At 39.7% G+C, this 144,179-nt stretch overlaps 3 protein-coding genes across 7 annotated transcripts; 2 read left to right on the top strand and 1 right to left on the bottom strand.

Annotated features, from left to right (window-relative positions):
* The first annotated feature begins 17,994 nt into the window (after nucleotides 1-17,994).
* On the top strand, nucleotides 17,995-22,701 carry MFSD3 (major facilitator superfamily domain containing 3). Of its 2 annotated transcripts, none has more exons than XM_056822898.1 (5): nucleotides 17,995-18,676; nucleotides 19,403-19,550; nucleotides 19,637-19,749; nucleotides 19,899-20,008; nucleotides 20,714-22,701. In XM_056822898.1, the coding sequence occupies exons 1-5, from the start codon at nucleotides 17,995-17,997 to the stop codon at nucleotides 20,777-20,779; spliced, it is 1,119 nt and encodes a 372-aa protein (XP_056678876.1). In that variant the 3' UTR covers nucleotides 20,780-22,701. The 2 variants fall into 2 exon arrangements, with proteins under 2 accessions (XP_056678876.1, XP_001372341.2); XM_001372304.5 differs by lacking the exon at nucleotides 20,714-22,701 and adding an exon at nucleotides 20,332-20,618.
* On the bottom strand, nucleotides 19,094-64,235 carry RECQL4 (RecQ like helicase 4). 4 transcript variants are annotated; one of them, XM_007488807.2, is made up of 25 exons: nucleotides 64,116-64,235; nucleotides 62,378-62,467; nucleotides 58,923-58,956; nucleotides 56,899-56,996; nucleotides 49,961-50,101; nucleotides 48,564-49,327; nucleotides 48,301-48,400; nucleotides 47,970-48,096; nucleotides 46,507-46,638; nucleotides 45,972-46,103; nucleotides 38,691-38,783; nucleotides 38,088-38,224; nucleotides 36,826-36,909; nucleotides 36,356-36,538; nucleotides 35,995-36,177; nucleotides 27,795-27,957; nucleotides 26,309-26,571; nucleotides 25,933-26,064; nucleotides 25,493-25,712; nucleotides 23,856-23,985; nucleotides 23,433-23,599; nucleotides 22,978-23,155; nucleotides 21,796-21,961; nucleotides 21,155-21,263; nucleotides 19,094-20,931 (listed from the first exon to the last, which is right to left on the bottom strand). In XM_007488807.2, the coding sequence occupies exons 2-25, from the start codon at nucleotides 62,459-62,461 to the stop codon at nucleotides 20,810-20,812; spliced, it is 3,942 nt and encodes a 1,313-aa protein (XP_007488869.1). In that variant the 5' UTR covers nucleotides 62,462-62,467; nucleotides 64,116-64,235; the 3' UTR covers nucleotides 19,094-20,809. The 4 variants fall into 4 exon arrangements, with proteins under 4 accessions (XP_007488869.1, XP_007488867.1, XP_007488868.1 ...); XM_007488805.2 differs by having other exon boundaries at nucleotides 49,961-50,104; XM_007488806.3 differs by having other exon boundaries at nucleotides 49,961-50,104; nucleotides 62,378-62,463; nucleotides 64,116-64,205.
* A 103-nt stretch (nucleotides 64,236-64,338) lies between these two features.
* Nucleotides 64,339-100,352, top strand: LOC100019583 (leucine-rich repeat-containing protein 14-like). Its single transcript, XM_007488808.3, has 4 exons — nucleotides 64,339-64,527; nucleotides 74,986-75,344; nucleotides 86,993-87,616; nucleotides 88,230-100,352. Exons 2-4 carry the CDS (start codon nucleotides 75,037-75,039, stop codon nucleotides 88,783-88,785), a joined length of 1,488 nt encoding a protein of 495 aa, XP_007488870.1. The 5' UTR covers nucleotides 64,339-64,527; nucleotides 74,986-75,036; the 3' UTR covers nucleotides 88,786-100,352.
* Nucleotides 100,353-144,179: the final 43,827 nt, after the last annotated feature.

The following is a 144,179-nucleotide window of genomic DNA, read 5'->3' on the forward strand; positions in this document are numbered from 1 at the left end:
CTCTTTTACTTGTCTCTGCCTTTCTCTTGATTTATTGAAATAGCTATTACAGATTCACCTTCTTGTATTGAATTTTCACTATTTCTTCTATGTTTCCTATTAATTCTATTGGTCTCTTTTTCACCATTTCTTCTATCTCCATGTACTAAACTATATACATTACAGGCCTGGCTTCATAATTCTCTCCTAACCATGTCTGAATAATTAGGTTTGGCTCCTGATTTAATAGCCTGTTGCATTTCTTCTAAATCATTTGCCTGTTGTGTGGATTTTAGCTTACAATGAGAACAGCAAGTGGAATTTTGTTTTTTGTATCTAGCTTGTATGGTTTTGTTGTTATTTACTTCATATTTCTTTTTCATAAAACAGTCTTTAATCAGGTGTCCTTTCTTATGGTAGAAAAAGCACTGTCTAGCTACTCTCTGTACTGTTTTTGATTTATAAGTAGGTTTTGTGTAAGTTCTAACAGTATTCAGTTTCTTGATTTCCTCAATCTCCTTGTCTCAAAGTTTTCTCTGTTACCTCTAATTTTTCTTTTTAAATCTTGCATTTGTTTTTGCTGTTCTGAATGATTTTCATGAAGGTAACTTGCAGTTTCATGTAATTTGATCAGACTCACAGTATCATACTTTGGGAAGTAATGTTTAAAAAAATTCTTTAAGTGAGGTGTGCACCCTTTCAAAAACTGTTTTCTCACGTGATTTGTAGGCTCCTCAGTATTTTCCTCTAAGCCCATAATTAATTCAGCCATTTCAGAGAGACAAGCTATGAATGAAGCTGGATGTTCCCCTTTATTTTGCATGAATTTATCAAATCTTGCCCATGCATTAGGCTTTGAGCAGCAGAGCTTAATAGCTTGGAGCAAGTCTTCCCTACATTTCCTTAAGTAGGTCATGCTTGTTGGATTTGCAAAATCAAGGTCTTCTCTTTGCTTCTCTGTGGGCCAACTAGTCAGGTTGTTTTCTGACCTGGTCTTCTCAATGAATTGGTGATGCTCATGGGGACTGAAAAGTTCAGACAAGAGAAATTCTACATCTTGGAAATCTGGATCAAAGATCCTGAAAGCATGTTTCAGTTCTTTCTGCATCTTAAAAGGCTGATCAATAAATTTTGGAACCCGTTTCTTCAGGGAATCAAGCTCCTGAGTTGTAAATTGTCTATTCACTTTTGATTGTAGCACACCAGCTATACTTGATAATTTAGTGACCTCCTTCAGTGTAAAATTTTTTTTCAGGTTCACTATCAGACTTAGTGTCCTTGTCACTGTCATTTCCCTTTACATTGACATTTGATTTCTTTGTCTTTCTTTCTTTTTCTTTGGGTCCTCTATCTGTCTTACCATTGTTCTTGTCCTTAATCTGGCCTAGCCCCTTTTCCTTGATAAATTCCTCAAACATGTTCTTAATAACATTTTCCAAGTTAGTATCTACCACCATTATCTGTGCTGCCTTTTTGGGGATTACAAATCTATAGATGTTCTTCTAATAGGTCAGAGTCTGTAAAGCTGCCATAGAAATGATGTAAACTTGAGTCAAAATCTGCCAGAGTATAGTTTCAGTTTGAAATGGCAACTGGAATATGAACATGGTGGTGTTGCCAAGGTAATCCAGAGAATCAAAAATCATGTTGGTCATTTTGCTATAGAGGATGTTATATACCCAAAATCTAGTAGTGGCTGCCATCACAACAGCTCCACAGAGTATTTGCTTAAACATTTTTTTTTCTGCTGTTTCTTAGGGATTGTAAAGTTCAGTCTTTTAGGGTACCAATCTATAATAGATATTTGGAGAGTACATTTGATGGATACTAGATAACTAATGGATCAGATAGTTATCTTCCTTTTGCCTAACCTCCTCCCTTTTGTACCTCCCTCTTCAGAAGCCTTTCAGCCTCCCCTCCCCCCTTTCTCAGTCTCCCTCAAGTCACTCAGTGTGAGCTGTGAGGTTTCAATGAAATAGTTCTTAATCTTCTTTATCTCAAGTAAGGGTTTATTCTGGAAAACGGGAAAAATGGAGGGTAAGGTAAGAGGGATAGGGTTTTCCCTATTATCTACAGTGAATCTTAGGTTGGAGGATATTGAGAGAAATGGCAATTCAGTCACTAGCATGAAACAGAGCCAGTCAGAGAGAGATATATGGACTATTGTCCTTCTTCTTCCTTCAAATCAGCCAGGCCACCTCCAACTTGATTGTCCCAAGTCCCAGAGATAAAACCAGCTTCTTCCTTCAGGGTCAACACCATCAGCCAAGAAGCCCAGGAAAAGTCAAGCAGTTGGCTCTTGCCTCCAACTGTTTCCCAGTCACATTCCAAATGGAATCTTCATTTGACTGACAGATGATCCATCTCCAGCTTCTGTCCTTTGTGTGCATGCCTCTTCCACACAATCAAATAGTACTTCTCTTTTCCTATAGCTGAGCTGGCAAGTTCCCTGCTCTCTTCTCTTCATCCAGCTTAATTCTCCCCCACCCCAGTCTCTTTTCCTCCTCTACTTTTTCCTTTTATTGTACCCTCAAAGACCTCCCTTCATCTCAGACCTTTCCCTCTCACTCTCTTTCTTTATGGCATTCATGAAAACCTGACTCCATTCTGCAAGACACTGCATTCCTGGCTGCCCCCTTCTACACCAAATACTTCTCTCTTGCCTCCTGACCTATTGGATTGGAAGGAAGAATAGGCATATTCCTGGTTCCCCACTACTTCTAGACTTTTCCTTGGTCACAAATACTCAGTGAACTTTTCTCCTTTGAGGTTCCCTTCATCCATAAATATTATTTAGTCCAAGACCTTATTATTGCAATATATTAATCTCCAGTCCATCATTCTCCCTCATTTTTCTGGATCACCTCAAAAGGGCTTGGGTTCACCCTTTTTGGAGGCCTTCATGCAGAGGCTAGGTGAGCTTTGGTATAGTGTTTGAGGGAGAAGATTCCTTTCAGATATGAAAAGAATTTTCTTTTTTTTAAACCCTTACCTTTCATCTTAGAATCAATACTATGTATTGGTTCTAAGGCAGAAGAGCAGCAAGAGCTAGGTAATGAGGGTTAAGTGACTTGCCCAGGGTCACACAGCTAAGAAGTATCTGAGGTCAAATTTGAATACAGGACCTCCAATCTCTAGACCTAGTGAAAGGAATTTTTCACCTATGAAATTATCTGAGTCTAGGATTTTAGTCCCTGACATATGGTCTTCCTTTTCACCCCAACCTCTACCCTCCTACTTAAAGAATTCAGAACAAATGATCAGGACTACTCAAACATCCTGACCTCCTAGTTCATCAGTCCCTCAGTTTTTATCATTTATAACTTCATTCCACCTCTTATACCCAGAGAGACTGTCATACCTAGTCAGGATCCTAGATCTAGAGCTGGAAGGAATCTCAGACTTTTCATTTTATAGATGAAGCCCAAGGATTTACCCCAGGTCACACAGTGAGGATTAGAGGGAAGATTTGAGCCCAGGTCCCCTAACTCTACAGCAAATCTTTCCATTATCCTCCTGTATCCCTAATCCTAGACTCTGAAACTCCCATCTTCTGACCATTAAACTATAGTCCTTCCATCTCTCCCTTGCTTTTTCCCTTCTAAGCCTATTTCCTGTCCTCATCAAGAACTCCAGTGGCATCTCTACCCCTCCTCATTCTCCTATTCCATTACACTGTTCTCTGTCTTCACTTTCTTCTCTTCACTGTCTTGGCTCTGTAGTTGATCTGCTCAACTCTACACTATTTTCTATGCTTAGGGATATATTAGGAAATGTTTAATAATCAGCTCTTTAGGATCTGATTCTTTATGATCCCATTTAGGGTTTTCTTAGCAAAGTGGTTTGTCATTTCCTTCTCCAACTCATTATATAGATGAAGAAATTGAGGCAAACAGAGTTAAGTGACTTGCCCAGGGTCATACAGTAGTGTCGGAGGCTGGATATGAACTCAGATCTTTCCCAACTCCAGGCTTAGGATTGTTCACTATACCACCTAGCTGCCCATTCAATAATTAGTGTGACATTAATTATTGAACCTTCCTCTTTTGGGGGGAAAAGTTCAAAACCAGCCATGTCTGATTTTCTAGACAACACCTCAGCTGCTTCCTGATTCAGCTCTTTTCCCCATTGGTGAATTCTTCCAGAAACTTCCATTTTGAGGAAGGGCCCAGCCCACTTATCCCTCATTCTCTGGACTTAGCTACCATGCTCTTATGAAGAGACAGATTGTAAGCTCCTTGAGGGCAGGGATTGCCTTTCTTTTTGCTTATATTTGAGTCCTCTGTGCTTATAGCACAATTTCTGGCATATCATAGACACAAAAGAAATGTTTGTTGACTTGTTGAATGATATTCTGTTTCTTCTCAGCTGTAGACAGGATCTGCCTGGTGTGGGCTTCTGTAGGTTCTGTAGCATCTCAAGTGGCACTTGGGTCATAACAATGAAACATTCACCTGTCTGTGTGCCACAGTAACCCTGAGTAACTCTTGTCACTTTTCTTCTCCAACCTTCTGCACTTCTGGGTCCTGCTGGGGAAGGCCACCCTGCTTTAGGGACCTTTACAGATTTATATTCTCCTAGCTCTACTGAATCCTCACAAGCCTGGTCATCCTTCCAATGCTTCTTCCCTCCCCAAAAAGCTTAAAAGTCTTTTACTAGCTCACAACCTAAGCTTGTTAACAACGTATAACGAAAACGTACGAAGAGTAATGTTGTCATTTTGTTTTTTAAATTAGATTTATATCAAAGATATTCCATCAATAACATCTGTAAGTATGAATTATTCTAAAAGGTTTCTCTATGCCCTACTGGTTAAGAACAATTGCCTCTAACTGGAATTTCCACAGGAAAGTATAGCCTTATGTTTGAACTCAATCCCAACTTTCTTTCCTGATTAACCCTCACTAGGGCTCTTCCAAAGCTCTTCTTCATGCTTCTTCCCATCCCTCTAAGCAGAAGGCCTCACCTCCAACTATTAAGAAAGGTGCCTGTGAGGCCTCCCCAGTTCCATGCCTCAACCCCTCTTGAGATTCTCCCCAATTCTCTTCCCCTTTGCTCTGGTCTCTATCTCCTTTCCCAGGCCAGACCTTGACCCCATGGCCTATTGTTCCTGTTGGGAACTTGCCCTTTTAATCATTCCCTTTCTTTCCCTCACCTTTCATCTCTCCTTGTCCACTAATTCCTTCAATCTCTAGTACAAAGGATTTTTTGAGTATAAGCTCTTTGAAGGCAAGTCTATTTTCTTTTGACTTTTATTTGCACTTAACGTAATTTATTTCCCACCATGCTTAGCACACAGTATTGCTTAATAAATGTTTTATCTCTCTATAGTGGAAATCATCATAACAACAGCTGACCTTTATAGAATACTTTACGGTTTGTAAAGCACTTTACATCATGCAATATGGAGCCTCCTAGCAGTCCTAGGAGGATGCCAATATAGAGGAAGCCCTGATGCAATGGATGGAACATTAGACCTGGAGTCAGGATCCACCCATGGACACTTATAGCTAGCTATGTGACTTTGCACATCACATCTTCTCTAACCTCAGTTTCCTTATTTATAAAATGGGAATACTAATAGCACTTGCCTCAGAGTATTCTTGTGAGGATCCGTTATGATCCTGTATATAAAACATTTTGCAAACCTTAATGTGTACTTTCTGTCTTTTCTGTTTCTCTGGGTCTCTCCCTTTTTCTCTCTTCCTTTTCTCTTCACATGAATTATATATGTGTGTACCAGTATGTATGTACATATATATATATTTATATATATATATATATACACACATACATAAATAAAATTCTTTTACTGGGTGTGTGGAATGTTGAGGAAGGACAAGCACCTCTGGTGTGAGGGCTTGCCAAGCCCTTTGCAGGGTATGGTGTTCACCTTTCATTTGACTCTCACTTGGGGTTCCAAGAGTCTAGAGCATGACTGATGGGTTTGAGGGTGACCAAGAGGTCTCAGATCCCTCAGTGCATTAGGGAAGTTGTCTACCCCAAGCATGTGAAGACTTCCCCAAACAGAATGGGCAGCTGAGAACAATTTATTACAATAGCCATGAGAGGAACTGAAAGCAGGCATTGTGGTGTGCTTAGAGCTTGGTCTCTAAGACATGGAAGATGTTGAGATCATCCACTGCATCTGGGGTCATTGCTAGTTATCCTGACTTTTGTCTTGCCACAGGACCTCAATGACTCTAGATGCAAAAATGAAGATAATGAATTTGTGCAACTCTGCCTCACTTAGATCCAATCCACAAGTAAGTCAAGACATCACTCACGATGCCATTGGTCCTCTTCCAAATGAAGAACGAACAACAACACATATATACACATGCACAATTTACATGTATATACAATATTTTATACGTGTACACATTTATAGCTATATATGCATTATCTATCTATCTATCTATCTATCTATCTATCCATCTATCTATCTGTCTGTCTGTCTTTTTCCCCCACGGTTACATGATTAATTTTCTCTCCTTCCTTGCTCCCAGAGCTGACAGGCAATTCCCCTGGGTTATACATGTATTAATAGTCAATACCTATTTCTATATTATTCATTTTTTAGTGATCTTTTAAAACCAAACCTCCAAATCATATACTCAAATAAACAAGTGATAAATCACTATATATGCTTTATTAATCCTGTTTTAGACATGAGAAGACTGTGACTTACAAAGGATCATTAACCGCTAGTTAATTTGATTTGAATCCATGCCTACCTGACTCCAGCCCAGAACTCTATTTATTATGTGACACAGGTTTCTAACTTATCAGCCTTTCCTAATAACAGCAGAAGTTGACAGCAGAGAAAGAAACTGAAACAAGCTGCAGCCATCCCTCCCAATTGTGTACTTTTGCTACAGGTGGATTCAGATGTATTTAGAAATATATTCAGGACTTTGGAAACTCCCAAATTTCAACCAATAGGTTTTCCCATCCCATATTCAGTTCCAAGCAATAGAAGCCATGGTCCCTAACGTGCCTTGTTCCCCACCTTCCCCACAAACACACAGAAAACATAGCTTCTCTACAATGGTCCTCAGAATTCTGGTAGCCATTGGATTTGCTTTACAGAGCCCACACAGCCTACCCAAAAATGTCTTTTGGGAACTTAGCTGTGTTCAATAGAAGTGCCTGGGATTAAGAGGGCAGACAGAACCTTACACCAAACAACCAAATAAGAAAAGTAAACTTTTTGTCCTCTGCTCTAGCCATCAAAATTCAAGTCTGAACCTCAGTTCTGCCTCAGTATGTTAAAAAACAGCAATGGCAATAACAACAACAATAACAACAAAAACCTTTAAAAAAGGCATCATTTTTACCCGGATTTTTTTCTTTTAAGTACATATGGTTGAAAAGCTGAGGCTCCAAAATATCTCCATGTCTTTCTCTGCCAACATCCCAGGGCAACGATGCAGACTCTTTAAACAAAGGACTTTCTTGAATGGGGCTGGAATGATGTCATTTAAAGTACTTTCTCTCCTTCCCCCATCTATAAACAAAACCCTTGGGTGCCCCTGTCACAGGATCCAATAAGTCACAGTGTTCCTTCCTCACTAACTCTACTGTTACTGGATGCCCACTAAATTGCAGAGATTTCTTTGAGAAAATTCAGGAAGAGTGAGCCCTTCCTTTAGGGGGAGGCCAGTGTTTATGAGAAAAAAAAAAGCTGGTGAGCCGAGTTTATAGGAGATTGAGGGCTGGGGACTGCTAATGTGGCGAGGTCCAAGTCACTGAGAACTCATTTCAAATAAAGTTCATTTGTTTTCCCCTGGTTGGGGGAGGCAGGGGAAGAGGCAAGAAGGAGAAGGTTAGGAATCAGCTCCAGCCCCCCTTCTCCTCCCACCATTTCACCTGAAGCCATGGGCCCAAAGCCCCCAAATCTGAACTTTCAGGTTATTTCAGTGCTTTTCAGACTAAGGAGGGACTGAAGTTCAGGCTTTATTAGACTAACCGCCTCATTCTGGACTCGCCAATAATGGGGAGTTTGATATATCCTTCCAGTTGCCATTTACTACTTTCTAACTTCATCTTTTGGTCTGGACTTGTCTTCATTGGGGTGAGAAATTCCTAGTGAGGCAACTCCCTCTTCCCAACACAGGATCATCTGACAACTGCTCTGCAATACATAGCTTTAGTCTTACAAACTAAGAGGTTAAGTAATTTGCTCAGGGTTCTCACAGCCAATGTGTCAAGGGTGGGATTTGAACCCAGAACTTCTGGCCTCTGAATCTGGCTCTCAATTCATTATGCCACATTGCCTGTCTTCATACTATGTAAGTGAAAAAGTAATAAATGCCTGTGCAAGGAATGATTTTGCATGAAAACTGGTCAGAATATCCACCCTTCAATTATTAAAGATTCTGTGATTTCATGTATATATACACACTTGTTCCACAGACACAGATCAAAGCCCTGAAAACATTTAGGAGATGACACAGCTAAAAAACTCAGCCTTACTCTGGTGATGAGCCCCTTCCACCTTACTAGGCTGATCCTTGGACAGCATCAGGGCCACCTTCATGCCAAAAGGCATCAGAGTAAAACTTTAGTGATGGCAGTCTATCTACATGTGTTCTAAAAATTTAAGGAGAAACTAACCTTATATACTACTCACCATTATGCCCAGTCCTATATCAAAATATGAGTTTAAATTGAGTTTTTAAAAAAGGGCACCCTGTCCATTTCTCCCTTAAAATTCATTTCTCTTCCTTCCTTCTTTCCTTCTTTCCTTCTTTCTTTCTTTCCTTCTTTCCTTCTTTCTTTCTTTCTTTCTTTCTTTCTTTCTTTCTTTCTTTCTTTCTTTCTTTCTTTCTTTCTTTCTTTCTTTCTTTCTTTCTTTCTTTCTTTCTTTCTTTCTTTCTTTCTTTCTTTCTTTCTTTCTCTCTCTCTCTCTCTCTCTCTCTCTCTCTCTCCTTCCTTCCTTCCTTCCTTCCTTCCTTCCTTCCTTCCTTCCTTCCTTCCTTCCTTCCTTCCTTCCTTCATCTCTTTCTCTCCTTTCTCAAGAATGACAAACAAAACCCCTAATACCAAAGTAACACAAGACAATCTGAAGTACAATTTATAGGAATTCTGAACAAGGAAAAGGTCACAATGCCATAAAATAAAGTTTGAGGCTAACAGAATTACTTAATATTTTCCTAAAACTACTCAATTCCATCTTTGTCTATTCTCTTCAAGAGTACTCTGTTAATCAAAGAGACATTTCCTTGGATCAATGTCCTAAGGCCTTCAGGAAGGGAATAAAGGGTACTGCCCCCTCTTCCCTTGGCTTCTATGACTTTCCTCTCTCTTAGTTTTCCCTTTAACTGTCTGATTGCTCCTTCTTTGTTTCCTTTGCTGCATATTCATCTATTTCCCCAACCCACTAATTTTGGAAGGTCCATAAGGTTGTAGCTTGACTTCTCTGTCTCTGTCATTTTCCCTCGGTCTCCCCTCCCTCCTTCTCTCTGTCTCTGTCTCTCCTCCCTCTCCCTCTTCCCTCCCTCCCTCTCCCCCTCTCTCCCTCCCTCCCCCCTCTCCTTCCTTCCCTCTCTCTCTTTCTCTCCCTCCCTCTCTCTCTCTCTCTCTTTCTCTGTCTTTCTCTGTCTCTGTCTCTCTCTCTCCCAGAAATACAATTCTGTTATTTGACAATATAACTATCATCTCCTGTCAATAGAATACTTTCTTAAAAGAATATAATTAAACAGAAACAAATCAACATGTTGACCATATCGGACTGTGCACATCTCATTCTGTTTCTGTAGGGCACAGCTTCTCTATTGTGGTCCTTTGCCTTCAGTGCCAGTGCTGTCACCTACAAGGAAATCTGTTCTGATCCTACTAATTATGAGTTCTCTTCCTACCCCTAGAACTTTGTATCTAATTATCTGAATGTGGAAGCATATTTAAGAACTTTTGTCTCTCTATAAATATTAAGCAATACTATTTTCTAAAGGCAGCCAAGTGGGGCAGTTGATATACTGCTCAGCTAGAAGTCAGGAAGATCTAAGTTAAAATTTGGCCTCAGATACTTAAAGCTCTGTGACTCTAGACAAACAATCTCTGACTGACTCAGTTTCCTCAACTATAAAATAGAGGTAGTAAGAGCACCTATTTCCCAAAGTTGTTATAAAGATCTAATGAGATAATATTTGTGAAAAGCTTAACTTGGCACAATACCTGCTACATAGTAGGTGTTTAATAAATCCTTCTTCCCTTCTCTCCATTTTAAGTCCCTTAGAAAGATAAGTGATAGGAAAAGGACGAAAAGGTCTTTCTTAGAATTAAGGATGGTCTCCAAAAAATTTTTAACATGGAATAACTCTTGACTTATTTATATTATTGCCTTCCCTACCCCTGATGCCACTGGGTTACTGATTCATCCTAGCAATCTCTGCTTGATCAATAGACCCCCTCTTCTCCATTGAGATAGTCTTAAGACAACTCCAGGAGAGCAGTAAATGGATGGAGACTTGGTTACTCAACAATTCCAGAATGTTAATCCAAACTTTAACACATTTTAAACATATTTGTTCAAGATTCCTTTAACTGTTGCTTGAAATTTTCTTGGGGCAGCCTTATGTTAGAAAGCAATTGAGTTCATGGCAGTTTGGATATATCTCTCTTTTCAAGGGAGAAGTAGTTCAGATACAGAAGAATGTAAAATTAAATAAAATTGTTTCTGACAGAGGAGGCTGAAAATATCCAGCATGGTTTTAGTATGAATGATTTTTCTTTAATGTAAGCATATGTAGTATCTTCTTAGGATTCTCTGAAACTGTCCTTTCAGTCATTTCTTACAGTGAAATAATATTCTATTACATCCACATACTGTAATTTGTTCAGCCATTCCTCAACTGATGGGCATCACCTTTGTTTTTGGTTACTGCAAAAAGAGGTGTTATAAATATTTATATCCTTATGGGCCCGTTTCCTCTTTCTTTGCAGTCTTTGGGGGTATTGTCCTAATAGTGGCATTTGTAATGAAAAATTGATGATCTGCGTGACAGTATTTCTGGTTGTGGTAACTGGGATGTACTCTGGCTTGTGACTAGAGAGAGCTGCTAGTATGGGGACACCCCTGAGGGATTCCTAGTTACAATGGGGATAGATGAGAGACACTGCTTGAGAGACAGAGAGGGGCTGCCACAGGGGAATGCTCTGGGGTTTGCCTACTGATCTCTACTGATGACTGGTAGATCAATATATTTCCTAACCTCCTCCACCCTTTCACTCCCAGATCCCACACACTCCCTCACCCCCCTCCCTTCTTCCAGCTTCTCCCTCCCAATTTCTTCTTGAAGCTTGTGGCTTCGCTCCTCCCTCCCTGAGTGGACTATGAAGATTCTCTTGTTTTCTTTCTCAGGTAAAGGGTTTATTGGGAAACAACAGGATAGAAAACTGAGGAAAGAGGGATGAGGGCTTCCCTAAACTATAAGGAGAATTTGAGGGTTTGGGAAATCTGTCCAATCACAACTGTGACAGAGGGACAGTCAGAGAGATGGAGGACAACTGTTACTCTTCTTTTCTTTTCCACAAAGCCACCAAGGTCTCTCAGCCTAATTTCAGAAGCCCCCCTCAAGGGTCCTTCAGCCTGGGACAAAAGTTAATAATATTAGTTCTCAGCTTTTTCCTTCAGCCAGCCACCCTTGGTCAGAAAAATCCAGAGAGCCAAAGTCTCCTGGTCAGTCAACCCCAGAGAGAGAGACAGAATCAAAGTCCCCTCCAGCTTCAACTGCCTCCTCCTCCTCCTGGGAACATTCTTTTTGGAACCTTCTCCTTGATTGGCAGACAGGTCCCCAGCCTTGTTTCTTGCATGACCTGGCTTGCAAGTCCTCTCTCTCTCTCTCTCTCTCTCTCTCTCTCTCTCTCTCTCTCTCTCTCTCTCTCTCTCTCTCTCTCTCTCTCTCTCTCTCTCTCTCCATGCCTTTTCCACACATTACTAGGTCAAAGGGTATGCAGTTTAGATTTTGGGGATATAGTTCCAAATTGCTTTCCAGAAGGGCTGGACCATTTCACAATTCTGCTATTCTCCTGATGTACCTCCTTTCCCATAGATTCTCTAACAATGGCCATTTTTACATTTTTATCATCTTTACCAATCTGGTATGTGTGAGGTGGAATCTCAGAGTTCTCCAATGATTAGTGATTTGGAGCACTTTTCATAGGTCTGTTGATAGCTTATATTTTAGTCTTTTATCTTTTGACCATATATCTACTGAGGAATGGCTCTTGTTTTTTTTTCAAACTCTTACCTTCCTTCTTAGAATTACTACTGTGTATTGGTTCCAAGGCAGAAGAGTGGTAAAGGCTAGGCAATGGGAGTCAAGTGACTTGCTTAGGGTCACATAGCTAGGAAGCGTCTGAGGTCAAATTTGAACCCAGGACCTCCCTTTTCTAGGCCTGGCTCTCAATCCACTGAGCCACCCAGCTGCCCCCTGTGATCTTCTTAATGACTGTTCTCCAAGTCTGCAATGCTCTCTTTCCTCTTCCTCTCTGCTTCCTTTAATACCTTTCCTCTATTGATGATCTCCACCTTATCCTGAATATATCTTGTTTGCACAGTTACTTTTATGTAGTCTCCTTTTGATTGTGAGCACCTTGAGGGCAAGGACTGTCTTTTGCCTTTGTAACCTCAGTGCTTGGCACAATGCCTGGCACATAGTAAGGCATTTAATATAGGTTTATTGACAGACTCCCCCTATCATTTTATCATTAGGTAAGTGTCTAAGGTCTCTTCTAGCTCTAATTCTCTCGCTTTGTATGTCACAGCTTAGTGAGACTGGTTCTCATCTGAAATCCATCAAACAACCAACACATTTTTTTTTAAACCCTTACCTTCTGTCTTGGAGTCAATACTGTGTATTGGCTCCAAGGCAGAAGAGTGGTAAGGGCTAGGCAATGGGGGTCAAGTGACTTGCCCAGGGTCACACAGCTAGGAAGTGGCTGAGGCCAGTCTGAGGCCTAGGACCTCCCGTCTCTAGGCCTGGCTCTCAATCCACTGAGCTACCCAGCTGCCCCCAACAACCAACACATTTTTTAAAAAAGCATCCATGATGTGGTAGGCACTTAGCTAGGTCTTGGGAATACAAAGATAAAAAGCAAACAGTTCCTGCCCACAAGAAATGTACATTCTATTAGGAGAGACAGCACTAAAACAATAGAACAATTCTATATAAATTCTATACAATAATTCCATACAACATATACAGAATAGGACCATCAATCTAGAGGAAAAATAACCTCAGAGGCTGTATAGTCCTTTGCTCTAATTTTACAGATGAGAAAACTGAGGCTCAGAAAAGTTAAGTGACTCACTAGCCCAAGGTCACACAGGTAAGTGACAGAGGTGAGATTTGAACTTAGATCCTCTGAATATAAAGCTAGTGCTTTCCCTACCATGTTACTTAGCAACATATATTTATATAAGATAAATATAAAATAAATAGAAGGTCATTTGGGGGTGGGGTGGGGCTGAGAAATACTTCACTAAGTGTCAACTGTGCAGTTTTGAAAGAAACAAAGGATTCCAGGAGGTGGAAGTGAGATGAAGTGAGTAGAGAGTATATGCTAGGGATGGGGGACCCCCAAGGCAAAGGTAGAGAGGAAAATTGAGTGTCACATATAAGGCTAGTTTGGCTGGGCTTGAATAGCTTATATTTGATCCAAGAGGCAATAGGAAAACCAGCGAATTTATTGAGTAGGGGAGTGACCTCATCAGACTAGCACTTTTGGAAAATCACTTTGCCAGCTTCATGGAGGACAGCTTGGCTAGGGGAGAGACTTGCATCAGGGACAATAACCAACCAACCAACCAAAATTTATTTAAAAATTTTAAAATAGTGTTTTATTTTTTCCCTAATTGCACATTAAAAACAATTTTTAACATTAAAAAATTTTTTTTTAATTTTAAAAGTTTTTAAATTAAAAAAAAATTGAGTTCTAAATTCTCTCCCTCTCTCTCTCCACCCTCCCGGAGATGGCAAGCAATTTGATATAGTTTATACATATGCAATCATGCAAAATATCTTTCCACATTAGTGATGTTGGGGAAGAAAACACAGATAAAAAAAAGGCAAAATAAAGAGAATGAAAACTCGTATGCTTTGATCTGCATCTACACTCTAACTCTTTCTCTGGAGGTAAGTAAAACCTTTTTCATCATGGCTCCTTTGGAATTATCTTGGATTATTGTATTGCTGAAAAGTCATTCACAGTTGGTCATGAGGCAATATTGCTGTTTCTGTGTACCATCAACAAGTATTAAGTGCTTACTAGGTTCCAGACACTGTGCTAAATCTAGGGCCACAGATATGAAAGTGAAGCAGTCCTGGACCTCAAGAAACTTAAATTCTAAATAATACATGGCAGTTTGGGGAGGCATGTTATTAGGAAAATCTTCACAAAGAAGATCGCACTTGAGCTGAATCTTGTAGGAAATCAAGAATTCCAAGAGACTAAGATAAAGACAGAACAATTTCAGGCAAGGGGGAAGAGTGGGTGCAAAGGCAGGGAGATGGGAAATGAAGTGTTATATAAGAAGGAAGGAGATAAGTATTTATTAAACACCTACTATGTGCCAGGTACTTGCTAAGTGCACTTGACAAATATTAACTTATTTGATCCTCAAAAAAAACAACAACCCAATAACTTGGGAAGTAGGTACTGCTATTGAGGAAACTGAGGCAGATAGAAATTAAATGACTTGTCCAGGGTTACACAGCTAGTAAGCATTTGAAACTGTATTTGAACTCAGGTATTCTTGATACAAATCCATGGTGATTTCTTTGCTCCTCAGTGCTCTATCCACTTTGTTACCTTGCTGCTTATAATAGGAGTGAGAATAGTGAGTAGGTCAGTTAGGAGGCTATTGCAATAGTTCAGTCATATGTAGGAAAGAGAATGAAAGATATTGTAGGAAAAGAAATAAATTTAAATTTATATTTGGGAACTGATTGGATATGTGGGATTAGGGAAAGTAAGGAATCAGGGATAATGCCAAGTTCAAGAATGTGGCTAACTATGAAGGAGAATGGAGTCCTAGACAGAAACAGATGCCAACGCACAGTTAGGTAGTATAGTAGATAGAGTACCAGGCTTGAAGCTGGCCTGGGTTCAAGTCTGACCTCAGATATTTCCTAGTTGTATGATTCTGGGCAAGTCACTTAACTTCAATTGCCTAAGCTTGCTGCTCTTCTTTCTTGCAATTGATTCTAAGATATAAGGTGAGGGTTTAACAGAAATAAAGAAATAAATAGATGCTGGTGGGACATTCAGTTTGAAATGTTTAACAGGCAGGCAGTAGGTGATGTGGGAATGGAGCTCAAGGGAGAGCCTAGGGCTGGATATATAGACTTAGGAGTCATCTTTAAGGAGATGATAATGGAGTGTGGAGTTAATAAGGTCACCAAGGGAGAAAGAAAATAGAAATAGGTTCAGGACAGATTTTGGAGCACCCAGAATTTAGGGGGTATGAAAAAGAAAATGAACATGCAAGGGAAAATGAGAAAAAGCAGAAAAAGAAGGAGGAGGAGGAGAAGGATAGGAAGAAGAAGGAAGAAGGAAGGAGGGGGGAAGGAAAAGGAGGAGGAGGAACTGAAGATGATATCCAGGAATTCAACAGGATGAAATGGAGCAGAGGCCAAGAAAGATCAAGATTAAGAAAAGGCCATCAGATCAGGCAATCAAACAATCGGTAACTTTGGAGAAAGCTCTATATTGGATAAGGAGGCAAATATTTGAAAGAAGAAGGCAATATAGTGTTAAAATGTTTAACTATGGAGTCAAGACTGGGAAGGAAGGAAACACAGGTTAGGGCATGGGAAAGTACTGAGGTATGGGAAGGATTAGAGTTTGAAGACTAGGTTTAGGAGGGGATAGGCCTAGGGAGAGACAAAATGGTAGCTGGTTATATGCTGAGAGGATTTAAGAGATGAAAAGTATGGCCATCCTTTCATATAGCTGAGTTTGAGTGCAGAAATAGTTTACCAGAGTTTTAAAGACTGGAGAAATGGACAATTAAGATGTTTGAGATGATGTTAGTATGAATATTGAGTCTCCTAGTCTAAGGGCAGCCATTGGGGTACAGAAGAAGATTAAGCCAGTCACTGAATTTCTTAAGAAGGAAAAAAACCCACTGAGGACCAATAGATAACAACTTCTAGAATCTTGATTGTTGTACTTCAGTTGTTTCAGATTCTTTGTGATCCCATTTTGGGCTTTTCTTGGCAAAGATTCTGGAGAGCTTTGCCATTTCCTTCTCCAGCTCATTTTACAGATGAGGACATGGAGGCAAACAGGGTTAAGTGATTTGCCCAGGGTAAGTGTCAGATTAGATTTGAACACATGTCTTCCTGACTGAAGGCCTGGGGTTCTCTCTATTGTACCATCTAGCTGCCAGAAAAGAAGAAGACCTGGGTTCAGTTTTCTTGAACTGACCCTGCTTGTGTGACCTTGGGTAAATCACTTAATCTTTTCATACACTAGATTTTAAATTATTATAAGTTACTCAGAAGGTGCCAGTCTTCATCGGCATAGGCAATGTCCTCAAACCAGAAATCCCCTCTATTGATCGGTGAAATCACAGGTCCTTCAGGGTTATTCCTCCATATTCCCTCTAAAGTTAGGTCCTCTCTGGAACTATCCCAGGTTTAAGTTACTCTGTGAGAACACATTCCTAAAACTATAGCTCCCAAGCCCTTACTGGTACACTTGCTTTTAGTAAACAGTAGATACAATTCAAAGCAAAGGCATTTACTAAGGAAATATTGTAAAAACAATAGTAACAAGAAATTTCCCTTCTCATAAAACTGGCTGTGATCTTCCACAAATCCCCATGGTAACAGTAAGAAGAGTGCATTCAGTGTGATAGTGTAAAGAACATGGACTCTGGACCTGGGCTTGGAGTCAGGAAGATGAGTTCAAATCTTCTCTCAGACATTTATTTGCTGTGTGACTCTCAGCTAATCATTTAATTTCTTTATGCTTAGCTTCCTCAACTGTAAAATGGGAATAATAACACTTGCCTCATAGGGTTGTTTTGAGGATAAAATGGGAAAATATTTTAAAAGTGTTTAACACAGTGCTTGGGCATAGTAAGCAAATTGCTTTCCAGCATGATTGGACTAGTTTCCAGTTACACGAACAATGAATGCATCAGTAGACCTATTTTCCCACATGCCCTCCATCTTTGCCATATTAGTCAATCTGATGGATTTGAGGTGGTTATCTCAGAGTCGTTTTAATTTGCATTTCTCTAATTTAGTGATTTGGAGCATTTTTTCCAAAGGCTATGATAGCTTTGTTTTCTTCCTCTGAAGCCCAGAGAGGAGTAGTGACATGTCCACACGAGGTCCTCTGTCTCCAAGCCCTTGGCCTTGCACCGTTCGTTCTCTTTTAAGCTTCAAAGACTGCAGGACGCAACAGTTTGGACAGCGAACACGAAAGCGTGCACGTGACTTGGCAGGCACAGCGTACTATTAGAGCGACGAGCCCGAAAACTGGGCTACTGTGTCTGTCTAGCTACCAGCCTCGTTTCTCTATGATCTCCATTCCAAAAAGTACTCCAGAGCTACCGAGAATGCGGTGGGTGGTGCCTAGAAAGGCGATTGAAAATCCATTCAGTGGCTCTTGCTAGCCGTGGGGGTGGGACTGACAACCGGAAGTCCAGATGACCCTTCTAGCCCACTGACGTACTCTATGGCCTTGGAGGACCTCGCTGGCTGAAAGTCCATGGGGTTGCTGCTGACTTGGTGAAGAGCTGGGGTTGGGGAATTCTGGTGAAGGGCAGGGTGGGCGGGGTCGGGGTTCCTCCCATCCCACTGGTCCCAGTTTTTGCTCCCATCTCGGCCGAGGCCGCTTCTGTAGCCCCCCAGGGGGGCATCGGCATGGCGGGAGCCCTAACACCTGCCTTCCATCCTAGAAGCCCCGCCCGCCACCCAGGAGCCTTACCTGGGTTGGGGGGTAGACACCGAACTTGACCGTGACTTGGCTCCCGGTGACCTGCGGTGACCTCCGATGGGTGGCAAGCTTGCGTTGCTGGGCGTGCTGTACCTGGTGCAGGGCTTGCCCCACGGGCTCCAAGCCGGGCTCCTGCCGCTGCTGCTCCGCTCCCACGGTATCTCGCTGACCCGCGTGGGTCTGACACGCGCCCTGCACGCACCCTGGTTGCTCAAGGTGGTCTGGGCCCCGCTAGTGGACCGGCGCGGCTCCCAGCGGGCCTGGCTGGCTCTGAGCACCGGGGTGCTGGGGCTCCTGTGCTCGCTCCTGGCGGCTCTGCCCCCGGTTTCGGGGCCCGCCTCCAATGGGATGCCTGCAGGGGCAGCCGTGCTGCTGCTACTGCTGAATGCTGGGGCAGCAATGCAGGACGTGGCCTTGGACGGACTGGCCGTGCGATTACTGGCCCCCGCCGAACTGGGCCCGGGCAACACTGTCCAAGTGGTGGCCTACAAGCTAGGAGCGGCCCTCGCTGGTGGGGGGCTCCTGGCGATTGCTCCCGACCTCACGTGGGGACCCCTCTTTCTTGGGCTTACTGCAGCCTACGTGCTGGCTGCTGCTGTAGCCTGGTGGGCCCCTGCTCTGCAGCTCCCACCCCTCCAGGCCCAAGAGAGCCATTGCCTCCCTTCCCGAGGGTTCCGAGCCCTCCTGGCTGTGCCCGGGACCCCTTGGACTGCTGGCTTTGTCCTTCTTTATAAGTTGGGTGAGTGTCAAGGTCTCAGCCCTGGGCCACACAACTTCTTTGGGCTTTAGTTTCCCCATTTGTAAAATGAGCAGTTTGGTTGGGGAAAAGCCTTCCACTGGTAGTCAATTTGACTAGACTCCTAATTTGCTGTGTGACTAAGCAAATCCCATCAAGCCACCAGAAGTTTTCCTCTCTGAAATGAGGGGTTTGATGTACTGGTCTTTCAAAGCTCCCGCCCCCCCCCCCCAAAAAAAAACCTTACCTTCTGTCTTAAAGAGGTAAGGGCTATACAATAGAGGTCAAGTGACTTTCTCAGGGTCACAAAGCTAGGAAGTTTCTAAGGAGAGATTCAAACTTAGGACATCCTGTCTCTAGGGCTGGTTCTCAATCTACTGAGATACCTAGGTGCACCGACCCACACACACACACACACACTTTTCCAGGCCTGATTAGATGACCAGTTTTGAGATTCCTTTTATATAGACAAACATGGTAGAATGAAGAGCACTAGATTGGTATCAGAGAACCCGAGTTTGGATCCTGCTGCTGCCACTAAGCAGCTGTGTGCCATTGGGCTTATTCTGTAAAACAAGGGGATTGGCTTCTGATCTAAATTCTGAGATTCTCTAGCAGTGAGGGAAAGGTTTCTGGAGGAGGCTAGACAAGTGCCAAGGCCCATCTTTGGAGAGGAGGCTTGAGATTCCTTGCTTAGCTAACCTTGTTCCATGCCTGTCCCATGCCCAGGTGAGCAGGGTGCCATCAGCATGTTCCCTCTCTTTCTGCTGGACCAGGGGGTGTCAGCTGCAGAAGTGGGACTGTGGAACGGCATGGTGGCCGTGGGCTTCTCTATTGCTGGCTCTTCCCTGGGTGGTGTCCTTCTTGCCAGGCACAGGTGAGAGAAGCATCATGGAGGGGAGGGACAGAGGGGAAGTTGGGCCAAGGCTGACCTTGAGCCTTCCCCCCTTCCCCTCTGCCTAGGCAGCCTCTGCCTCTCCTGAAACCTCTTCTCCGCCTGCGTATCGGGGCCCTAGCCTTCCAGATGGCTCTGCTCTTCTGCTTCCCTAGCTCCAGCCTGGGGAGCCTTTTAAAAGGTGAGGGGGAATGCAGGGGCTTGGCACAGGTAGAGGTGCTACAGAAAGGAACTGATATGTAGATGGCGGGGTCCCTTGAGGTAGACTTTGGGGAGGCACTGAAGGACGGAAGGGGACTGTTGACTGGCACTGAACTTTCACCCCATCAGGAGCTGCTCTGGTGAGCCTCGGACCCCAGCACTTTCTGAGTGGCACTGTGACTACTCTCACCTTTGCTCTCATGATGCACTGCAGCCAGCAAGCACACAGCACAATCCAGGTAGTTGGCAGGGTGGTGGTGTGTGTTGAGGGTAATGTTGGGTCCCCTAGCCTTATCAGGCTCCATTAGAGCCTGGATGGAGATGAGACTGCTCCTTCCCAAAGATGGCAAAGGCTTAGCATAAATGGCAGCTGAGGCTCCTCCCAAATGGCAAAGGACTCACTCTGGGAAGCATCTATATTCTGGGACCCTTGCAGCACTCAGGGGAGCACTGTCAATGCGGGAAAGGGAGATGCATGCTATGAATGGTCATTTTTAGGGGAAATTGTGGTGCATTGTAGAGTGTTGGGGTCCCTTTAGGCTCTGCCCTCTCTTCTTCCTAGTCTACTCACTACAGCTTCCTGGCCACACTGGAACTACTGGGGAAGTTGCTGCTGACGACAGGGGCTGGAGCCCTGGCAGATGGGCTGGGCCTAGGGCTATGTTTCACACTCTTCCTTGTCCTCTCCTTGGTAGCCCTGCTGTACTTGGACTTAGCTCCCAGTAACCTGGGTTGAACAGGGGAAGGAAATGAAGAGAACACTGTCTCATGTCCTGCTTCCCACACCCCAAACCAAGGCTAGACCCTGGAATCTATTTTTAGTATCAATAAAAATATTGAGTTTTTAAATTTTCTGCTTTGAAGATTGTCCTTTCTCCTCTTAGAAAGTAAATGGTAGTTGGGGTGTGTTTCCAGTCTGGTACCATGTGCCTTTTTCCTGGCAGAAAGCAGGAGGTGGGCATCTGATCAGCCAGCACTCTTCCTCACTGAGGATGGCAGCAACTATCTGATGGGAATGATGGGATGAGACCCTTTCAGATTCACTTCCAGGCAAGAATCTCTCTTGTGGCTAGGCGGAGGAGGCTGGGGAAGCTCACGTGCAGGTATTTCCGCCAGAATCGACGGTCCTTTCCATAAACCTCTGCTGGGTAACAGGGGCTTCCTGTGGGCATGAGATAGGGATACAGTGGCATGAGACCCAGGACTGAAGAGCTTAGCACCCTACTACACTGGGACTGGAAATGCTGATGCCAGCAGTGGGCCCAGAGAAAGTGGGAATTCCTCTCAGGGGAGTTGGGTGCTGAGAATAATCCCAGGGATGTTCAGTTGAGTCCTAGTGATGGGGAATAATAAGGCAGCAAAAAAGCAGGAGGCCCATCTCTCACCAATGCCATGAAAGATCCTGGCAAGAGCTCTGCCTGAGAACTTCTCCTCCTGCCGGATGGATAGCAAATGGCGGATGTCAGAACAGATTGAACTCTCCCAGTCTTGGAGCTGTGTGAACATAAGGGTAAATAGTGGAGGAGTTGGACCAGGCCAACCAGACTGTACTAGCCAGCCAGAAGATTCAGGACTCTAGGCAAATGGGTCAGGCCAAGTCAAGTTCTCTATTAAAGATGATGCTTAATCCATAATCCTCCCCAACACCCCTCAGTTTGCAGCAGGGCTGAAGATCAAGCAGATAATGGAGAGAATCTTAAAGAGCAATCTCTAGCTTAATAATAATGAATGTCCCCCCCCACCCCCCCAGTTTACCCAAATTCATTCTCAGTAGGCCTCTGGTCAGACAGGTCTCATGGTCACCTCCCACTGACAAACCAGTCTTTTTCTTGTCTCTGCACCTGTGAAGTCTACCTTCTGAGATTCTCTAACCATGGCACACATTTCAAATGTATGAAATGGGTAAGTAATGTCTCTCACTGAGGGGACGGTCTATGGTTCTCCCTTGTCTGTCTCCCACAGTGCATCCAAGCCTAGGTTCTTTTCTAAGGGAGGGACTGTGACTTTGGAGACTAGTGATACTTACTCTGGCCTGACCAAAGTCATGGTTCTGCTCACTCTCTTCTCTGAATTGGTCTTCAAAAAGTGCTGCTGTCCCCTCCTCAAAGTAACGGGTAAGCAGGGCCTTCAGTTGGTCACTCCTTTCTTCATCTACATGTTCCATGCAGGGCCCACAGTTGGGGAAAGCCACCCTAAGAAGCAGGGCAGGGCACATGATAAAATAACTCAGCCAAAGGGACTTCAAATGATGTCTGCCAGTATGTGCTGGGTGGTTCTGCCTTCCAACCTCTAGGGCCTATGAATTTTAAAACTATTCCACCCTAATCAGACCATTCTTTAGAAGATCTGATTTAGCTATTTCCTGATCAATAACAATGGAGATACTTGGAATAACAGAATCAGGTCTTGGAAACTCTACATTCTCCACCCTTCTTAGTTTAATAAGATTAGCAAGGTCTGCATCAAACTCAAGATTTAATTATCTGAGGAAATGACCTTCAACAGACATGTGCAAAAAAAAGGGACAAACCTCTGGGCTGTCCTAAGTCAAGCTAAGTCATCATTCGTACAGAAGAGATGCAGGAAAGTGATGTAAAACTGTCTATATAAGGCATGTCACTTCCTGTCTCTTCCTCTTTTCCTGGAGAGACGACTCTGGCTGACAGCATGCTAGGCGGTCCAACATCTTGGCGTGGTGGTCACTATTGTCTGAGTTTGGTGGTGAGTTTTGCCCTGGAGCTGATTTCAGGTTTGGGCATCTTAGCTGAGCCCCTTTGGAGGTCAGGTTGATTCTTTCCTCCTTCATACTCCAAAACCTTATCTCCTAATCTCCCCGCTTGGTACCAGCCAGGCAGGGGGGAGAAAACCTACTCCTTTCCTTCTTCCTTCTCCTTAATCTCCTCCACTATCAATTAAAACAACATACAATTTCCCACTGACTTGGTTTTTTCATTAGGATTTTATAAATTAAATCCTTGGCGACAAAAACAATTATTGCATTCCGTCTCAGCCATAATTTTATCCTTTACAGGCCCCAGCCTTATGAATTGTGTGGAAGGAGGCAGGCTTCTGACACTCCTTGTAGTAACCAGTACCAAGCCTTCCAAGCGGGTAGCAGAGCACTTCAGCCTCCAAGGAGGGAAGAAGGCTTTCATAAGAGGTGGGGGCCAACACTGTCTTCAGTTCCTGGCTCCTAATTTCCCCATACCTTTGGAAGGCCTGGAAGGTGGCCCGTAGCTGTGCCAGAGCTTCTTTTTCTCGAGCTTGGATTCGCTGGTGCAGAAAGTCACAAATTTCATCCTGTTCAAAAGCTGTCAGACCTGGGGATCGCATGTGGAATGACAGGTCCCTAAACTCCACCAGGACCCCTGTACGACGAGGAGCTCCTGCATCAAGGAGGGCACAGAGGTCATTCAGGTCATCTAAGAATGGTTATTTTTTTTTGCTCTTAACTTTGCTCTTAACTAGTCAAAGGTCCTGTCCCAGACACAGCCCCTTTCTTCTATTCTCCTTGCCCCCAAGATGGCCCTACTCATTGTGAGGTATACATATCTAGGGAAAGAGGAAGCCTCATTGTAAGACATCTTTAATAGGGTAGCGACCAAGCTAGAGGAGAGGAGGCAGGGTATGTATAGGGGAAAGAGCCCACATATACCCCCTTACCCTTTCCAGGAGTCACTTCCCATTGCAGTTGGTTCAGTGTCCGCCGTACAAGGGCTGCTTCCCAGCCCATGGAGTCAGCCAGCTCCACCACGTTGAAGTCTAGGGAACTCCTGCCTTTGTCTTTGGCTGACTGCTGTTGAGCCAGGCCCACAGCCACAGCGGGGCACCTGACATGGGGCAGGAAGGAGAAAGAGGCCTGCTTTGGCCCCTAAAAGACACATTCTTAAACTCCCACCATCATCTATAAAAAGGTACCTGCCCTGGAACTCTAGGCTATGCCAATCATATTGAGTAGGTCTCAGTTCTACCTTTTTTCAGTGGCATCCTTCCATGATCCAGCCTGAGGCTGGATTTCAAGCCAGAGGTAGATGTGATTCAGAATCACCCAACTCTTGTGGGATATTGGTCACAAGATCTCCTTACCTCTTGGCCAAGGCCTGGAGCTGTGGGGGCCCACCATAGCATTTCAAATGGCAAATGGCGAAGATTGGGGCCAGCAGCTTCAGCCAACTTCTAGGGTGGAGCTCCAGGTAGCAGAGCAGTGTTTCAATGGCTGGCAAAGTGCAAAAAGGGAATAGTTGTGGGAGGCCTGAGACATCCTGATCCCAGGTCCTTCTCTTTCCTATAGGCTAGGGTCAGAGATTATGTGTACCATAGCTTCTAATGTCTGACTGGTGGACAATTTCATGGGGAAGATGGAGGCTAAAGCAGGGTAAGAGATGGGATGACCAACTTCCTCATCTCATTTAATGAAAATGAAGAGTTAGAATTCCAGTCTCCTTCATTGGTTATGCCAACTAACTGGAGGTGCCTTCATCAGTTCCTGTAGATTAAATTCTCTCTGTGCTAATTATTCAGATGTACATATCTAGCCCTAACCTTCAGTCTTCCATCTTCAAACTGAATGTCCTTTGCATATCTTAAACTCAGCATGTCCAAAACAAAACTCATTTATCTTTCTTCCCAAACTCTTCCCTTCTTCCTAATGTTCCTATGTTGGGGCATACCTTTGACAGTACCATCTTGTCACCCCAACCTTGCATCCTGGGTTTCATGCTCAGCTCCTCACCCTTAATTCCTATATCACATCTTTCACCATATCTTGTCAATTCTACCTTCATGATATCTCTCATTTTTCCTGTGACACTGCCACCTGCTAGGTGTGGGCCCTCATCACCTCACAGCTGGATGCTAGCTGGTTGGTCTCCCTACCTCAAATATATGCCTTCTAGTCCATCCTCAGTCACTCTGCTGTCAGGCTGGCACAGATCTGACCATGCCACCTCCCCAATTCATTAAAATCCAGTGGTTCCTTTTTTGGTTCTAGGATAAAATGTAAAATATCTGTCTTCATAACCCCTCCTACCATTCCAGTCTTCTTATACTTTACTACACATACTCTGTTATCCAGTGACATTGGCCTCCTTGCAGGTTCTTGCATATCACTCGCCATGTTCTCCAGGTCCATTTTCACTGACTGTCTTCCATGCTTGGATTCTTCCATCACTTTCCCTCCCTGGCTTCCTTCAGGTCCCAGATGAAATCCCACTTTCTATGAGAAGTCCTTCCTGATTCCCCTCAATACTAGTATCTTTCTTTTTATTGATTATTCCTCATTTATCATAAATATTTCTTGTTCGAATGTAGTCTCCCCCATTAGCCTGTTGAGCTTTCTTTTTTTGTTTGCCTTTTTGTTGTATCTCCGGTGCTTACTTAGCACAGTGCCTGGCACACAGTAGATGCTTAATAAGTTCTTGTTGACTGTCCAGATGGGCCTTTTCCTGCTCCAAAATCTATGATCCTTTTAAATAATGAGTAAAGATACAACCTGGGGATGAGGACATTTCCTCAGAAGACAGAGCAATGGGGAGTTTTGAGTCCTGTTTCTGACAGTAACCATGGGCAAGTCATTTGACTTTCCAAACTAGCTTCCATTTTCTCATCTATAATACTGATATTAATTTGTACAGGATTATAAGCACTATAGAAATAGAAGAGAGAGCTAAGAGAAACCAGGATCAGGGCTTGCTTGTCCAGCAGACAGAATTTCCAAGTCTTACCCTCTTCCCGCATGTCCAAGGTCTCCACCATCTGCTGAACAGAGAAGGCACGTTCATGGCCTGGGCAGATTCTCAGTACATTGGCAGGAACCTCACTTTCTTCCTGGGGACCAGCCTCCTGCACACCCTCTCCTCCTGAGCTGGGTACTTCCTGCATCTCTTGACTGCAGTGGGTAGAGCTCTCTTTCTCCAGGGCCTCCCCATCATTCACCTCAGCATCCTGCAGGAAGACATCTCCCCACCCCAAAAAAGTCACCAGGGTTCCCCAAGTGAAGATCCTTCCCCAGTGGGTACAACATATAGGACCAGGGATTGAAGAAGCTCCTGTGTTGACCCCCTAGTCCCCCCACTCCACACTGATCCCTCGTTTCCAAAGGCTCAGCTTGGAAAGAGATGGGTCATGGGTTCCTCTAATGAAAGTCTTCTGTCCTCAAACCCACCATCACTTGGGGCTGTTGGAGCTGCTTTGAACAGGTGCATGGGGGAAACAGCCTCTGCACCAGTTTCTTAAGAGTCAGGTAATCTACAGTGTCAGCGTAGATGTGTCTGCGCAGCTCTCGAAGGTCTTCTCCCTATAATGAGGAGAAGAGTAGGGTCAGGCATTTGTCTTTCCATGGGCTTGTATTGAAGAGGAGCCAAAGAATATCCAAGATTATGAATCATAAACAGTGTTGTGAGTTGTGCGACAAGGCTCAGGTAAAGGGACGTAAAAGGGGAACCTGCCATCTCCATGCCCCACCAGGGTCTATATGGAACTGAGGGGCAATACCAAAGGGTGCAGACTCATCCTGGAGAGTCTGGGCACTGGGGACTGACCTGAGGCTGTAGGAAGAGGTGGCAGTGGGCAGGCAGCCCATCCCGCCCAGCCCTCCCAATCTCCTGCACGTAGCTCTCAATGCTTCCAGGGAGCCCATGGTGCAGCACAGCTCGTACATCTGGCCGATCCAGTCCCATTCCAAATGCTACTGTGGCTACCACCACCCGAAGCCGGCCTTGCATGAAGGCCCTCTGTACTCGCCGACGCTCTGAGGCTGATAGGCCTGCATGATATGCTTCTGCCACAGCCTCTGGCAGGCGCCCTGCAAAAGGAACAGGGAAGCTGGGAGGCAGGTTTATTAATAATAACTCACATGCATACAGGCAATAATAACATTTACTTAACTCTTTTAGGAAAAAAATTTTTTTCTACTTTAAAAATTTTTTAACATTCTTTTAAAAAATGATGAGTTCCTAATTTCCTCCCTCGTTCCCTCCCCTTTCCAAACCCTCTTTGAAAAAGCTTGCAATTTGATACACAGCACTTTAGTGCAAATAGATAATACCATTTCCACTTGACATGGTATGACACAGATTTGGAGGGAGGCCTAGAATTTCAGAATTCAGAGACCCTGGATTTCATTAAGTAGAGGCTCCTCATTTTACAAAGGGAGAAGGTGATGCCAGATATGTTTAGGGACTTGTCTATGGTCACATAGCTGGTAGGTAGTGAGGCTGGAATTCAAACTCCTGTCTTCTGATTGTAAGGCTCCTTAGAAGGTCACACAATTGGTGTGGTAAAACTCAGGCTTGGGTACTTTGATTTGAGTCCTGGCACCTCTTTCCACTACATAAAATGGTGACTAGAGAGCAGACCCAGGAATAGGAAGGATTCCTTGGGGATCTGAGGAAGGATCAGAGTGCATGCTTTGTGGGAAATGCCACTGAGGAAAGTGAGGGAGCTCCCTTTCCCCAAAAGGAATGTGCTTGGGCTTTGGCCTAAAGCCCTGGTGGTCTTAACCTAAGGAGAAATGCTTTGGGGGTCCAGTAGTCAGACTGGGACATGGGGAACTTGGGTTTTTAGGATTCTATTCTCATTTTGTTGGGCCTATATACCTGGCTTCTCTTGAAGCAAGGACTGGAAGGACCAACCAAGGCTGGTAAGAATAGATTAATTTTCCCCATTCTTGACCTGAAGTTATCTCCCCTTTCTAGGTTTTGATTAATTGATCTGTCAAATTACTAGGTAGTTGGTGGTGAGAGTGCAGGATCTTAAACTGGTTAGGATCTGAGTTCAAATCTGGTCTTACACATTAGCTATGTGATACTGGGTAAGTCGCTGAACAACTTTCTAATTCTGTTTCCCCTACTATAAAATGGGGATAACAACAGCATCTACCTCCCAGGATTGTTGTAGGAACCAAGTGAGATATTTGTTAAATGCTTTGTAGACTGAGGCACCATTATCATTATTGGTCCAATTTAGTTCTAAATCCTGTGATCTCCTAGTGCTGAGGTAATCCCCATGCTTCTCTCAAGGCTTTACCTCTGGGTCCTGGGGAGTCCTTAGAAGGTTCTAGGCGCCAAGACTCCTGAAGACAAGTCCTGATTAGGGCAGCCACACGTACAGTTTCATCCCTCCGGTTACAGTATACAATGATGGAGCTTAAATCTCTAAACCGCTCTCCCTGTAGCAGGCTTACAAGGGCCTGTGAAAACAAAGGACCTTTTTCTCAGGGCTGCTGGGAATTAGACCTTGGGAAAACATATTAAAAACCCCTTTTTAGTTTCTCTAAAAATATGAAATACTACTCTCTAGCCTAAAATCCTTTTTAGACAATTGGTAGAACAAAAGCTAAAGGTGTTTGTTTTTAAGAGAGAAATGACTTAAGGATGATGGCCAAATTTGACATTAGATAAGATCGCTGTCTTCCCCACCCATGAAGGGATAGGAAGCTTGGATCCACTTAGGAAATTTCCCTCAGCCACTGAAAGGGAGGCAGTTTTTATTCTCACTTTGGTTGAACTTGTACACTTGGCTTCTCTAGGGGAGGAGCTGGGACTAGAAGGACCAACCAACACTAGCGAGAATAGAGTATTTCCTCTATTCTTGACCTTTTTTTGTGGGCTGAAATGTCCCACAAACCCTGCCAAGGAGCTGTAAACAATCAAAGGAACATGGAAACAATAGCTGATTAGTATGGGACCCCCTTTCAGATAAGACATATGAATTGCTTAGATTCACAATTATGAGAAAACACAATTATATCCTAAATCAATCTTGAGGCTATAACCTAGGTCCTTGGCTGGGGACCTCTGAATAGAAGGGGTTCAGTTTTCCATTCACACAGAACTGGATTCAAACAATGCTCATTTTCTACATTTGCTGCCTTCCTTAGAGTCTGCAGAATCAGGCAAAGGTAACCTGAAGTTACCCCAGGGTGTTTAGCATATCATTAGCATTCTATTTACATTTCACTTTGTTCCCAGCAGTGGACAAACAGTGAATTATGGGTAAAACCACAAAGACTAAAGTGGATTGTGGGTAAAGCCATATCAGTTCCTTGGAAAGAACAAGTCAATAACCCAAATGACCCCTTTCTTAGTAACTAATCAAGATAAAAAAGCATTCCTGTCAACTCTGCAGTGCCACTCAATCACCACAACTATACCACTGCCGCCCCTCCCTAAAACAATAAAGCTTACTGGCCATGGAGATTGTCTGAGTCATTACTTCTTTGGACAAGACCTTGATCTTGCACCCCCCACCCCCACCCCCCATCAACCTTAGGCCAATAATCTCCTTCCTCAAGGCTTTGGTTAACTGACCTGTCAAGTGAGGAAGGTTGGACAGCTAGATGGACCCCAAGGTGAGCAGAATCCTAACCAACAGATATTAAGGAACTATACTGCCTGTAGAAGAGGTGATAGTAACTCCTGAAGGGTAAGAAGCAATGGCTGGGGCAGCTAGATGGCTCAGTGGATAGAATGCCAGGCTTAGAGAGAAAAGATTCTGGGTTCAAATTTGACCTCAGACACTCCCTAGCTGTATGACCCTGGGCAAGTCACTTAACCCCCATTGTCTAGCTCTTATTGCTCAGTGTCAATTCTAAGACAGAAGGGAAGGTTTAAAAAAAAAGAAAAAGAAGAAGCAATGGCTGCTGGGTGCAGTAGCAGGTATCCTGTGTTTCCTTCTTAATTAGAATAGCTTATATGCCTTAGAATCTGCAAAGTACTTGGTTCACCACCTCCTGGTCAGGTGCTGCTAGTGTAAGTACCTCAACTTTACAGACAAGAAAGTTAGAGGTCAGAAGAGATAACTTGTCACTGAACAGAGACCCAAACCTAGGCTTCCTAACTCCAATAAAAAATGTTATATAAATTTATGTAAAAAAGGTTATATTAAAAAAAAAACATTGAACAGAGAATGATATTCAAAAGCATTCTCCCTTAATGCCTTCTTAGAAAGTGGTGAATCTCACTGTCTGAGACAAATTGCAAGTAAATCTGGGATGGGAAACTCAACTATAAATTGAAGGAGATTCCATCCCATGAGCCAAAGAGGATGCCAAATGAGATCATGCGGCTTGCTACTATTCTGGGAGGCACAGACTGGAATAGGTGACCCACATGGATAGTGAGCCACACTGAGGGGTGAGAGAATCTGGGAGCATTTCAAAGGTTAGAAAGTGTTCCTGGCTGATGGGGGCCAGAGTGAAGAACAGATATACCCAAGGTCCTAGAAGAAAAAAGGGAGGGAGGGGGACAGCGCACATCCCTTTCCCAAAGCTGTGGTTAACATGAAATCCCAAGGAGTACACTTTAGTCAAAAGAAGAAACCTAGTACAGGGTCCTTCTTAGAAGAGCTTTTCTACCCTAAGTTTTTCCTTTTTATCCTTCAGTAGAGTTCTAAGTTCATACTGTGTGTAGGACACTTTGCTAAGTAAACTCTGGGAATACAAAGGCAGATACAATACAGATCTTGTTTAAGGAGATCACAACTAATAGAAGGAAGGACCAGTATACAAATCATGATGCAAGGGACAAAGTGCTATGAAGAATTTGACCAGTGCCCCGATATTCACATTACCAAGGAGAACAGAAACAAAAAGATCTCCCTTATATAAAAATATCAATGGCACTTTCTATGGTATCAAAGGACTGAAAACAAAAGGAATGCTTAACGATAAGGAACAGCTGAACAATCTGGATAGAGGAATGCAACAAAGGAGGGGCCTTGAAAAATTATAACTTCCCAATGTATGAAGAAACCACTGGAAGCCCAGATGAAGTGTATGTTTATCATACCATTATTCCAGCTGAGAACTTAACTTTCCTACCTTACCAATCTCAACCGTATAATTAAGAAATACTCTTCTCCTCTTGAAATCTTTGTTCTCTTGTCCTATCATTACTTATCCTTTTTTAAGGTTGGATTACTCCTATCATCTGCATCTTCAGCTCTTACTCATGTGCTGCTGAATGGAGTTGAAGGATTGAGTTGCCTGGGGACCCCATTAGTTTATGGTTTCCAGCTTTAAGTGGGCCTCTGTCCCTGCCAGGCAATATTTTTATTCTTCTCTAAGTGATTCCCTATCTCATACTCCATAGAAGTTATTCCAAATCTCCTCTTTTCTCAAGTCTCCCACACCTTTCCTTCCCCCCACCCCTACTTTTAGTTGAATTGGCTTCTTACTTTACTAAGAAAGTTGAGGCCATTTAACAAGAGTTCTTTCTTGTTCTCAAAAGCCCTCAACATCCATCATCCCTCACTCTACTCTCCTTTTTTCCAGCCTCTGATGAAGAGGTGATCTTTCTCTTTGCCAAAGTCAATCCCTCTCTTACATGTACACTTGACCCCATCTCTTTTCTTCTCCAATAAGCTGTCCCCTCAATCACTCATTTTTCTTTAATACTGAATTTCTATCTACTAGTTCCTTCCCTACTTCATTCAAACATACCTAAGAATCCTCACCCCTCCCAAATTTTTTTTATTAGCTCCTACCATCCTGTTAAGCTAGTTTCCTGTGTTTGGTTTCCCTTTCTCAGCCAAGCTCCCTCTGATCCTTATTATCTGTACAACTTTGGGCAAATGTGAACTTTAGATTACTCCACCCTACTTAGTCTAACAAAAATAGGAATGTCTATACCCCTACTTAAGGATTAAGTATTTAGGAGAATGGTCTATGACAGACATATGCTAGCAAATGACAAATCAGAAACAACTGACAGACCCCTGGGCTGTCCTAAGTCAAACTTAAGTTACCACTGGTACATGTGAGATGCAGGAAAGTGATGTAAAAACTGTATATATATTTCACATCACTTCCTCTCTCTGGCCTCTTTTGGCGGAGAGGTGGCTCTGGAGGCAGCATGCTGAGTGTTTCGGCATCTTGGTGTGGTGGCAGCTATTGTCCAGTTTTGGCGGTGAGTTTTCCTTAATACTATACTGGGAGAAACTGAATAGCTTAGTTCATGTGAGGCATCTTCACTGAGCTCTCTCGGAGTTTAGGCTGATTCTTTTCTCCTTTACCTTCCAAACACTATCCTCTTAGAAAAGCCTCTAATCTTCTCCAAAAACCTCTTGGCAGAGGTCTTTGAACTAACTCCCTCTGGCACAGGCCAGGTGGGAGCAATCCTATACCTTCTTCTCTCTTCTTAATTCCTTTCCTCTATATTAATTAAAATCATCATAAATTTCCAAACTGACTTGGGTATTTTATTTGGGATTTTCTCTGGTGACCAAATTAATTTAGATTAGGTCACAACTCTAAAATTATCCTTACACAAGTCTCCTAATCTCAGGTCTCATTCTTCTTGTCTTTAAAACAAAAGGCCCCTGAGGTCCCTTCCAGCTCTAAATTAATGATTCTGTGGACTTCTCTTAACCTAGGCAATGGTAGGCTAGAAATATTTCTGTAGAAATGGAATGAGAGGGCGTCAACTAGGTAGCACACTGGATAAAGTGCCAGATCAGGGGCTAGGTGGAATTCGGTTCAAATCTGGCCTCAGTCACTTCCTAGGTATGTGACCCTTGGCATATCACTTAACCCCAATTGCCTAGCCTTTAACAACACCCTTCTGCCTTAGAACTGATACATGTATTGATTCTTAAGATGGAAGGTAAGGGTTTAAAAAGGAAGAAAGGAAGAAAGCAAGCAAGCAAGCTATATATACTCACTGCCTCCACTTCCTTTCACTCACTCACTTCTGATTTCCAGATTATTGCTTAAATGAAATTTCTCCCTCCAAAGTTACCAGAGATCTCTTAATTGACACATCAGAGGATCTGTTCTCAGGCCTTGTATATCTAGATCTCTCTGTTCATTTGATATTGTTAATATACCCTTTCCTCCTGGATATTCTCCTTAAGGAACATTTTCTCATCTAATCTGTCTCACTACTCTATCTCTATCTCCTTTGCTGTCTCATCAATCATATCACACATCCTAACTGTTCTACAAGACTCTGTGTAGTAGCCTCTAAACCAGGGGTCCTTAAACTTTTTACACAGGGGATCAGTTCACTGTCCCTCAGACCATTGGAGGGCTGGACTATAAAATAAACTATGAACAAATCCCTATGCACACTGCACATCATCACAGCCACCACTATACCAGGCAGTAGTATACACTGTGTGGAATCCCCTCCCCCAGATCACCACTCAACATGCTGATGTCTTCCATTGTGCAGCCACATAATCCTTTGTGCCGAACCTCATTCTAGAACAAGGTGGCACGCAAAGGATTGTCACCGGAAGTAGTACTGTATGTGAGCGATGCTGCACTTTAACAGTAGTAATAGTAGTAAGTACTGCTTATCATCATTCTGGCATACAGTAGATACTTAATAATTGCTTGATTAATAAATAATTCTCAAGCAGGAAGAGCACACTGATGAAGAATGTTATATAGCATCTGCCTGGAGGGGATGAGGGCTGCCTGGGTAGTCCCCTGCTCAGTCCTCCCTCAGGTAGAGCACCCTGTAGCTCTCTAATGCACTCAGTACTAAAGGACGCATTGTTACACTTCAAGGAAGTTGGGAGGCTAACCCAAGGCTTTGAAGCATTTGCCAGAAACAGAGAAACCGGATGGGGGCTGTGAAAAGCTGAAAACGGAAGAGTGGCTGAAAAAGGATGACCTGCCAAGTTGCTTCTCCTGTCCAGAAACAAGCAAGGGAAGCCAGGAATGTGCTGGGAACAGTGCTTCCTTGTGAACTGCAGAAATGCCTGTAGATGAGTGGATTATATAGCTCAGGGACAATCTTTCTTTGGACAGATAGAAGAATGCAGCAGCTGGGAAGTGCTTGGATTTCCAATTCCTATGATCACTATTTTGGGGCCTGAATTTGAAATAATTCCTGACTGTGGGAAAGGCTGAGAAATGCTGTTTGCTGGAGAAATGTCCTGTCTTAAAAGGTTCACTTGCCAGCACAAGAAGCAATGAGAATAAGACTTCAGAGGCAGCTTGATCAGAAACCTAACCAAGCCTGATCATCAGCCAAAGTAAAGTTCCTTCTCACCACGGGGAGGTAGGAAACTGAGCTCTGCAGATTAGATTTATGAAAGATGAAGGATCATTATGGAGAGCTAGGGGGCTATAATGTTAAAAAAAAAAGTCCTAGAGACAGAAGTTTTGGGCTTGAGTTTGGGTTTTGACACATACTAGTTGTTTGACATTGGGGAAGTCCCTTCTTCTCTGAGTTTGTTTCCTTTTTATTATTTTTTTAAGTCTTACCTTCAGTCTTAAAGTCAATACTGTGTATTGATTCTAAGGCAAAAGAGTGGTAAGGGCTAGGCAATGGGGGTTAAGTGACTTGCTTAGGGTATACCACAAGTGTCTGAGGCCAGATTTGAACTGAGGACCTCCCATCTCTAGGTCTGGCTCTCAAATCCACTGAGTCACCCAGCTGCTTCCCTCTTTCATTTTTAAAATGTCTCCACTGCTAAGCACACATCCTAAGGAGGTCCCATATACACCAAAAAATTCACACCACTATTTTATGTGGTAGCAAAGGTAGTAGGTGGCCATTGGGGAACCAATCTAAAGAAACAAAATACATGCATATTACTATGCCCTAACAAATAAATATGAAGTATTTGAAGGAGGCCTTAAGTGAACTTGTGCCAAGTGAAATAAGAACAAGATGACAATATATACAGTAACTATAACAATGCAAAAAATGGGGAAACCCGCCCCCCCCAATACTATGTAATTATAATGAACAGGATTGGTCCTGCAAGAGAGTTGAGAAAAATGCATCTACCTTCTGTCACTACATAGTTTCAGGAGGGGACTATGGGTCTGAGATATTGCATACAAAGGCAGTATATTGGCTACTTCTGCTGACTCTTTCCTTTATTATCCATCTATATTTATCCCTTCCACACCATAGGGTTTAGGTGCACTTTGCCCCTGGGGTTTGAAAAACCCACATAAAATGTTTTGACTTTCTCTTTGTATCAGAGAAGAAGTTTGAATTTTTTTTTTTATCTTTTATAAGATGTTTATGGTACCTTATTGTAAAATTTGGGTTAAATATGTACTTCTGAATTTTTAAACTTTTTCTGTGTTGTCTGCTGGCCTTTGTGTGTCATCTGTAGCTTCTACAAAACTCCCCCAAACTTCTTATGTAATTTCTTATGCCAACCTGTGATATATTGAAATTGTTATGGTGAAAGTAGAGATATGGAAGGAATAACCACACCCACCCACCCACACCTACCTTCTCTCTCTCTCACCTTACTGTCTTAGAATCAATAGCAAGTATCAGTTCAAAGGCAGAAGAGTGGTAAGGGCTAGGCAATGGGGGTTAAGTGACTTGCCCAGGGTCACATAGCTGGGAAGTGTCTGAGGCCCCATTTGAAGCCAGGACCTCCCATCTTCAGGCCTGGATCTCTATCTGTTGAGTTACCTAGCTGCAACTTTGATTTGTCTTAAAATCTTTGATACAAGGGATGATTTTCTAGGTAGGGGAGGGGGGGAAATATATTTCGAAACAAATGTGATATAAAAACAAAAGACATCAATAAAAATAAGACAAAATTAAAAGAACAATTTTTTTTGAAGATAGAATGAGTAGGAATGGCTCCTAAAGTTTATTGTATGGTTATAGGTATAGATATACATATACATATATTTATGTATTTATATATGTGTGTATGTATAATTCAAATGGAAAGATCCTTCCAATTCTCTTTGTAAATGGTTTTTTATATGAATGACCTTTTATCAAAGGTTTTCTAAAAATATAGGAAGATTTTTTTAAACAATAAGAATAAAAGTATATTCACAGATGTTAAAAAAGAAGCTAGAACAAGATGTCAATAAATATACTATCTACCTGGCAGGGTTGTTGTGAGGAAAGAGCTCTTCAAATCTTAAAGCATTAGAGAAATGACAATTGTTCAGGAAGGATGAGTAACTCCCTTGTCTTTGAGAGGAGGAATAAATGCTGAGACGGCTCTTCCTTCATCCTTGTTAGGAATGTTATGTGTGGAGAGGCTCAGAGAATGTTAGAACTGGAAGGAACCTCACAAAACCAGCTCTGGGGATGTTGTCAGGGAGATAAGTTACAGAATTCAAAGCAAACTCTAGTCAGGTCGTGGGATATCCACTGCAATAGCAGGTTCCCTCACCATCTGGATTCTGGCTGGTGATGACTCCGCATGGGTAATTTAAACAGAGAACTAACTCTAGCCAGATTCAGCCTGTCTTGCCTCTAGGAGGAACAGGGAAGGATCCTACCTGGTCCTTGTCTCTATCCAGGGAGACTGAGAGATGTAGATTGGGGGGGATGGCAGCCAAATGTGTCCCAAAGATAGCTTCCTCTGGAATTCCCAGGTGCTCCCCCACATCCCTGGCAGTAGCACAGGTGGCAGTGGCTGTAAGGCCCAGGAAGCAGCGCACACCCAGACGCTCTCGCAACACCTGGCCAAGGAGAATGAGCAATAACTCAGAGGTGATCCCTCTCTCTGAAGAGCCCAGCCCTGGACTCTAGGTCCAGTTCTCTGAATTGGCTTCTCAGGGGGACCCCTAATCTCTGTAATTCTATCCCCCCTCCCTTGTAGTCGCCTCTTTGACCCTCCCCCATTTCCTTGGGCCCTACCTTACAAAGCCGTAGATAGCAGGGCCGGAAGTTGTGGGACCACTGGGAGAGGCAGTGAGCCTCATCGATGCAGGCAAATGCCACAGGGGGCAGCCGGGCTGCAGGTGGGAGGCAGCTGAAGCCCCCAGCCCCAACCACTGCCTCTGGGGACAACAGCAGCACCTGCACCTTGCCAGTCATCACCTGCAAGGACCCCCATCCTAGTCAGACAGACAGACAGACAGACAAGTACTTCTCCCATAGCCCTATCCCAATAGGATTTTAGGAGCCTAAGCAAGTCAAAGGACACAGGGTTTGCAGGGTTTAGGGACCACAATAACAGCACTGGGGCCAGTGACCCTCAGGGCTTCATCTTCTGGCCAGGCTGGCAGCCTGGGAAAGGAGGCACCAGCCAGCAAAGAAGCTCAGGCCAGGTCCATTTGGGGCAGAAGGCTAAAGTGCCTTTCCTTTCTAACTCACAGATTACTGACCTTCTCCATGGCTGTCTCTCTTTGCTTCCTGGTCATGTTGGAGTGAACACAGACAGCTTTTAGCCCTGGGGGCAATCCCGACACCTGTTGGCAACATAGGCTTTCAGTGGCAGAGCCTAGGGAGGGTCCTGCTTTATTCCCACCCTAGGGAAACTCAGAGGAACAGGGGCAGAGCCAAAAGTTCCTGGCCTTATACAGCTCAGTGCTTTGCTCTGTTCAGATTGACTGGTCAAATCTCAGGTTCAAAGATCCTGGGATGTGAAACAAATCAGTGGCTTGAGGCTTCCCAGCCCTCTCCTTAGGCCATGATAGGGAAGCAAAAGAAAGAGAAGCATAGACTATCCCAAGGAGCCTGCTATCCAGGTGAGATAGGTAAGATGAGGAGGTGTGAAGAGACATGCATACATTCTGAGAAATGTGGAGATGTGAGTAATGAAGAAATGACAACCAGAGGTTCTTAGCACTAGGAGGCCACTGCTAGAGAAGCAGGAGTAAGGACCAGCTGCTTATAAAAGAAGGGTCTTGAGCTGGGTTTTAAAGGAGATGAAGGTGAAGGGCATGTATTGGCCAGATTTGGGGAACCATGGCATAGCACCAATTCCTTAAGAAGTGCTCCCCCCAAGGAGGGTCTAGTTAGAGCTGTATACGAAGTTGTCAAGAGAGGAGAACCCTGGCATGGTGTCCTGGGGAAAAAGGAAGAAGCTTTCAAGAAGTGAGTGGTTTTGGGGGCAGCCAAGTGGCTCAGTGGATTGAGAATCAGGCCTAGAGATGGGAGGCCCTAGGTTCAAATCTGGCCTCAGACACTTTCTAGCTATGGGACCCTGGGCAAGTCATTTAACCTCCATCGCCTAGCCACTCTTCTGCCTTGGAACCAATACACAGTTTTGATTCTAAGATGGAAGGTAAGGGTTTAAAAAGAAAAGAGTGAGTGGTTTGGCAAGCAAGTGGAGAGACTGTCTGAAACTGGATCTGTCCTTCTCTTTGGAGATTATGTTTGTTGAGAGGTGGCTCTGCAGAGTCCCTCAAGTCAGGGCTTCCTGGAGTAAGAGCTTCGGAGGCCATGGGTATCAGGACAGGGCAGGGAGCAGACAGAAATACAGGGAACTAAAGGACACAGAAACTTCTAGGGTCCCAAAGCTGTCTGGGAGGCTCTTTCCAAGACACACAAGGTATAAGTGAGGCTGGACACCATGCAGTTTGGGTAGGGGCCTGGCTCTGGGACTCCCACCTTAGGGACAAACATTTTTGTGCTTGTGGCTCACCTGGTCATCCATAAGTGACAGCAGGGGTGACACAACCAATGTAATGCAGCAGCTGCGTTGGGCATAAAGAAGGGCTGGGAGTTGATAGCACAGGGACTTTCCCATGCCAGTGGGTAGCACGACCAGAGTGGAAAGGCCTGAAACAGACCACAAGGACCTTGTCACCTGAGGGACTGGAAAGCAACAGCCCTCAGGTCCTTATCACAAAGGCAGCAATGACCAATTATCTCTATCTGATGCCCCATCCCAAATAAGCCTCCCCTGAAACCATGTATTGTTTTCTGGATCCCCCAGTGCTATCTTAGAGTATGGCCACTTTCAGACCCAGTAAACTGTACAACCTGCTAGGTCTAGGAAGCATCTTTAGAGCCCATGGTTGCCTACTCCCAATTTATCCCTCAGGCCTCTCTGTCTGGAGAAAAAGCAGCAAAATTAAGGTTTCGGGAAGGGTCTTAGTGCCAATGTCTTCTTTGGTCAATAAATCTGAAGGGGATATTTCTTGAGAGATAGGAGCCCATGGGTCTATCTCAGTTCTGGAGCTCTTTAGTTCCAAGGAAAGGACTGCCTGGTACCAGGGAGACTCTGCCATTGAGAAGTGCTCACCAGAGAGGATCCTCATAATGGCAGCCTCTTGTCCAGGGCGGAATGTGTGGTAACCAAACCGAGTCAGAGTCTCAAACACCTCCAATGGGGTCTCTGCAAGAAACATGACATCAATAGGGCTCAAGTAATTAAACCTGACAGAGCAACCTCATCCTATAGGCACCCTGCCTTGAGGCCAAGGGGAAGAGGAAGAGAAAGGAAGAAGCATTTATATAGCATGTATTATGTGCCCAAAACTGTGCTAAGTGCTTTTCAAAGGTTATCTTATCTGATCCTCACAATCGTTCTGTGAGATAGCTGCTGTTATTATCCCCTTTTTGTTGTTGAGGAAGCTGCGACAAACAAGGTTAAGAGACTTGGCCAGGGTAACATAGCTAGAAAGTATTTGAGGCCATTAGCCAATAGGAGAGAAAAAGAAAATGATAAATAATGGAGGGGATGTGGGAATATTTGGGACCCTAATGTACTGCGGGTGGCGTTGTGAAGCAGTCCATCCATTCTGGAAGGCAATTTGGAACTATACCCAAAGGGCCATAAAACCTTACATACCCTTTGATTCAGTAATATCACTACTAAGTCTATTTCCCAAAGAGATTTTTTAAAAAAGAGGGAGAAATATATTTATCAAAATAGTTGTACATATATTAACAAACAAGGGAGAGCAGAGATCAATCAATTGGAAATGCAATTGAAAAAACTCGAAAGCGATCAAATTAAAAACCCCCAGCAGAAAACCAAATTAGAAATCCTAAAAATTAAGGGAGAAATTAATAAAATCGAAAGTGATAGAACTATTGATTTAATAAATAAGACAAGAAGCTGGTACTTTGAAAAAACAAACAAAATAGACAAAGTACTGGTCAATCTAATTAAAAAAAGGAAGGAAGAAAAGCAAATTCACAGCATTAAAGATGAAAAGGGGGACAGCACCTCCGATGAAGAGGAAATTAAGGCAATCATTAGAAATTACTTTGCCCAATTATATGGCAATAAATACACCAATTTAGGAGAAATGGATGAATATATACAAAAATACAAACTGCCTAGACTAACAGAAGAGGAAATAGAATTCTTAAATAATCCCATATCAGAAATTGAAATCCATCAAGCCATCAAAGAACTTCCTAAGAAAAAATCCCCAGGGCCTGATGGATTCACCTGTGAATTCTATCAAACATTCAGAGAACAGTTAATCCCAATACTATACAAACTATTTGACATAATAAGCAAAGAGGGAGTTCTACCAAACTCCTTTTACGACATAAACATGGTACTGATTCCAAAACCAGGCAGGTCAAAAACAGAGAAAGAAAACTATAGGCCAATCTCCCTAATGAATATAGATGCAAAAATCTTAAATAGGATACTAGCAAAAAGACTCCAGCAAGTGATCAGAAGGATCATTCACCATGATCAAGTAGGATTTATACCAGGGATGCAGGGCTGGTTCAACATTAGGAAAACCATCCACATAATTGACCACATCAACAAGCAAACTAGCAAGAACCACATGATTATCTCAATAGATGCAGAAAAAGCCTTTGATAAAATACAACACCCATTCCTACTAAAAACACTAGAAAGCATAGGAATAGAAGGGTCATTCCTAAAAATAATAAACAGTATATATCTAAAACCAACAGCTAATATCATCTGCAATGGGGATAAACTAGATGCATTCCCAATAAGATCAGGAGTGAAACAAGGATGCCCATTATCACCTCTACTATTTGACATTGTACTAGAAACACTAGCAGTAGCAATTAGAGAAGATAAAGGAATTGAAGGCATCAAAATAGGCAAGGAGGAGACTAAGTTATCACTCTTTGCGGATGACATGATGGTCTACTTAAAGAATCCTAGAGATTCAACCAAAAAGCTAATTGAAATAATCAACAACTTTAGCAAAGTTGCAGGATACAAAATAAACCCACATAAATCATCAGCTTTTCTATATATCTCCAACACAGCTCAGCAGCAAGAACTAGAAAGAGAAATCCCATTCAAAATCACCTTAGACAAAATAAAATACCTAGGAATCTATCTCCCAAGACAAACACAGGAACTATATGAACACAACTACAAAACACTCGCCACACAACTAAAACTAGACTTGAACAATTGGAAAAACATTAACTGCTCATGGATAGGACGAGCCAATATAATAAAAATGACCATCCTACCCAAACTTATTTATCTATTTAGTGCCATACCCATTGAACTACCAAAATACTTCTTCACTGATTTAGAAAAAACCATAACAAAGTTCATTTGGAAGAACAAAAGATCAAGGATATCCAGGGAAATAATGAAAAAAAACACATATGATGGGGGCCTTGCAGTCCCTGACCTAAAACTATATTACAAAGCAGCAGTCATCAAAACAATTTGGTACTGGCTAAGAAACAGAAAGGAAGATCAGTGGAATAGACTGGGGGAAAGCGACCTCAGCAAGACAGTATATGATAAACCCAAAGATCCCAGCTTTTGGGACAAAAATCCACTATTCGATAAAAACTGCTGGGAAAATTGGAAGACAGTGTGGGAGAGACTAGGAATAGATCAACACCTCACACCCTACACCAAGATAAATTCAAAATGGGTGAAAGACTTAAACATAAAGAAGGAAACCATAAGTAAATTGGGTAAACACAGAATAGTATACATGTCAGACCTTTGGGAGGGGAAAGGCTTTAAAACCAAGCAAGATATAGAAAGAATCACAAAATGTAAAATAAATAATTTTGACTACATCAAACTAGAAAGCTTTTGTACAAACAAAACCAATATAACTAAAATCAGAAGGGAAACAACAAATTGGGAAGAAATCTTCATAGAAACCTCTGACAAAGGTTTAATTACTCATATTTATAATGAGCTAAATCAATTGTACAAAAAATCAAGCCATTCTCCAATTGATAGATGGGCAAGGGAAATGGATAGGCAGTTCTCAGATAAAGAAATCAAAACTATCAACAAGCACATGAAGAAGTGTTCTACATCTCTTATAATCAGAGAGATGCAAGTCAAAACAACTCTGAGGTATCACCTCACACCTAGCAGATTGGCTAACATAACAGCAAAGGAAAGTAATGAATGCTGGAGGGGATGTGGCAATGTAGGGACATTGATTCATTGCTGGTGGAGTTGTGAACTGATCCGGCCATTCTGGAGGGCAATTTGGAACTATGCCCAAAGGGCGACAAAAGAATATCTACCCTTTGACCCAGCCATAGCACTGCTGGGTCTGTACCCCAAAGAGATAATGGACAAAAAGACTTGTACAAAAATATTCATAGCTGCGCTCTTTGTGGTGGCCCAAAACTGGAAAACGAGGGGATGCCCATCAATTGGGGAATGGCTGAACAAACTGTGGTATATGTTGGTGATGGAGTACTATTGTGCTAAAAGGAATGGTGAAGTGGAGAAGTTCCATGGAGACTGGAGCGACCTCCAGGAAGTGATGCAGAGCGAGAGGAGCAGAGCCGGGAGAGCATTGTACACAGAGACTAATACACTATGGTATAATCGAACGTAGTGGACTTCTCCATTAGTGGCGGTGTAATGTCCCTGAACAACTTGCAGGGATCCAGGAGAAAGGGACACCGTTCATGAGCAGGGGATAAACTGTGGGAGTGGAGACACCGAGAAAAAGCAGCTGCCTGAATACAGAGGTTGAGGGGACATGACAGAGGATAGACTCTAAATGAACACTCTAATGCAAATACTATCAACAAAGCAATGGGTTCAAATCAAGAAAACATCTAATGCCCAGTGGACTTACGCGTCGGCTATGGGGGGTGGGGGGGAGGAAAAGAAAATGATCTATGTCTTTAACGAATAATGCTTGGAAATGATCAAATAAAATATATTTTAAAAAAAATAGTTGTACAAAAATATTTGTAGCAGCTCTTTTAGTAGTGGCAAAGAATTGGAAATTGAGGAGGTGTCCATCAATTGGAGTATGATTGAACAAGTCGTGCTATATGATTGTGAAAAACAAGCAGAATGCATTGAGAAAAACCTGGAAAGACTTAAATGAATTTATAACAAAATGAACTGAGCAGAATCAGAAGACCAATGTATACAGTAAAGCAATACTGTTTGATGAACAAGTGTGAATGACCTGGTTATTCTTAACAATACAATGATTTAAGACAATCCTAAAGAGTCGTGATAAAAAATGCCACCCACCTCCAGAAAAAGAACTGATGGAGTCTTAATGTAGACCAAAACTTGCTATATTTCAATTTCTTTCCTTGTCACTCCCTTTTTTTTTTACTTCTACGTTTCTTTCACAAAACGACTCATCTGGTAAAATGCTTTACATGACTGCATATATCAAATCTATATCAGATTTGAGGGTAAGATACCAGGTAATGGGGAACAAGAAAGGTTTCCAGTAGGAGATGCTTCCCGAGTTCAGTCTATTATAGAAAATATAGATTCAAAGATGCAGGAAGAAAGAGGGAAAGTATTCCAGGTATGGGGGCAGTAAAAAGACATGAAGATATGAGTTGAAATATTGTGTGTGAGGGAGAAAGGCCAGCATGGAGAACAGTAATGTGTAAGAAGGCTGGAAAAAGGATGATGTGGTCAAGTTTAATCAGTTTTAAAATCTAAAGAGAGAATTTTGTAGTTGATCCTAGTGGTAACAGGGAGCCACTGTAATTAACTGAGATGGTGGATGGTTAGGTAGGGCAGGCATGGTCAGAGCTGTGTTTTAGGAAAATCATTTTGGCAGCTGTATCAGGGCAAAGAAGGGAGGCAGGAGGACCAATAATCAGGAGGTAAGTAGGGCCTAAACTAGGGTAGCAGCTATTTGAGTGGAGAAAAAAGGGCATGTGTGAGGTGTAAAGCAACAAGATTTGGTAACTGATAGGTGGACAGACATAACTAATAACGGATAGAGTTCTGGGCTTGGAATCAGGCGGACTCTTCAAGAGTTCAAATCCAGCCAAAGACCCTAGGCAAGTCACTTAACTCTGTTTGCCTCAGTTTTCTCATCTGTAAAATGAACTAGAAAATGAAATGGCAAATCATTCTAGTATCTTTGCCAAGAAAACCTCAAAACAGAGGTCACAAAGAGTTGGACAAAATTGAATGACAACAACAAAAATACTTGGGGGGGAAGAAAAAATGAGGATGATACCTTAAGAAAATTAGGGAAAGGTGAGTTTAGAGGGAAGACGAGTTCTTTTGAACATGTTAGGCTTAAAATGCTTATAGAACATCTATTTCAAAATGTCCCATAAGCAGGTAGTGATGAGGGACAGAAGATTAGGAGAGAGACCAGCTCTGCAAACATCAATCTGAGAAAACAGTAGAAAGAGAAGGGAACCCAGGTGGGGGGTGTAAACCTTAAAATTTCTTAGACTTATAAATGTTGGAAATTTCACCATTGGGAAATTTCATACTTGGAAAATTTCTTACTGATAGTCTATTGGAATGTGAACCCCATTGGCATGGGAGGTTCCTCCTCCTCCCTTCTTAAGATTACTTTAGGACAGAAACCTTTTGCTGAACAATGGAAAGGGCTGCAACATAGGTCAAAATTTAATTATTCCAATCTCCACCCTACTCAGGGTAACAGGATTTAGGAAGGGCTGCAGCATAGATCAAAATTTAATTATTCCAATCTCCACCCTACTCAGGGTAACAGGATTTAGGAAGGGCTGTAGCAAAGGATCAAGATTTAATTATTTGAGAATATGACCTTCAACAGACATGTGCAAAGCCACAGACCTCTGGGCGGTCCTGGGTTAAGCTAGAGCCACCATTGGCACAGGGAAGACATGGACAGTGATTGGTAGATGTGAGAACTGAGGGGAGGGAACTTGGATGGTTTCCTTAAAGAGAGAGGGGTCTGAGGACTGAGGGGAGTTGGTTGGAGAGTTTTGGCTCTGAGTTGGTTGGAGAGGTGTTGGCTCTGAAGGAAGCTGGAGGTGGAGGCCCCTGAGACTGTTTCTCCATTTTGGTCACGTGAGTAATAGGGACTGATCTCTTTTCTTTGCCTCAGCTATCTAAGGGCTTGGGCCTTTTGGCCCAGCCAAAACAGAAGGGGTATTTAAGCCCTATTCCCTTCTCTCCCCTTTCTCTCTCCCTCTCTCTCTCTATCTCTAATTCCTTTCTTCCTCCTGTTTTGTAATTAAACTCTATAAAAGGTTGACTGCTGACTTGAGTTTTCAGTTAGGAATTACATAGCTGAATTCCTTGGCGACCTTAAATTAATATATATCAGTCTTTTAAAGTGATTTCCTTCCCACAGGGGTACAGTTAGGTGGCACGATGAGAGTAATGATTCTGCAAAGAAGACTGAGAAGGGGCCAAAAGAGAGTAAATTGGCAGGAGCTGAACCAAGAGGGAGTGATGTCACCAAAACCCAAAGAGGAGGAAGTGCCTAGGAAGAGACAGCAGTGCTAAATGCCACAGACATCGAGAAGGATGAGGACTGAGAAGAGGCCATCAGACTCTGCAATTCAGAGATCACTAGGAACTTTGGAGAGAACAGTTCCAGCAGAGTGCTGAATGGCACTCTGGGTCAGATGGCACAGGGTTCTGAAGAGACTGAAAGATGAGGAGAGAAACAAGGGGCAAAAAAAGCTTTTTTTAAAGGAGTTCAGCTAAGAAAGGGAAGAGAGATACAGAATAGTAGATAAGGGGGGAGACAGGATCTAATGAGGGATTTTTCAGGATGGGGGAAGAAACTCAAAGTGATTTACTGCAAAGAGAACAGACTTGGTGTCTTGGGTTTGAATATAATTCGTGGGTTCCTTCAATTAGCAGCCATGTAGTTCTGGGTAAATTACCTCACTTATATGAATCTTTGGTTTCCTCATCCATGAAAGAGAGTTAATGATTCTGGGTACACCAGGAAATTGCTAATAATAAAAGCTAATATTTACTTAGTGATTTAAGGTTTGCAAAGCACTGTACAAATATTAGCTCGCTTTGTCCTCACAATAGCTCTGAGAGGTACATGCTGTGATTATGTCCATTTTACAGGTGAGGAAACTGAGGCAAAGTAACTTGCCTAGGGTCACAGCTACTGTGAACATAGTTGAAGCCACAGCCCACAGCACCACCTAGTGGCCACTGTGGTTGTGACAATTGAGTCAGAGTGTCTTCCCAAGAGTGCTTCATGAGTGCATCGTGCTGTGCAGCTGTGGGCCCTGGATGGAATGCAGCCTGCCCTTCAGTGCCTCCGTGGCCACCACAGATGCAGAGAGAACATCACATCATCCTCTCTATTCTGCAGCCTACAAATGCTATATATCTTACCTGCCACTTGCCCAGAAGGCCCCAAGCCATACAATGGCTCCACGGCAGAGGGAAGCTCAGGGGCTTTGCACTCAGGCCCCTTTGGGGGCACTGGCTCTTCTGGCTGAGATTGCCTGCTCCACTTCTTACTCTCTGGGATAGAGGAGAGGACAAGAGAGATAGCTTTAAGCACAGAGCAAGCTACCTTTGGAAGCCAACTCTCCAAACCAGGGTTATTCCTTTAGGAAAAGTCACAGACACACAGGCCTACAATCCCCAAAGCCCAGGATGTGCCACAGGGGGAAGAGGCACTGAGAGAGGGCACTCCCCTTAGGCTAAGAGCCCTCCCAGCCTGGAAAATCCCCATAGAGAAAGGAATACAGAAATTCACACCTCTGGTCCATGGACCCACAACCCTGGATCCCTGATAGGGTAGGGACAGAGGGGGCATAAGGCTCTGGGCTCCTGAATGAATCCTGATTTTGGGGGACTAAAGAGGCCAACTAAGGCCTCCCTCCTCCTCCCCTTTCCCCTCCAGGTACCACAAACAGCTCACCAAGGACCCTGCAGGCAGCAGAACTGACTCTCTGGGCCACCTCCTCCAGCGTGGGAAGGGGGGGCTCTTCCTCCTCCTGCTCTTCTAAGGTCTTACTGTCTCCCTCCTCAGAAGACTGGTGAGAAGTGAGAGCTGCAGGGGAAGGAATGACCTGCAGCACTTCCTCCACCTTCCCTTTAAGCTCTACCCCCCACCCCCATACCCACCCTCTAACACTATAGTCTCCAAACTTTTTGTGCACTCTTATCAATTAAAAAATATTTTTGAGCAAGAACCCTCAATGTACATATATTTACAAATCAGACAAATATATATTGTGAAATCCATCCTGTTCTGTCCAAACCAGAAATGGGGGCACAGGGGTATGGGGCTTTTACTCACTGGTCACTGTCCCCAAGGGCAAAGCCTACCCTTTTGAGGGTACCTGCCATAGCCAAGAGGTGATGTGGGGCAGAAGGTTGGAAGGAGGAAGGAAGGAGATTTTTCCCCCCAGTGATTAAAACTGCCTGGAAGAACTGAATGTAAGGGAAGAAGAGAGAAGGATTTAGAGGATTCACAGCAAGTCAGGGTCTAGAGTGGGAGGGGTGTGTGTGGGGCAGTATAGGTACTGTTGCAGGGAGGGCAAGAATCAGATCATCTTCCCACCCTCTGGTGGATGGCACACTGTCGGGTAAGGCCTCTGCCTCTGCTTGGAAGACAACTGCTTTTCTGGCACAAACCCAAGGTCTGCTTCTCCTCCTGAAAACGTTCCCAGGTAGGTCATGATAGGACACAGGGCAAGGGTTCCTACTGCTGTACTGCCAAAGGAAGGAGGTGGCCTGCCTTCTGCCTTCTCTTCTGTACAATGAGAAAAGGTCCTTATATATTCCTTCTAGTTTTGGCATGCCGAGGACTATTGTACATCCATGTCTAATGCACTAGCCTATCATGTTCCCTAAATGAACTAGATTGTAAATCCCCAAGGGCAGAAATCATGTCTTGATATGTGTCACCCTTGCCTTTTATCCTAGTAACTAACACATAAGTAAGGCAGTATAATGTCCAAAGAAAAATGGACTTGGAAATATGAGGCCTAGGTTTGAGTCCTGGGTCAGGACTAGCTGCGTGACCACTGATAAGCCATCTCCTCTCCGAGCCTCAGGTTCCTTTATCTGTAAAATGCAAAAGAAAATCCTAGCACCATTTGCCTCATGGGCTAATTTTAAGAAAAACAGAAATAGGAATTATTACCATTATAGAACAAGCACTTGCTGAATTGAACTGAACTCGCCCTGCCCATGCCCAGCTCAGAGCCAGCCTCTTCCCAGGACAGCCTCCTGTGGCTGGAACATGGGCTTCCTTCACAAAGAGCCTCTGCCCTTAGACAGCAGAAAGAATGGGAATGAGTGACTATTCCAGATCAGAATTTAACCAGACCTGGCAGAGGCACCCCTGTGCAGTCCTGCCTTGGCACTCCCTGTTACCTCTTCCAGGGCACTGTGAAGCCCAATGCCCAGCGCCTCCACATCTGAAGCAGGATTCTTTACCCCGACCTCTGGACCAGCCACCCCCAAACTGCTCGCCTTTCATCTGCCACTTCTTCTTCCATATCTGCAGGTGAGGAGACATGAGTGAGATAAATCTAAGCCTGCCATACTGCCAATACCTCTGGAACATAGTTATTCTTAAGATACACCAAGGCTTAATCTCCAATGAGGTGGCCATATACCCTTGTATCTCCAGCCTCTCTGAATGGGTATGAACTGAGGACAGTGGTTTACCCAGGGTCAGAAATAGAGGCTAAGGACCCCTTACCTGCTTACGGAGGTGTTTACCCCTCAGAACAAAGCCCTTAGCATAACATTTCTTCTTTAAGTTGAGACGTACAAAGTTACCATTGGCCTTGGAGAATGTCCTGAAAAAGACCCAAAGTTCAGTGACTGAGGAGCTCTGCCACCTCTGGAGCACAGTTTTCCAACCAATCTTAGTGGACCCTGCTTCTTGCTGAACCTTGGGCCCTGAGACAGTGATCACTGTGGTTGGAAGTCTGTCTCCCCAACTTAACCTGTGAACAGTACCTGGGGGCTTTGGCCCCAGTGACAGTCTTGGCCATCCTCTCCACGACCATTTCTCCCAGAAGGTCTTCCTTGGGGATCTCCAGAGCTGCCACTCTCCCAGACTCCCTGGTATGCTCCCCATTAGACTCTGGTGCAGACTCGCTCCTGAGCTTCTTCTTCTTGGTACCAATTTTCTGGTGCTTCAGAGTTCTATCTTGGCTTTCATCCCTCTGTCTCTTCTGAGTGAGATTTCTCTGCAATGTTCTGACCTCACTCATTGAAGGGGCATCTTCCTTCTCAGGGAGGCTGCCAAAGACTGGCTTTGTTGTCAGGGTCTCAGGCAGTGAAGCATCACTGAAACCATCACCATCGTTAAAGACTGATCTCAGATCTGTCTTAGCAGAGTGCTGGGATTCTGTGCATTTCTTTTCTGGACAAGGTTCTTGGACCTCTGATAATGAGCTCAGGGAACTGGAGTGTTCTAACCTCTCTGGCTTCTCTTTGGCCTCATCCTGGCACCTCTGCAACCAGCCAGGATCCAGGGAGCTCAGTCTCTGGCCCAGGGTGTGTTGTAACTGCTTCAGTTTCCCAAGCTGGGGAATGAACTTTGGTCCACAGCTCCAGGTAGGTATGGAAGGCTTAAGCATGACAACATCTCCTTCACAGGAACTGGGTATGACTTCTGGTGGAGCAAAGGGAACCGACAAATGAGATTTGGGTGATGGGCATGTCTTTGGCTGCTGTCTGCATGGAAGCCGAGGTATCCGGCCTGAGGAGGGTCCTACCTATGAAAGGGAAGAAGTGCCTCAGTTTCCTTTCCATACCCAAAAAGGACAGTCCTTTGATTTCATAATCATACCAACTCCAATCCTTTCAACAATTCTATCTGACCGAGGCCATGACCCCTCCTACTACCATCCTGAGAGGATTCAGAGACCTATTCAGGACCAGAAATATCCATCAAGAAAGAAATCAGGCCAGATATATCAGTGTATTTTTTTTTAAATCCTTACCTTCCATCTTAGAATCAATACTATGTATTGGTTCTAAAGCAGAAGATAGGTAAGGGCTAGGCAATGGGGGCTAAGTGACTTGCCCAGGGTCACCTAGTTAGGAAGTGTCTGAGGCCAGATTTGAATCTAGGACCGCCTGTCTCTGGGCCTGACTCTCAATTCACTGAGCCACTCAGCTGCCATCTGATACATCAGTATATTATTGATGTACTATGGGTGAAAACTTGGTAAGAGAAAAGTTTGGAGTATGCTGTGAAGATCCAATTACTGAAAAATTTCATAGTTTCTTTCTCCCTAGTCCAGTGTTTTGGCCAATCATTCCTCCGCACTCCCACCTTCTACAAACTTCTAAGTCATAGTATGTTGTCATAAACTCCTTCCTTCCTGGGTTCCCCCAAAACACACCTGCAGGGCAGCTTTTAGGTTAGACTTAAGCTTCTTCCCATAGCACTGTGAAGGCACCTGGAGGATGGCCGTCTGGGTGGGCAGTGGTGGCTTGGTCATATTCCTGTTCAGATGTGCACCCCAGAAATCCAGTTCTGGTGTCTGCTGAGAGGAGACAGAGAAGAAAACAGGCTGAAGTCAAAGCAAGGTGGTTGGAGAAAGAGTTGGCAAGGTGAAACTGCAGAGGAGGCTCTCCCCCTGAGAGAGGCTGAGTGCGGTATGGAATGACAGCCTAGGTAGTGGACAATATGTGCATCCCACTCAATCACAGATCTGGGTCCAGCTTCTAGCTCTGCCACTCCTTAGCTCTGTGTCCTTGGCGAAAGAAATCCTGAGCCCTCTCTCTAGGTCTCAGTTTCCCCATATGTAACAATCCGGCCTGTAGTTGCTATATAAATTTTCCTGTGGGTTATAACTTGAGAAGGAGAAGGGAGCCTGAGGGAAACGGATGATAAATGAAGACTCAAAGACAAGTAAAAGATATGGGGAGAGGCGCTATCTCCTTATAATGTCTTCCTTGGATAATCAATTAAAGGAAAACATGAGAAATAAGAAAACACGTGGGAGTAAGAACTCCTAGATAGAAAGCATGTGAGCGACAGTGTCGCTAGGACAGATAAGAAGAAATTAGGAGAAAGAACTCCGAGGATCCAGGAATCAAGAGAGAGAATAGCGCTCCCTACCCCAGCATTTATTGTGGATTGAGAGGTGATCAATGAATACGTAACATAGCACAGGTCTTAACATTGGTTGAATAGACAATGACAAGATCAGAGGAGGTGGAGATTCCCCTGACATGCGCTTTTCAAAGGAATGTGGTTTGACCAGGTGAGAGCTAAGCCTTTGTGGCGGCTCAGGAATTCTGTTGCCCTTTGGACTGTAGCTTCTTATACAAAGATCATTAACTGATCTGACCCAGTATCTGATAAATGAATATATATATAATACAATATCAATACGTCAACCATACTTCCCAGATGCCAACATGCCTGGTATGCTACACCATATATAAAACAAGATGGCTGGATGTGATCAAAAGTCTTTTCGAGTTTGAAAACATCCTGCAAGTCTGTGGCTAAAAAGGGAGACCCTTGTGTTTGGGAAGCAGGTCTATGCACCATATGAAGAAGGCTAAGAGTGCCTTAGAACCTCACCCCTACTCCTAAGCAGACCTAAAACCCTCTTACAGGACCAAAGTTAGTCACAGAGGGGAAGAAGCATCTTAACAGCACCCTACTGCCATATTTAAGGGTGAGATGGCCTTGGAGGCTGCTTCCTATTTTAAGACTGAGATCCTACAATTCTATTATTCCTCAGGTGCCCTTTGAACATAGCAAAGAACATAAGAAAGGGGAAAGAAAGATATAATCATGTTTGAAGGTCACTTTTTGTCTTTCTAAGCTTCAGTCTTCCTGTCTGTAAAATCCAATTGAATCAACACTCATTTAAAACAGGAAGGGGCAGCTGTATAGCACAGTGTATAAAGCACTAGGCCTGGACCTGGAGGACCTCGCCTCAGACATTTCTTAGTTGTGTGATCCTGGGCAGGTCACTTAACCCCATTTGCCTAGCCCTTGCCTTTTGTGTCTAAGAGTTACTAAGACCAAAAGTAAGGGTTAAAAAAAGAAAATCTCTCAATGGTAAGCTGCATGCAATGTTGCCAGGATGGAAACTGGCAGCAGCCTATCACTCACTAATGGTGACCTACATAGTAGCAGGGATATAAAAGGACCAGAAAAGGAGGTCAGCTGGAAACAGATGGCTTGCCTGCCTGCCATCTTTGTGTCTGCAAAATATTGAAAGAACTAGAGAGGCCTCCCATGTATTAGGTAGATTCTTTGTGACAGATTCATAGGATAGTCAAAAACCACATTTGATAAAAAGGTACAGATGGGTTGCAATCTGCGCCAGTGGAGAGCATGCCCATAATAATGAGAGCATGGCTCACTCTACCAAAGTATCAGAGAGAACCCTCCCTATCTATATCTCCAAGTGGTATGGGAAGGAACAAATGAGATCCTGAATGGAAAAGTGTTTTATGAACCATAAAGGGCCATAGCAATGTAAGAAAGGAGGATTCAGGTTAATTAGAGAAGCATATGGTAGAAGAGAATGGAAACCCAGGTGAGCTGGGAGTTTACACTGGAGTGGGAGGAGAAGGAGACTGTAGCCCAAGTCACCAGCTGGGATCCTTTGAAAGCATCAAGATGAACCAAAGGCCACAGCTGGCTGTCCCTCTACCAGTCTTCTGGGACTCCAGCATAGACAGGGCAGAGAACAAATAAGTTGATTATTCACTGCCTTAGCAGCTCAGCACTCAACCCTTTTCTCAAGCTCTCTCTATGCCTACAATCCTTTCCCTCCTCGCCTCTACCTCCTGGTTTTCTTCAAGTCTCAGCTAAAATTCTCCTTTCTGCAAGAAGCCTTTCCCAGGTTTCATTCATTTTAGTTTAGTCTTTAATTGAGCCTTCCCTGCAAGAATATCCCCAATTTACACCACATATATATTGTTCATAGATAGTTGTTTGAATATTGTTTCCCCTATTAGATTGTGAGTCCCTAGACAGCACTGTTTGACCCCTGTTTCTGCTTTGTATCCTTAGGCCTAGCCCAATGCCTCGCACACAGTAGGTGTTTAATAAATGCTAGCTGACTAAGAGAAAGAAGGAATAAAAGGTCAAAGGCTTGTAGTTTGCATGGAAGGCTTCTTCTCCCTTTATACAATGAACATTTTCTTTTGACTTAGAATGCATTGGATATGGCCAGCACTATAAAGGATAAAATTGATTATATTTAAGCAAAGAAGTAAAAATTTGCTATTGATTCCCTGGGAGTTATTCTTGAATCAACTATATATGTACATTCAGATCACTTATATGTCAGAACTAAGATCAAGATTAGTTATAAACTAGCAAGTAAATAAACAAAACAAAAATTAATGAGCAAAGAGATATGGCACACAACCAAAACAAATCAATCCTGAAAGAATCAAGTATATAATTAATAATCAGAAATGAGAAAGACATGACACCAATGATAAAAATTTCATCTAGAAGTTTAAACAACACAAATTGCAACAAGGAGACCAAGAGCCCAAAAAGTACCTCTGTCAGCACATATCTGACCTAACTGGCCAAATGGAGAGGAATGGCTGCCAAAAGCAACACTGAGTTAGAATAAAAAGCCTTACAAAGAAGAAAGATGGGCAGTTGTGACGCATGTCCTTTCATAAAGCAGAAAGAATTCTAGAGTTTAGCTAAAAACCAGTTTAAAGAAAGCACAGCAAAATATCCAACTAAGCAAAGAAACCTCAAGAGATTTCAAACATGAAAATGGAAGGACCATAAAGAGAAGGAAAATGGAAATGTGTACAAATCATTATAACTTATATAATAATCTTTTTATATATATATACAAATTATATATAATCTTTTTTTTCACCAAGGAGGGTGGAAACACTGTGCTTGGACACTTATAAGGGAGTTGTGGAAATAAGACTAAAAAGAACAAAAGGGAAAAGCAGATCTTTTGGACCAAATACATATAAAAGAAATCTGTGCTAGAGGCAACACAATTCTGAAGTCATCAAGCAACTGACAGTGAAGGAAGGAAAAACATCAAAAGTGTTGAAAAAACTTTGGTTCTCATTAACAATGAAAAAAACTGATGAGAAAATCACTGACCTTTTTATTGGTACACAATCTTAATGAGTAGTATGGTGAATTGAGGGCACATTCCAAGAGGGCAGGAGCAGGGAACCATCCAGGCTCTCATGAGTGATACTCAAAAATGGATACTATGCATTTTTAACATTTCATAATTAACTTAAAATGTAGGGGATAAGTTTCTGTCATGTTTATTGTTTGTTGATTATGAAAAACCACTTCATTCATTAGAACAAAATGTCACCTTAGAGATTCTTTTTCAACAATGTGTCTCTCATCTTGACATCAAATTTATTCTTGAAAGATAAAACAGAAATAACCCTGTTCAGCAATCCTCTGATCATAAATATCAGGAGAGGTATAAAATAGGGAGAATATCAAAGACATTCACCACTGTGATGGAGAAGATTTTGTCCAAAGACCAAGTTGAAGAGGGATTACCCATTTATGGTGAGATCCTCAAGATGTTCCTGTGGCCAGTGACAATGTACTGACTGAAACAAACAAACCCTGGGACAATGTAGAACCTCCTGAAATCTGACCATTTACATAGGAAACACCAAGAGAGGCCCAAACACACACACACACACACACACACACCACACACTCTCTCTCTCTCTCTCTCTCTCTCTCTCTCTCTCTCTCTCTCTCTCTCTCTCTCTCTCTCTCCTTTATACTCTCTTCTTAATCTCATTAGTTTTTCTGGACTTGATTATTATCTCTATGTTGAAACTTCTCAGATCTATTTATACAGCTCTAATTTTTCTCCTATCTCCACCTGACCTTTAGACACCTCAAATTGGATGTCAAACTTAAACTCAATTCATTATCTTTCTTCCCAAGTCCTCCCCATTTCCTAACTACCCTATGAATTTGAAGGCACCACCAGACCAGACTCCCTGTCACCCAAGTATACAACCTAAGTGTCATTCTGGACTCCTCACTCTCACTCCCCATATTGAATTTATTGCTGTCTTGATGCTACCTTCAGAACATCTCTTGTACCCTGCCTCTTCTCTCCTGACACCGTCACCCTCATCACTTCATGTCTGGACTATTGCAATAACCTGCTGGTGGGTCTCTCTGTATCTAGGCTCTCCTCAGTCCAGTCCATTCTTTACTGGGCTGTCAAAGTGGTCTTCCTAATGCAAAGTTCTGATCAAGTCACCTTTCTACAGGATAAATTCCAGGAGTTCTTTATTTCCTCAGGATCAAATATTAATCTTTTTTTTACCTTAAAAGCCCTTCATTAATCCAGCCCCACTCTATCTCTTCAGTATTCTTTACTACTTCCCAGGGTTGTGAAAAAGATCAAATAAATTAATAATTGTAAAGCACTTATCATAGTGGCACACAGTAAGCACTAGATAAGTGTTAGCTATTATTATCATTATTATTATTATATTACTTCATAGTTAACCAAATGTAACTTAATTCCAATAATTAAAAAAAAAAGAATAGGCTGAAGCAGCTAGGTGACTCAATAGATAGAGAACCAGGCCTAGAGACTAGAGATCCTGGGTTCAAATATGACCTCAGACACTTAATATACAGAATTGATACTAAGACAGAAGGGTTTAAAAAAAGGGAATAAGTTTGGGAAATTTTTCATGTTTAAGTCAGACAAAAGCCTAAGACCTAGTGTTCATGGGGAATGGTATCAATTTATGAGGGAAATACACTATCTTGAAATGATATGAACAAATAGTTCACAGAGGATACAAATATGGTAAATAACAACTTTGGACAACTTTTAGTCTTTCTAGTAATCAAAGAAAGTCAAATAAAAACTCTGGGGCTTGACCTCACATCCAGCCATCTGGCAAAAATAATTAAATTAATAAAACCCAACATCAGGTCCAAGAATGCTGATGGCCTTGCAATATGGTGCAGTCTCTTTTGAGAACAAGTTAGCAGTGCACCCTAAGAGGTTGTGAACCTATTTCCTCAGTTTAGTAATCCCATTTTGGGGAATATACCTGAAGGAAATCGAAAGAATTATTTGTACAAAGGTGTGGATTTTTCTGGCTGTACCTTATATTGTGGGAAAAAGCTGTTAATAACCTAGAAACAGAGGGGCAGCTAGGTAGCACAGTGGATAGAGCACCAGACCTGGAGTCAGAAGGACCTGGGCTCAAATCTGGCCTTAGTCACTTTCTAGCTGTGTGACCCTGGGCAAGTCACTTAACTCCAAATGCCTAGCCCCTGCTTTTCTTCTGTCTTAAGAGCCGATCCTAAGACAGAAGGTAAGGGATAAAAAAAAATAATCATACAGACAACCAACCTAAAAGCAAAACTAGGAATATAGTACATTCAGCAAAAGTGACTACTATTACAACGTATGGTAGAAATAAATCCACACACACATATATATGCACACACTGAACATGATATGCATATACACATACATTTTCATCATTCTAGAGCTTATAAAGTGATTTATATACGCTGTCTTATTTGAAAAGCTACAGAATTCCACTTATACCCATCATGCCAATCTCTCAAAAAATACCTTGGTCAGATGGGTTCACAGATAGGATTACTAAAACTCAGAACTTAAAATGTGTCCCCAGACTTGGTCACATATAATAGTATTGAATACTGGTTAAATTGACCACCATAAATTTTTTTTATGTAAAATTTTTCTCACATTCAAAGAACAAATGGCATTCAAATTATTACATAAATTATCTCTAAGTATACACATAAGTATATCGTAGTGTTATAGGGACTACACAATGGGATTTTGAAAGTTGCTGATAAGATAAAAATCTGTCCATTAAAGCATATTTCTTATTATAAATTAGGTTAAGCATCAAACTAGCATTTTATTAGAGAAAATTCATAAAGAGAAATAGAACAGATCATTAGAACTAGAAGGTTTATCAATCTAGAGCCAGAAAGGACCTCAGAGCTCATCTAATCTAACTCCCTTATTTTACAGATGAGGAAACCGAGTCCCAGGGAATGAGGTGACTTGACAGATGAAGAAATCAAAGCCTTCAGAGAAGAAGATACTTATCCATAGTCACTAATGAGAGAATCTAGGACCCATGCTTCCTGATTTCCCATTCAATGTTCTTTTCACTTTGTTATAACAAGAAGCTTCCCCTAAAAATATCCCATTACCCCTTTATAGTCAGGAACTCTTTCTTTGGTAATACCAAGTTTGAGCAAGTTTCTGTGAGAAATTTAAAGGTTTATTTGCTGCAGTTCTGGGTCCCTTCCATTTACCTGTTCTACTGCTGGATCCTGCTGGCCTGAGTTGCTGGGCTGTGAAAGACCTACTGACTCCTGGCTTTTTCTTAGGGTTCGGTATTCTCGGTAGAGTTCTGGTAGGGAGAAAAGGGGCAGTCAGAGTCATGTTGTAAGATGAAAGAGAGACCATGAAACACAATACGAGTCAGATCTAGTCAGCAGTCAGTATGGTTAAGGACCCTAGCTGACAAATACTCCAACTTGGTACCTGGCTGTCCCAGATTTTGTTTACTCCATCAGTGTTGTAGCTCATTATGTCCAATCACACATCTTATGACACATCCATTCTTATCCTATGCTATGATCCTATCTAGGGTGGGAGCCTCTTTCCATCCCCACAAATAAGTTGCTGTTGGCTGCTCTTTTCTTTTCTTTAACCCCTTACTTTCTGTCTTAGTAACAACTCTAGGGAAGAAGGTCGAAAAGTTAGGCAACTAGGATTATGTGACTTTCCCAGGGTCACACAGCTAGGAAGTGTCTGAGACCACATTTGAACTCAGGTCCTCCCAATTCCAGACCTCTCTCTCTATCCACTGTGCCACCTAGCTGCCCCTGAAACCATCAGAAAAGTTTTCTGATCCCAAAACAGGTGTCACCCAAAATATGAACTTTGGCTTCTTCCTCTCCCTTTCTCTTTACCAAAACATTTTGAGTTATCTATCCAAAGTGTCCAAGAAATTTTACTAGAGTAAGAGAACATCTAGGTCCACACCACACAGACATTACATGAACAGAAGAAACAATCTTTACTCAATTCAGTGCACAAGCATTACATACAGATCAACCTCTGAATTACTAGTTCCCTGCTCTTATTGTTCTATACCTTGTGGAAGGATAATGCTTTTTCTGTCATCTTCCTGTTGTTGAGCTCCAGGTCTATTCATCTTAGATTGTTCTCCTAAAAGTCACCTGAATGACAATTCAGCATCCCTGGATTCAGCTCACAAAACTTCTCAAAAGTAGAATCACCTTTTGCTGGGTAGACCTAGTGCCTGCTCAGCAACTTTCTGAACTAATGTTCTTCTGGAGCTTTCTCATCAGTCTCTTTAAAAGTACCAAGTTCCTTCCTGACTCCAAAATCACCTAATCACTCAAAAGGCAAATACAGAGCTTAACATTCACCTGTTTGAATATCTGCCTTCCTAACCTAGTATAAGATACAGACTTATCTACAATCTGCTTACATTTCAATGGCTCTGGAGCCCTACCCAGGCTGTGGGTAGAATACTGTAGACAGTAGCAGCAATAATGTCAAGAACAGGGGCAGCTAGGTAGCTTAGAGGATAGAGAACCAGGCCTAGAGATGGGTTCAAATCTGGCCTTAGACACTTCTTAGCTATGTGACCCTGGGCAAGTCATTTAACCTCAATTGCCTCATCTTTACCACTCTTCTGCTTTGGAACTGATATTTAGTATTGATTCTAAGAGAAGGTAAAGGTTTTTAAAAAACAACATATGAGGATCAACTGTGAATGACTTAGTGATAGAGATATCTCAGTGATACAATGATCAAAGACAACTCCAAAAGACTCATGATGAAAAATGCTATCCATTGCTAGAGAAAAAACTGATGGAGTCAGAATACAAATTGAAGCATACCACTTTTCACTTTATTTTCTTCTTGGGTTTTGTTGTTTTTGGTTTTGTGTGTATGTGCACTGTCTTCTACAATATGAAGAATATGGAAATGTTTTGCAAGATAGCACATATATAACTTATATCAAGTTACCTACTATCTCAGGGATGGGAAGGGGGCAGAGAGAATTTCTAACTCAAATGGTAGAAAACAATTGTTAAAGATTGTTTTTACATCTAATAGGGTAAAAAAGAATTACTGAACTAAAAAAAAAGACTGGATTCTCACTCTATTGTCCAAGCTAAAAGTGTAGTGGCTACTCATAGGGCCAGTCTATACTGTAATCAGCAGGGAAGTTTTGATCCACTCTAATTCTGATCTAGGCTAACTCACTGTGGAGGATATTTTTTTGCTATTCACTCACCTTTTGTTTCCTCTGGTGCTGACTCCACATCACTCTGTAACAGACAGTTCCTGATTAGTTTATCACCATGCAACACAATATAACCAATAATCTATCAAGTCTCTACTTTGTGCAGGGCCCTGTGCTAGGTACTGGAGAAGAAACAAAAATGTGGTCTATGTCTTCAGGAAACATAATATTGGTAGAGGGATAATACATCGAAAGAGATGATCATAAGATAGAATCATATACAAATGTACTTACTTATTAATAAATGTGTATAGTGTACTGTTCAAGGCCATTTGGCGAAAAGCACTCAGGGGACAAGTTCTGCTCATAGGCTAACCCCCCCTAGTAAAAAAGTTACTGATGATCTCTTTCATACATAGTGCAGCCCCCTTTTAAAATGGAGCACTTGTTTATTCATTTGTTGCATTGAACTTACCTGAACTGTAACTAACTGTAGTTAGAATGTATCACGTGTAAAGTCTGTGTGGGAAAGGCTGCTTTGTTGGGGTCAGGGAGAGTTTCACAGAAAAGGTGGCATGAGACAGGTTTTAAAGTCTAGATAGGAATTCAACTGGTTAAGAGAGGAAGGATACTGTGTCAGAACACAGCTATGTCTGGATTTCTAAGCTGTTGTGTGGACATGACTTGGGACAACCAGAGAAAAAGATGGAACATGTTCTCATCTTTTAGGAGCAAGAGCTAAAAGATACTTTCTAGTCCATTTTCCAGATAAGCAAACAGAGACCCAGTGTGAAGAAAGCACTGATTATAGAGTCGAAGATCTCCTTTCTGACTCTAAACCCTAGTTCTTGCCACTTACAATGGGATCTGAGATGTGAAGCCTGAGTGAGATAAAGAGTCAAAAACAATGTCAAGAGACTTGATGAATTGGGTCATATCACAGTGAAGTTGGAAAGATATGGTTTAGGGAGGGAAGTCAATACCCTTGGTTTTGGTATCAGTGTTTCAACGAGTCAGAATTCCAGATAATGTTATTTCTCCTACGGTGGAAGTAATGGTTGAAGTTCTGAGAATGGCTGAGGTTCTCAAAAAAGAGAGAATATAATGAAGTCAAACACTACTCTTTGGGGAAAAAAATTTTTTTTAAAGGGCTACTAGATTGCCCAGTGGATAGAATGCCGGGCCTGGACTTGGGAGGACTTGGGTTCAAATCTGACACTTCTTAGCTATGTGACTCCAGGCAAGTCACTTAACCCTAACTGCCTAGCCTTGTTGCATTCCTGTCTTAGAACTGATACCAAGAAATAGAGTAAAGGTTTAAAAAAAAAATCTACTCCTTCACATTAATGGATAAAGAAGAGCATGAAAGACATAGAAAGGTAGGAGACTCAGAATATGGTGTCTCTGAAGCCAAAGAAGAAAAAGTGTCCAGAAATGGACATAGGGTGATAGTGTCAAAACAAGGAGGTTAAGAAGATAAGGCCTTCATTCCTGAAAAAAAGATCCTTGGATTTAAGAATGAAGAGGCCATCAATGACCAAAATACAAAGTTTCAGAAGAGATAAGAGTAACTACAAAATGAAGGTATCAGTATAGATGTTTAAGAAAAAAAAAACAGGAAAAGGGATTAGCCAGTACTTGGATAAACTAGAGAAGTCATGGGAAGGCCATAAGATTAGGGAGGTCTAAGCAACTCTGGAGGTAGATGGAATGAAGTATATAATTTCTTTCTGAATGATATCTTCCTCAGTACTCTGCCTGGGCAGAGTCTTGGCCCCAATTATATAGATCAATGATGATGAACCTTTTAGAGATGGAGTGCTGGACCCTCCCCACCCCACCCCCCCAACCAAGTGCCAAGTTGGCCCCACCCCAGAGATTGTGTGCCCTGCTCCCCACCCCTACCCCACACAGGGGAGGGAGAAAGAGCTCCCATAGAGCTGCTGGGCGAAGGGGTGGGTGATGCAAAAAAATGTCATTGGGCACAGGTAGAGAGAGGGAAGGGAGCAGCCTGCCCAAGCCCCCTTGCCTTTCTAGTAAGGGACTCTGGGCATGGGAGAGTGCCAAGTATCCAGAAAGCCCTCTGTGTGCCATCTTTGGCACCAGTGCTATAGGTTTGCCATCATTCCTCTAGACACGTTGGCAAACATATGGCACATGTGCCATAGAGGGGCTGCTTTCTTCTACCTCTCTACCATGCCTAAGGACATTCCTCACTTCATCCACCCCTTTGCCTAGCAGCCCAATGGGAGTGCATCTTCCCTCTCCTGTCTGGGATAAGGCAACAGGGTTCACATGTGGCATGAGGGTTATGATTGGAGCACTCGATCTCTAAAAGGTTTGCCATCACCGATCTAGACCTTCTCTATCTCTAAGAAATTCATCTGGACAGGGTGTAGAGGTAAGGGTAGAACCCATGCTGTTCATTTCATTCTATCAAGTGAGGCTGACATCACCCATCGTTTGTAGTGTACTTGTTTTAGGCCCCTTGAGGAAAATGGTTCTGAAAAGTCCTACTCAGAGGCTAATGCCCTACTTATTGATGACATCTTTCATATACCTGGTTCAGCCTTTTTAGTTAATAGGTCATTTGTTTATTAATTTGTTGAGCTGATTATTGTATTTTGCTTTCTCTTCAAAGTTTCATATGCATTAGGGGAGATCTTTTTAAAATTAAAATTTTTATTATTGATTTTAAAAAAAATTTCCCACCTTAGAATCGATACTGTATATTGGTTTCCAGGCAGAAGATTGGTAAGGGCTAGGCAATGGGAGGTAAGTGACTAGCCCATGATCATATAACCAAGGAATATCTGAGATCACAGTTGAACCCAGGACCTCCTGTCTCTAGGCCTGGTTCTCAATCCATTGAGTCACCTAGCTGCCCCATTATTACTGATTTAATTATCAACAAACAAGAACATTTCAGTATATAAGTAACAAAAAGGGATCTTTTGTGAAACCACAAACTTACAATTTTTAAAAAAGTAAACATTAAATTTGGCCCAGCAGTGATACAATTGACCAGTATGTCCATTTTGAACTTTTTTGTCTTCTACCTTTTAAATGTTTTTTGATGAATTTATTTTTGTATTTCTATCACTATAAGGAAGCCGTTTTTACTTTTGGGAATCCTGAGACTTCACTAAATGGAGTTACAGAATGACTGGAACAATGCCACTTATAATCCAATTAATTAGTATTAAATTTAATGAAAATACTATTAAATGCCTTAGAGGGAGGAACTCTTGATTGGTGCTGTGGATACAAAAAAATTTTAAATGACATAGCTTCAGCCTTCAGAGAGTTTATTAATCTGATGAAAGCACATGGCAAATTACAGAAATTAAGTATAAGAAGCAATGGAAATCTGAAGAGTGAACATTTTCAGTTGGTTGTGAATGTGTGTGTGCACATGCATGATGAGGTCTTTAATCTACTGAAGGTGCTGTCTGGGCCAAAGTCATCCTTCTAACCTACTTCTATAGATAAGAAAATTCCTATACCTTGTTGGGTTTCCTTTTGTGTTCTTGAAAGAATGCCTTCTCCCAGGTCTTCAGGAGGGTCCTTACTTCCTGGTACCGCTCCATGGCTAGCTGGGAAAGCAGAGGAAAAACCATGCAGAGATCAGGCTAGGCCCAAGGGACATTATTAATAATAAAAACAATCCATATTCATATAGCACTTTATCTTTATTTTATTCCAACAACAAATTTACATGTAAGTTTTCCAAAGTTTACATGATTGATGTCATCTCCCTCCCCTCTTCCTTGCCCTCCTCTAGTTGACAAGAAATTCAACTGGGTTATACTCTGTCATGGGTTTTGGGGAACCCCAAGTTTGCCCCATCCCTTGGGAACTTACCTTAAGAGGAATCCTAGAATGACTTTGTTTCAGACTGAACAATAGACCTTAAGAGTACTTAATGATTCCAGTTTAGGTGTAAGTAGTAGACATAATTAAATGTTAGGTACCCTTTTTTATCTTAGAAGTTTTTTCCATTGTATCAAAATCCTCTCCCAGGGCCCTTGGCCATACTATTTCTTTAGTATCCATTGTAAAGCATCAGCCTCCCCTGATAATCCTGTGGACTCATTTCCTTCTAGCCATTGTAAAGCCAATCAATCATACTCCCCTATCTTAGTTCCCCAAAAGGTTTATAACATCCCTATGTTCTACTGTTCTTGGAAGAATTATCTAGTGATGATTCTCTCAGAGAACTGTCCCCAGAGACCCCAGGGTTGTAACTCTGTGTAGTTACTTAGCTCTGTGTAATGGCCAATTACTAAGGACCTGTCTCTTTCCTGATGAAAATTTGGTTTTATGGCTACTTTAGTGGTTCTGTTTTTCCAAATCAACAACATGTTATATAACTCTTTAAGGTTTAGAATCATTCTTTTTACAAAAACTGTGGGGAAGGAAGTATAAGTAAATTGTTATTATACATATTGGGTAACTGAGGCTCAGACAAGTGAAGTCACTTGTCTGTGATGACCTAAACTAACTTAAAACCAGGTTGTCTTCCTGACTTCCAGGGCCAGCCCTCATTTTAAGACAAGAGGTTGTCAGGTGGCTAATAGAATAAGAGCGATGGGCCTGATTTCACACTCAACCGCAGATATTTCCTAGCTGCATATCCCTGGGCAATTCTGCCTCAGTTTCCCCAACTGTAAAATGAAGACATTAATAATAACACCTATCTTCCCGGATTCTTGTGAGGATCAATGAAAATACTATTTGTAAAAGCATTTAGAACCGTAGTGATAAACACATAATAGGAGCTTAATAGACCGATCTTCCTTCCTTCCTTCCTCTTCTCTCGGGGCCATAGGCAGGACTGCCAGACCCCAGAAAGCTTTCCAAAGAGGGTCCCCTCTGAGTTTTCAGGGTTTATGGCGGAAGGGGTGCTCAAGGCCACAAAGGCTGCACCAACTCCGGACAGAGCCAGAGTGAGTCGGGGTAGTGATGTGCCTAAGGCCAAGCCTCCAGAGGCTACCATGCGCAGACCCCCTCAGGATTCCTGGTGTAAGCGATCCCAGAAATTGTCTGACCCCTGGCAATCTCCAAGCACAGGGAACCTCGGGATCCTTCCCCCAAACCTTCCACCTCAAGGCTTCTGAAGTTGGAAAGTTTGTCCCGATTTCGATAAGGCAGAGAGAAGGGGGGAGACAAAAGCTGAGGCCCCAATTCCCGCGCTTGAGCAGACCCAAGAAGCCCCACACCCCCAGGGTTCCAGTAACTCACTCGGCACCACACCAGGCGCGGGAGAATTCCAAATCCTTTCCCTCCCGACCGAGATCGTAAATCTCCCGCTCTAGAGGGAAAGGCTCTGAGACTACAGCCAATCCGCGAGCGTACCACGGAGGCAGGGGCGGGGCGAGAGGGTACGTAACGGCAGAAGAACGGAGTTAACCAATCCTCGGGGAACTAGAGAATTTTGGCCAATGGGAGCCACTAGCGTCACCAGCCCCACCCCGCGATCTGTGCCAAGCCGGATCTACTTTTCGTGGCGGAGGGAAGTAGTTTGTCTCTCAGAGACAGCAAGTACAACAGCTGCGGGTGATCACAACGACTAAGACGGCGGCGAGGGTGGCAACCGCGCCCGGGTTGCCCCGGACTGAGGCACGGCTTGGCCCCGGGGCTCCGGGGTAACCAGGTCGGACCCACTGGGCTGCGGCGCGAGGGTGGGGGAAGGGAAGCCGCGGAGGCCTAGGGATAGCGGGCAGTGGTAGCCTCGGTTCTGGTCCAGGGAGGACGGATTGGCCATCGAACCGCCTCGGGCGGGGCGAGCTCTGTGAAGGGGAGGGACAGACCTAGGGAGAGAGGAGCGCGGGGTGGGGGAGGAGAAAAGGGGAGAGAGAAAAAGAGATGAAGGCTGACCAAGACTGTAGCTGGATGGGGCGGTCTAGACTGGGAGGAGCGTAGATGGGCGGCGGTGGTGGGGTGTAGCCCGGTTGCAGATTGAATTGGGGTGGGTACAAGAAAGCTGGACTGGAGACTGGGAGAAGGGAGCGGGAGTTGAAATGACTATATTGGGGGTGGGGTGGAGAGGTGTGTCAGTCCAGGAGGAATAGACTTGGAACAGATGGAGGGGGTTAAGTAAAGACTAAGTAAGTCTGGATGGCAGGGCTGGGCAGGAGGAGGGGGAGTCAAGAATGGAGACTACAAGGGGATGGAAGTGAATTTGGAACAGATGCTGAGGAAGAGGGAAACCAACATTTACCTAGACGGGGCAAGCAGGAATGGAGACTGTATATGCATCAATGGAGATTGCGTCCAAATTATTAGGGAGGTCTGAGTCCAGGGGGAATAGATTTAGAAAGCAGATACTTGAGGTGGAAGTGAAGATTGCATGAAGGGAGAAGGGAGCAGAGTTTAGAGGCTACAATTAGAAAGTGGGGTGGAAGGGATTTTAGACTAGGAGAAATAGACACTGAGCAGGTTAAAGGAGAAAAGAGTAGTTTTCTGAATGAGAGGGAGTGGCAGATATAATTTGCCGTAGAAGTGTCTAAAGACAGTAGGAACTGCAAAGCATTTTGGAATTTGGTGGTTGCTGGGTAAAGCATGAAGAGACCCATCTCCTCAGGTGATAGTGGAGCAGAAGCTACTTGAGGATTTGGAATCTGAGACAGGAAGTGTGTGGAAGGGATGGATAAGGATACCCAAGAGGTTTCCTTTAAGGTGGTGGGAAAGTGAATGTGAACTTTCTAGAGAAGTGGTTTGGTTTGGTTTGGTTTGAGTCCCAGGACCCACCCTTTTACACATTTAAAAATGATTGAGGATTTTCCCAAAGAACTTTTGTTTAAATGGAGTATATTTTCATATCCGCTATGCTAGAAATGAAACATTTTAGTTTCATTACAAAAGTAGTTTTGACTACACAGGTCTTCTTGAAAAGGTCTCAAGGACCTTATTTTGAGAACCCTGTTCCAAGGAAAGAGCGGAGATGGGATATTGTCTAGAAAAGGTATAAGGAATGGAGCTTCTTGAATTTCTTGGGAAGCTGGTAGGACAGTGAAGCTTGGAGAGCAATCATGGTTATATCAGCCAGGTTGGCATATATAACAACTGAAATAAAGATGTGGCTTCCTATTTCTCTCCCCTTTCCCCTTCCTTCCCCATAGTTCTGTTCCTGAGGCCAAATGGCAGCTTGAGTTTTTCAGTCTCTTAGCTGATAGTGGTAGCACCATAACCCTTTGGGGTGTTTGAACTTTCCAACTACCTCCTGGACATCTTAGAAAAGGCTTATTTTATGTTGAGCTCAGAACTAATCCCTACTCTAACACTAATGCCATATGACCTTGGGCTAAAATCACCTTCTCCCTGGACTACTTTTCCTGATGTAAAATGACAGACCGAAATCTGGTCTGTGAATTGATTTTAGAGGTTCATGAACTTAAGGAAAAAATGTTTCTTTATTTTCACCAACTTACTGAAACTTAGTATTTCCTTCACTCAAAATCATTATTTGGATAAGGATACGTTTAACTAGATTGCTACAACGACACAAAAAAGTTGAGAACCCCTGGACAAGAGGGATCTCTAAAGTATTTTTCAGCCCTGACTAGACTATGGAAGTTTTGGGAAAAAGTTGGGACAGCTGTCAGATGATTTGAATCTGTATGATGGGGAAGAATGAAAGAAATATGGAAGAGTAAATGTAAATGTAATAACAAAGCCTGAAAGGATTTTGGAATACTCAGTTCTGCTATAACATTTGTTGTTCATATGTTCCAGTCATGTCCAATTCTTCATGACACCATTTTGGGTTTTCCTGGTGTAAGAATTAAATAATATTTCTACCCAGATATATATATATTTTATAAAGTTTATTGGAAGGATAGACAAACGTAACCTGATAGCATGGTGCCTAGCCTTCCAGTCTCTTCCTTATTCCTTCCCTCACTTGCCTGCTCTGTTCTCTTCTTGGTCCTCCCCCATTCTCGATTCTCCCTCTAAGAAGCCCCCAACCTTGACCTTTATTGATGCACAGTATGTAAACCGATGCAAAACCTGATGCAACTGTGGTATGTCAGGAATGTTTGATAGACAGTTAAAGTTCCTCAGGAGGGGGAGGGGATAAATTTCCTTGACACAAATCCCCTATGATCCTTTGGGAGACCCATCTCCCCAATGGATCATTTAAATCATTTAACTATCTTATAACTCTAAATATCTTCTAGCTAAAAGTACATACAATGTTGCATTTTTTCTAAGAGGGAGTTACAATAGTTAGAGATGGGAGTAAAATACAAAAAACTGATTGATAGACGCATTGACAAAATGCCAATTAGGGGGCAGTCCCCTTTGACATAAGAGTTTACATTCAGAATAAGTGTGTTCAGCCCCTTCAATTCAGTTCATTATATCCCAAAGTTCATTCTGGATCTTTTGATGCAGTGTGTAGTTTCTTCAGGCATCTTTACAGCACCTTCTCCAAAAGGATCCGCTTTCTTGATTTGGGATGTTGGCAAGTTTCTTTTTCTGAAATTTCTCCAAAAAATTTTAAATCTTGCATTTTAGGATAATTACACAATCCCCCCCGAGGAGGGTGTTGACCAACACCAGAATCACACTGGGATACATGACTGAGTTATGAGGTTATGAGATGTATGAAACAATTGTCAAAAGAAAAACAAAAACAAACCCAAATAAAAGAGTAAAAATTAAATTCTGTATAAAAATAATAAGTACAGAAATGATAAAAAATAAATAAAAATCTTACATGTATAAAATACTGAATAAAAAATAAAACTGTAACAGGTTCTTGAATCACAGGCAAGGTCCAATTAAAGTGACTTATGTCCCACAAGCCTGTAGGACAATAGCAGAAATACAGCACTTTACCCATTTGTAGCCAGGACTATAGAAATTTTCCAAATTATAAGAGAGAAAGAACTAAGTTTTAGCAGCAAATGGGAAAAATCATTCCCTGGTCTGATTGTACCTTCACTGTCAGAGATAGGGGGAGCAAGGATGCTAGCCAAACTGAGGTACTTGAGTCAGAATATTGCACATAGAATGTGGTACAAGGAGTCCAGCGTCTTAGCATATGTCAAGTGCCGCAACCTTGATTTGCACACTAGGTTCAAGTCCTTTCGTATTGGCAAGTTCAGAAGTTCAACAATCCTCCCTGGATTGGGTTTTTGGTTCTTTTTGATCTCGGGCTCCTTGGCACTGTATAATGGCTCTTTTGTTCCCTTCTCCTGGAAGCAGACATAATCATTAAACAAAGTCCCATAATATTTATCAATAAATGACAGGTTTCCGTAGTCGAAAGCCTTTTGGGTATGCATATTTCTAGGACTATCAGATACTATAAACATTATCCTTCAAGTAAAAAAACAATAATGCTAATTTTGTGTACTTCAAGTATCACCAAGTTTCGGAAAAAAGAAAGAAAAAGAAAATAATCAAATATCCTATTGCAAACATAAAGAGAAAAAAAATAATTTAAAAAAAATCATAATTTCACAGTTCACATTCCATGTGACAGTATGTTAGCCAAACAGAGGCACAAGACAAAAAGTGCTCACTCAAAAATGAAATTTATATCACTCTTAACTTGGCCAGGATCTACAGTGTGAGTATACATAATTTTTTCACTGGGTTAAAAACCGTTTAAAAACAGTAGTACAACAACTAATACATATTCTAAAAAATACCAAAGTCCCCAAAATTATAAGAGCCCATTTAATGATAACAAATAAACCCACTATCATTAGTAGTCACATGACTTGCTGTGTGACATGTAAAAAACCTTTGAATGCATGAATACTTGTCACAAATTCTACAGATTTAGCCAGTCTTTTAACTTTGGCAAAGATATTTTTAACAAAGTCTGTTATTACCATCATTACAAAATTTGGTGGGAGAGAAACCCAGAAAAACCTCTGTACAGTTCATGAAAATATACAAATATAATAAATCCATCACAGGAAAAATCATTCCCATTTCTCAGATGAGATTATAACACATCACAAATTAACTAAGCCAATTGGGCACCTCCCTCCCTCTTGGTATGAGACTGTAGCAGTGTAAAAGAACTATATCCAATATGACCCACCTATTTTCACGTGGAGCCAAGGACTAAAAAGTGAAAATCACTGAAGATACATCATCCATTACATTTACAATAAATGCAAAGATGGGAAAATACAACAATGTCATTGCACTCTACTTAGACTACAAATGGACCCTTACCTCTTATTACAGACAACTCAAGAGGCAGACAAATGAATGATCATTCAGAGGTAGGGATGCTCCCAGATATCCGAAAACCATGTCTGAAGACACATTAAAATCAATTCAAATCATTAAACAATTGAATACTCAAAACTTGTATACAGGTTGAAACTGATGTGATGGAGTCCATCCATCATCATGTATGTGACAACAAAACAAAAAGGAAAAAATGCTGTTTATAGGCTTTTATAGTGATATCCTTCTATAATCATAGTCATAGGGGAGGTACAAATAAAGACAATGTAACAAAATTTCAATTTAGTTGACATTAAATTACATACATCTTGTATTTAGAATTGAATTACAGAGAATTCTTCATTCTGGGGAGGGGAACAAACTGCAACAGTTAACATCAATAAGGCAATTACGTCTGAAGAGGCTTAAAATTCACCTCCAGACTTTGAGGTTCCTTCCCCTCCCAAGTACCATCAATCATCACAATCCCTTTGCCCACACCTCTGGGGTCCCCCATACTGAGGGAAGTTCCCACTTTGAGTACAGGTGTTTGGGTGTGAGTTTTGATTTTCCTTGTTTGAATAACTATTCCTCCTATTAATATTACTATTTCTGAAACTTCTATTCCTTTTTCCTGATTTCTCTTCTTACAATTCATAATTACATGACCAACCTTTCCACAAAAATTACATGTTAATGGTTGTTTTATGGTCTTATAAGGGAGATATGATCTCTCCTTGCTTTATCATTTCAACTATTTCAGTTCTTTTATTTCCTTCCTCAATGTCTCTACTAAAGAAGTTTTCCTTATCCTTCTCATCCTGTTTAGAAGTTAATGCCTTTATTTCCTTCCTTAATGCTTCCACTAAATCAGTTTTCTCCTCCTTTTCCCTATGTCCCTCAAAAGCATAAACTGACATTCTTTTCAATTATTCAAGCTCCATAATAGGCTGATTTGGACAACTAGTCATAAAATAATTCCTAAGTACCTTACAACTATTTTTGACAAATATTCTGATTTGTCTAAGGTCCTGTTCTGTATCCAGGTCAAGTTCAATATATCTTCCTCCCAGCTCGATAAGTCTATCCATAAATTGGGTGGGATTTTCGCTATCTTCTTGCTTAAGATTTTCAAATTTAGTCCATGTACCTGGCCTATCAGAACAGGCTTTCATAGCTTTTATCATTGCATTTCTAGCCTGGCATGGTTGTAAGTAATCTTGCTCTGAATTTGGTTCCCATTTGGGATCTTCAGTTGGCCAATGAGCTGTTCTGTCTCCTTGGACCTGATGAACAAGAGAAATAATCTTGTTCCTTTCCCTTTCTGTTAGCAAGGCCTGGAGCAAATCTTCTACATCAAGCCATGTGGGATTATATGTGCAAAAAATGCTTTCAAACTTATTTATCTGCACCATAGGCTCAGCTTCATATGAAGGTGTTTTTTCTTTGAATCTCTCAATGTCCTGTGGAGAAAAAGGTGTATGATGTCTAATGTTTTACTAAATCTCCACATATGTTATATGTAGGGACAGCTCTTAGAGGGAAAAGACCTTTATTTGAATCATCTGTGGCAACTACTGCTTGGCCTATGTTCTAGAGTCCAATGGAGTGAGTTGTAGTGAGGCTAGTAGGGGAAGGGGGTGGGTTGGTGGAATGGAGCTAGTCAGCTGATGGGGAGGTAGAGCAAAAGGATTGGGGGCGGGGTGGAGAGGAACTGGGGAGGGGCTGGGATTGGAGTGAAGAGGAATAGGGGAGGGGCTGGGACGGAGTGGAGAGGAATGGGGTGGGACCGGGTACGGGGTGGAGAGGAGTAGGATGGGTGAGGTCTTAGAGGGGTTGCAATAAGGTGAATAGGAAGTAGAGTACGGAAAAGGATTAAATTAGGGATGGTACAGGTGGGGATATGGGAGATGAGTGGGCACTGGGTAGTTAGGGTAGAAAGGTAGATTGGGGGGAAAAGGGATGAGAGAAGTAGGGGATGAGTGAGATCTGACAGGGAGAGGAGTTGAGGGGTTCAAGTCCTGGTTTGGGTCAGTATGAGAAGAAACCTCACAGGCCAGGTGGGATGATAGAGCATGTTCCTTGCTAGATTTCACTGAAGGAGTTAAGCTAGAATGGTTTGGTTCCAAAGAAAGAAAGGTTTCCTCACTGGAGGGGATGGTCAGTTTATCAACATGATATGCCCATAAGTACCAGTATTTATAATCTTTGGAATCTTTTTTTTTTAATTGACTAACTTCAAATCTTTTAAGATCTTGAAGTCAAAAGAGCCATATTTTGGTCAGGTAAAAGATATGTCTGTCCATGCCTTACAAAGCTTTCTAGCTTCTTTCTTTGTCATCCAATTTTCCTTAGGCAAATTAGGATCTGCCCAGGAATTTAAAAATTTATGCAGGGCTGAATCAGGAAGAATATATCCTGATTTCCTTTGATGTGTTTCAGTATTTCCTATATTTTCTAGTCTGTGTGTCCTATTTAAGCTATTCTGAGTATTGCTAAATGATCAGCTTAAACAATGAAAAGTTCCTAAAACATTAAAAAAAATGGAGATACAAAGTTCTACTGTGTTATTGTGGGAGGCAATAAGAGGAGGTTTAAAACAAAAGGCTAATGTAAGGAAACAGTAATTGTTGCACAGCAATAGTATCAATAAGGAATGTGTATTTAGTGTAATTATTGTTATTATTAATAATTAATAACTATGCATTTATTATAATGTGCATCTATTATAATTATTGATGGTATCAATAATTACAATATGCATTTATTATAATTTTTAATAATTAACAACCATAAACAAGTATCAATGATCAATAATAACTGTTAGTAATAAATAATAATGACTAATAGTTATTGAAAATTAATAATCATTGTTATTGATAGTATTGATACTATTGTTTTAAACTTATTCCTTAATATTACATGTAATTACTTTGATTTAATGTTGGCTTTGTTCAATTTTAGAAATTTGGTTTTAAATTAAATTCAATATTATTAACATTTCTTATTAATAATCCTTTTATTTAAATGTATTCAATTTAATAGCATTATCTTAGATCACTAGTAGCATTAGCAAAGGAATTCTTTTTGTTTTCCTGCAAGTTTAATTCTTGACAGTAGGTGATGCTATAAATGCTTGTAGAGTGGAAGGCACCTGTGGGTAGACCTATTTAAGCAAGCAGTCAGATAAAGAGAGTGGGAAAAAATTGGCTTTTAATATGCTAAAGAAGGCAGGCAGTCTTCCAGGAAAGCTTTGAGTGGTTTTGATATGCTAAAGGAGACAGGCACTAAAGTTTGAGGGTGGGGGAGGGAGAGAGAAAAATTTAAAGAGGACTTCCAAGTAAAATGCAGTTTCCCCTCCCACCAAGATTAGGCAGTGGCCAGATTTTTTCAAAGTTGGGGGAGGGGGGCAGGAAGCTCCTAACCCTAGCACAGCCTTGAAGGAGGATTATCCTTGAAGGATTAATTTTAACAGGTGTCGCCAAGCAGGTCCCTGCTGCAGAGGCCACATAGTGGGTGTGGCATGTGGGGAAAGTTGGGCAGTCACTGGGCTGGGAAAGACCTGTTGGGTTCTAATGCCTCTTGGTTAAAAAAAAAAAAAAACAACTTAGTCCTGTTTGAAATGGGGGGTGTAGTCTTATACCAATTCCTAGTGGGCCACCCCTGAGTGCTGTTCCCCCAGTCCACAAGGGCCAGTCTGTGCCAAGTGCAGTGGGAGGGCACATCAGAGTCCCAGCAGTCAGCTCCTACATTTTCACAAGTCCAGGAAAATCAGACTGTCCTTTACCGCCCTACTCTCATCCAAAACTGGTTAGGTCGGGTGGGGGTGGGGAGCATGTGGCAGCCACTTTCCTCCCTGGGTCCTCAGTTCTCTACTGCCCCAGGGAGCCCCTAACTCTAATCTACAGCCTAGAAGGACCCCCAGATTTGTTCAAGGGGTTCCCCCTGCCCTACACTTCACTAGGCTAAAAGAAGGAACACCAGGACCTTGCATTTTGTGGAAAGGAAAAGAGCAGGAATTCCTGTTGGGTCCTAAAACCCACTGGATTCCGCATGGGCAAAAGGGCCCCTTCACCCCTATTCAAGCCAAAAGAAAAAAAAAGTGGGGTGAGGAATGGGGAGGGGGATGCCACCAGGGAAGGAGCTTTTCTCACCAATCCAGTGTGATCTGATCCAGGAAAAACACCATCCTGTTCCCTCTCTCTGATAAGGTTCCTTTCGCATATGAAGGCAGGCCAGCAAACTGAAGCAGCTTCTATCTTACCTAAGCTTTACCTAAGACTCAAAACTTCTCTCAGAAGAAAATTAAGGTCCTAAAAAAAGTCCCTGACCGAATGGTCGCCATCCTGTAAGAATTGAATATTTCTACCCAGACATATATTTTATAAAGTTTATTGAAAGGGTAGACAAATGTTCCTAAGTAACCTGACAGCATGGTGCCTAACCTGCCAGTCTCTTCCTCATTCCTTCCCTCACCTGCCTGCTCTGTTCTCTTCTTGGTTCTCCTCCATTCTCTCTTGATTCTCCTCCTAAGAAACCCCCAACCTTGACCTTTATTGATGCACAGTACATAGTCCAACGCAAAACCTGACGCAACTGTGGTATGTCAGGAATAAGTTTGATAGACAGGTAAAGCTCCTCAGGAGGGGAAGGGGATAAACTTCCTTGACACACTGGCAAAGATATTGGGATGGTTTGCCATTTCCTTCTCTAGCTCATTTTTACAGATTAAGAAACTGAGGCAAATGGGATTAAGGGATTTTCCCAGTTAGTAAGTGTCTGAGGTCAGATTTGGACTCAGGAAAATGAGTCTTCCTGATTCCAGGCCTAGCATTCTATCTACTGTACCACCTAGCTGCCATAGATAACAAGTATTCCTAAAAATCACTGTGGTATGCAAAACCAAGCAATTAAAGCCACTATGCTTATGGGGGAAATGGGGTTGTCACATAACACTTAAAAATTTCATCAGTGACACAGAAAAAAAGATTATCTAAATGAAAACAGTAGTATGGCTTTATACATGTTGAATAACATAACAAATACATATGTGCTTAATAAATAGTAGTGGTATCCATGGCCTCTGGCTACTGTGGCTTGCAGAGTTAATGGGCACAAGCCAGAAGGCAGCCCATGACTGCAATTCCAGGATTCAGAGGCACTTTACCTTGAAAAAGATTTCTTATGGAAGAGGTTATTGGAAGGTTTGCAGCTTATAATTTTTTGTGAAGTAGTGTTATTTTCTACATTCTCAATGTTGACGACAAAATCAAGCATGAACAAATATGAAGTTAAATTATTCTTAAATGATTCCCTAATATATAAATTGTCTTGGCAATTTGGCCAAATTGGCATTTTTAACTTTGTTGACCTTCTTTCCTGCACTTAGCAGTATTTGCAACATATTAGGAACTTAGTAAATGCTTCTTGACTTGATCCCACAGTTTCTTGTCACCTCTTATTATGATAAACATGCCATCCAACTGCTATCTGTGCCTTCCAAATTTGTCTTATACCTGTTAGGAGTTTGTCAGTAGTACCAAAAGAAAAAAAGACCTTTGAAGGCACTTTGTGTATCCTCTCTGTAAATCATTGCTTCCTTCAGTGGTGGAGAATAAATAAGAGATTCTGGCAGTATAGAGACCCAAAAGGATGAAGTTGGAACAATTCAGTTGTGGCCCAACTGTGAAAGGAGGCCTTGGGAGTAGTAATAGTAATGGCAAGGAAGAGATAGGACCCTAAAGTATTGCTGGGTTGTACACATTGTAAGTACCCAATAATTAATTTTTTTTTGGTGTTCCAGGTCTATAAAATGGCAGCTGTATGTGGCCCAATTGGGTGGATTTTATAGTGACCTAGAGCTTATAGACCTGTAGGACTGATTTTAAGTGTTGAATATCTTTTCTCTTGGCAGGTGCTTCCCTATTTGTATCTTCTGGGCAGCTGGTGTACATTGCTTGCAACCATGCGTTCCCTGGTATTCCTGTGTGCCCGTCAAGTAATCCAGGACCAGGTCTTTGCATGCCAGGCCCTGGCATTCCTGCCCCAGGAGCTGTATGCAGCACTATTCAAGGCAGCCTTCTTAGACAGAAAAACATTGGTATTGCAGAAGCTGGTACAGATGTGGCCTTTCCCTCTCCTTAGTTTCCAGCAGCTACTGCGTGAAAATTCAGATTGCCGCCGGGTTCCACTACAGGAAAGACCAACAAAGGAGAGTGTACAGGCTGTGATCTTGGGGCTTTCTGCACGACTAAGGGAGCCACCCCCCCGCAGGTAACTTGGGCCTGGGGAACTTGATGTATAGGGAGGCCAGCAAAAAAATCATGTAAAATGTGTGCCTAGAATTAAAGGATGAATGGCAGAAGCCACTTAGAATACTTTTTTCTTTTTTTAATGAGTAATTTATTATAAACTTAACTTTAATAAAGTAACTAGACTTTCAAATACAACTAATTAAACAATTTAGTCATTACTTTTTTTGTCTCCTTTCATTATCTTTATCCATTTTGCCCTATATTTGTGTTTTTCTTTTACATAGTTTCATCATTATATATTGGTCCTTCGGTTCTATTTTCTTCACTTTGCATTTTTTCATATCTTTTTATTTTTGTTTATATTCCATATTGTATTATCCATTACTTTGATTTATGTCCGTCTATTCACCTGTTACCCAATTATTGAAGGTTACAGTGATTTTTAGCTTTGCACAATTATTATAAATGGGGGGCAGCTAGGTGGCTCAGTGGATTGAGGCCTAGAGATGGGAGGTCCTAGGTTCAAATCTGGCCTCAGATACTTCCTAGCTGTGTGACCCTGGGCAAGTCACTTGACCCCCATTGCCTAGCCCTTACCACTCTTCTGCCTTGGAGCCAATACACAGTATTAATTCCAAGATGGAAGGTAAGGGTTTAAAAAAAAAACAATTATTATAAATGCTATTAGAAATATCTTTGATAAAGAAAACTATATTCCAGGTAGTTCTTTTTTTTATTTTTTTATTTAATTCATCAGGCATTTATTAAGTACCTCCATTTTGGGCACAGAGGATATAAAAACAGCCCATCATTCAAAGAGTTTACATTCTTTGGGGGGAAATAGCTTAAAAATGCAAGATGGCCTTTAAGACTGTATGTTCTCCTTCTATTTCATCATTAGTGATGGTAGTGCCAAAAAAGGGAAGCAGATAATTTCACATTTTTTATTGGTAGCCTTTATCCATGATCTTTATCTCAAGACTAATGAGCTAAGTTAAAGCAGGAACTGAATTATATACATATTGACAACTTTCTATAAATGAAATCAAGATATAAAAACTCACAGCTTCAGTGGAAGAATGACTCATACATTTTCTTCAAAGAAACAAATTAATAGGCAGAATGTGCAACCATAGGAAGTATAAAACAACTAATAGAATGCTTGGCCATCTTGTCTGGCAGTGTTCATAAACAGTACTTCTTGTTAAGTTACTTCAGCTGTTCAGTACAGTAGCCCAAATTATCATAGTCAATGAAGCAGAGAAAGATTTAAGTAGTGAACTTGGGTAGTGAGTTTGAGACTTTGTCATTCATCTTTACACCAATCATAATCATGAATAATGTCAAAATTCCTTCCCCACTCGTTCTGGCTAACCCATAGAAACCAAATCCAAAGTAGAAATAAAGGCAGTTTGCAGTTCCTTTCTAAGCTTTCCTTTTCTCTGATAACACACAACTATCATCCCTCTTTCCTGTTGCCAAAAAGCCCCATGTCCATAGACCATATACCCCTCCAGTTTCCACAAATGTGCATTATAGTCTTATAGGCCTGAGAAATTAAACAAAACCCTTAGTATGGCCTTTAAGTTTTTTGTAATATGGCTCTAATGTATATTTCCAGCTTTATTTTACATTGTTTATTTTAATGTATTCTAGGTTCCAACCAGACAAGACTAATTAGCTATTTTGCAAGTTCCATATGCTCTTTCTTGCATTTGCACATGCTGTCCCCTCTATCTGGAATGAATTCCCTCCATATCATTGTCTTTCAGAATCTTTACTTTTGAGGGGCAGCTCAGGTTCCAATTCTTCCATCCATCCTTCCCTGATTTATTCCCCCTGAAAATGTCCTTAGATTTTTCTAAAATACATTGGATTTTTTTCTTTGCCCTCATCATGCCCTAAATTGTATAAGATTTATCTGTCTGTATCATCTACATACAACACCCCCCCAATCACCCTCCCTCCTATATGTTAAAAGCTCCTTAATAGGTTCTGTATTATTTTTAGGGTTGTGTCCCCAGTACCTCTTAAAGTACATTTGATAAATAGTTGTTAAATAAATGAAATTTACTGTAATGCATTTGAGGTTTTCTTCTCTTCTACTGACAGCCAACTTCTTTTTATTCCTTAGCAGTTAGATGGTATAGTGATTAAAATGCTAGACTTAGTGTCAGGAAAATCTGAGTTCAAATGTTGCCCTCAGATATTTCTTAGTTTTGTAGCCCTGGGCAAGTCACTTAATTTATGTCTGCCTCAGTTTCCTCATCTGAAAAATGAGGTAATAATAATAGCACCTGCTTTTTGGAGTTATTGTGAGGTGAGGGTGAAATTAATGATATTTGTAAAGCAATTTGTAAACCTTAAAACACTATATAAATGCTATTGTCATACTTATGTTGCTGTTGTTATGCAATGAGGTCTTTTCTTTTTATTGTTTTTTTTCTAACTGTATGTGATATTTTTAACTTTTTTTCCCCCCAAAACAAGAAAAAAATGCCTCAATCTGTACTCAAGTGATCAGTTCTCTCTCTGGAGGGGGGATAAGATTTTTTTCATCATGAGTCCTTTGGAATTCCCATGGATCATTGTATTGATCAGAGTAGCTAAGTCTTTTTTTTAATTTATTTTACAACTTTTTTTAAAATTATTTTTTATTTTATTTTTATATATGTATATAAAATATATAAAATATATTTTATTATTTTTATTTATTTTACAACTATTTACAGTTGATTATCATTAAAATGTTGTTACTGTATACAATGTGTTCTTGTTCTCTTTACTTTGCATCAGTTGATAAAAATCTTTCCAGGTTTTTTCTTAAACCATTCCTTTTGTTATTTCCTAGGCTATTTCCCATTTTATGGACATCGTCTCAATCGCTAATTCTTTGCCATCACAAAAAGAGCTGCTATATTTTTGTACATAAAGAACCTTTTCCTTTTTCTTTGATCTCTACTACTAGATATAAATCTAGTAGTAGAATTTCTGGGTCAAAGGATAGGCACAGTTCATCCTTTGGGATTAAAAAAAAGGTTATGATCTGTATTGATGGAGGCAATACTTTATATTTGTAAGGAGGTATTGAGAGAGGAAATATATTATAGTTCCAAATTTTTCTTCAGGATGGCTGGACAAATTCACAATTCTAGCAATAGTGTGTTAGTGTCTTTTTTTTTTAGTTTTTAGGTTTTTTTTTTAAGCCCTTACCTTCTGTCTTAGTGTCAATTCTACAGAAAAGTGGCCAGGCTAGGCAATTAGGGTTAAATGATTTGCCCAGGACTGTACAACTAGGAAGTGTTTAAAACCAGATTTGAACCCTGGTCCTTCCCACTCCAGGCCTTATGTACTGTACTGCCTTGCTGTCACCATCCCTATTTTTCTTCATCCCCACCAGAACTTGTCATTGTAGCCAGTCTGATAGGTGTGAGGTAGTACTTTAGAGTTGCCCTTTTTTAAAAACCCTTTACCTTTTGTTTTAGAGTCATTACTAAGATATAGTTCCAAGGCAAAAGAGCAATAAGTACTAGGCAGTTTGGGTTAAGTGACTTGCCCAGCATCACACAGCTAGGAAATGTCTGAGACCAGATTTGAACATAGGACTTCCTGACTCCAGGCCTGGCTCTCTATCCACTGAGCAACTTAACTGCCCCTGCCATGGAGTTAATTTGCATTTTTCTAATTATTAGTGATTTAGAGCATTATTTCACATGACTGTTAATAATGTTGATTTCTTCTAATAACTGTCTATTCATATCTTTTTACCATTTATCAATTGGGTAGTGGTTCTTATTTTTATAATTTGACTCAGTTCCCTATATATTTGGGAATATATTATATACATATGTGTATATATAGTCAAATGAAGCCTTTATCACAAAAACTTCAATTATGTTTTTTCTATGGCCTATTCTTCAAGTGTAGGGAGCAAATGGGGGAACCATTCTGACAGCTTCCCTCAGGTCATCAATGTCTAAATCTTTGAACCCAAGTTTCTTATTGCCTGGACCTGCTCCTCTTTTTTTCCCCAACACTATGGTGTGAGTTTTAAAATTAATATTCAGTAACTAAGTATTATATTTTAAAAGTTTTATTACTGCCTGAATTCAGCTCGACCACAGGTCCAAAAAGAGGAAGAGGGAGGAGGAGTTACAACCACTTAAATACCATCACGCAAAATGAGAGGACACAGGAGAAGGGAATTTGGAGAAATACTAAGGGACTTCTAGGGGATGAAATCCAAAGACTCAAAATCTCCATTTATACATAACCCCCCATCCCCACCCCTGTGATCCTTTTGGGAAACCAGTTTCCCCAAAAGGATCATGGAAACATTATCAACTTAAAAATTACATAATTGCAGCTTATGTGCCACTATCTATTTCTGAGAATGAAAAAAAGGAGGGGAAAGTACCCAACAATTTAGAACTATTCAAAAGTATAATGGGGAAGTTCAGCTTTCCTGTTGACATTCAGTCAGAAAATACTTGCTGGGATTTTGTAGCAGAGATTCCTGCTTGGATAAGTCTTTGACTAGATGCCTTCTGAGGTCTCTTCAGGAATTTGTGAGATAGAGTTGGAGGTAGATTAGGATTAGTATTGCTTAAAGAACCAGAGAAAGGCCTCTTCCTGAAAACTTAGAGAAAGACACAGATAAGAATAACACAAAGAGAAAATCGGTGGAAAAGTTGTCATCTGACCAATGATGAATCATGTTATCTATCTCCTGACAGAAGTGATAGACTCAGTGAAGAATGAAGCATACCTTTTTTGACATGGCCAGTATGGGAATTTGTTTGATTTGACTATATGTATTTGTTATAGGGGTTTTCTTTTTTTTTTCCTTTGGAGAAGGGAAGGAAAGGAAATAAGTAATTATTAAAAGTGATTTTTAAACACAAGTTATGATCTGTATTGATGGAGGCGATCCCTTATACTTGTAAAGGAGTTGTTAGGGAAGGGAGGAAATATATTCTAGGTATTCACAGAGTGATAATATAGAGCCATTTGTGAGGAGCAACAAGTAGGCCAGTCAAACTTGATGGTAGAATATGTAGAAGGTTGTAAAATAGAAGACTAGAAAGGTAGGAAGGGGAAAGGTTCTGAAGAGCTTGAGATGCCAATGAGAATTTTATATTTGATCTTGGAAATATTAGGGAGCTGACATGGTCAAATATGCACTTGAAGAAAATTACTGGCCATAGAGTGGAGGATAGATGGATAAAAATGATGTAGGGACACCAATTACAAGGCTCTTAAAGTAGTGTAAGCAAGAAGGTGATTAGGGCCTATATTCAAGTTGTGGGTGTGTGAGTAGAAAAAGGTCAAGACATGCCAGATTAACTTTACTTTTAATTAAAAAAGAAACAATATTGGCTCTGTACCTATGGTGAAAAGAGTACTGTTCCAAGCTTCAGGTTCTTTGGGCAGCTTCCTTCAGAGCTAGTTTTGAGGATTTATAAGTTTTCAATTCTTCCAAGGTGATATGATATAAGAAGAGGTATATTTAAACTCTCCTGACCTGGGCTCTGGACTGTGAGTAAACATAAGCTCCCTTTTCTGCCTTAGAACTGTGACCAGGGTTTCTGCTCCCCTGTAGTTGAAAGCACTGGTGTCTACTAGTGCTCTTCACCACCCTGAGGCCATGACTTAGGACTTCGACCTGGTTCTGCTTGTGGGCAGTTCAACAAGAGCCTTGCACCTAGAGTCAGTAAAGGGACCCCTGTAATCTCCTTCTGAGTAGGTGTCCCTTACCATCTGTGGTTGAGAACTCCAAAAGCTTTTGCTGCTGATTCAGCTGCACCCAAGGCCTGTGGCTTGGTGTACTGCTTCGTACTTCAGTTCTCCCTGGTGTGCTAGATCTTTTGTGCTGACTTTCTTTCTTTTTTTTTTTTAAATAAACATTATTTTATTTGGTCATTTCCAAACATTATTCATTGGAAACAAAAATCATTTTCTTTTCCTCCCCCCCTCCCACCTCTCCCATAGCTGACACATGATTCCACTGGGTATCACATGTGTTCTTGACTTGAACACATTTCCGTGTTGTTGGTATTTGCATTGGAGTGTTCATTTAGAGTCTTTCCTCAGTCATATCCCCTCCACCCCTGTAGTCTTACCTTGGTGTTTTTATTGTGCTGACTTTCTAAGTTGCTTTGGACTAAAAAATTATTTCACTTCATTTTTTTTGTTCATTATGCTGCTCTAGATTTCATTTTGAGGTGTTATAGTTTTGGGAAGAGTAATTTGTTAGAGATTAGGTGGATCTGTGTACCTTCTCCACCATCTTGGCTCCAGCCCTCCAAACTAACTTTACTCTCAGGGTTACTTAAGATTAGGTGAATGCTGTAGATGTAGTTTATATAGATTTTAACCAGGTAATATTGCTCATATTGTTCTTGTGAAGAAATTAGAATGCAGACTGTAGACAACTCTTAATTTGTCACTTTTCCCATTTGCTTCTCTGCAACTCCTATCCATTCTACTATATGAGAGAAATCAATTCCATCTTCCATATGACAGCCTTTCAAGGGCTAGGCCTCAGACACTTAATAGCTGTGTGACTGTAGGCATTTAACTTTACCCTGTTTGCCTCAGTTTCCTCATCTGTAAAATAAGCTGCAGAAGGAAATGGCAAACCATTCCAGTATCTTTGCCAAGAAAAACCCCAAATGGAGTTATAAGAATCAGACACAACTGAACAAGACAAATTTTAAAAAGACAAAAAAAACCCCATAAAAAAGACATTCCATTTCTAACAAGAAGTCATCAGATATTTAGGAATTAATTTACTGGATACTAGTTTGTTCTTTTATAAAGATAGGCATAAAACTTAAAAAAAAAAGCCATAGAAAATTAGAGGGGACAATTATTATTTACAATTAGGTAAGACTGACATTGTAAAAATGACTATTTTTGAAGTTGATTTATAAATTTAATTCAGTGCTAGTCAAAATGCCAGGAACAGTTTATATGAAGAAATAAGAGGGCAAAAATATTTAGCTTACATATGGGAGAAAGTGATAGAAATAGTCTTACTTATCAACACTACCTAATATTTAATTACAGTACTTTAGGGATTCTTGATTTCATCATTGTATGTCCCCCTCCTTATCTTTCCCAATTTGTGATGAGGACCACAGTTGTTTACAGTCTTATTAATCATTTCATGAATTTTAGCCAAAGAAAAATCTGGTAACCATCTTTTAATTTTTAATACAATTTTATTTAATATTTAGTTTTTATTTCCTTCCCTCAAACTCCCCATCTCTCATTGAGAAAGCAAGAAAAATAAAATTCATTAAAAATATTCCCACTTTAGCCATGTCCAAAAAATAAATCTGCCTAAATTTGCACTCCAGGTCTATCACTCTCTATCTGGAGGCAGGTAACATGTTTCATCATGAATATTTTATTATGTTGATGAGAGGGTTTTTTTTCAGTTATTTGTTTTTTAAAGTAGTAAAAATTTTTCCCCATGATTTATGTTGTCTCCCTCCCCCATCCTGGAATTTACAAACAATTCCACTGGATTATACATGTATTCTGTTGAGAGTTTTCAAAAAATTGTCTTTACAGTATTATAATAGACAAATTCTTCTGGTTTGCTCATTTCATTTTGCATATGTTCTTACAAGTCTTTCCAAGTTTTTCTGAAACTATTCTCTTTGTAATTTCCTATAGCATAATATTCTATCATCTATATATATCATATTCCAGTTTGTTAAGCCATCCCCTAGTTAATGGCTACCTCCTCAGTTTCCATTTCTTTGCCACCATGAAAAAAATCTATAGCCATATTTTTTTTTAATAACCCTTAACCTTCTGTCTTAGAATCACTACTGTGTATTGGTTCTAAGGCAGAAGAGTGGTAAGGGCTAGGCAATGGGAGTTAAGTGACTTGCCCAGGGTCACACAGCTGTGAAGTATCTGAGGCCAGATTTGAACCTAGGACCTCCCATCTCTAGAACTGGCTAGAGCTGAGCCATCCAGCTGCCCCTGTAGCCATCTTTTTTAAAGATAGTCTTTTCCAAACTTCTCCAGGCTGATCCTTGGACAACAAACATAATATCTGCTTCATAGACTGTACTTACATGTTTTTAACTCAGCAAAGCTTCCAGAACTTTTTTACCATAAAAGTCTTTGAGAACTCAGGGCTGGCACTACATCATAATGGGACATCAAAGTAGAACTTAAAGTGTCAAGAAAATTAAGACCTGGTCAAAAAGGGCTCCTAGAAATAAAACCAAATGTATATAAAAGATTAATGTTTGATAAATATATGGAAAATAAAAACCAGGCAAAGGAATTACTAGTTAGTCAAATAAGGGAAAACAAGATAATATTTTCAGTCTTTTCCAGGCCACTAATTAGCCTCAAATAAAAAGATCCTGGCTTAACAAGCAAAGGCAAGAGATTATGCAGCTCTAACATAGCATTAAGAATGTATCTGCCCTGAGACACTTCCCAGCTGTGTGACCCTGGGCAAGTCACTTAACCCCCATTGCCTAGCCTTTACCACTCCTCTGCCTTAGAACTGATACACAGTATTTATTCTAAGATGGAAGGTAAGGGTTTAAAAAAAAGAATGTATCTGCCCTTTTGTATAGTGCCATTCAGCAGTAAGTAATAGTCCTAGGAGTTTGTCTTTTATTTATTTGTTTTTATTTAATTTCTCCCCAAGTTTTGGAAAATTTTAATTAATTTAGGGTATTTTTCCATGGTTCATGTTCTTTCCCTCCCTTCCCCCAACCCCCTCCCATAGCTGATGGCAATTCCGCTGGGTTTTATATGTGTCACTGATCAGGATCTATTTTTCTATTATTGATAATTGCACTAGGGTGATCATTTAGAGTCTATATCCCCAAACATATCCCCATCAACCCATGTGATCAAGCAGTTGTTTTTCTTCTGTGTTTCTATTCCCACAGTTCTTCCTCTGAATGTGAATAGTGTTCTTTTTCATAAGTCTCTCAGAATTGTCCTGGATCATTGCATTGCTGCTAGTAGAGAAGTCCATTACATTCGATTGTACCACAGTGTATCAGTCGCTGTGTATATAATGTTCTCCTGGTTCTGCTCCTTTCACTCTGCATCAATTCTTGAAGGTCATTGCAGTTCGCATGGAATTCCTCCAGTTTATTATTCCTTTGAGCACAATAGTATTCCATCACCAACAGATACCACAGTTTGTTCAGCCATTCCCCAATCAGAGGGCATCCCTTCATTTTCCAATTTTTTTTAACCTCCACAAAGAGAGCAACTATGAATATTTTGGTACAAGTTTTTTCCCTATTATCTCTGGGGTACAAACCCAGCAGTGCTATGACTGGATCAAAAGGCAGGCAGTTTTTTAGCACCCTTTGGGCATGGTTCCAAATTGCCTTCCAGAATGGTTGGATCAATTCACAACTCCACCAACAATGTATTAATGTCCCAATTTTGCCACATCCCCTCTAACATTTATTACTTTCCTTTGCTGACATATTAGCCAATCTGCTAGGTGTGAGTTGGTACCTCAGAGTTGTTCTGGTTTGCATATCTCTGATTATAAGAGATTTAGAACACTTTTTCATGTGCTTATTAATAGTTTTTATTTCTTTATCTGAAAATTGCCTATTCATGTCCCTTGCCCATTTATCAATTGGGGAAATGGCTTGATTTTTTGTACAATTGATTTAGCTCCTTATAAATTTGAGTTACTAGGCCTTTGTCAGAGGTTTTTGTTATAAAGATTTTGTCCCAATTTGCTGCTTCCCTTTTAATTTTGGTTGCATTGGTTTTGTTTGTACAAAACCTTTTTAATTTGGTTTAATCAAAGTTATTTATTTTATATTTTGTAATTTTTTTCTAACTCTTGCTTGGTCTTAAAATCTTTCCTTTCCCAGAGATCTGACAAGTATACTATTCTGTGTTCACTTCAGTTTCCTTCTTTATATTCAAGTCATTTGCCCATTCTGAGTTTATCTTGGTATAGGATGTGAGATATTGATCTAAACCTAATCTCTCCCATACTGTTTTCCAGTTTTCCCAGCAGTTTTTGTCAAACAGTGGATTTTTGTACCAAAAGCAGGGATCTTTTGGGTTTGTCATAGACTGCCTTGCTGAGGTCACTTACCACACATCTATTCCACTGATCTTCCTTTCTGTCTCTTAGCCAGTACCATATTGTTTTGATGACCACTGCTTTATAGTATAGTTGAGATCTGATGCTAGGCCACCTTCCTTCACATTTTTTTTATTATTTTCCTTGATATTCTTGATCTTTTGTTCTTCCAAATGAACTTTGTTATGGTTTTTTCTAATTCAGTAAAAAAAGTTTCTTGGTAGTTTGATGGGTATGGCATTAAATAAATAAATTAGTTTGGGTAGGATTGTAATTTTTATTGTGTTAGCTCATCCTACCCATGAGCAATTAATATTTTTCCAATTATTTAGATCTAGTTTTAATTGTGTGAAAAGTGTTTTGTAGTCGTGTTCATATAGTTCCTGTGTTTGTCTCGGCAGATAGATTCCCAAGGATTTTATATTGTCTAGGGTGATTTTAAATGGAATTTCTCTTTCTAATTCTTGCTGCTGAGATGTGTTGGAGATATATAGAAATGCTGATGATTTATGTGGGTTTATTTTGCATCCTGCAACTTTGCTAAAGTTGTTGATTATTTCCACTGGCTTTTTGATTCTCTAGGATTCTTTAAGTAGACGATCATATCATCTGCAAAGAGTGATAGCTTGGTAGGAGTCTGTCTTTTAATAAGTGCTTTTAGTCTGATCTAGGACCCAGGAACTCATTCTGAAAACCTTTATATTTCACAACTTCTATGTTTAGCAAGATCGTTTCTAGAACATTCCCTTCTTTCTCTAGAAATTAAAAAATATGTTTGAGATCTAACAATGATGATTTCAAGCACAATCAAGTACAATTATTTTTTTCTCCATAGATACCTAAAGAGATACTGTTGTTTAATGGGTTGTTTCCCTTCATTGGACTGTGAACTCCTTGAGGGCAGGAACTGCCTTTCTGTTTGCATTTGTATTCCCATTTGTATTAGCACAGTGCTTGGCACATAGCCAATAAACATTTAATAAGTCTTACTTAGGCAAACAAATATGTACAAATAAACTGCATGTAAGATAAATTGGAAATAATCAATCGAGGGAATCAGAAAGATTAGGAAAAACTTCTTGGAAAAGATGAGATTTTAGCTGGGACTTAAATGAAGCCAGAGAAGCTAGGAGGTGGAAATGAGGAGGTAGAGCATTCTAGGTAAGGGGGATAACCAGAGAAAATGCCTGGAGTCAGGAGATAAGAGTCTAGTATGAGGAAAAGCTAGGAAGCCTGTATCACTGAGTCATAGACTATGTGGGAGCATAAGGGGGAGAGGAGTAGGGGTGATTGGTGGGAAGATGGGGAGAAAGGTTATATTTGATTCTGGAATTAGGTACTTAATAAATGCTTGTTGACTTGAATTGACTTTTAAAAAATACTGTTGAAATTTGTATACCATTCCCTTTATAACTTCCCTTTTCCTTTCTTGACTCTATTGCAATCCTATTTAATTCTTCTCTTCAGTAAGTCAGGTACACACTGTGATAAATTATTCCATTTGAGGTAGAGTTAACTTGGTAATAGTTGTGTCTCAAACTGTTCTCTCCTTTCCTTAGGAAGCTGCAGTTGCAGCTGTTGGACATGACAGGAATTCTGGATTCTGGCTATGAGGAAGATCTTACAACTATGACCATGTGGTCTCGCACTGTATCAGTGATCCAGACCTGTATCATGGGTCAGCTAAATAAATCTTTAAGACAGAGGCGTCGACGAGCCAAGCGCAAGAAGGCAGTACCACCCATCTGTACTCCTACCCCTATAGAAGTTCGAGTAGATCTCCGGGTGACCCATAGCTCCTATGGGTTTCTAAAGGATACATTACAGACAAGTGCTTTTAGCCCTCTGCGCCTTTGCTGTCGAGATTTCCGAGCTGAAGAACTCCCTCTGAATAGCACTGTAGATATGTTGGAGTTACTGGATCCTATGCACTTGCGCCGAGTGGACCTGTGCTTCAATAGCCTGGAGTTATCTGGACTGTGTGAACTTATGGCTTCTGTTGTGAAGTTCACCAACTTGTTGAGCCTGAAACTACAGTACAGCTATGTGGACCTGTGGCAGCTCTCAACTGAGTCAGAAGGCAGCTTCCGTTTATTTGTCTCTGAGCTTAATAAGTTGAACCGCCTCAGAGAACTCAATATGGGCTCCTCTTGCCTTTCTGGTCGACTGTGCCAGCTGCTCAGGTAAGTGAACTTGAGAGTTGTCATTATGTTGTTTTCTGTTCATACACTTGTACTCACAAACAGCCATACTTTCCAGTGGCACCTACTCTATAGCACAGTTCACCAACTCAGTTTTTGGTTGCTTCCATGATTCACTCACTGTAACCATTCAGTTTTCTAGAAATCTGTTTTGATGTCAAAGTAACTTTTTTATTTTTAAACCCTTCCCTTCTGGCTTAGACCCCCAACTATCAATTCCAAGGCAGAAGAGTGATAAGGGCTAGACTATTGGGGTTAAGTGACTTGCCCAGGATTAGCTAGGCAAAGTAACTTTCCTAAGTCTTCCTTAACCTACCTTCTTAAAGACATGTCAATTCTTTATTCTTGTAAAAGGTTCATAATATAAATGGTCATTAAAGAGAGAACTTTATAACAAAGATTTTTTATCGTTGTTAATCTGTTCTTTCCTGTGTTCTTCCCCATTCTTTCAATATCTCTGTGGCCAAAGCCTACATCTGCCTACAGGGTGGCAAAGCTGTTTAGTAGAACCACCATCTATCTTGTCCCTCTGTTAGTGTGGGGTGAATCTTTGGGGTTTAATGGCAAATAATACCATGTTTTTGTCTTTTTGCAGTAGCCTACAAGGCCCCCTGGAGAGCCTGGAACTGGCCTTCTGCTATCTCCTCCCCACAGATTTAAGGTACTTGGCCCAAAGCCCACATGCCACCCACCTTAAGAAGTTGGACCTCAGTGGCAACAACCTTTCAGGTGCTCTCCTGGGCCCCTTCCAGTCTGTGCTGAAAGCAGTCTCCACTTCCTTGAAGCTCCTGAATGTGACTGAGTGTGAGCTCATGGACACCCATCTTATTTCCACTTTACCAAGCCTATGCCGCTGTGTCCACCTCCGCTACCTTAGTCTCTATGGCAATCCCCTCTCTACCTCTGGACTCAAAACCCTGCTGCTTCGATCAGAAGTACTGCCTGAACTTCAGCTGGTGGTATATCCATTTCCTGTGGACTGCTATGAGATTTTGCCTTGGCCACCTCCTGCTGCCATTCTCCTGGATGAGGAGAAGTTTGCCCATGTTCAGGCTGAATTACGGCAGATGTTACTGTCAGCTGACCGAGCTAATGTGCTGTGGACCACTGATGTCTATGGTCCTAACATGCCCGATTACTTTAGCTTATAACTGGTGGGCTGCCTGCCAGGGATGGAGAAGACCTCATAGTCTTCCACTCTCCCTGACTTGAAAGGAAATGCCTAGTAGCGCCTGTGTTGATTATTAATGGGGCACACAAGGAGTCTTGAGGCCTTCTCTCCTGCTGCTTGTTGTCTTTAAATACTAGAAATTCTAGCTTGTCTAGCAGGGTATGGAGCAAACTTTAGAGTTTGGGGGTGGGAGGGATTGGGGAAAGTATATTTGTTGGAGTAATACTTATGAGAACCCAACAAGTTTATGAAAACCCAGGAGGGTTAGGTTATTTTCTGGTATATCTCTAAAGAGGGTCAGAGGGGCTAATAGGGTCCTGTCAAAGACACCAGATAAACTAGGCTAGGTGGTCAGAAAAGGTTGTCCTTACATGTGTACCTGATTTACTCTTATTTAATCCCAATTTCTCTGTTTTATGAGGCTTATTCCTATGTCTGCATGACATTCTGGGCTGCTTTAGACCAGATGAGCATTCAGTTCAGTTTTATTATGGTGCTCAGTTGATGGTTGAGTGTACCAAGGAGACCTATGAGTTTTCCCTGCCAGTATAGAATGATGCTTTGGGTTTGGTTTCAGTCACTAAGGATCTAATAAGCCATCCAGTGGGCTCAATATGCTTGCTTAGTTCTAAACTATAGTGACATTTTTTTGTTTGTGGATAAATGACTAATATAAGCAAGTAGCATGAACTTGCTAGACTTTGGCCCTTAAATTCAGTGATTGAACATTGGGATGTTTTGGGGTATTTGAATTGATCATTCAGACTATTGAGTCATCACCCAGAGTAGAGGTCTCTCTAGATCTTTGATATGCAGTATTATCTTTAGATTGAGTGAGGTCTCTCTCTGTTTTTGATGCCTTTTTGGTATATGCCTTCCTATTGTATCCTCCAGGTGATTGTGTGGGATCTGGAAAGTTCTCTAAATGGGTTTCTTATTGTCTTTTTCCAAGTTATTGTCTGAGTTCCTGCTCATTTTAGGAGAAAGTGTCAAAGTAGTGGCCCATGTTTAAGCCCATGCACCCCATGGGGCATATCATAGGAGTTAAAAGTGACTTCCCCTTCTTGGTTAAAGCTCCCTTTCATTGTGTGCCCCCTTTTCATTTAAGAAGGTGTCCATTCTACCACAATGGAATAGGGGGCCACTATAGTAAGGGTCAGGTTCTTTGGGGTTTTTTGTATTCTTTGTGTAACTTCCTTCGACACATTACATACAACAACATTACATCTTTCCAAATTTCAAAGCTTAATTCCAATAAAATCCAAATGAATTTCTTATTGTTTGGATTTGATTCTGCAGGCCCAGTAGTTTGGCAATCATTTGGTGCAGATTCAGATGGCTTTGCAATAGAAGTACTCTCTTGGTTGCTATAGGGAGTGTTCTATTTCTTGAAGGAACATAATGCTTGACAAGTAAAATAAGATAAGACCTGCATCTCCTGCTGTTCTTTCAAGGCTATACTTGCTATTGCTATACAATGACATTTCTATGTGTTGTATACCCCTTGCCAATTACAACATATTCCTTGGGTAAAAATAAGTGATGACAATAATAATAAAAAATCAGCTAGGATTTTATATCCTGAAAATAGTTCAGTGATTAACAATAAAAAATATTTCTACATATATATATATATATATATATATATATATATATATATATACACCTATTCTTATCTTAGCATGGTTCACAATTCATGTAGTTCCTTTTTTAATCTTAAAAGTCTAGTTTTTAACTCTAGACAAGTGAGAACTCTTGAATGATTTTAAAGCCAAATAAATCTCCAAGCTATTATTCTCCTAAGATAACAGTGCACAATCTACCTAAGTAGCAGATCTATCAATTGGCAGAATACTTCCTCATACTTTAAACTCTCTTCTTGTGTACAAAACTATTTTTCTACCTTTGGACACATGTACACATTTAAAATTTACTAGTTCTTAAATAATAGATTGCTTTTTCAAGGCCTTCAAAATACTTGTTTGCCTGAAGAGGGGAGTCACAAATATGACTATATTTTGTTCCTATGCACAGTTATTTTTAAGATTATATCTCTACTCATAATCTATGGCTAGTATGGTACATGTAGTCCTGCCATTGGTTCATCTTTAATATTTGTAGATGGCATTGTTTTTCTGATTTTAAATATCTTAAACTCTTTGATGCCTAATTTCAGAGATACTGGCATAGGTAATTCTGTTAGAACTAAGAGCCTTTGTTGTCTGAGGACTAGACCTAGGCAGAGGTTCTTAACATTTTTTGTGTCATGGACCCTTTTGGCACTGATGAAGCCAATTGATCCCTTTTCAGAATAATATTATGTTGTTGTTTTTAATTTAAACTTTCAAATTGATACCAAGTATTGATAAAGGCTAGACACTAAGGTTAAGTGTCCTGCCCAGGATCACACAACTAGGAAGTGTCTGAGGTTACATTTGAACCCAGGACCTCATATCTCCAAGCTTGCCTTTCTATCCACTGAGCCACCTAGGTGCTCCTGGAATAAGGTTTTTAAATGCAGAGTAAAATACATAGGATTTCCAAGGAAACTAGTTATATTGAAATACAGTTAAAAAAAAATTTTTTTAAACAAGTTCATGGACCCCAGGTTAAGATCTAGGCTAAAGAGAACAACCTGCTCACACTATGATTTAGTTATGGAGGGTAGTGGTAAAAAAAATTATCTGCCATTGTAACCCAGGAAATCCATATATTCAGATTTCATTGTAGTTTTTCTCACCCAAGGGATTTATACCTTTTTGATAGATTCGATTGAGTTAGACACATACATTATTATGGGTTATTATGGGAGCTTTGGTTTTTCTTAGAGATCCACATAGAAGGAATTTTTTATGCAAACAACAGCATGGTCTTTAGCACCTACCTATAATTTTTAAAAGGTCTTCAGAAGAATTTGACCCAAGCTTGCTATTTGAAAGGGAAAATCAACAGGAAAGAGATAAGCCCTTCATATCTCTCTCGAAATATGCTAAACAATGAATTAGCTAGGAACAGGTTTAAAAAGTATCTTTTGGACTAAGGGTCAAACATAAAATTTAGAGTTGGGAATCTTAGAAATTGTCTAGTCTAACCTCTGGTGTTATGGATGAGGAAATTAAAACCCAGAGAAGTTGCAGAGCTAGAGTTCAAACCTTTATTTTCTGATTCTCAATTTGTACTTTTCCTATTAAGACTATGCAGTCTGTTTTTCCTCTTAAGACATAATGGTGATTTTATCTCTTGGATCGTGTAACTCTGGGGCCTTGAAATGAGTATGTAACTATTATGCAGCATTATTCCATTGCCAGGGGCATTGCATAGAGTATGGGAGGGTTAATTATACTCACTGGGTAAGAGGATGCAATCACCTGAGTCCTAGCGGCTGTAAAGGGTTTCTTATATATATATGAAAGGGCTCCTAAGAAGTAAATGGGCATAAGGAGCTGCCTTCACTTCATAGGGGAAGTGAGTGGGACTGGATGTTAATTTTCTGTCCTTTGGAACATTTCCTAGAACAATGATGGCAAATCTATGGCATGGGTACCAAAAGATGGCACACAGAGCTTTCTCTGTGGGCATGTGGCCGCACCCACCCCCCACCCAAGAGTTCCTTACCAGAAAGGCAGAGGTACTCAGGCAGAGCTGCTTCCCTCCCCCTTTCCATCATGGCTGATAACATTTTTTCACATCCCTGCCCCTCTGCCCAGCAGCCAATGGGAGCGCACAGAGGGTAAGGTGGGTAGCTCGCAGGTGGCAGAGCTGGAGGGGAGCAGAGTGCTGGGGCAACTCTCTTTCCCCCTCTCTACAGTCACTGAGGACATTCCTCACTTGACCCACTCTTCCACCCAGCAGCCTAATGAGAGTGCTTCCTCCCTCCCCTGTGTGGGGTAAGGAGTGGGGCAGGGTGCACCTGATACAGGATGGGCGGGGGAGGGGTATAGCATGTTGTCTTTGAGAGGAGAGGCATAGCACTTGGGGCGGGGAGGGGAATCGGGGCAGGGCCTGGCACTCCCATCACTAAAGGTTGCCCTCACTGTCTTAAAAGATGGTAGGGTGAAAAGTAGTAGTATGGGGATTCTGGCCTAGACCAAACCTATTTTGAGAAATGAAAATGTTAAAAACAAACATAACCAGAATATTTAAATTAACCTGCATATAAAAAGGGAAATGGTAGTAGTCGGTCAGGGCACATTTTTTAGAATTCTTCTGTATGAATAATATCAAAGCACCAAGAGCATTATGGAGGAAATGTTATGAAGACTGGAGCAGAACTCACTTGATAAGTTGATGGACAAGAAAGATCAGATATACATCTTTAAAGAAATGAAAGACAAGGATTTTTAAAAAGCTTAAAAAGAGAAAGGAAATATTCAAGAAGCTCTACTGAATAGTTCTGGATTTTTAGCAATAAAGCATAGGTTAAGAGGGGATTACATTTGGTGTTGGGAGTTTGAAGGATAATTCAAGATCAAAGTCAATAGAAGCCAAGTCTAGTACTTGGAATGTGTATTACCAAGATTAAAATAGGGCTAAATGAATCTTGAACTTTTTTTTGCTAAAGGGTTTCTAGGTTTTTAATTGGGCTTTGCTTAACAGTAACAGAACAAATTGAGTATAGAAAATTAACCTTGAGATGGTTTTCACAGAGTTAATTGAGAAAATATTCCCATATCTGAAAACAAAACCAACTTTAGAAATTGAGAGAATTCATTTGCTCCTATTTTAAGAAAAACCCTCACCAAAAAAATCCATGGCACATAGAGATGAAATTCTCAAATAAAGGAAGATTTCTCTAGGCAGTAAAAGGAGTATATATATATATATATACACATATATGTATATATAGGGGGTATTTCAGATATTTCAGTAAAGTCTAAAGTTATAATAATTCAAATTTTTAGTGCATTAGCAATAGCATTAATACTTGGCACATCCTGTATAAAGGATTCCAGATTCCAGAAACAACCTCTAATTTTGTACCAAGATATATGAGATGAGAAAATAGGCCCCGCAAACCTCATAAAATGAAAAGATATAAGGTAGGATCTGAAGGTAGTAAATCGAGTGCCAAAAAACAAAATGTATTTTTTGAAGTCATTCATACTGAATGAACATACTGAAGACCATTCAATAATTAAGAATTCATTATGAAAAGCTCACATTTATATGGATATATGAAATGTGTTGGGGCAACAAATTTAAAGGTATAGCATGTTCAACTATTAAGGCCAAAGGGGTTCTTTAGGTTTGCTTAATTGTATTAGAAAATAAGATTTAAGTACATAACATTAGGGAAATAAAATCAAACATTTAAGTAATATGATGTTTGATATTAGAGTTTAATTTTTAAAAGGGAGATATTAATGAATTATTTGGGGAATTTACGAAATAACAGAAAAGAATGGAAAGGGAAGAAGTGAATAAATCCCAAGACACAGCTCTATAGTCTCCACTAGAAGGAGAATATCCAATGTTATAAATGTACACAACTAGTTAAGAGTAAAATAAATAATACAGTTTGGTTTAGACAGGTTTTAGGAATGTTGTAAAAAACAGACTCCTGATTATGAAAGTCCTGCCTCCAAAAAAATTAATTCCTAATTTTCAACCGAAATAGATTTTTTAAAGGATAGAAGATATGCCAAGTATTATGACAGTATGGATAAACAGACTGATTCTATAAATGTTCAAGTTATAGCCTGGTTAAAAATTAAGTGTCAATAATATGTCTTTGTGAAACACTTAAAAAATGAAAGCAATAATAGTAATAACTCACATTTCTATAATGTTTTAAGATTATAGGGCTCTACTTTCACAACAACCCCATTTTACCGATAAAATACATGGAAGCCAAGAGAGTTTAAGTAACTTGCCCCACATCACATAAGTAGTAAGTGTTCTGATGCTTTTATATATTTATAAATAGAGATATTTCTATAATCACTTTTACCTACCTCTGGCTAATACTTGAACTCATGCCTCCTGACTCCAAGACCAGTGTTTTTTTAATGATACCATTGCCATTTCATAAAAATCAGTAATTTAGCTGCTAATATTAAAAAAAAAAAGACAGAGTTAACCAGTAGAGTAACAAATTCAATTTTTCTGATTTAAATTCCATTTTGAGATAGGGTAGGAAGTTATATGTAAAATTTGTAATGAATAACAAAATTGGAATGCTAGTGAATGGATATGCCTGAGTAATATACTTTGTAGAAGTAACAGCACTATAAGAACAAAGAGCAAATTATTATGGTGTTTCTCATCAGAATATGACCCACCAAATAAGAAGAGGCACATGCTTAAACAATGTAAAGAAAACATTTTTGTGTACTCTTTAGAACTGGATTTGTTAATACCATTTTAAATTCACCACCTCATTTTATAGGTGGAACTGAGAAGACTATAGAAGTTTAAAATATCAGATCATACTGTACATAGCTATAATGTCAGAAATTAAATGGAAAAAAGACAAATACATATTAAGTACCTAAATTGACTCAGCTGGACATAAATAAGATTGAAGGGATCAATTCTTGAGAAGATACCTAGGGATTATAAAAGAAATCTTTGCCCACTGACTTGCATGTAGTTTTTTAAACCAACAAAGAATAATAATACCCATTACAATTTTTTTTCTAAATATGTGTGTATATACTGCCTGGTTTTTTTTTTTAACAGGCTACATGAAATAGCTGATAACCAGCCTCAGAACTAAGAAAACCTGTATTCAAATTGCTGCTTTTGACATATGAGGTATTTTACTTTGGGCAGATCATTTCACTTCTCAGTGGTTTAGCCAACTTTCCAAGATCGTGAATTACAGAGAACAGGAGAAGTTTCTTTACCAGGGAATTTCCTATATCAGTGAAATACGAGATCTAGTTCCTTATCTCTATAATCTTAGCCTCAAAGAAAGAGAAAGATAATTTTAAAAGTTTCAACATCAGATTATTCAGCATGATGAAATAGGATTTATCCAAAGAATGAAGAGTATTCTTAATATAAAGGACAAGAGATATATACTCAAAAGAGACAATATTTTATACTTTTTATAGGTTTCTTAATATTGAACTAGCCCAATATTCCTAGTGTAAATCTCACCTGGTCATAGTATATGATCTTTATGATATATGTTGCTGTGGTCTCCATGCTATTATTTTATTTTTAAAAAAAATTTATTTTTGGTAAATTCTTACCTTTGTCTTAAAATCAATACTGTATGTTGGCCCCAAGGCAGAAGAGTGTAAGGGCTAAGCAATAGGGGTTAAGTTATTTGTTCAAGGTCACATAGGTAGTGTCTGAAATCATATTTGAATCCAGGACCTCCCATCTGTAGGCCTGATTTTCAATCTACTGAGCCACCCAGCTGCTCCTATTTCATTTAAAACTTTTGCACCACTGCTGATTAAAAAAAAACCAAAACCCTAACTATGGCAGATGATAGGTAAGGGCTATACAATTGGGGTAAGTGACTTGCTTAGGGTCATACAGTTAGGAAGTGGCTGAGCCCAAATTTGAACCTAGGACTTCCCATCTCCAGTCCTGGCTTTCTATCTACTAAACCATCTAGGTGCCCCCATCAGTATTATTCTTGAAAGAATCATTCCCATCAAAAACTGGAGTTAAATGTCCATTAGACATTACTGTGTGACAAATTACTAGAAAATTTAAATTAAAAAAATTACTAGAAAAACTAGCAATTGAAATAAAATTGAAAAGGAAATTAGAAAGAAAAATATTGCAAAAGAAGAGATATATTACTGAATGGTATCATACACTTAGAAAAATTAAGAGATTTTATTAATGGCCAATTAGTAGAGCAAGTTAACAAGTTATATGGTAAGATGTACAAAAATTATTTATATTATGTGGCAGCAATAGCAGAACAATCAATACACATCCCATTTAGAATAGTGAAAAATATTTGGATGTTTATTATGATAAACACATGAAAATTTTATATAGGAAACTAAAGGAATGACAAAGGAAGACTTGAAAAATAGCAGGAATCTTCCATGTGTGGGGAGATGGGGTGGTGTATAGAAAGTGATTTTATTAAAACCTAATTGATTTGAAGATTTGATGTGATATGGCTAATTTATGTAGAGCTGATTAGTGTGCTTTACTTGGAAAACAAGAGGGCAAGTAAATACGACAGATGTACTTGAGGCATGGTGGGAAGGGATTCACAGAGTCCTTGTATGCATTAAAAAGCAGTCCAATATTGTTAAAGTTTGTACTGTGCAAACAAAGTGATATGGAATATACATAAAAGGTTATCAAAGGATAAACATTAATTTTAATAGGAAAGGAGTAATTCAATAATTGCTTGAGAAAATAATGAATATGGAAGAAAATAACTGTAGATTTTTATCTCACATGATACACAGTGACAAACTTCAACTAGATTGCATTTTTAATCTCATTTTTAAAAGAAGTTGAAAAGAAAATAAACATACTTATCCTAAATGTGGAAGACAAATTCTTGATATTAAGATACATTATTTGAAATAATCTTGACTATATAATCTTGACAGGCTTGACTATATATATATGTATATATATTTACATATATATATATATGCAAACAAAACATGTTTAACATAAAACTAAGAAGAGCAACATCAAGAAACATTTTCACCTTGGATATGTCATGAAAGAGTAATACCAAATTCCTAATGAGCAAATGGCCAAAGATATGTACAGACAATTTATAAAACAGAATTCCAATATAGTGAATATTTGAAAAAAATGTAAAGTTACGAACTTACAGGTTGAAGATAAATATATATGATCATTGTTCAAACGTTTGAAGGACAATAGGTTAAGAAGATTGTTCTTTGTGGTCCCAGACGGATCAGGAGAAATGGGTTGAAGTTGTATAGAAATGATATATATTTAAATTTGATATAAGGAAATACTTAACAAATAGAACTAATTTGTAGAATGGACTCATGGGAGGTAGTGTTTTCCAATGTCAGAGGTCTTCAGATTGGATGGTCACAACTGGGCATACAAAAAAAAGACTGTTTAGGTGTGGGTTGTACTAGATACTCTCCAAAGTTCCTTCTGACAAGATAATACTATATCATGTCCATCAGTATTGGGAAAACTTAAAAATTATAAAAACTCAATGGTGGGATGTGAGGAAAAAGTGCTACTGCTCTTACAAATGTATTATTTTTTTCTGAAGAATTGATTGGTGGTGCCCAGCAAGAATTACAAACTTGGCCACAATCTGTGACCTAGTGATCCTAATACTAGAAATATACCCCCAATGAATATCCCCAATAACTTTAAAAGAAAACTTTGTTTAAAGATATATTATTTGTAATAGTGGGAAAACTGGAAATAGACTAATTGTTAAACTAGTGAGGAATGGATGGAGGGAACTGGAATTGAGAGAACATGGCACACCAACACAAAGGTGATTCTTGATGCAATGTAACAAATACTAAAAATATGTGGACGTAGGAAAAGTACAAAGTGGAGTCATGTAATATGAAAAAAAACAACTGAAGTGCCATTTTTCTTAAAAAGTGTGTTTTGCAAGTGAAATAACCACATCCATGGAAGTAATATAGTATATGTGCAAGTTAGTGTAGATGTTAATGTAGAGAATTCTAAGGATTAGAAGGAGAAATGAAGTTATTGATAAGTTGCCATTGCTATTTGCATGTTTAAATATACTTTTTGTTGTGAAATTGAATAGACACCAAATAAAATTTTTGAAAAAAAAATCTTATTCCTGAGCCATTAAAGAGAACACTTTTAACCATATTTTTGGGTTTGTAGGTTCTAGGATTATGTAGAAACCATGTCAAGGCTGAATCTTGAACATTCAGCATTCCAAAATTACCCCTTTAGTAAAGGGACCTAATCCCATTAGTGCCTAAGGATCTGAATGGAAATAACAGAGATTCTATAGGTAAGGAGTTATACTTTTACCCTTTGCTGTCTTCTCCATTGAAGATCTTTAGATACTGACTAAACTAGGTGATAGAGAACTCCCTTTTCAATTTGATGCCGAACCTTTGTCTACACTTCTCATAGTGATTTAACATATGGACACTCTGTTAGGAACACAACAGTTGATTGCCAGTGGGGAGGGCTATTCCAGGATGAATTGGTTAACCTTTAGGAGGATGTGCTCTTTAGGAAGGAAATTGTTCAACTTTGTCTTCCAGTATGCTGTACTAATGGAGAAAAAATGTGACATAAATAGTGTCATCCAATGGGAACCGGTAGTTATATGCTGTCACAGAATCAAAGAAGAGGTTTGTGATATATATATGGGAAAAGTACAGATAAAACTAATACTTTACTGAAAAACCCATCTTCCAAGCAATATGTTAATACTATAGCATTTTAAGGTTTTCAAAGCTCTTTACAAATATTCTCATTTAATCCTTAGGTCCTGCTATCTTCATTTTACAGATGGCAAATGTAGATACTGAGAGGCACTTTATATACGTATTGCCCAGAATTTTTCAAATATGAATCCCTCCTCAAAGTTTGTTACATTCTTCAATCCACATTGGTTTTAATCTCTAGTCTAGTCAAAGGGTTAAACTTATTGGAAAACTGGAGACTGTGTTGCAAGAGCCTGTTATAAGGTTTTGCTTCCTGGGAGTGGGAGGGAAATATTAGGAAACAGGTAGCCATTTCTTAATTTAAAAAAAATGAAAGGAGTTGGTGCCTAAGAATGAGACCTCAGTTTTCCAGCCACAGGTTAAAACAGAAATAACTGAATACTGACCAGGAATGATGTGCCCCTAGTTGGTCTAGTAAAATTATACTTTATGAGTATTTTGCAAATCTTACCAACAGGACTTTAAATAAAAATAAAGAGGTTGGGGGGAAAAGTTATTCATGTATATACTTCTGGCTTCTGTGGATAAAGGTCTTGAGTAGAATAAGAAGAAGGAATTCAAGTAGGTGGTTTGGGGGCAATTTAGACTAGTAAAGTAACAATAAATTTGAAGAGGAGAAATTTGGGGAAATGGAGAAAAATGGAAAACTCTCTAGGACCAGAATCTGGTCCAAACTTTACTTTGGGGTTATAAGAGAAGCAACATCAAGAACATTTAAGGAGGATATAAAAGGTTCAAATAATGGTTAAGAAGACAACCTGAAAGAGATGTACTCAAGATAAAGAAAAATGTTGTTGTCAATGCAAGGTAAGTAAGAAAAGGCAAATGGAACAAATAGGGAATTGGAGTAGGATTAGAGGATGGGGTGGATTGGTGAGTAGGACAAATTGTGATATGAAAATCACATTAAAAGACTTATATATATTAATTTAAGGTCGCCAAGGAATTCAGCTATGTAATTCCTAAATGAAAACTCAAGTCAGCAGTCAACCTTTTATGGAGTTTTCAATTACTAACAGGAGGAAGAAAGGTATTAGAGAGAGAAAGAGAAAGGGGAGAGAAGGGAATAGGGCTTAAATAACCCCTCTGCTTAGGCTGGGCCAAAGGCCCAAGGCCTTAGATAGCTGAGGCAAAGAAAAGAGATCAGTCCCTATCACTCACGTGACCAAAATGGAGAAACAGTCTCAGGGCCTCCACCTCAAGCACCAGACTCCAACCACCTCCTTTCCTCCACACAGGAAGTCCCCAGAACTCCTCAGCTGTCCTCTACCTCACTTCCTGTGTCTCCCCTGTGCCAATGGTGGCTCTAGCTTCACCCAGGACCGCCCAGAGGTCTGTCCCCTTTGCACATGTCTGTTGAAGGTCATCTTCTCAAATAATTAAATCTTGAGCTTTGCTGCAGCCCTTCCTAAATCCTGTTACCCTGAGTAGGGTGGAGATTGTAGTTTCCAAGACCTGATTCTGTCATTCCAAGTATCTCCATTGTTATAGATCAGGAAATAGCCAAATCCCATCCTCTAAAGAATGGTTTGAACAGGGTTGAGTAGTTTTGAAATTCACAATCCCCCTGAGGCCCAAGGAAGGCTAACCTCTCAGATGGGTCTTGTAAACATACTAGCTATGAAATTATAATAGTTAGAGATAAGGGAAAAATAGGAGAGAGAGAGAGAGAGAGACAGCAAAACCAATGTTTTGCTGGGCACATTGACAAAAGCCAATTAGGGACCAGTCCCCTTTGGCAGAAGAGTGTACATTCAAAATAAATTCAATCAACCTTCAGTTCAATAAACCACACCCCAAGGTTCATTCTTAATCTTGATGTAATGTAGGTTTTCTGGCATCTTTCTGCAACAGTTCATTCTCTGGATTTAGGAGTTAGCAAGCTTCTTCCTTGAAGATGTTTCTCAAACAAAAAACTTTTCAAAATCTTGGAATTTTATTAAAATACAATCCCCCCTGAAGTGTGTGTTAAAAAAATCCAGTTCAGCTCAGGATGCATTGTTGAGTTATGGGGGTATATGAGTCAGTTATTAAAAGAATTCAAAAACAATAAAAACAAAACAAAAAACAAAAATATATAAAGGGAAAAATATGGAAGAAAGTTAAACTTTTGGGAGACAGCGAAGAAAAAAAATTCAAAATCAGAATCAAAATACCAAAATCTATGTAAAAAATGTTTAGAAAACAAGAATAACTTCATAATGGGCCCTTGTAAAGGTCCAATTTAAAGTAATTTCTATCCCACAAGTCTGTAGGACAGAATGCAGTAATATTTCACTTACTCATTTGCAGCCAAGACTACAGGAAGTTGTCATATTACAAGAAGGAAAGGAACTAGAATTCTATTTTGATAGGGAAGAGTCATTCCCTGGTCTGACTTTTTTCATTCTCAAGGATATAGGGAGCCAGCATGATAGTCAAATTTTTGTACTTGTATGAGTACTTCATAAAGAGTGTAGATACAAGGAAGTCCTACGACTTGATGTATGTCAAGCATCGCAACCTTGAGTCCACATTAGTATTTCCTGTGTGCTCTTTTGGCACTATTCAGGTAAAGTCTGTGCTCCTTGTTTTTATCCCATTTCCTGGAATCAGACACAAACATTAATCATAGTCCCATAACATTTTATCAATAAATGGCAGGTTCCCACAGTCTAAAGCTGTTTGGGTATGTATATTTAAATTTATATTACTGCAGAGAGAGAGAAAAAAATTTTAATTGTATGTACCTTTTGTATAAGAAATGAGGAAAGGGGAAAAATCAAATATTCAGAAGAAAAGCAATAATAAAAAAATAAGGGAAAGAGAAGAAAAAATCAGGAGTTCAGTGTGTTTTTTAAAAAACAGCATCCACTTGTCAATGGATTATTATCTTCAATGCTTATGATAGGATACAGTCAATCAGTCTCAGCAGAAAATGCTCTCTTTACATGTGAGCAATGAATCCAAGAGTCCTTTTCTCCAACCTTTATAGATGTTGGAGTAGTTAACAATATTTGGAATGGTCCTTCCCACGAAGGTTGAGTTGCTCCAGTACGCTGGAAATTTTTAATATACACCTTGTCTCCTGGGTTTAGGTCATGAAGTGAAAAGTCTAGTGGTCCGGCTTGTACTGCAGCTCCAGATTCATGAAGTTCATGCAGTTTATGCTGTAATTCCTGTATATAGGAAGCAATAGTAGTATCTCCCCCTAATAGTGAGGTATATGCCGGGGAGAAAGGCTTAGCCTGGATGTCCAAAAAGCATCTCAAATGGTGAAATATGTAAGTCTCCTCTAGGCATGCTTCTAAGATAAAATAGGGCCAGAGGGAGAATTTCAGGCCATTTTAAATGGGTCTCAGTGCATAATTTGCCAATCATAGTTTTAAGTTCTTTATTCATCCTTTCAACTTGGCCTGAGCTCTGGGGATGATATGGAACATGGAATTTGGGAGTTATCCCCAAGCAAAAATATATTTGGTTTAAGACAGAATCAGTAAAATGACTTCCTCTATCTGAATCAATATGTGCTGGCAGGCCAAAACAAGGAATAATTTCCTTTAAAAGCACCTTAGCAACAAAAGCCGCCGTGGCTCGGGTCTCAGGAAATGCTTCCGGCCATCTGGTCAGTTGATCTACTATGACTAGACAAAATTTATAATGTCCGGACTTTGGCATTGTTATGAAATCTATTTGTAGACAGGATAGCCTTTTTTAGATCTGATAGAGCTGACAAGTGTTCAGGCTCTAATTTGAGGGGTTCAGGAACCGAATCCTTTATTAATGCTATAAGGGGTTTAGTAATTTCCCCATAGCAAGGAATCCATTATCTGCAAAACCCTGTTGCTCCTAAAATTGCTCTCAACTGTTTCTTAGTGGTAGGAGCACTCAATTTTTTAATATTCTCAATTCATTTTAGAGAAATATAACGAGCACCCGCAGTCAAGATGAATCCCAAATATTCTACTTTTTGGAGACACCACTGAACTTTATCCTTAGAGATTTTATGTCCTCTTTTGTGCAATTCCAAAAGAAGGTGTTTGCTATCTTCTTGACATGTTTTTGCATCTGTTGAAGCCAAGAGTAGATCATCTACATATTTGATTAATTTGCTATTTTTAAATGTTATATTGTCTGTGTCTTGGCTCAAAATTTGCTCAAATAAGCTTGGACTTTCGACATAACCCTGTGGCAGCCGACACTAGGTATATTGTGAGCCCTTCCAGGTGAAAGCAAAAATATGCCTGGAGTTCTCATGTATAGGTATGGAAAAGAAAGCTGCACACATGTCTACTACTGTAAAGTATGTAGCTGTGCTAGGAATAAATGAAATAATAGTATGTATGTTAGAAACTACGGAGTGTCTCTTTATAATGTGATTATTCACTGCCCTTAGATCCTGTACGAATCTATAGAGGTGCTTGCCATCGGGCCCTCTTTTTGTTTTTTTAATGGGCAGGATGGGAGTGTTGTATTCAGATTTGCAAGGAATTATTATTCCCTGTTCTATTAATGAGATAATAACTGGTGTAATACCCTCAATTGCCTCCTTTGAGAGGGGATACTGAGGGATAGAAGGAGGTGGGCTAGATTTAGTTTTTATCTGCACAGGAACAGCAGATTTAAGTAAGCCTACATCGGAAGAAGATGTGGCCCAAAGAGACTCTGGTATATCTTTAGGTATTTCAAAAGTGGAAGGCTCTTTGCCTCCTGGTTTTCCGAGAGAAGTATAGGGAGTAAATTTAAAGATTCCTCTGGTACTTCCAATGATAAAGAACCATCTGGTGAACAAGTTATTGTGGCTCTGAGTTTGCATAGAAGGTCCCTCCCCAGCAAATTTAAAGGGGAGTCAGGCATCAAAAGGAAGGAATGTTGTACCTCTAGGGGTCCTACAGACACCATTCTAGGGGCAAGTTTATCAACTCTTTGGGGTATTCCTGATACTCCCATTACACTTTGTGAATCAACGGAATAACAATTTAAATCTGGTACATTCTTCAATACAGACCTGGTAGCTCCAGTGTCTAATAGGCAATCATAATAAGTGTTACCCACCTTCAAGGTAACATAGGGTTCATTAGTATGGGGAGGGCAGTGGATAGGGACAACGGGTAGTAGGACATCAGGGTCCGGGAAATCAAAGGTTGTATTCTCTGGTTCCTGTGCCCCAGCCCCCCCGGACACCTTTATTGTGTTTGGGATATTCCTTGGGCACCCCCCTGAAAAGTGCCCCTCTGAAGGGAACCCCCCTGAGGGGCATTTGCACCTCGAGTATTTTTTGGACGAGCACCATTTCTCATATATTGTTGTTGAGTATTATCATTTTCTTCAATTGGAGCATTGTCATTATTTTCCTAATTCCTATTTCTATAATTCTGGTTTATAAAGTTCTTATTTCTATATTCATTATAGTTATTTCCATAGTCATTATTATAATTTCTAGAATCTCTAGAATTCTGATTTCTATGACCATTATCATCATTATAGTTGTTCTGGTTTCTATGACCATTATCATCATTTCTATAGTTATTATTTCTAAAGCTATTATTAAACTGTGTATTTCTTCCAATTATCTTAAGAAAGGTTCTACATTCCATCATTTTGTGGCCCTTCTCACAGAAGTGGCAAGTTACTGATTTATTTGTGAATTCCTGTAAAGGGGCTATAGTCTCTCCCTTATTTTTCAATTGTCTCTTTAACATTTCAATTTCTTTCTTTAAATCTTCCACTGATGTATCATCTTCCTCAGGTCTTTTTACATGACCTTTATAAACATAGGTTGCTACTCTCCTTAGTTCATCTAGGTCCATAGAATCCCAATTAGGGCAGCTAGTTTTAAAGTTGTCCTTTACCACTGAACAACAATTCTTAACAAATTGTCTACATAGTTGTCTAATGTCTCTTTCTCTGGACAAATCAAGGTCCATATATGTATTCCCTACGTCAATAAGTCTGTCCTTAAACTGGGAGGGTGTTTCATCAGTATGTTGTTGGTTTTTTTTCAAATTTTGACCATTTTTCAGGTCTATCAGAGCAAGCTCTCATGGCTGTCAATAATGCTTCTCTGGCCTGGTTTAGTTTTGTGTAATCTAAATCAACATTGGGGTTCCAATGTGGATCTTCAGTTGGCCAATAATGTCCTCTTCTACCTTGTTTTTTATTAGCCAGAGAGACGATATTATTTTTCTCTCTCTTTGTTAATAATTCATCTAATATATTCTCAACATCCAACCAAGTGGGGTCAAAAGTTCTGAATATGTTCTCTAATTTTTTTTATAATTATTATTGGTTCATCCTCAAATTGATGGCATTTCTTCCTTCAATTTTTTTAAATCCTCAGGGCTAAAAGGTATATGATGCCTTACAGATATTAAGTTTCCATTTTTATTAAAAGTGGGTACTTCCCTTAAAGGAAATAAGCTATCTGAATTGTTTGGTACTCCTGTTTCTAGGCACCTTGCTCCATTTTCAATTGGGTACATCTGAGACATAGAAGGGTTGGGCACATTAAAAGGAGGGGTTTGTTGTAATCCCATTGTGCCAGAAAATTCAGAGGTAGGATGTGTACTTAAAGTTGATTGTGTTGTGTTGGAAGCCTGGGTGGGGTATGGACTTAGAGTTGATTGATTAGAATTAGAGTTTTCTGAGACTAAGGGGGCAGGGGAAGCAATTGGTTGGTTTGACTGAGAATTTAGTTCTTTAAGGAAATACAATATTAAAATTACAATAATCAAAAACTCAAGGGAAAGTAGTATGTTGATTAGTTTTTGCCATAAGTTCCATGAGATGAGCCCTTTCAGAGAGACAAGGAATTCTGTATTTATAAGATTGGTCATGGGGCTGCTGAGCCAGTTGCTAAGTAAGTTGCAGACCAATGTTTGTATTAATAAAAGAACAAAGTATTTACTGAAACTCCAGTTGTTAACTAAGTTCTGAACTGTCTGTGACTCCATATTTCTAAAGTAAAAAACGTGGGAAGCAGGACAAGGCCAAAGAAGTTTTCCCAGGTTTTTCAAGTCTTAATTTAGGCAATTGCTAGCCAGGACCTTAGGGCCCTGTTGCTAAGATCTAAAACAGCTTAATTTAAGGAGAAAAAAGGTTTTTTACTCACCCATTCTTGAAGCTGTAAATTTGAAGTCAAGTTAAAAAAAAAGAAAACAAAACTGACTGATATGCAAGTAATAAAGCAAAAAAAAAAATAAAAGAAAGAGATTTCACAGAAATATTTTGAGGGTTTTCTCACCAAATTCGTGGTCAGCCATAAACTGTTAGATTTAAAATAGTTTTGAGCGTTAAATAGTTGTAGATAAGAGAATGGAAGCCATAAACTGTGATAATTAAAATGTTTGGGAGCAAGGGAAATATATAACAATTATGACCGCTGAAATATGTTTTCTACTGTGTCTTGGTTTTATATAAATATAAGATAGTCTCCAGGGAATATATTCCCAATGTATGAATATGCCCAAGCCAACTGGATTTTATAGAGAAATTTAATTTATAATACACTGATTAATCAATAGAAAAAGAGAGAAAGTAAGAAAGGATATAAGAATGAAGGGCCTCAAGCCAATAAGGCCTAGACCTCAGTCCTAAGAGATAAATCAGTCAGTTGGTTTTATCATTCACCCAAGATCTCTCTAGGTAAGGTTTCTCATGCCAACCTCAGGCTCCACCTTCAAGAGAGCCTCCTTTCAAGAAATGTTTCCAAATGTTTCCTGACTACTCCTGAGTTCTCCTTCCACAGCCTCCTTCAAGACCTCTCCAGGAGCTCTCCCTCCAGGACCTCTCTCCTCTCAGAGCTCCTTCAGAGCAACCACCCTCCTCCTTCAGAGCAACCTCTATCTTTAAGCCCACAATCTAAGTTCCCTCCTCTCAGTTCTCACATCTACCAATCACTGTCAATGTCTCCCCTGTGCCAATGGTGGCTCTAGCTTAACCCAGGACCGCCCAGAGGTCTGCCCCCTTTGCACATGTCTGTTGAAGGTCATATTCTCAAATAATTAAATCTTGATCTTTGCTGCAGCCCTTCCTAAATCCTGTTACTCTGAGTAGGGTGGAGATTGTAGTTTCGAAGACCTGGTTCTGTCATTCCAAGTATCTCTATTGTATCAATTCTAAAATCAGTCATGACACAAAGAACTTCCTGTTCTATGCTTAAGCATAGGTCAAAGCCCTTTCCATTGTTTAGCAAAAGGTTTCTGTCCTAAAGTAGTCTTAAGTAGGGAGGAGAAGGATCCTCCCATGCCAAGGAGTTTCATATTCCAATAGAGTTCTTACTATCAGTAGGAAATTTTTTCAAGTATGAAATTTCCCAGTGGAGAAATTTCCAACATTCATAAGTCTAAGAAATTTTAAGGTTTACAATCTGTTGAGGCCAAGAGTAGATCATCTACGTACTTGATTAATTTGCTGTTTTAAAATTTTATATTATCTGTATCTTGGCTCAAAATTTGCTCAAATAAGCTCAGGCTATCTACAAAACCTTATGGCAAACAACTCCAGCAGTATTTATGGCCCTGCCAGGTGAAAGCAAAGATATGTCTCGAGTTCTCATGTATGGGTATGGAAAAGAAGGCTGAGCACAAGTCTACTACTGTAAAGTATGTAGCTGTGCTAGGAATAAATGAAATAATAGTATTGATATTTGAAACTACGGAGTGTCTCTTTATAATGTGATTGTTCACAGCCCTCAAATCCTGCATGAATCTATAGAGGTGTTTGCTATCAGGCTCTCTTTTTGGTTTTTTAATGGGCAGGATGGGCATGTTGTATTCAGATTTACAAGGGATTGTTATTCCCTGTGCAATTAATGAGTTAATTACTGGGGTAATTCCCTCAATTGCCTCTTTTGAGAGGGGATACTGAGGAATGGAAGGAGGTGGGCTAGATTTAGTTTTTATCTGCACAGGAACAGCCGACTTAAGTAAGCCTACATCAGAAGAAGATGTGGCCCAAAGAGACTCCGGTATATCTTCAGGTATTGCAAAGGTGGGATGCTCTTTTTTCTCCTGACTCTCTGAGAGAATTACAGGGAGTAAATTTAAAGATTCCTCCGGTACTTCCAATGATAAGGAACCATCTGGGGAGCAGGTTATTGTGGCTCTGAGTTTGCATAGAAGGTCCCTCCCCAGCAAATTTAAAGGGGAGTCAGGCATCAAAAGGAAGGAATGTTGTACCTCTAGGGGTCCTACAGACACCATTCTAGGAGGAAGTCTTTTAACTCTTTGGGTTATTCCTGATACTCCCATTACATTCTCTGAGCCAACAGAATAACATTGTAAATCAGGTGTTCTCTTTAATACAGACCAGGAAGCTCCAATGTCTAATAGAGAATCATAATAGGTGTTACCCACCTTCAAGGTAACATAGGGTTCATTAGTATGGGGAGGGCAGTGGATAGGGACAACGGGTAGTAGGACATCAGGGTCCGGAAAATCAAAGGTTGTATCCTCTGATTCCTGTGTCCCAGCCCCCCCCCGACACCTTCATTGTGTTTGGGAAGTTCCTTGGGCACCCCCCTGAAAAGCGCCCCCCTGAAGGGGACCCCCCTGAGGGGCATTCATGCCTCGAGTATTTTTTGGACGAGTACCATTTTTTATACTGTTGTGGAGTTATTTCATTTGAGTTATCATGATGCCAATATCCATTCTTATAGTCATCATTCCTAAAGTTGTGGTTTTCATTGTCATAATTATATTTATTTCTATAATTATCACTTCTGTAGTTGTTATTAAACTGAGTATTCCTTCCTATAATCTTGAGAAAAGCTCTACACTGTACCGCCTTGTGGCCCTTCTTCCCACAGAAGTGGCAGGTAATGGATTGATAATTAGATTTCTGGAGAGGGGCAAGTGTTGTTGGTTCATTATCATGCCCACTTTCTAATTTAGTTATCCTATCTATTACACATCTCATTTTTTTCTTCATTTCCTCCATGTCATCATTATTTTCTTCCTCCTTTTCTTTGTTTCCCTTTAAAACATATATAGCTGTTTTTCACAATTCTTCAAGGTCCATATCTGACTATCTTGGGCATTGTGTTCTAAAATAATTCTTAATTGCTTTGCAAGAGTTATTGACAAAGATCCTTCTAACTTGTCTTAAGCTACTCTCTTTAGTTAGGTCCCAATCTAAGTATCTGTCCCCAAACTTGATTATTCTATCCATGAATCTGGAGGGTGTTTCTTCTTCCTTTTGCTTAATTTTTTCAAGTCCCATCCACTTATCTGTACTGTCTGCACATTCCTTCATTGCCGTGAGGATGGCCTCTCTACAACGGTATAGTTGTAGATAATCCTCAGGATTGTTATAGTCCCATTTGGGATCCTGAGATGGCCAATGTGCTGCATTACACCCCCGGGTTTTGTTGACATGAGCAATTATTTTATTTTTTTCACGTTCAGTTAAAAAAGCCCGTAGCAAGTTCTCAACATCCTTGTAAGACGGATTATACTGAAAAAATATGTCTGTCATCTTTTTTGTTACTAGAAAGGGATCTTGTTCATATGTGGGGATATTTCTTGTAAATGCATTTATTTCTTGGGGAGTAAATGGTATCCTATGTCTTAAAGTCATCATATCCCCATTCCTTTCTATTTCAGGTACTTCTCTTAGAGGAAACAGGCCTCTAGTTGAATTTTGTACCTGTGGGTCAGTTTGACAAGGACAGGTTTCTCTAGGAGGACGAGATCTCCTTTGCATTGGAATTTGGTTTTCTGTAGGAGAGGGAACATGAGAAACTGGGATTGCAGGGGAAGGGTTTTGGGGATTAAATTCAGTCAAGATTTGCACTATACAAGAGAAGCAGTCTGTAAACTGAGCTATAGGGAAGGTTTTTTCCATCTCTATTTCAGGGAAGGAAATTTCCTCATTCAAAGGTTCAGAAACAGGTCTGTTTCTGGTAGAGTGGGTGTTTGCCAATTGATCCTGTAAGAAACATTTTAGATCTTCTAATTGGGCTTGCATTTTATCCTCAATTTTTTTCATTTTAGCATCTCTAAATACAGTATTGAGGAGTACAAAAATGACAGTACATATTAATATAAAAAGTTGGAGGTATCCTGCATTCCTCAATGCCCCTAATTCTTTAGCTGCCATATAAATGTCAAAGAATGTAGTACTCATTTTTATATATATATATATATATATATATATATATATATATATATATATATATATATATTTTTTTTTGTGATTATTTCTCTAACAGTCTTCACAAAAGATGTGGGGAGCAGGGCAAAGCAAAAAACCTTCCACAGGGTTTTAATTTTTTTTTCCTAATCTAGAAGAAAGGATATTTAGAAACAGCTCTCCTAGCCAAGACTTCAGGGTCCTGTTGCTGAGATTTAAAACAGTTGTTTTCTATCTAACTATCAGAGTCACACAGCTGGGAAGTATCTGAGGTCCGATTTGAACCTAGAACCTTCTGTCTCTAGGCCTGGCTCTCAATCCACTGAGCCACCCAGCTGCCCCTTAAGATTAAAGGGAAGAAAAAGAAAAACTGCTGATTCCAATTTAACTTAAGGAGAAAAGAGAAGAGAGAAGAAGTTTTTTTATACTCACTTGTTCTAGCAGCTGTGTCTTTAAGCCGAGTTAGCTGTTAAAAGGGACTAAGTGGTGAGAAGGAAGAGTAAAAAGGCAAGAAAATTCAGAAGTTTATTGAGAGAATTCTTTAGACTCCCATGTGGTCAGCCACAATGTGATATGGAAATCACTTTAAAAGACTGCGATATATTAATTTAAGGTCGCCAAGGAATTCAGCTATATAATTCCTAAATGAAAACTCAAGTCAGCAGTCAACCTTTTATGGAGTTTTTAATTACTAACAGGAGAAAGAAAGGTATGAGAGAGAGAGAGAGAGAGAGAGAGAGAGAGGGGGAAAGAGAAAGAGGAGAGAAGGGAATAGGGCTTAAATAACCCCTCTGCTTAGGCTAGGCCAAAGGCCCAAGGCCTTAGATAGCTGAGGCAAAGAAAAGAGATCAGTCCCTATCACTCACGTGACCAAAATGGAGAAACAGTTTCAGGGCCTCCACCTGAAGCACCAGGTTCCAATAACCTCCTCTCCTTCACACAGGAAGTCCCCAGAACTCCTCAGCTGTCCTCTACCTCACTTCCTGTGTCTCCCCTGTGCCAATGGTGGCTCTAGCTTCACCCAGGGCCACCCAGAGGTCTGTCCCCTTTGCACATGTCTGTTGAAGGTCATCTTCTCAAATAATTAAATCTTGAGCTTTGCTGCAGCCCTTCCTAAATCCTGTTACCCTGAGTAGGGTGGAGATTGTAGTTTCTAAGACCTGATTCTGTCATTCCAAGTATCTCCATTGTTATTGATCAGGAAATAGCCAAATCCCATCCTCTAAAGAATGGTTTGAACAGGGTTGAGTAGTTTTGAAATTCACAAAATTACTAATCAATAGTTTTAACTTTCAGAAATTAATAATTGCCTATAAAAAGTTTTAACTAGGCATTTAGTGTTGTGGTATAAATACCTACAACTTTCCACAGTGCTTTGCTGCGTCGCCCTCTCAGCCGTTGAGCCTTCTTATTGGTTTCTTCCATCTGTTCAGCCGAAGCAGTCTTCACATGCTGGGTGAGCAAAGCCCTGGTTCACCAGGGGTCTATGACCCGATGGCTACCCTCACAAGGTTTAGCCGGCCTGTCGAAGCCGTTGCCCGGGGTGTGGCCGCTGCTGCATGCTAGCAGCTACTAGGAGCCACAAGTGAGAGCTGGGTGTCAGGTGGGGGTCAGAGGCTGGAGAGCTGCCTAGGAGGGCACACCAAGCCCTCCATACCAGAGATACTACTCCTCCCTGAGCACCCCATACCTCCCCACTAATTTCCTGCAAAACATCTATATGCTATTGCTGCTGTAACTCCTTCAATTCCTCTGTCATTAGGACCCATAGTTAAAAGTTAAGAAATTTGCCCAAAATAGAGTGGGACTGTCTCTGTACATCGACTTTTCCACTTAGATCTCCTTCACGCACAAGTGTTTTTGTGCACACTCATCTACATCACAGATGAAAGCTCACAAAGACAATCGTTATCCTCAGTTACCGAGAAACTACTACTATTTCAGGAAAGGAGAAACATTTCGAACACTATGGATAATAGGACATCTGTGTAGTGACTTGCACTGGGTATATAATGTTTGTATTTCTGCTATAGTTAAATGTGTTCAAATATAGACAGATCTTCCGAGAGATGAGTGAAGGGACTAGAGGATACCTTTTTATATTCCTTATTATGAAGGATGAAGGACTCCCAAAAGAAACAGGAACAAGGCCAAAAGGGAGGATAAAAAAGTTTGAATGGATATCATCCTTGTCAGAGTATTAGAGAACCGAAGAGTGTCACATGGAGGTGAAGAAGAAGGAAAAGAGAACCTTTATGTTCAATTAGAGATTAAAAACAGATTTAATTCGGGACTTTTCCTAAAGACGGGGCTGGGTGCTCTGAGGAAGAAGAAACTAATTATTCCCCGAAGAATAGGTGAGAAGTCATCCAGTAAGGGAGAAAAAAAGAAAGAAACATTAATTAATAATTCTCTGCTCAGTGATTCTGATGCAACCATGTACTTATTTGATAATAATACATTGTCTTTTTGGAGCGTATATTCAGGATATAACAGAGAACTTCCTAAGACTATTGAAATGGGTAACAACTATGCACTTCTGATTCATGTAGCTATATAAAAATTAAAATTAATATCAATAATTAAAATGTTATATTTTAGGAGATTTATTAATGATCATTAGAAATCAAGGAATAAAGAGGATACAAAATAAAGACCACATGCCCATGGCTGGTTAGGCATTTCAAAATCCCTGTGCTTGGATTACCACTGCCACCATGCTGGCTGCAAACCCAAGAAAGAGGCCCAAGAGGCCCACCCACTTGCTAATATTCTCTTTCTATAGGAAGTACATAATGACAGGAAGTCAGTGGGCTCCTGGGAAATGTAGTTCTTTGTTAGGGTAACAGATTTTCAGTTATACAGCTGCAAATGTCAAGTCCAGAAGGAATCCAAAAGGTATTGATAGTGATTATGAAATCTTAGTCAAGCACCTGGATACCATAAGGGGTTTCATTTTCCTCACTTTTGCCCCCTACAGGCAAGGACAAACGCAAAAAAAAAAATTAATTTGTGACATGAACAACTAGATAAGAAGGTGGTGTCTGAGAATGGGATTTGGATTTTGGATCACAACTTAGAATTCAGGATTGACAAATTCCTGGCTAGAGATGAAGTACATCCATCAAAAGCTTCTAAGAATGTATTTACTAAATAAAGCTGCATATATTATCAGTATTTCTGTATATTACCAATAAAAAGGAAGAGAAATTCCATTTCCAGAATGTGTTAAAACACCTGATAGTTTGCCCACCCAGGTACAACTATGAAACATTGGCAATACAGACCTAGATATTTGGAAAAATATTCATTTGTCATGGGTAGGATAAATAAAAAATGACTACTCCCTAAATTAATTTACTTATTCAGTGCCCTACCAATGCAACTACTAAAGGATTATTTTATAGAACTAGAAAAAATGATGAAAATCATCTGGGGGAACTAAAGGTCAAGAAACTCAAGGAAAATGGTGAAAAAAAATGTGGAAAGGAAGACGTCTATCAGTAATCAAAACCATTTGGTACTTCTTAAAACAGAGAGAAGTGGATCAGTAGAACAGAATAAGTACATAACCTACAGAAACAAATGAATTTAGTAATCTAGTGTTTGGTAAACTCAAAGACCCTGGATACTATTTGAAAAAAAAAACTGCTAAGAAAACTGAATAACAGAAATTTGGCTTAGATCAATACTTCACACTATACACCAATGAATAATATATGATTTAAATATGAAAAGCCACATCACAAATGAGGAATAAACTACTGTTCACATCTATGGCTCATGGCTGATAAAAGAACAATGCAAGAGATAAAATGGATATTTTTGATTACATAAAAATTTTGTTTTTGAAAAAAAATGAAGCCAAGATTAGAAGGGAGAAAGCTAATTGAGGGGGGAAGATCTTTGCCAATTTCTCTAATAAAGATATTTCTTCTGGAATAAGAGCCTATTCTCCAATTAATAAATGTTCACAGGATATAAATAGGCAATTCCCACAGGAAGAAATCCAAAGCATCTGGAATATTTTTGAAATGCTTCAAAACTTAATAATTAAAGAAATATAAATTAAAGTAACTCTGAGATTTCATACCATACCTGGTACAGTTTGCAAAAAATGAAAATGTGCAGAAAAACAGGCACAGTAATGCTATTGGTAGAGCTGTGGATTGGCTTAGCTATTCTGGAAAGTAATTTGGAACTATGCTTCAAAAGTTATTAAAATGTGCAAGCTCCCTAACCCAATGATACCACAAATAGTCCTATACTCTAGAGCAGTGATGAGCAATCTTTTGAGCTTGGTGTGTCAAAATTTGCCAAAAAACCTAGCATAACTTAGGTGGTGTAAAAAACCTTAATTTCACAATATTTATAGCTTAAATAACAAAAATGTATAATTGTAATTTATAACTGCATTTAATAAACCAAAAACTAATTATTTAATTTACCTGTTTAGTGACTTCTTTGTTCATCTGTCAGTTCATTTCTTTTGTTGGTCTTGAGATTATTTAAATTGTGTGCGGGTGGTGGCCCAAAACTGGAAAACGAGGGGATACCCATCAATTGGGGAATGGCTGAACAAACTGTGGTATATGTGGGTGATGGAATACTATTGTGCTAAAAGGAATAATAAAGTGGAGGAGTTCCATGGAGACTGGAACAACCTCAAGGAAGTGATGCAAAACGAGAGGAGCAGAACCAGGAGAACATTGTACACAGAGACTAATACACTGTGGTATAATCGAACGTAATGGACTTCTCCATTAGTGGCGGTGTAATGTCCCTGAACAACTTGCAGGGATCCAGGAGAAAAAAACACCATTCATAAGCAAAGGATAAACTATGGGAGTGGAAACACCGAGAAAAAGCAACTGCCTGAATACAGAGGTTGAGGGGACATGACAGAGGAGAGACTCTAAATGAACACTCTAATGCAAATACTATCAACAAAGCAATGGGTTCAAATCAAGAAAACATCTAATGCCCAGTGGACTTACGCGTCGGCTATGGGGGGTGGGGGGGAGGAAAAGAAAATGATCTATGTCTTTAACGAATAATGCTTGGAAATGATCAAATAAAATATATTTTAAAAAAATAAATAAATAAATTGTGTGCGGTGCTATGAACTAAGATAAGTGGGGGGAGGGGAATTCTTTAACTAACTTGCCTATTAATGACTTTTTTGTTGCTGAATTACATTGGCTAAATCTCCAATTGAAGGTTGGTATTTTCTACCCTTCAAGCCCAAGTAAGCACTACTAACTTCATCTGTCAATCTGTTTCTCTTGTTGGTTTTGATATTATTTAATGCTGAGAATAAGGTCTCACAAAAGTACATAGAGGGAAAAATTGTGAGTAAAGCCATTGCTATATTTTTCAGGATGCTAAAAGTGTCTGGTAATTGGTTCCAGGCACTTCTTCATTGCACGTGGGCCTGAGCTCCACTCAGCCTCCTGCCGGTTCTACCCCACTCCTCCTCAGCCAGCTGGTCTAGGGACACTGTGAGAGCAGCTATTTCCTATCAACATGCCTGCCCACACTCCTTCTGTGGACCCACCCCTCCTTTTGTGCACAAGCCCCTCCTCCCCATCCCCAGAAGCCCCACATGCCCCAGCCACCTGGTGCGCCCCACCCCCATAGCCAGCATGCGGAGCAGCCTCTGGCTGGGGCATGGCCTCAGCCATGGCTGTGGTCATGTGGCTCCCAGCCCCAAGATGCCATGAGGCCACATATCATCAAAAATGGCTATGCACGTCAGTGCTGACACAAATGTCATAGGTTCACCATCACAGCAACAGAGATATTTTTTTATAAAGGAAAAGAGGAAAAAGTCCAATATGCACAAAAATACTTAGAGTAGCTCTTTTTGTATAGGCAAAGGATTGGAAGCCAAGGAGATTGGATCAATTGGAAAATGGCTGAACAAAATATGTATATGAACCCAATAGAATATTATTATGCTGTAGGAAAGGAAGAAAGATGGTTCCAGAGAGTCTCAGGTAGACTTTATGAATAATGCAGAGTAGAGTGAGCAGAAGCTAGAGAATAATTTATACTGGAACATCAATGGTATTAAAACAAATAATACAAATAGAACTCTTGATTAATGTAATAATTAACCATGATTCCAGGGAACCAGTGATGAAGAGTGCTATCCCCCTTTCATGACAGAGGTAATGGTCTTATATTAAGGAATGAGACACATTTTTGGTCATGACAAATATGGGAATTTGTTTTCCTTGATTACTTATTTGTTACAAGTGTTTTGTGTGTTTTCCCCAATGTGTATGTGAGGAGGTGTATGTATTTTTGTGTGTGTGTATACATAGAATTGTAGGGGGGAGAAGGGAAGAAGAAATAAATACTTGATCATTGAAAAAATGTAAGAAAAGCAGGAGAAAGTTCAAAAAAGAACATGAAAAGCAGGGCAATGTGGGCCCAGCTATGTTAAATATAAATGTAAATATTTAAAACCCCATATATAACAGAGAGGAGCAGCTAGGTGGTACAGTAAACAGAGTACTAGGCTTGGAATCTGAGTTCTGAGTTCAAATACAACCTCAGACACTCACTGAATGACCTGGAGAAAGTCACTTGACTCCATTTGCCTCAGTTTTTCATCTGTTATATGAGTACACACTAGAGAAGGAAATGGCAAATTACATCCCATGGATAAAGTTGATGCATCATATTGAGTCAAACATGAAGGAACAAGAAACACAACAGAGATCCATAATTTCATATATATATATATATGAATATATATATATATATAAAATATAATCCTTTCTCCTCATCTTTGTATGTGTAAATATTTGTGTTTGTTGATACCAAGTGACATGGGCACTGTACCCCTAGAAACCCAGGCCAACTATTATCAAGGAAAACTCCTTTGCCCTTGCATCCTTGTGACTCTTAACCTAGAAACACCCAATGACTCCACCCAGGGTCCTGAGATGTTTACCCTCTTTTGTCCTCTAGATTTGAGGTGGACAAAGAAATGAATCTTTATGCCCCAATCAGATGACCACCCCACCCCACCAACTGCCTGAGGGACTAACATTCTGGACACCTCCACACCAGGACATAGCATCTAAAGAGTATATAAACCCCAGAACTCTGATGTCGTCTGGGGGACAGCCTCTCCATCCATGCTGTACCCATGGAGGAACAGCCTTTCCTTTCATGCTGTCCTCCCAAGGAACTGCTCCTCATCTTGCTGTTCCACCTTGCTATCCTCCTGGCCACTCTCAACATTACTCTCTAAATTAATAAATCTCTTTTTGTTTTTAAGCTAAGTTTTGGAGTCATTGCATGCTTGCAAAAGGTATCCTTCCCAAACCCCAAGGGTATCCTTCCATGCCCATAACATTTTGACACCCAACATGATTTTTGGCTCTCCTGAAAGCTATTCCTGTACCCTGGATCGCCCAGGAGGACACAGCTTCTCAGGTAGGAAAGGAGCCTTTTCTTTGACTCCTGAAACCCCCATCTTTTGGGTGATATCTCTGTAGGAACTCTTTCGTGCTCTCTCTCCTATTGGCCCCAGATCAGTCTGGCCACTGGAGTTTGGGGTCTATCTGTCGGCTCCCCGTTATACTGGAAGACGGTTCTAAGTTGTGTGGGAAGTCTTGCTGCCTCAGTTTACACTGAGTGCTCGCCTCAGTACTGGAACTGAGTGCTTTTGGTCGGGCAACCTGTGGATGCACAGCATTGACCCTCAGTGTAGAATTGGCCAATTCTGCATCTAAATGGGACAGAGACAGAGAGTACTCCGAGATTCCCCTTTGGGGCATATACTTAAAAATTGGAAAAAAATTGGCACTAAAGAAAAAGCAACCAATTTCTTTTTGTAATGTTGACTGGCCACCTTACATTTTTGATAATCAAGAGGCACTATCCATGGCAAATCCTCTTTTTTCAGCCTGAGGTCAAGCCAGATAGGTACTAGCCAACCCAATTAAAATAAAGGGAGAAGCATGCTTGCAGGCCTCTCCTGTTGGGAAGAGATCAAGTCTAAGAGCCTGAGAGAAAATTCAGTTGGATTTTTTGTTTGTTTGTTTTCTCTCATGTTAAATAGCTGAGCAACATAAAAAAAAAAAGATGAGGAAATTTACTTTTTGTCACCCTAAAAATTCCAACACCAGGTGGCAATTGGACATATTTTATGGACAGAAGCTCTGTACCTTTTAGATTTACTCTCTCACCAGGCACCCAGTTCTCCAAACCCTACTCTTCACTTGGATTTTAAGGCCAGGGCCTGCCTAACAAAACCCAGGTGAAGATGGGGGGAAAGGAAACGGGGAAGCTTTTCATTTCACTGATCAGATTTTCCTTCCTCCTCTATTGCAGAGAGGAAGAAGGATTGATTCTGAACAGAAAAACTGGTGAGACACCCCTATTTTGGGGATTTTTAATTGTCTTACACTTTTAAAACTAAGGTTTTTTTCAACCTGTAGAACAACCTATTCATTATTTTCTGTTTTGAGGTAAAGAGGGAAAGAAAAGAAGACCTGATAAATCTCCTTTCCCTGTCTGCTAGCCAAAAGGAAGTAATGCTAAAATTTGTCTAGAGGTATTTATTGGTATTTTATTTCAAAATTGTGATCATGTATTTATATGGGTTTAAAAAATAACATCCTAATTTTAATTTTGTCAGACAGTAAAATTTGTTTGTATAGAAAAGCCACAGATTGGTTTTGTAAAATAGGTTTTTAGCAGTATAGCCTTGAAAAGACTGCATTCCATCCTTATCTACCTTTCTATCATAAGAGATTTAAAGAAAAAAAGTGTTTAAATTTACCAAAAATAGGTTTTTGTTTAAAATTATCAAATGGTTTTCTTTTCAATGGTTTTCATCCCAGGGTATTAAAGTTGGAATAACTTTATTATTGCATTTAACTTCTTGGTCTTGAAAATAGATAATCAGCTTGCTTGTCAAAAGCCTTGCTTTAAGGTTTACAGTCCTTAAAAGGTTTCAAATCTCTAAATTTAAAATAGATCCTGTAATACTAAATGCTTTATGAAATTTTTAATGTTATGTGAGTTGCTGTTGAAATATGTGTTTTAAATATTGCTTGGGTGTAAACAAAAAGCTCATTGTAAACCTGACTCTACCATAGATTTTGTTCAATACTCAGTGGTTACCTCAGTTTACCAATTTATACTATGAACTGAAACTCATAATGGATGAGTACTATGCTAAAGATACAGTATTTCAATGTTCCTTTAAATCAGAATTCTTTGGGTTACCAATTAGCAATTGAAGTGATATCAATAGAATGTTTGACTTATGATGGTAAAAGCAAGTCAGAGAAAGTGAAGAGTTATGTTGGGCTTGAATTCAGAAAAAAGAGGGACTTTGCTCTAAAGTCCATAAAGCTTGAGTATGTAGATTTGTGAAGGAAGAATGGAAGTTGTGTTCTGCCTTTTTAAGCACAGGGTTTTGAAGGAAGAGAGAGAGAGAGAGAGAGAGAGAGAGAGAGAGAGAGAGAGAGAGAGAGAGAGAGAGAGAGAGAGAGAAGGTGAAAGAAAACAGATAGATGTTTTGCTCTCATAATTGGATCTTTAACTTAGGGATCATTTCTAGAATTGATGTATGTAGTTTTGGAAAATCAAAATTCCTTAGAGAGATTCCTTCAGATGGCCTAAGGTCAGGATATGATCTAGACTTGATTTGTATTTACTGTAGAGCTAATGAATTCAACATTCCTGTTCAGGTTTTATGACTAAATTGTGACAAATTAATTATTGCCAAAATATGTAAGAATAATTGCTATAATGTAGACTCATAGACTTTAAGGAATCCTTAGAGAGGGCAAATGGTCAGAAAAGCTTGTTTGAGGGTATGGAAATTTGTTTTTGGACTGCTGATAAGCAGAATTTCTCTGAGATGTTAATGGGTGAGACTTGTCCTTTAAGGAAAAGAAGGCCTCTGGCATCCAGTGGCAAGTGCTCTAAGGAGATAAAGTTCTAGGATGGTTATAGAGAAGGCAGCCCAAGGCTGACCTTGGACTGAATTTTCCTGACCATCTAGGCTGCCAATCCTTGAGTGAAACAATAATGGCAGTGCCAGCCTTTCTTGGTACACGAAGCCACTCACTGTGTCCCTTGTCTCATGAGGAGATAATTTCCCATTTGGACCTTCTTCCTTTGTGACATCCCCATAATCAGCACATAATACAAATTGGAAAATTAAAGTTTCCATTTCCCCAAACAACCTATCAGGTTAATTGGACGTTCTCAAACTGTTAGGGAACATACTTTGAGAAGTAGGTGGAGTTTATTAATTGATGGCTTGTATTTGCAGCCTTAAGTGAAGTTTGGATCTTGAGCTTGGAATAGCTCAAAGTTCTCCTGAATTTTCCCCAGAATCTGGGGTAAAGAAATTCAACTGTAAAATATTGTTACTCAAGTGTTTATAGATGTTATAGTTAATGTGTACTTTGCAAAAGGATATTCTTTAACAGAAACATCACATACCAACTCTGCAAACAATCGAGGAATATGATTTCCTAAAGGGATCTATTCCATCAGAAGATGATTTCTGAAGAAGTCTGTTGGCTAAGATACCCAAATGCAAATGTGTAATGCCAATTGTTATTGTAGTAATTTTCCTTGTTTCTATCCCCCCAGTCCTGGTTTCTACACCTCTATCTTAGAGACTGAATCTCCCCTTGTGACCTGCCTGCCCATCAGGGGAAGCAGTCGCTGGACATCCCTCACATCTCGAAGCAGGTTTCCAGCTACCTAGGACACAGGCATTCACTGAGGACATGTCCCTAAAGACCCTGTGCCCACAGCCTTTCCATCCCTGCTATCTTAACCCCTTTTACTTTAGCTCTTAACTACCTGACCATAACTTTCTTTCCTTAAAATTTGGGTCTTCTTCTATGTTTCAAATCATGCATACCCAGCCAGCCGGACATATAATTCTTTGATTCAGCTTGGGGAAGCGTTAGCCAAAGTGGGTCCCTCTAACTGTTGGGTTTGTATGAAGCACCCCCAAAGTGGAGAGAACCCCAAGCCTCTAGCCCAAGATCTCAGTGCCTCTGAGGTGTATTCAAGGCCTGAGGTTGTACTTATAACCTTGTCATCTCTAGTTGCTTCTAGGATAAAAGCACTCATTTTAAACCAAAAAATTTTAAATTTTAAATAAAATTTTATTTTCTAGGTGTCTTGCAAATAAGATCATAATAGCTTTCAAATTACAAGAATGAGAAAGGAAGAAATCTCCTTAGGTATGTTTTGCTAAATTAGATATTAAAGACAGTGGCCAAAAAGAAGCAAGAAAAATAGCAGCTGGGACACCCACAACTTCACAGCAAACAAAATCCAAGAAGGGGCCAACAGTCAAAACCCATGGCCTCAAGTGGCTTTTCCAAATGCCCAAAGTTGAGGCGATAAGTAAAAAAAAAGGAACTAGAGGTCCTAATACAAGAGGCCAGATTTGACCTCATCACTGGGTCTTGGTGGGATAAAACCCATGCCTAGACTTTGGCTGTAGATGGACATACTTTATTCAAAAGAAACATGAGTGTGGAGTCCAGAGACAATAGACGTTCTGAAGCCTTAGGTGTGGGTGAGATTGTAAATGTAAGACAGATACTTGTGTGAATTTCAAACTACTCCACCCTGTTCAGACCATTCTTTGGAGGATGGGATTTAGCTATTTCCTGATCAATGACAATGAAGATACTTGGAGTAACAGAGTCAGGTCTTGGAGACTACAGTCTCCACCCTACTCAGGTAGAGATTAGGAAGGGCTGCAGCAAAACTCAAGATTTAATTATTTGAGAATATGGCCCTCAACAAACATGTGCAAAAAAGGACAGACCTCTGGACGGTCCTAGGTCAAGCTAGAGCCACCATTTGGACTTGTGAGGCACAGGAAGTGAGGTAGGGGACAGCCTCTGGAATTGGCTCAGTTCCTGGGGACAGAGCGAGACAGGAGTTGGTGCTAGGAACTTGAGCAGGGATCGATCACTTGAGACAAGGACTGATTGATTCTTCTTCTCTACCTTGACCCCTTCGGGCCTAATTTCCCTCTGCCTTGGCCAGAGATTGAGTAACCCCTTTCCCTTTTCTCCTCTCTCCTTCTCTCCCTCTCCCTTTCTTACTCCCATTGTGATTAAACCACCACAAACTCCATTCTGACTTGAGTGTTTCATTTTAGGAATTTCATAAGTAAATTCCTTGGCAGCCATAGTTTTAATATTATAACAATCTTTAAAGGTGATATTTTCACCATAACACTTGTGTTGAGGGAAGCATCACTTTTCACCCCACAATTCTCTTTACATACATATGCTGCATGAGGATAATAAGCTTGAAATCTTTTAGCTCTGACAATTGTGCATCTTGGAAGATTGTACCTATTAATTCACTCTTCCATGACTATTTCTTTGAAAACGGGTGTGCATTTATTAAACATACACTGATCAATGGGAGAAATTTTAGGTAATTGACAAACTATTGTTCAACAAGAGAAGGATTATCTCAGAAAACTCCTTTAGAACAAGAACAGTCTCTAAATACCACAAAACGAAGATCAGGCAGAGAAAACATGCAGAAAGGAGATTGCAACACTAAGATTTCTGAGATAGAGAATGCACATACAATTAGAATTCTGGGACTCAAAGAGGAAGCTACAACTCGCAGTGAAAGTACAGTATCTGAAGGAAAATAGGACAGAAAATTACAAAAGTCTTTCCTCTGAGTCCCACTGGGCCATTTTTTTTTTTGCAAGGATGTATTAGAATTCCAAATTGGGCAGAAAAAGCAAGAGAGTTTCTGAGAACTTCAGAAGAAACAGAGAGAGGGGAAAGGGGGTTGGAATGGCAAGAGCCAGAGAAAGCAACAAAGAGAGAGAAACAAATGTCCTTTGAGCCCTTCTTTAAACCAAGAGAGAAAAGAAAGCCAACATAAAATCACATTTCCCAAATTGAGAAGCAGAAGCAAAAGAGAAGAAAAGGTTGGGGGGGGGGGGGCAGGAAATAACTCCAGACCTTGTACTCGGCAATATGAAAACTATTTCATACTGCAGAAATCATAGATATATTTGGCATTCCCTACTTTACCATGGTAGAAATAGATTAAAGTATTCTTTGTTCTTTCATACCGCTTTCTATTTTAGGTTGACTTTATAAATGTGTTTTTCCTTTATGTATACAATTTAGATAGCTGTAAAAAGATTCTTATATAGATATATTTCTCAAGTGCCAGCCTTACCATGAAAGATAAAGAAAGTAACATTTGTGCAGAGCTACTGTACATTATATGCTGCTGTTTGGGCTCCAGACAAACTGACTGATCTTTCATAGTTTTTCTGGTTCTTGTTTCTGTTTAATACAGTAAACTTTTTGGGGCAGCTGGGTAACTCAGTGGATTGAGAACCAAGCCTGGAAGTGGGAGGTCCTGGGTTCAAATCTAGCCACAGACACTTCCCAGCTATGTGACCCTGGGCAAGTCACTTAACCCCCATTGCCTAGCCCTTACCACTCTTCTGCCATGGGACCAATACACAGTTTTGATTCTAAGACAGAAGATAAGGACTTAAACAAATATATAGTAAACTTTTGGTTCCAGAAGTGTTGATACATGTAATATGTTTTTATTTATTAGTTATTTCCAAAGGGTTTATCGATAAGACCTGTAGGTAACCCAAAAGTGGCATCCCTTTTTAAAAGGAAAAAAAATGGAATTAAAAAAAAATTTTTAAAGAAAATCACTCAGAAATCACTGAAGTAATAAAATCAGGGCTTAATTTATTGCTTTGTTGATTGTTTAGACTTAAGAAACTGATAGACTAGATGTTAATAATGCAGGTTCAACTCCAAAATATGTTGTGAACACATCTGTTTGTTTTTCAAAGAGCTGGTTGTTAAACATTTACTAGTACATCCCTGACTAGAGCCTTTGCTTATAATATAGTTAGGCAAAGCAAACCAGCATTTTTAACATATCTGACAGCATCCAATTTATTCCTTATCTATAACCTATGTTATGGTGGGGTTGTTTAAGGGTAAAAGACAAGAAGGAAACATATAAATATTTTAAATTTATTGTTGGGAAAGGGAGAGGAAGGAGGGTAACAAGGGAGAAGGAACACTTCTTAACCTTATTCCCAAACCTAAATCCCTTAATAATATCCCAATGGCTAACTGATCTAGGCTAAATAAGTTAAGTTTTCCCCCAAACAAAACCTCACAAGCTGAGTCCAGTAATTGAGCCAAGATCCCAGAGGTAAAGTTCAAAGTAGGTCCAGCAGAGAAGTGATTATTCTTCTTTGGTCTTTTGTCCAGCTGCCAGCAGCCAGTAAAAACAGTTTTTCTCCTCTCAAGCTGGTATCTCACCAAAAAGGGCCAGAAAGATGGAAATCTCAGTTACCTCCAAAAACTTCCTCCAGGAGTCTGGCTTTTTTTGTTTTTGTTTTTTGTTGTTGTTTGTTTTTTTCAGTTGGGACCTTAGAATCTTGACCCAGGTACCCATGTGATTGTCGGTCACATGTCTTGTCAATCAAATGCAGTTCATTTTGCAGAATCATTTTGTAATCTGTCTTTGCTTATCACTTTTATACTGAGCAGAAAAAGATATGCTACATTATAAGTCCACCAAAATCAAGATTAACATTACATTAGTATATGTTATGATGTCTTAGAGTAAGAGTTAAAATAGGAGTTTTGACAAAATAAGAGAGCAGCTTTTAATAATTTGTTTTAATGAGAATATAGTAGAGTTGTAAATTAATATTCTCTTTAAGCCAGAGAAAAGAAAACTTCTAGCAGCTTTAACAATTAATAATTTGGTTTAATTAAAATAGAGATAGTAAAGAATATAGTAAAGGAGGGAAATATAGGAAAGAGAGAAAGAAAATTTCCTAATGTCTATACTAGTTATCCTATAACTGCCTATAACTACCACTAATAACAACCACCCCACTAAGTTCCAACCCAGCCTAATCAAAACCAACCCAATCAGTGTTTAATACAACCTCGATTAGGTCTGTCAACAAAGACCAGCCATGTGGGGCAGCTGGGTAGCTCAGTGGATTGAGAGCCAGGCCTAGAAGTGAGAGGTCCTAGGTTCAAATCTGGCCTCAGACACTTCCCAGCTGTGTGACCCTGGGCAAGTCACTTAACCCCCATGGCCTAGCCCTTACTACTCTTCTGCCTTGGAACCAATACACAGTATTGATTCCAAGATGGAAGATAAGGCTTTAAAAAAAATTTTTTAATTAAAAAAAAAATTAAAAAAAAAACAAAGACCAGCCACCTTCCAAAAAGTTCAAGGAAGGGGAAAAAACCTAAAAGCCCAAACCAAAGGCCCAAAACCCAAAAGGCGAAAAACCTTCTAAAGGCTAAAGCCAAAAGCCCTCTCAGTAAACTCAGGCCTGCCTTTATATTCCAACAACTAACCACCAACTAATCACCAACCCACACCACCAGCAACCCCCCAATGATAACTCATGCCCAGCAGCCAACTTCCCACTTCAGCCCAACTGCCAGCCCTGTCAGCAACTGACCCCCCCCCCCCCCATTGTCAGCAACTGACAGGCCAACTAACTCACTCTTAGCCCCTTTTATATCCTCCTTTCTACTTCACTTCCTAACTTTATGGTTCCTCCTTCCTGTCTCTATGGTTTCTACTTCCTGTCACTGTGGGCTGGTTAATCTTTGTACATTTCTATGGTAAAAGGACCTCCAGGTCCCCAGTTAAATTAGAAGAAAGGGATTAAGAATTCCCTTTTATGTTATTGTGGTCATTGTATATATTGTTCACTTGGTTTTAATTACTTCACTCAGCATCCATTCATAGAAATCTTTCAAAGTTTCTCTAAATTCTTCATTTTCATCTCCTTATTGAGCAATTTTATTTTATTACAATATGGGGTTACACAGTATGACTGGTTCAGCCATTCCCTCCAATCAATGCACATACATTTAGTTTCAGGTTTTTGCCTGCATGTAAAGTGTTGTTATGAACACGTTATATAGGATCTTTCTTATAATCATAAAAGAAGAGAACAAAGCCACATCACCAAATCATTCCAGAAATCAGACAGGGGAAATCACTACAGGGGCAAAATAAATGAAGAAAATCATCATGAGATCATAGATTTAGAGTGGGAAGGAGCTTAGAGGTCATCTATTCCCTTCATTCTCATCTTCAGATGAGAATACTGAGGCTTAAGTGGCTTGCCCAAGTTAAACTGGTAGTTAAATAACACAGGTAAAATTTGAATTCAGTTCTTTTGACTTCAAATTTAAGAATCTTTTCATTGTATGATGCTTCCCAGTATCAGAAATTACTATATATAGCTCTATGCTAATAAATTTGAGGATTTAAAAGAAAAAGTTGTGTTTCTATTTATAAAAAACAAAATACATTGACAAAAAATTTACTGTAATTATTTACAAAAATTAAAAAAAAAAACTACTTTACAAAATAAGAAATGACCAACCCAAATAGACCAAGCTCAGATGAAGAAATAAGACAAACCTGAAAAAAAAATTCTAACAGGCACCAGGCTTAGATTCACAAGTAAATTCTGTAAAACTTTTAGACAATAACCTCTTGTAATCCTTCTTTAGAACCTGGCCATAGCAGTGGATAGAATGCCAGACTTGGGGTCAGGCAGGACCTGGGTTCAAATCTGGCCTCAGATATTTCCTAGCTGTGTGACCCTTGGTAAATCACTTAACTCCCATTGCCTAGTTCTTCCCCTTCTGTCTCAGAGTTGTTAATGACACAGAAAATGAATGTATATATAAAAAAAATCTGTCCCTCTGTCAGAGTAACTATGGAGACAGAGCTGCTTTCCCAGGAGTCTTTTGGTCATTGATATTATGAACTGTATGAGACATAAACTAAAGGTTAAAAAAAAAGTTAAATTGGGAGCAGCTGGATAGCTTAATGGATTGAGAGTCAGACCTAGAGACCTAGGAGGTTCTAGGTTCAAAACTGGCCTCAGACACTTCCTAGTTGTGTGACCCTGGGCAAGTCACTTAACCCCCATTGTCTAGCCGTAACCATTCTTCTGCCTTAGAACCAATACACAGTATTGATTCTAAGACTGAAGGTAAGGGTTTAAAAAAAAAAAGTTAAATGAATAAGCATTAGAAAGAGAATTAAAATATCCTCATTTACATGAATGAACAACATCTAAAAAAACTCTGATAGTTAACAATACAGTTAATTAAGATAAGAGGATAACAAGATAAGATAACTTGAAGGCAGTCCATAGAGTTCATCTGTGAGTATATTTATGTTGGACAATTACTGCAGTTTGGTAATGAGTCAGGCCAGAATTTCAGCCTAGATGTCAAGGAATTAAAAGAAAGTATCTGGAGAAAATCAGCAAAGTGAGATAAGGTAGTAACTTTCATTAGATAATTGAAGTTCAACTTATGTCCTTGTGTTTTGTCTTTTATGTTAAGCTTCATTCTGGCAAATTGACTGAGTAAAAGAGTAAAAGCTTGGATCACAATATAACTCTTATCTCCATTACCCTAAAATAAGCAAGAAATGAACCAAAATAATTAAAAATTACATCCAGAAGACGAGAAGACAGAAAATACCTACCTAAAATGTAAAGCCTTCTGAAGAAAAAAAAATACAACAAATTATTGTATAATGGCACTTCTTTAGCCCTCACCAGTCCAACTACACAATACCCAACATAATCAACCCAACAGGTTGACATCTTAAAAGTTGTAGAAATGTCTATCCTGTCCTTTTTCAGTAGTCACCCTATTTACCACCTCAACCTTTTAATGGGAGTAAAAGTATTAAATTTTTCCAGCTTTGTAACAGAGAAAGCAGGAGACTATGGAGAGGAGGGAAAAAGAATCAAGGGTGCTAACTCAACAGTAAGGGAACAAATTTCCCCTAGGGAAAGAGAATATAAAACTAGTTGTACTCATGACTACATGGAGTTTTCATATGGCAAGAATGTAATTATTCTTGACTCTACCTCACTGTAAATAGATTTTTAAAGACACTCAGCAGCATTAGTAATATAAATAGAAAATATGTTGCCATGGGTAGAGGAGAGAGCTAATGGTAAAAAAAAAAGACCTGTTATAAAGAAAAGAAGAGAAAAAGAAGAATTCAAGAAGGATAATACAGAATGGTTGGGTTTAGGTTCATGCCCCCCAAATAAGATAGTACTGTATTGAAGAAAAAAATGGCAAATAATTTGTAAAAATATACAACACCACACATAAATATTACATGGTGAAAGAAGCAACCTGAAAACACCTCCAATGAAAAAGAGAGCATTAAAATGCATTTTACACGATTCTGCCCCCACCAAATTGTTTGAAAAGTCTATAGAAGTTTTTGAATAGTTCAGTAGTAATGAAATAAAAGAAGAAATAAAGCTGAAAAATAGGGCAAAGTTTAGGATAGAAACCAAAACTTTAAAGAAAAAGACCAGAAATAATTTAAAACCCAGGAGGCATAACCTCCATAAAGCAACAGAAGTTACGAAAAAGTGAACCATACATATAAAATGCATGTTTAAAGAAAGTAGAAGAAAATTCAGGAGCACAAAATTTTTTAAATGACAACATTGTAAGCACCCATGAGTTCTACATAAAATAAATGTCCCTTAAAATAGGATATTCACTTAAGAATCATGAGTTCCATAAGAATGTGAATTTAGAAGCCTGAATATAATATAACAGGAAATAATATGAGGAAATTATGCAAATATTTCAAACAAGGAGTCAAATTATGGATGTGTAGAATCTACAAATCCTGATAGAGAAATCCCAAATTTAAATCACCATGAAATGTTGTGGTTAAATTTCAGAAATTCAATGGCAAATGGCAAATATTGCAAGCATTCAAAATAAATGTCTTCGGCTGGGAAAAATTAGTTTTAATATAGCTTAGGTCTACACTAGCTTATAGCTTAGGTCTGTGAAACATCAAAAACAAAATTGTAAAAAAATGATGCATACTAGAATGACTTTGTTATCACTTTATTTGTTATATAAGAACACGGATAAAGGAAAATCCCTGCAAAATGTTATTCGCTTGGAATATTGCCTCCTGTGTGTGGTTTCGGAAGTAAAAATCCAGCTAAGAGTTTTAAGTAAACTCAAAATGTAACATCTGAATTAGACACTAGGTGACACTCTACTCAATCCATTCCTCTAGGTGTACCAAGCATATTCTTTTATCTCCTCATTTTTTAGTAAGGCTGACAGTTTGAACAAGCCTTTCCTAATTGCATTTGAAGATCTTGCCTCAAGTGGCATTTTTACCCATCTCTAGGTTCCAGGTTTGTTTAGGAGATGGATTATTGCTTGATTCTTAAACTATGCAAGCTATTATTCATATATAAGCTTGTTGCCACCATCCCTCAGGAATATTTTAGTCTCTCAGACTCTTCCCTTGGTAGACATAAATTCCTAACATTATGAATATGCAATTTTTAATAATAGCAGTTAATAATAGCAATTTAAATAACATAATTAAATATAAATGGCAATATGAAGTCATCCTGCCATTCCAAAATCCTTCTGGTTTGTTAGTACAGATAGAATTTGTTCCTAAGTTAGTATACCTACACATCTTTTTATTTTATTTTTAAAGATATTTTCCCAATTACATGTAATTTTCCACATATATTTTCTGAAGTTATAAAATACAAATATTGTCTCCCTCTCCCCTTTCCTCCCCTCTGTGCGATTTGATTTGGTATTATCATGTAAAACATCCTTCCATATTGGTTATTGTAAGAGAACACTCATATAAAACCCAACCCCCCCCAAATAAAAATACAAATAAATTTAAATGAAAAATATTATGCATTGATTCTGACCCCAACAATTCTTTCTATGGAGGTGGATAGTATTCTTTGTCATAAATGCTTCAGAATTGTCCTGGATCATTTTATTGATGAGAGTAACTAAGTCTATCACAGTTGATCATCAGTATTGCTATTGCTATGTATAATGTTTTCCTGGTTCTTCTTATTTCACTATGCATCAGTTCATGTAAGTCTTTCCAGATTTTTCTGAAATCATCCTGCTCATCATTTCTTACAACATGATAGTAGGCCATCACTATCATATGCCACAATTTGTTCAGCTATTTCCCAATTGACAGCAATTCCGTCAGTTTCCAGTTATTTGTCACTACATAAAGGGCTGCTATAAATATTTTCATACAAGTAGATTTTCTCCCCACCTTTTTTTTTTATCCCTTTGGGATACAGACCTAGTAGTGTTAATACTGGATCAAAGGGTGTGTATAGTTTTTAGCCCTGTAAGCCTAGTTCTAAGTTGTCCTCTAGAATGGTTGGATCAGTTCATGACTCCACCAACAATGCATTGGTGTTCTAATTTTGCCACAGCCTCTCTAATATTTATCATTTTCTCTTTACTTTCATGTTGACCAATCTGATATTTTAATTTTCTCTAATCGAGAGTGATGTAGAACATTTTCTCAGATGATTATTGATAGCTTTGATTTCCTCATCTGAAAACTGCTTGTTCATCCTTTGACCATTTGTCAATTGGGGAATGGCTCATCTTATAAATTTGACTTAGTTCTCTATATACTTGAGAAATGAGACCTTTATCAGAGAACTTTGTTATAAGTTTTTCCCCAGTTTGTTATTTCCTTTCTAATCTTGATTACATTGGTTTTGTTTGTACAAAATCTTTTAAATTTAACATAGTTAAAATTATTCACTTTATATCTTGTAATCTTTATCTTCTTTTTGGTCATAAATTCTTCTCCATAGATCTGACAGGTAAACTATTCTATGTTATCCTATTTTAATGATAGAATTACTCTTTCTGTCTAAATCATATACCTATTTTGACCTTTTCTTGGTATAGGATATGAGATATTGGTCTATATGTAGTTTCTGCCATATTGTGTCCATTTTCCCCAGCATTTTTTTTTGTCAAATAGTGAGTTTTTATCCCCAAAGTTGGGATCTATCAAACACTAGATTGCTAAGGTCATTTACCCCTGTATATTGTATATCTAAGGCCATTCCATTGACCTACCATTCTATTTCTTAGCTAGCACTAGGTTGTTTTTATACTTATATCTTTATAGTACAGTTTGAGATCTGGCACTGGCCACCTTCCTTTACATTTTTTCCATTAAATCCCTTGATATTCTTGATCTTTTATTCTTTCAAATGAATTTTGTTATTTTTTTTGAGTTATAGAAAATAATTTTTGGTAGTTTGGTTGGTATGGCACTAGCTCGGCATCCATGAGCAATTAATATTTTTCTAATTGTTTACATCTGACTTTATTTGTATGAAAAATGTTTCATAATCATGTTCATATAAATCCTGCGTTTTGACAAGTAAATTCCCAGGTACTTTATACTGTCTAGATTTATTTTAAGTGTATTTCTCTTTCTATCTCTTGCTGCTGGATTTTTGGTGGTAATATATAGAAATGATGATGATTTATGTAGATTTATTTTTTATTTTATATATTTTATTTTATTAATTATTTTAATAATGATTTTATTTATTTATTTTTCTTCTCTTATTGCTAAGGCTAGCATCTCTAGTACATTATTAAATAATAGTGATGATAGTGGGCATCTTATCTTTATCCCAGACCTAATTGGGAAGATTTCTAACTTATCCCCAACACAGATTATACTTGCTGATACTTTTAGATAGGTACTGCTTATTGTTTTAAAGACAGGCCTATTTGTTCCTATGCTTTCTAGTGTTTTTAATAGGAATGGATATTGTATTTTGCCAAAGGCTTTTTCTGTATCTATTGAGATAATCATGTGATTTCTGTTAATTCCGTTATGTAATCAGTTATGCTGATAGTTTTCCTAATATTAAACCAGCAGTTAAATGTTTTATGGTTTGGACTGTAAATATTTAAATGATGGTCTCCAGGGATTTAATGTCTAAATCCCAAGTTAATTATTAAAGTAAAATGTAAATTTATGATAGTTTATTTACAATAGAGAGAAGATATTAAGGAATGAGAGAGAGAAAGAGAGAAAACTCCAGCTTCCTCTGAGCCAGGTAGAAATTCTTTGTGTGAAGAGATAATAAGGAAAAAGACATGTACAAAAATATTCATAGCTGCACTCTTTGTGGTGGCAAAAAATTGGAAAATGAGGAGATGCCCTTCAATTGGGGAATGGCTGAACAAATTATGGTATATGTTGGTGATGGGACGCTATTGTGCTGAAAGGAATAATAAAGTGTAGGAATTCCATGGGAATTGGAACAACCTCCAGGAAGTGATGCAGAGTGAAAGGAGCAGAACTAGGAGAACAATGTATACAGAGACTGATACACTGTGTTACAATCGATGTAATGGACTTCTCCATTAGTGGTAATGCAATGATCGTGAACAACTTGGAGGGATCTATGAGAAAGAACACTATCCCCATTCAGAGGAAAAACTATGGGAGTAAAAACACCAAAATAAAACAACTGCTAAAATACATGGGTCAAAGGGGATATGATTGGGGATGTAGATTCTAAATAAACATCTTAGTGCAAACCCCACCAACATGGAAATGGGTTCTGATCAAGGACATATGTAATACCCAGTGGAATTGTGCGTCGGTTATGGGAAGGGGAGGGGGAGGGAAGGGAGAAATAGAAAATGATTTTTGTAACCAAGTAATAATGTTTGAAATTGGCCAAATAAAAATGTAATGGAAAAAAAAAAAGATGATGGGCCTTTCTTGGAGGTTCACACCTCCAGAAAGGTGGAGTCACTAAGTCAGCCTTTCACCCACCAACAGTGACCATCTAAAAGGAAAGCAGTCTGAGGTGTTCTGCACAAGCTCCTTCAGGGGTCCATTTCCACAGCCAAGTCCTCAAGTGTCTGTCAAGTGTCTATCTTCCCTCCAGCTCAGAGTGACTTATCCTTCACTCCAAAACTGGGTGACTGACAGTTTTTCTCTTCAGTCTTTGTTTCCTCTATTTAAAAAACCTTTTTCTCTTGTGTCACCTCCCCTAAAATTCACCTTTACCTACCAATCACAGCAGATGCTCCTCTCTAGGACTGCCCACTCCTTAACATGTGGGTCACAGACCTCCCACTCAATGCATGAAATGTGTGTTTACAACTTTTTTGTGGTTAGTTAACATCTTTTTTAGTTAGTTCAACTTTTGTAGTTAGTTAACACCTTTTTGTAATTAAATGGGTAGATCTACTTCAAATACTTAGTTACCATCTTTTGGGGATTAAAATCTAAAAATAGATTGTCAATTCAATCTTCCCAATAAAGGAAGAGCTAAATACCTACATTGTTACAATCAGGGGGTCACAATTTAATCTTCACAACAAAGGAAGAGCTAAGTATCTTCATTGTTATAATCAGGAGATAGCTAAATCCAATCTTCACACATCCTTGCCTTCCTCGTATAAATCTTACCTGTTCAAAGTGAATGATCCTTGTGATATATTGCTGTAGTCTCTTTGCTAATATTTAAGATTTTCATATTGATATTCATTAAGAATATTGGTCTGTAATTTTCTTTCTCTGTTTTTACTCTTCCTGGTTTAGCAATCAGCACCACATTTGTGTCATAAAAAAATGTAGAGCTCCTTCTTTGCCTAACAGTTTATATAGCATTGGGATTAATTGATCTCTAAATTTTTGGTAGAACTCAGTTGTGAGTATGTTTGGTTCTGGGGATTTTTTCTTAGGGAGTTCTTTGATGGCTTGTTTAATTTCTTTTTCCAAAATGGGATTATTTACATATTCTATTTCCTCTTTTGTTAATCTGGGCAATTTATATATTTGTAAATATTCATTCATTTCACCTGGATTGCCAGATGTATTGTCATGTAACTGGGCAAAATAGTTTCTAATGATTGCTTTAATTTCCTCTTCACTGGTGATGAATTTACCCTTTTCATTTTTGATATTGGTTATTTGATTTTTTCTCTTTTTAAATCAAATTAACCAATGGTCTATATTTTTTCATAAAATCAACTTCTATTCTTATTTGTTAGTTAAATAGTTTTCTTTAAATTTTATTAATTTCTATTTTGATTTTTAGGATTTCCAATTTAGTCTTGAATTTAGAAGTTTTTTATTTGTTCTTTTTCTAGTTTTCTTAGTTGAATGCCCAATTCATTGATCTGCTTTCCCCCTATTTTATAAATATAAGTGTTCAGCAATATAAAATTTCCCCTAAGTACTACTTTGGCTGTATCTCATAATTTTTGATATATTGTCTCTTAATCGTGATCCTCTTTAATCAAATTGTTGTTCTTTGAACCACTCCTTTTTTAGAATTAGATTAGTTTCCAATTAATTTGTCTTTCTATAGATCATTATTGATCATAATTTTTATTGCATTATGATTTCAAAAGGACACATATATTATTTCTGCTTTCCTGCATTTGATTATGAAATTTTTATGCCCTAGTACATGGTCAGTATTTGTATAGATGCTATGTACTGCTGGAAAAAAGATATATTGCTTTTTATTCCCTCTCAATTTTTTCCAGAGATCAAATTTAACCTTTCTAAAATTTCATTCACTTTCTTACTTCTTTCCTATTTATTTTTTCATTAGATTTATCTAGTTTTGAGAGGGGAAGGTTGAGGTCCCCCATTTGTATACTTTTTCCTCCTGAAGCTCATTTAATTTCTCCTTTAAAAATTTGGAGGCTGTACCATTTGGTGCATATATGTTTAGCATTGATATTACTTCATTGTTTATAGTACCTTTTATCAAGGGATAATTTCCTTCCTTATCTCTTTTAATTAGATCTATTTTTGCTTCAGGTTTATCTGAGATTGAGATCTCTCTTGCTTTTTTTTTACTTCAGCTGAAGCACAACAAATTCTACTCCAGTCCTTTATCTTTACTCTGTGTGTGTCTCCCTGCCTTAAATGTGTTTCTTGTAAAGAATATATTGTAGGATTCTATTTTTTAATCTGTTCTGCTATCTGCTTTCATTTGATGGATGAATTCATCCCATTCACATTTATAGTTATGATTACCAACTGTGAATTCCCCTCCATCTTATTTTTCCCTTTTGATCCTGCTTTTTATCTCTCCCTTCATTCTTTCCCTTCTATTGCTCACCCTTGGCAGCACTCTCTCCGCCCTCCCCCATATTATTCCTCTCCTACTTCTTTATTAGGTAAGTTAGCTTTCTATATAAAAATGAGTATGGTTGTTATTCTCTCTTTGAGTCAATTCTGATGAGATTAAGGTTTAAGAATTGTTCTTATCCCCCCTCCACTATAATAGTTTTCTTTCTCCTCTTTCTTACTGAGACATTTTACCCTGAACCTCTCCTTTCCCCCTTTCTTTCAGTGCAATCCTCTTTTTTACACCTCAATTTTTTTATATCACATGATCCTAATCAGCTTACTACTGTATCCTCTCTATGTATACTCATTCTAACTGTTCTGATAATAGCAATAATTTTAGAGTTACCAATATTATTTTCCATATAGGAATATAAACAGTATGATCTCTTTGGATCCCTTAAATAATTTTCTCTTTCTCCTTTACCTTTTTATGCTCTTGAGTCTTGTGTTTGAAGATCAAGTTTTCTGTTTAGATCTGGCCTTTTCATTAGGATTGCTTGGAAATCTATTTTATTAAATGACTCTTTTTCCCCCTGAAAGAATATATTCAGTTTTGCTGGGTAGGTGATTCTTGGTTGTAAATTGTTACAAGGAAAAGTTAAGTTATATAGGAAAGTGTATACATTTGCATGAGACCAACAGAAATATTCTGGAACTTTGAAGGAAGGGTTAAACTGGTACTGAGGCTGTTAGCTCTCTCTCTCTCTCTCTCTCTCTCTCTCTCTCTCTCTCTCTCTCTCTCTCTCTCTCTCTCTCTCTCTCTCAAGAAGTGGTAGCTGCATTTCCTCAGTGGCTCATCCTATCCTTATTCCTGTCCTGCTTGTGTCTTGGTTGCTGTATTTCATCAAAGCAGAACCTGATGATCCTGACCAAACATCTGCAGTGATTGTGAGACCAGGACTGGGTCTTTTTTTGGATCTAGGACCTTCCCTGGGCCTTATCAAGCTTACGCAGACCCTTTCCTTAAAACCAGCTAAGAGAAGTTTAGTTGTAGTTTAGCCAAGAACAGGGACTAGACATTTAGGCAGCGAGGAGAGGATTACTGTAGGAAAATCACTGAATAAATCTCTGTAAAGAGATATTAGATCTGGGGGTATTAGTGAGGAAATTAGCTTTAGGTTATCCCATACTCTTCTACCTTCTTCTTTTTTATTAAACCTACTTCCTCATTTCACTGAGTGGTATGTGTTTGTAATCTCAGACCAGGCTTTGCCTGGTTGGGTTTTGTTGGCCTTCCCAAACCACATATAATCTTCTGATACTGGTCCAACACAATTCATTTGATCCCTTTACATCCCCAAACAACCCTTCCTTTTACAAAACCTAGTTCCTTTTCTTTCCAGAATATATTTAATATCTTCTGATCCATTAATGTAGAAGCTGCTAAGTACTTAGTAATTCTGACTGCAACTCCATGATATTTGAAATGTTTCTTTCTGGCTGCTTGCAGTATTTTCTCCTTGACCTGGTCTTGAAGTTGGCTACAATATTCCTGGGAGTTTGCATTTGGGGGGCTATTTCATAAAGTGATCTGTAGATTCTTTAAATTTCTATTTTACTCTCTTGTTCAAGAATATTAAGACAGCTTTCTTTGATGATTTGTTGTCATATGGTAGCTAGTTTGGTGTTTTCTTTATCATGACTTCCAGGTAATTCATTTTGTGTATTTATATATATTCTGTATGTATCCATAGTTCCTTTTTGTTTAGACACTGTTGGCCCCATACCATTGTTAGATGTTGACAGAGATAGGCTAAGACTTGGGACCTAGGAATCTGGGCAAAGGCCCAAATCACGCAGATAATATTTCAGGTCTAAGGACAAAGGTTGGAACTGATCATCTCCCCTACTTTAGTAGACAAAATATCTTAGGAACTAGGCACAGATGGCCAGAAAAACAGTCTTGAGAAAAAATATGTTTTCTACTCATTTAACCATGAACTTGCTGAACCCCATATGTACTCATAGTTCTCCTGCTCCTCATTCCTATGTTTTTTTCCTTTATAAACCCTGTCCCTAATCAATAAACTTCACTTGCAGTAGCCATCAGCTCTGCAGCCCTTCTGATCCCCAAAAGCTCTCTTTTCTCTGGTCTGTTATTTCTCACCCCTACCTAAGGGAACCTTGGCCCCTGGTCTGAGCCTTTGGGACTCTTCTACCCCTTGGACTCTAACAAGATTTAAATTACAAACTCCAGGTTCTTGTTTTCCATAGAGTTTATTAATAATCACTTGAAATAGAGAAAGCAGATATATAGAGATTAAGGCCTAATCTAACTTAACTCTGACCATGTATTTCTCCACATGGCTGTCTTTCTCAGCTGTGAACCTTCCCTGCTACTGTCCAAGGGAAAAGAGAGACTAGTGAGTCTCACATCACACCTCTTATCTTCCATCCCACACATCCCCATGCACTCATGTCCATTCACACAGCATAGGCATGCAGATGGAAGGAGTGAGGAAGGATGAGCTGGGTTGGATGAGCCTGGGGTGGGGGAGAAGCAGATTCTATTTACACACCATATTGGAACAATTTTTCCCTATAGTACTTATGTGGACAACTCCTTCTAACCTTTCTCATTTGGTTGTCTCTCTTGTTAAATGATGGCCATTTCAAATATATTAAGGCAAACCAGACATACAATACTATATCACAATAATCAATAAGGCAGGGGCAGGGGACATGGCCATTTGAGTTTTCTGACTGGAAAGAACCAGTTATATTGGAAAACAAGAGAGATTAGCCCCTCCCTGGAATCCTTTTCTTTATCTTAGTGGGAGATATTAGCAACCTTCCTTCTGTTAATTATTTCCTATACTTCCTATATATATCTTGCTTCTAAATTATTTGATCCTTGTCTCCTCCATTAGATAATAAGCACCTTGAAGGCAGGGCAGGTATTTTGCCACTATCCCCAGTGCCTGGCACATAATAGGTACTTAATGTTAGTTGACTGATGGATGAAAAAGATAAGGAAAAAAACCTTATATAAAAAGCACATTTGAGCTGAACTTTGAAGGGAATTTGGTATTATGAAAGTTGGAGGCAAGAAGGGAGGGAATTATAGACAGAGACAACAGTCTATACAAAAGCATCAAACCAGGAGATGGAATGTTGTGTTCAATAGCAAGAAGGCAATTTAGCTAAGCCAAAAAGTAAATAGAAGGAAGTAAAGTATAATAATCCTGGAAAGGTAGGCTGGAGATAGATTGGGAAGGACTTTAAATACCCAATAGAGATGTTTGTGATTTTAGATCTAATAGAAAACCACTGGAGTTTATGGAAGAGGGTAGCCACATAGGACCATGATCACATCCCTGCTTCAGGTAAATCACTTTGGCGAGAGGATGGTCCAGAAAGAGGAAAGATGAAGTGGGGAGACCAATTAGGAAATTTCTGTTATAATGCTAATGAGAGTTGATATGGACCTGAACTAGAGTGCTGACTCTGTGAAGGGAGACAAGACGATAAAGAATGTGAATGTAAAATCAAGGCAACTGATTTAACATTTCTGGAACTTAGTTTCCTCTTCTGTGAAATGACAAGGTTGGGCTAGCTGGGTCTCTAAGGTTCCTTCCAGATGTATGATCCTATGATTCTACTCTATAAGTATACATATAGCAGTGGTATTGACTATAGTGTTCCGCTATGACCATAAAATGGCCAAACTTTTTCTAAATCAGTCACTTGGGATTTCCTTTAAAACCTTAAGAGACCAAGAAGTAAATGTCTTTTCAGAAGAAATACCATGCCTGTGGAAAGGCAATAAATTTAAATACCTAAAAATGACTGCTGAACATAAACAATACCATGGGCAAAGTGCATGAAGACAATAATAAATGTTTACAAATATGATCATCTTAAGTCAACAAGCTTTTATTAAGCTGGTTTCTATACAAAGTCCTGAAGACATAAAGGCAAAAAACAGTACCTACCTTCAAAAAGCTCACAATCTAGTGGGGGAGACAACCTGTAAAATACATACAAACAAGATAGATACAAAGTAAATTAGAGGGAATCTCAGATAATCTAAGAAGATGCTATAAAATTATGTTTTAAGAAATAAAAATGTCACTGAGCAATCCACTCATTCTTAGAATTTATGAAAGAAGAAAGGGAATTGACTCCTAAGAAAACTGGAGTCAGTTTTAAAGGCTATAGTGCAGAGGCCTCTGAAGCAGCTGCATTTTCCTTGTTCATAAGAATCTTACTCTGTGGGTGATATCCTTTTAACATTTTTTCCTCCTCTTCTACTTGAAGTGGAAGCTATTTTTTAATCCTTAGAAAATAGCCTCAGGGAAACAAGAGGCAGCAGAGAAACAAGGTGCCTAGAGAAGACAAAGTTTTATCCATTGAAATATTTGGGGGATTAGATAATATTTTAAAAATAGAATGATTCATATACCTTAGCATAAGGAACAATCTGAATTGCTTAGCAAGTTATAATAAAGCACTATACATCCAGACATTTAGAAAAGTGGTGCTTAAGCCAAGCCAGGGGTCCTCCAGAGCCCAGATAAGAACAGTTGGTCAGCTTCAGCCTCCCCCAAGCTCATACTCAGCAGTCTCTCCACCTCCCCATCCCCCCAGGCCAGGGTATCAGGTTTGGCAGCCAGCTGTCCTGCAAGATGATCTCAGTCTAAAAAAACAGCTGTTTCCCCACAACAGGGAGGTTTTTTGGCTTGTCTCTTTTTCTATGAAGGTTTTAAAAGTAAATAAGTCTAAAACTATAATGGGAATTCAATACACTCTTTAAGATTAAGAAAATAGATTCTTTCATTGGCCTCTACTTCAAATGAAGTACAGAGGAATAAAAAATAAATAAAGTCCCTTCCTCTTAGTTTGGTTTCCTCCACAAACCATTAACCTTGGCTTTCCTTTCTTCTTTCTAAATCCTGTTCTATTCATAGACTCTGGAAAGGGACTTTACAAGTCAGACAGTCTAACACTCTCCTTTTATTATGGAAAAACTGAAGCCTATAAAGTTTAAATGATCTCACACAGGTAATAAGCAACAGAGATTGGATGGAACAAAGGTCTCCTTTGCCCCTGTCCTTTCTGTGATCCAAGCATCTACTTCTGACTCCATTCATAAACCAACAGATCCATGGCATTTGGACATCTAGTTTCTTTTCTAATAGGCTAAGTAGCATAGAAATAAAAATAAGCCAGTTACTTGGGTTGGCAGCAGAGGAGGCAAGCTCTTTTTTCTCTCATGTTTCCCTTTGAATGGTAGGGAAAAATAGGAATTAAATGATTGGTTGGCAAATAGGAAAACATCTATCCCACTATAGGAATGGAGGTAGACTGATGGGAAAGGATATTGTTCTCTTCAACTATTTATGATGAGAATGGAGAACATCCTTAGTAACTAGACTATTGACATCCCACAAAATGTTGATGTTGATATGTCTCTAAAGGGCGGGACAGTGTAATACCCCCATTCCCATGGGCACATGCCCATCTGGCATTCTAGGTAAGTACACAGAAATTTCCAGTGGCCTTCCTTCCAATTATTCTTGCTGGAGAAACCCTTCCTTCTTCAGAGAATGAACAACATTCTTCATTTGGATCTAATCCACCAGATGGCAACTTAGTGATCCACCTTCTGGTCATGAGAGAAGGATGGGGTGGTACTACGGAGAGACAAAAAGTCTTTTGGTGGCTGAGGAGCTAGAAGGACTGGTGGTACCAAAGACTCTAAGCCAGAGCTGAGCATGAATATAAAGGGTTCAGAGGGGATAATTTCTCCCTCTCTTCATTTGTGGCATTTGAGTGAGGAAGACTGCTGTGATTTTCTAGGGGGTGGAAGCACCATAGCAACCCATTTTTCCTTTCCTAGCCTCCATGTGTTCATGAACACATGGCACCTCATTTCTTTTGTGTTTATTCTTTCCTGATTTTAGCTGACTGAGCATCTGTAGACAGAATCAACATGACGAGCTTCCATGAACCAGAAGAAGCACTGAATGTCCCCTTAGCAACTAGAGATGGTAGCAGAGGCCACTGGAGCTAGTAGCTCCACAGCAGTAGCCAAACCTGCAGAGGAGATAGCCCATCAGTGGACTGATCTCATAGCTGAGACACTGTACCAGAGAAGAGCTAGCCTGGCTAAGCAAGGAAGTAACTTGACTATCATATTACTATGTTCTCAAATGAAAGAGACTCTATGAAGAGAGAAGGGCCGAACCCATGTGCTCCCTATATATACCTTGCTACCTTTGTATTTTGTGTTTTGCCCACTCCCACCATAGACCTTGTGTATGCAAAGGGAGAGTGTGTTTCAGGTTTGAAAATATTTTTTTAACTTCTATACTTATAACTTTTTAGTAAATACCCATGGGTAAAAGCTAATTGATACTTAGTAGCACTCCAGATGGGGGCTTGTTAAGAAGAATACTAGAAATACCAATTTCTCAAGGTTGACCCTAGAACCCTACAAGGAGAAATGGCCAGCCATCCTCTGGGGACACAATCTGCCAATATAAGTGGATATTGAAAAAACAGCATAGAATAAGTGCTATAAAAGTTATTGTGAAGGGTCCCAAAGGAATTTTACCATATCAACGTTACATTCAGTCTTCTTGGAAAGAAGAGGGGGAAAGATCTGGGTTGACAAGTGGTGAGGAAATAAAATACTTCCTACAATCTGTAGTCAAGTATAAAACATACTTTACTGTGGGTTTTCAGTACAAGATGAGGTCTCTGCCTGCTTACCCATCAAAGGTGTTGTTCAACAGAGTAGTTTACTTGTTGAAAATGGAAATTTCTTAGGAAAAAAATTTATCCAAATTGTGCACATAACATAGTATATAATTTGCCCCATGTATCAGCCCTGCCAAACTCAGTTAATTCTTGAAGGAAATGGTATTGAATTTGTATCAAACTCAGCTATTGTGCTCCAACACACCACAATAGTGAAAAAAATAAAAATTAAAAAACCAAGGATATCAGATGTTTTTGAGATGTTATTTGTGCTTCTAAAAAAAGACTTGTTATACCAGCTCAAACATTCCTACAGATAGTGAAGACAGCATCCAGAGGAACCAATACTTAGACTCGGATATTATAGCAAAATATGTTTGGGAGAAAAAGAAGCAAAAAAAAAAGGAAAAAAGACAAAAGAAAGAAGAGAGAGGAGAAAGAAGAAAATAAAGGAGCAAAGGAAGAAAGAAAAAGAAAGAATAAGGGAGGAAGGAAAGAAGGAATTCAGGAAGAAGAAGAAACAGAGAGGGAAGGAGAAAGATATTGCTAATAGAATAGTGCTTTTCAGCAGCTTCAGAATCCACTCATCTCAGCTTGTGCCTGGTTATTTTCTCACTCCACAAAACTTGCACCTACTCACCCCTACTTGCCTTAGGATCATCAGTCAGTCAATAAACATTTATTAAGCATTTACTAATATGCCTGTCAAGCAAAACAATAATATTAGTAGTAGTAGTAGTAGTAGTAGTAACTAATATTTACATAGCACCTATTATGTGCCAAGCACACTATCAAGTCTAGATTTGAATCTAGGTCCTCCTGACTCCAGGCCTGGGGCTCTCTCCACCATGTTACCTAGCTGCCCTCCTTTCATCATTTCTTATAGAACTATGAGATTCTATTACATGCATGTATCACAATTTATTTAGCCATTCCCCAAGTGATGAGCATCCCCTTGGTTTCCAATTCTTTACTACTAAAAAAAGAGCTACTGATATATAGATAGATATGGGAAGCTAGGTGGTACAATGGATAGAGTATCGGACCTGGAGTCAACTTCCTGAGTTAAATCTGACCTCAGACATTATCTGTAGGAGCCCAGACAAATACTTAATCCTATTTACCTTAGTTTCCTCATCTATAAAAAGAGTTGGAAAAGAAAATGACAAACTACTCCAGGATATATATATATATATATATATACTCCAGGAAATATATATATATTTCAATAGGAATCCTTTTCTTCTTTGGGGGCATTGTTCCAAATTGCTTTCCAGAAGAACTAGACCAAGTGATAGCTCTACCAAGATTATACTAGTACACCTGTTTTCCCTCAGCCCTTCTAATATTTATAATTTTACTTTAAAAAAAGGTTTTTGCAAAAAAAAAGGGTGAGGTAGAACCTTGGAGATGTGTTAATTTACATTTCCCTAATTATGAGTAATTTGGAATTTTTTTTCTCATATCCTTGATAGCTTGAATTTATTCCTTAGAAAAATGCCTTTTCATATTCTTTGACCATCTATCAACTGGAAAATGGAGAAATGAATTCTCATATCCCTTCTTCAGGGCAAAGTTTAATCATTAAAATAAAAGTGTTCAATTGTGATTTTGTGTGTGGTTGCTCCTTCCATTTACATTGTTGTTGTCATTGTATATATCTTCTTACTTTGTCTTAGTTCACACAAGTCTTCCTATGCTGTTTCGTATTCTTTATAGTCATCATTTTTTATGCATAGTAACATTATATTCATGTACCACAGTTTGTTCAACTATTCCACAGTACATGGGCAACTGCTTCGTTTCCAATTCTTTGACTCCACAAAAATGCTATTATAAATATTTTAGCATGTTTCAAACCTTTATTTTTCTCTTTGACCTTTTCAGGGGTTTATGCCTAATGGTGGGATCTCTGGGCTAAGGAGGATGGGCATTTTAGTCACTTTCTTAGCACAATTCCATATTGCTTTCCAGAATAGTTGGATTAATTCATGGCTCTAGCAGTAGTGTATCAGTGCAGCTGTCTTTCTCTAACTCTTCCTGTCTTTTGTTATCTTTGCCAATTTCTGGGTATGAGGCGAAACCTTAGAGTTATTTT

Source organism: Monodelphis domestica, chromosome 3, assembly GCF_027887165.1.
Source record: "Monodelphis domestica isolate mMonDom1 chromosome 3, mMonDom1.pri, whole genome shotgun sequence".
Lineage (NCBI taxonomy): Eukaryota > Metazoa > Chordata > Mammalia > Didelphimorphia > Didelphidae > Monodelphis > Monodelphis domestica.

Coding starts and splice junctions, on each gene's coding strand:
- MFSD3 (XM_001372304.5), top strand. CDS start 17,995: ATGGGTGGCAAGCTTGCGTTGCTGGGCGTGCTGTACCTGGTGCAGGGC. Junction 19,551..19,636: donor GTCCTTCTTGCCAGGCACAG/GTGAGAGAAGCA, acceptor CCCTCTGCCTAG/GCAGCCTCTGCCTCTCCTGA. Junction 19,750..19,898: donor CCTGGGGAGCCTTTTAAAAG/GTGAGGGGGAAT, acceptor TCACCCCATCAG/GAGCTGCTCTGGTGAGCCTC.
- RECQL4 (XM_007488805.2), bottom strand. CDS start 62,461: ATGGAGCGGTACCAGGAAGTAAGGACCCTCCTGAAGACCTGGGAGAAG. Junction 50,105..56,898: donor AGGATCCAGCAGTAGAACAG/GTAAATGGAAGG, acceptor GTCTCCTCTCAG/CAGACACCAGAACTGGATTT. Junction 46,104..46,506: donor TGCTGCCTGCAGGGTCCTTG/GTGAGCTGTTTG, acceptor CCTCTATCCCAG/AGAGTAAGAAGTGGAGCAGG.
- LOC100019583 (XM_007488808.3), top strand. CDS start 75,037: ATGCGTTCCCTGGTATTCCTGTGTGCCCGTCAAGTAATCCAGGACCAG. Junction 75,345..86,992: donor AGGGAGCCACCCCCCCGCAG/GTAACTTGGGCC, acceptor TCCTTTCCTTAG/GAAGCTGCAGTTGCAGCTGT. Junction 87,617..88,229: donor CGACTGTGCCAGCTGCTCAG/GTAAGTGAACTT, acceptor GTCTTTTTGCAG/TAGCCTACAAGGCCCCCTGG.